Source organism: Carassius gibelio, chromosome A5 (genome assembly GCF_023724105.1).
Source record: "Carassius gibelio isolate Cgi1373 ecotype wild population from Czech Republic chromosome A5, carGib1.2-hapl.c, whole genome shotgun sequence".
In the NCBI taxonomy this organism is placed as follows: domain Eukaryota; kingdom Metazoa; phylum Chordata; class Actinopteri; order Cypriniformes; family Cyprinidae; genus Carassius; species Carassius gibelio.
Window position 1 is genome coordinate 16,603,152 of NC_068375.1, and position 144,179 is coordinate 16,747,330.

The following is a 144,179-nucleotide window of genomic DNA, read 5'->3' on the forward strand; positions in this document are numbered from 1 at the left end:
GTCAGCTGCTGAGTGCAGTTCCCCAGACTACAATTTTTCAAGATTAAAGTAATATTTTACCCCCAAGCCAGAATTCAGTATCATGTTATTTTACAATAAAGAAAATAGAGCTAGGGCGTATTTGGCATGGTTCTCTCTTCCTCTAGGTTTCTTCATTCATTCATAAAATGTTCACTGAAAAACAAACACTGTTCTCTGTACCCTGGTGGGAATTACAAGGGCTTTCTAAGGATTTTTAGGTAAACAGCCTGAAGTCTGCTCTCATGCATTCTGCCATGGTAATGAGCTGCATTTAGAAATTTCATTTAAAAAATCTCATTCTTTATGCAAAATGAAATAAATCAATTGTTTAGATCTTGTTTTAGAAGAGTGTCCTCTTTTCTGGGCCTTTATAAAACTACATTCCTGCAGAACAAATCATTGGCAATCATAAACCAAAAGAACACAATACAGACCCCTGCAACATCTTCAATATGGGCACAATTTTCCTGTTGTTAGGCTCCGCCTCCCTTAGCTAGTTTTGCTAACTTGGACAAGCTTGTCAGCAGCAGGAAAATAAAATTCTCATAAAACAGTAAAAATGGACTGTCTATAATATTCTAACATGGGCTGAAATTAATACATTTTTCTCCTTGATATGTCCCGTCCTGTCTTCCTGTTCCAGGGGATATTACATAAACACATTGAATAATGCTGCAAGTTTCAAGGGGGCCCTTAAAAATGGTAGATGCAACAAAAAGGTAGGACTGGGCCTAGCAAAGGTCCAATGTAGGAGAGTTCAACTACATGCAGTGCTGCACAGAAAGACTGGCTTCTGACTTCAAGCTCTGCATGCTGGTTAGGAATGTCATTAAGTATGGCACTGAAGTAGCGCAGTGTTACATATGGCATCAAAGTACAGCAACAGCATTCAAAAGCAGCCGCCTGGCTCAGTCAGCACAGCTTCTCCAGAGCAGCTGTGCAAGGTCCGATGACAACGCAGTTATAAAAATATAAGTGATTCAAAAAATATAGCCCACAATTTATTGATATGTTAATAATACTGCCATGTTACTGACTTTTTTGCACTTCCATGGGATGTATTATGCAGCACATAGAAATGTTCTTGGTCCACTTTATTTCCGATGAAGAAAGCAAACAGTGCGAGTGTCACCATTATCTGTTTTGACAGCCGTTTTCGACAAAGTCCTATTGAGAATAAAGAAGACCCGTGTCATTCTGGCCAACATCCTTCAGTAGCTTCTACGGTCTGTCCAGCTTGATTTTCTCAGACGCCTGTCCTGTGAGCTCATCTTGATTGCTGGCAGCTGATAAAAGACCAATAAACCTTTAGCTTTATAACCAATTAATCACTCGCTATGATTTACAACATACAGTAAACAATTAAATCACTGGCATTGTTAAACTAATCCTCCTGCAGGCACAATATATCGGTTTAAATTTCATAAAACGGCTCTAATTCTGTTTGATGTGAAGTGAAGCTCACATATCTGATTAGCGTAGGCAGGGCGCTCCATCTCCAGCCAATAGTTTCTGTCAGTGGGAAGATCAGAAGTGAGGAGAAGGTGCACAGGAGACCTGCGTCCTGTTGCACAACCAGAGCTGGAACAGCATGTCTGTCCTGCTCTAAAACACACTGCATTATCTGTAAAACAAGAGACATTTTATTATATGTATGCGTTTTTTTTCATTTAGAAGCGATCAGTCAATCAGTCTTTCCATTACTGATCAGTGTAACGGCCACAAGACTCACTGTCAGCTGATAAAGGGCTGGCGTGATCCTGCTTATTAGGTTCAGAAGTTCTGAAGCATCCTGGCTCACTGCATCAAAGCACACATGCAACACAAGCAGCACATGCATGAGATGTCTCTCAGAACACTAACTCTTGACTCAAAGAGTGGAGAAAAAGCAGAAATCACTGCCGAGAAGCACTTAAATGAGGTCATTTTGCTACAGCTTCTTGAGCATCAAGGATCCGTGCATGTGTCATTAGATGTCATGAACACCTTACAAGTGCACTATTTCTATTTACCTGTAACTGTTTTTTCTTTCAACTGGCCTTGGGGTACTTTCAGGACCTTTAGTGCCTATAGGTCTGCAAAAAGAAAAAAAAAAGATTGTTATTTCTTTAACTCCTCCATTCCTTGATGATACAGTCTTCCCTAATGTGCTTTTCTCTCTCTCTCTCTCTCTTCTTCAGTTAAATGTGACTCTCACTGTCCAGATTTGTGGTCTTCCTCTGGTTTCCTCCTGAAGCTCAAGGTAGTGTGTGGTCCTTGCTCTTCAGTAATCCCACCACGCAGCTCTCTTAGAAAACTCTTCAGCTCCACGTCGGGGTCAGAGACTCTCATCTGGAAAGATTCCAGAGGGAAATCTGTTCCAGCACATTGGGTCAATTCCGATATTTAAGTGTGTGGGCTTTTTTCATACTGTACCTCCATTAGGCCATTAACATTATGCTGAGCGAGTGGAATATGAGTCTGTAGGATACAGCTGCTGACTGGAGATCTGGAAACAGTACGCCAATTCTGGCTTTGCAGTTCCTAACCAAAAAAAACAAACAAACAAAAAAAACATACACATGGAAAAACATAACAGCAAGAGAATACAGTTTTACCAGAAGGTGATATAAAAAAATACTACTACAGTAAATGTGTACAATTTTACCTTTATATCCAATGCATGCTGCAGTTTCAGCCTCATAAGTTCCTGTTCCTGCTTCTGAATAAAGTCTTGGCATTCAGCAAAACTGTCAGACATCTATACATCATATATTAAAATGTTATGGTTTACAATGTCGGTCAAATAGAACATCTGTTCCATTATTTGTTCAGTACTGTTGTATCGAAATAAGTATTTGTTTAAAAAGATGACCATCAGACACCTTGTATAAAGCTGCTTCCAGTCTCTCTGCTTTGCCTTTGAGCTCTCGCTCTTTAGAGCACAGAGCCTCTACTTCAAACTCCAGTCTCCTCCTGCTCTCCCTCTCTGACAGAAGCTCTTGTGTCTGTCTCTTAAACAGCAATGCCTGACGGTGTTTCTCCTGCACCACAGAAAAATTAAACAAAAAAACAGTAGAAATTAGCTGACTGACCCATTAAAAAAATTGCATGTTTAGTTAGGTAGATATTTGCCCTTGCATGGTAAAAAGAATAAGAATTCTAAGAATGAAAGATCTTTTGCTGAGAAGAAATGTTCTTCTGTTCTTTTCATTTATAATAGATAACTCTCAATGAATAGTGAAACACTTTCCTATATGCAACTAAGAACATTCTAATATTTTATCTATTTAGTCCCGCATATTAGCATATAGTTACAATCATAAATTTACATTTGTGACCACAAAACCAGTCCTAAGTCACTGGGGTATATTTTTAGCAAAAGCCAAAAAAACAAAACAAACAATGAATGGGTCAAACTTTTCTTTTCTATTCTGTTCTATTCATTGAAGAAAAAAAAGAAAAGAAAAAAAAAACAGCTATGTGTTCTGTGCTAGACTAACAGAGACTTGTCATGAAATACATTTTTGATTAGTAATATGCATTGCTAAGAATTCAACTTCAAAGATGATTTTATCAGTATTTTGATTTTTTTTGCACCCTCAGATTCCAGATTTTCAAATACTTGTATCTGGGCCAAATATTGTCCAATCCTAGTAAACCATACATAAATGGAAAGATTATATAACCAGCTTTCAGTTGATGTATAAATCTCAATTTCGAAAATGTCTGTTCTGTTTAAAAGTTTACATCTCCCCACTGTTAATGCACCATGTTTCCTTCTTTAACTGTAACACAAATGTTTGCAGATTTAAATTCAGTTCATTTTCATAATTCAGTTTTTATTTTGTCTTAGGGTCTATTTGTGAACATCTGTAGTGTGGAAAAGCTTATTCGGGGCAGTAATTCATTTAAAAATAAATACTATTTTTAGGATCTCTCTTTTTTTTAAAAATTAGTAACATTTTGGAGATTCTGCAATGTGCATGTAAACTCATGACTACAACTGTTCAAGTAGAACAACAAAAACTGTCTCTCTGAGATGATTTCAAGATCAAATCATTTCTAACAAACATACCAGTGCAAGTTACACCTACATTCAGCCCATATTTCTGTTAGTCCACACCTATAAATAATATCTGTACTTTAACTCAAGTACTTGACTTGATGATCACATCGACACACTAATTATAGGGCTGTGCAAAAAAATCGAACACGATTTTCATGCACATCTCATCAGTAAAGACGCTCCTGTAATTAGAAGTATATCTCCAGCACTTGCATTCAGATCAGGGTTGTCAGGTTTTCACAACATATCCTGCTCAGTTGCTTCTCAAAACTAAAACAAAACTAGCCCAATCGCGCTTCCAGAAGGTTCCCCGATAAAAAAAACTGCTTCCTGGGGTTAAAATATAAATTTTTAGCAGGGTTGCCTTGGTAAAATTCGCATTTTAGGGGTTAAATATCATGTTATTTGTATTGGGGTCGCTTTGACCCGTGGAAATGAAAAACAACCACAGACTTGGCAACACTGGTTGGCATTTACTACACCGAGCCGCAATTCACTGACAATCTACACAAAATCGATGTTAAAATCGCAGGCGATTCTTTGTCGATTTTGAAAGCGATTTTGTGTTAGTTGTCGGTAGACTACGGCTCTGTGTGGTAACTGCTGCTCCACCTGAACCAGTGTTGCCAAGTCTGCGGTTGTTTTTCATGCCCGCGATTTGAAGCAACCCCAATACCAATAACGTGATATTTAGTCCCTAAAATGCGAATTTTACCAGGGAAACCCTTCCAAAAAATTTATATTTTAACCCCGGGAAGCAATTTTTATCGGGGAACCTCCCGGAAACGCGATTGGGCTAGTTTTGGACTATTTTTAAGAAGCAACTGGGTAGGATTTGTTGTGAAAACCTGGCAACCATGATCTGAATGCACGTGCTGGAGATATACTTCTAATTACAGAAGCATCTTTACTGATGAGAGGCGCATGACAATCGAATTTGATTTTTTGCACAGCCCTAACTAATTAGTAACAGGGTGGTATTGTGAGAAACAGAAAGGAGTAGTTAGTGATGCACCCCACCATCTTGAGCTTCTCTATGGTCTCGTCCAGCAGCTGAATTCGGCTTCGCAGGAAATCAATCTGCTCCCTTTTAGAAGTGATCTGTTTCTGCATTCCCAGAGCAACTTTAAGACCTGAAATACATATGAAACAACATGGTACATAACACAAAGAAAACTCTTTGAAAAATAATCATTCATCATTCAATAATCAAAAATTCCTGTCTGAAAGAAGAATATTATGTTCAATGAGGGGTCGCCCTATCTGTGAAATGCTTGACATTCAAACAGAACGAGCTCAGGTTATGTTAGCTGCATACATTCACAAGAGAAGAACTTGAACTATATTGTTAATGCACTGTCAGTGTCTGCTTTTCAAAAGACACTTTGTCCAATGAACCAATGAACTGATACTTACGTCAGATGAGACCATTTTCCCATTCCGTCCCTCTCACAATTGAATAGGACAAAATGAAACAATGGAGGGTTACAGAGGTCAGAACTAAGAAATCATAGCTACATTATGTAACAGCCCACAAGCACTGCACACAGCGAGAACAAAAGTTCTTTAAAATCTCTCAATGCACTGACGGCAAACAGCTGAGAACATTGTGTAAATGTTAAAATGCTATACTTTGTGCAGATTAAGAGATGGAAAAGTACATAGTTGAATGACAGCAGGAGGGTATCGACCAGATCTATAATCTCAGTGTGCAGTCTTCCTGCCATTATCCAGAATGCAAAACAACAAAACGATGGCCACACACTGGCTCTCTGGAAAGCATGCAAACGAATCCAGTAACGGAGAGTGTGGTCTTCCTCCCTTTATTTTAAATACACTTGGCCTAGTTCTGGTTTTTCCTGAGGTAACACTGTGAACGGTGTAAAAACATCCTCAGATTAATTATCAGATGAGATATGAATGAGTACGGATACCTATATTTGTATTAGAACATAATTAGGACTTTCTTGAAATTGTTTCTCAGAAGCCAGTTCTGTGAGGTTAGCGAGGGCAAATCTGAGTGATCAGCTAAGACAATTTTTCATTTAAAACGAGGCATTTCTATGTGCATGCACAGTACCATGACCATCAGCCGCCTCCAGTGTTCTCAAGGAACTTGTGGTCTGGTCCAGCTCAGCCCGTAGAGTCTTCAGCTGGCTCTGAAGTTTCAGGTTTGCTTGTTCCAGCTCACAGGTTTTACCGCCGAGCAGCTCTTTCAAAGCTTCCTGTCCCTCTGCTGAATTTGTGGGGGACAAAGTAAAAAAAAAAAAAAAAAAAAAAAAAAAAAAAAAGTCAGGGTGATATTGAGAGAAAAAGGCCCTATTAATTCTTAAAAATTTCTTTAAAAAAAATAAAAAAAAATAACTTAAATTAATTTGAAAGAAGTCTCTTCTGCTTACCATGTCTGCACCATTTAATTCAATTACAGCAAAATATTATTAATTACATTTCTTTACCACTTCAAAATATATATATGTTTTTAATTATTAATGTTGAAATTGCTTAATATTTGTTTGTGTAAAATAAGATAGATTGATAGATGATATTTATTTTAAATAGAAATATCAGATAATTTGAGTTTTTTTTCTTCTTTTTTTAAGGAAAAGTTAGCTCGGGTTGTAAAAACAGAAGCCACTCCCCCAAAACTTATTAAAAAAATAAATAAAATCTAAAAAAAAGTACATTGAAAAATATGTTATTGAAAACAACTGTTAAATAAATAAATGAATTAACCTGCAAATAAGATTTTTAATGTGATCATGTATTCAAGGTGTAAGTAATATGTTATTACTTTTTATTTGATTGTTACACCACATGAAAGTTATTCAATTGAGAAATGTAAAAAAAAAAAAAAAAATGTGAAAAACTTTCTTAATCATGGATTCTTTAAGTTGGACGACATTTGCTTAGATTTTTTGTTTATACCAAATAATGTATACAATAACAAAACAATACAATAAAAGCAAACATTAGGTGTTCAAATAGTTTTAATAGACACTGTACTTGTAACATACACTTTAAAGTCAGTTTATATCAGGCCTGCAGTTTGTAATACCAATAAGACGAATCTGAGTTTGTACCTTTCAGCAGGGTAAGCTGCATACGCCGCACTCCCAGCTCAGCGGTCATCTGCTGTTTCTCTGAAGTAAGCTGATCAACATCGCAGATCTTTTCTGAGAGCGCAGCCTGCTGACGGGCCTTCTCTCTCTCCACTGTGCTGAGTCTGAACTCTGCCTGTCTCAAGGCCGCCTGTTAAAACAACCAGTATATGGACAGAATGCAAGAAACAATTATAAGAAATGCAATATTAAACACTCCGCTTGGACCAAAACAAGTGTGTAACATATCTTCATAGCTTTTCCTGATACACCCATCGAGCATCAATAATGCCTATGAATGGGCTATTTCATCTATAATCAGTTTAACATTTGAACAGAAACTACCTAGCCAAGAAATCCTATATTATGAATTAGTTACAGGAATAAGATTCTTCCCTAAATTTCCCCACCTTCAGTTGTTGATTCTCCCCTCGGAGCCGCTCGATCTGGTTAGTAAAACACTGTTGCATCTCCAAAGTACAGCTGTGATTTGAGATAATATCCATTTTCCAGTTCTGTGTTCACCACCCTGTCATCTGCCTCCGCCGTCATGACCTTCAGCAGAGCCTGAACCTATCCCAGCTGGCCATGGACCTGCTGCAGTTCATGCTGCTTCAACAACACCTGCAGATGTCTTCTCTCCCACTGAAATATATATATAAAAAAGAAAGAAATGAAAGCACTGGACAGCCCAAAACCTGCCTATATTCTCTAAAGAACCAGCGGTTCTCAACTGGTGGGTTGCAGATCTGTTTTGAAAGGGTTTCAGACATCTGGAAAAAGACAATTAAAGGAATTGTCCTTCCAATAATGAAAATTTGTCATCCAAGACATAGATTAGTTTTTTGACCAGGATGGACCTTTTCAATGGAGAATGCATCATTATGGATTATACAGTAGATTTGTTTTTTGGCCAGAAGAAATGGTTTAGTTAAAACGCCTCAATAAATGGATTTGTTTCTTACAAAAACTATGGTGTGGATTACGGTGATGTTTTTATCAGCTGTCTGGACTCTCATTCTGACGGCACCCATTCACTGCAGAGGATCCACTGGTGAGCAAGTGATGCAATGCTAAATTCCTCCAAATCTGATGAAGAAAGAAACCCATCTACATCTTAAATGGCCTGAGAGTGGGTTAATTTACATTACATTACAAAATTAACATTTTTTGTTCATCTTCGGACAAACTATTAGGATACCAAAATAAATCAGCCTATCAACTTTTAAAAGGGAGTAGAAAACACTTCTTCTGGCTATAGTATGTTAAGTTCACTGGGATATTTATGAATTTGTTTTGTTTTAAGGAGCTTTTTGTTTACTTTTGTAAGATAAACAACTTTGCTACTGTGTTTGTTAGGCTGTAACAAACATCTGGAATACAAGATGCAGCTGCAGTTCTTGCTGTTGGAGTCTGGGGCTGGTACAGACTGTGCCGAACTGCAGTTTGAGCTGCCTCTCTCTTGGCTTGCTAACGCTGTTCTCAAATCAATTCTCTCTCACAGCACAGACCTGACAGCTCGACCAGAGACTCCTGTGATCCATCTCTGCCAACAGCTCAAAGGTGAAATAAACACACTGTAGTTCCAAAATGCCATTCTTTAAATTGAGTTAGCTCACATGATCTTTAAGGTGCAGTAAGGACTTTTTCTCAAAAAAAAAGAAGAAGAAAAAAAAAGACTAATGCTATCAGAGACTAAAATGTCCAAATTACATACAGACACATGAAACAAATACTATCCAGTATAAATCAATCTTGGGTGACAACTGACAAATAGATTACTGTGTAGACGTTTGGCTTTGGTAAGATTTTGTTTGTTTTCGAGACTCTTATACTCACAAAGGCAGCATTTCTTTAACCAAAAATACAGTAAAAACTGAAATATTGCAAAATCTTATCACAATTTAAAATAACCGCTTTCTATATGAAAATATTTTAAAATGGCATTTATTCCTGTGATGGCAACGCTGAATTTTCAGCATCATTACTCCAGTCTGCAGTGTCACATGATCCTTCGGAAATCATTATAATATGCTGATTTCTGCTCAAGAAACTTTCTTATTATTTTTACAAAAAGGTCATTATTATAAAAGGTTTAAAATGGCTGTGCTGTTTACATTTTTTCTGGATTCTTTAATGAATAAAAAGTTCAAATGAACAGCATTTATTTGAAATACAAATCTTTTGTAACATCATAAATGTCCTACTGTCACTTTTGATCATTTCAGTGTGTCCTTACAACTTTTGGAAAGAAGTGTACACTTGTCAACAGGATATTCTTCACTGGCATCTTTACTGAAAACTTTTGCTTTGGTGTGATGCTGCCAATGTATATCAGTAGAAGGTTGATCAGTATACCTCTGGTCATTACCACTGACTTGCACCTTTTAATTACAGTATGATAACATATCTTCAAGATGAAATTTGTCTTTCTTTGCCCAATACTGTCCCCAAGTGGAAATGCAAAAAATAAAGACTGACCACTCGTCTGCCAGTCATTGGTCAGACAAACAGATAAGTCTGTCCAAATCTCACGCCATTCTTTGAGCCAATGTTGTGTTGTTTGGGCTAGTCTGGACGCACAAACAAACTGACCAATGTTTTTATAGCGTCACAGAGACAGTGACATTTGAGGACTATCCAGCAAATGAAAAGCAATACTATCCAGCTGGGAGGATATGTATAGATGAGAATTTACCTAATAACTCCCAACAGAAGTTGCAGACTGGTGGAATAAATCTGAATGCACCAAGGTTTCGGTCAATATCGCCACCTCCTGGTCATGACTAGTAATGAGCTGCTCTTGTCTGTAACAAGATAATGTTATTAGCTTAGAGTGGATTCAATTTTATTGTCATTGTGCAGAGTACAAGTACAGAGCCAATGAAATGCAATTTTGATCACTTACTACAGTGTTCCAGTTAGGTTCTGATACTCAGTGAACCTTAAAACCCTTAGAAAGACTAATACAGTTGTGGCCAAAAGTTTAGAGAATTACATAAATGTTAGTTTTCAAAAAGTTTGCTGCTAAACTGCTTTTAGATCTTTGTTTCGGTTGTTTCGGTGATGTACTGAAATATAATTACAAGCACTTCATACGTTTCAAAGGCTTTTATCGACAATTACATGACATTTATGCAAAGAGTCAGCATTTGCAGTGTTGGCCCTTCTTTTTCAGGACCTCTGCAATTCGACTGGGCATGCTCTCAATCAACTTCTGGGCCAAATCCTGACTGATAGCAACCCATTCTTTCATAATCACTTCTTGGAGTTTGTCAGAATTAGTGGGTTTTTGTTTGTCCACCTGCATCTTGAGGATTGACCACAAGTTCTCAATGGGATAAAGATCTGGGGAGTTTCCAGGCCATGGACCCAAAATTTCAACATTCTGGTCCCCGAGCCACTCAGTTATCACTTTTGCCTTATGGCACGGTGCTCCATCATGCTGGAAAATGCATTGTTCTTCACCAAACTGTTGTTGGATTATTGGAAGAAGTTGTTGTTGGAGGGTGTTTTGGTACCATTCTTTATTCATTGCTGTGTTTTTGGGCAGAATTGTGAGTGAGCCCACTCCCTTGGATGAGAAGCAACCCCACACATGAATGGTGTCATGATGCTTTACTGTTGGCATGACACAGGACTGATGGGAGCGCTCACCTTTTCTTCTCTGGACAAGCCTTTTTCCAGATGCCCCAAACAATCGGTGCTTCATCTGAGAATATGACTTTGCTTTCTGCAGAAGATCAATCAGTCCCTGATGTGTTTTTTTTTGGAGAGAAGTGGCTTCTTTGCTGCCCTTCTTGACACCAGGCCATCTTCCAAAAGTCTTGGCCTCACTGTGCGTGCAGATGCACTCACACCTGCCTGCTGCCATTCCTGAGCAAGCTCTGCACTGGTGGCACTCCGATCCCACAGCTGAATCCTCTTTAGGAGACGATCCTGGTGCTTGCTGGACTTTCTTGGACGCCCTGAAGCCTTCTTTACAAGAATTTAACCTCTTTCCTTGAAGTTCTTGATGATCCTATAAATTGTTGATTTAGGTGCAATCTTAGTAGCCACAATATACTTGCCTGTGAAGCCATTTTTATGCTACGCAATAAAGTTAATTTTCATGGCAAAGAAGGACTATCCAATTCATCTGATCACTCTTCATAACATTCTGGAGTATATGCAAATTGCTATTATAAAAGCTTAAGCAGCAACTTTTCCAATTTCCAATATTTATGTAATTCTTAAAACTTTTGGCCACGGCTGCACACATGACATTAATTAAAAAAATTAAGTAATTAAAATAATAATAATAAAAAAAAACACATGCTCTTGAACACAGAATTTACAAAATAAATACAATAAATACATTCTTGACAAAGACAATTCAGTCTTTTTAGTTATTTTAGTTGTCACAATGTTATTACTTTATTATTATTATTCTACTGTTACTAGCTGCTCAACAAACACTGGGAAGTGTATAATCCATCTTCAGTTACACATCACTACCCCTCCAGCACTTTCAGTCTATCACAGTCTTCATTATCTGTTCCATCTATATTATGCTGTATACTGTATTAGTTATGTATTGGTTTGTTCAGTGTGTGCACTGTTTTTGTACTGCATTGTATTGCGATAAGCAATTTTTCATGGACCTAATAAACATGATCAAACGAGGTAGCCTATAATAACAGAGGCAAGAATATCCACTAAGACTGACAACTTGCTTAACGGACCTCTCTGTCTAATAAATACAATAATATACAATTTATAAGTGCGTTTGTGAATTATCCATATTATATTTACGGACCTGATTAATCTAATCTTGAGGAGTTTCCTTTAGACTACCTACTCACTGCAAAGCATGCATATTACTTAGATTTACGTTAATTTGATTGTTTATTGTTGTTCAATAAAGAATTTAATGGTTTAATGACTTTTATCAGAACCACGAAAATCAAAAATACGTTGAGACCTTTTTTTATTATAGAGTAGTTAAAGATTCAATATCGATACATCCTTTCCACTCTACGTTTAGTCAATTACAAGCGGAGTCAATTTCATACATATAAATCTACTCACACAGTACAGCAGAGGTTTGTTCTGGAGAAACAGCGCGCTGAATGACTTCCGGTGGAGAACAACAGGTGGTTTAGATGTTTATCAGCTTTATTTTTGATACCCAGATAGCCACCTGTATAACGGTGATATTCGCTTTCGCTACGAATTAAATTGCGAGTACAAACAGTTTTACATTTAAGGTAAATTTATTTTGTTTGCATCTTCAGCCAGACTTGACCAAAGCTACCGAGCCTAACTTGCTAGCTAGTGTGCACTGCATTGCAAACACGCGCAACGAAGCCGTCGTCGTCACCATAGCAACTCCAGAACTCGTAAAACGCGAACCAATTAGCTGGTAAAACGTCACTCCCTATCGCTTACCATTCATACAGCATTGTAACAAGTCTATTGGTGTTTTATCATAATTATATAAAATAATTAATTGCGCTTTTACCACATGCATCACAAAAATCATCGTTCGTCACAATAATGTCTCAAATTCAAACAATTAAATTGAAATTTTTAATTTTAACTAAAAAGGTAAGAAACAGGTTAAGTTGCCTGCTACGGGTTTTCCTGGATGAGCCCCAGCTCTGCACATTTTATATGTCTCCCTCATCTATGCTCTAATACACCTGATTCAACTCATCAGCTCGTTAGTAGAGATTTCAGGAACTGGAAGTGTCCGATAAGGGAGACATAAAAAAAAAAAAAAAAGTTCTGGACTGGCTGTCCTCCACATACAGTGCATGTTATTATAATGCTGTGGGAAAATATTTTAAATACATACATTAAAAACACTTTCTTAGAATATACATATTTATATTTTGTTCAATATAAATAGTTTAACATATATTATATTTGAAGGCAATTATGTATCATTTTGTTGAACAACATGTGTATAGTTCAGGGGTGTCAAACTCCGGAGCCCTGCAGAGTTTTGTTTCAACCCTGCTTCAACACACACACCGTGTAGCTTTTAAATAAGCCTTGAAAGACTTGATTAGTTGGATCAGGCGTGTTTAATTAGGGTTGAATCTAAACTCTGCAGGGCTCCAGCCCTCCAGGAACTGAGTTTGACACCCCTGATATATTTAATATCTCTAATAGGCTGGTACTGTATGCCAGTTATGCTAAAATATACGTGTCGTCTAGTATCATGTTTAACTTTATTTTACACGTTTTATATGTGTGATCTTATTATACTGCAGTTTTGTCAGCAAAACAATTTGCAGTAGAATTGTGATTTGACGTGTATAGATAATGGTGTTTTTGCTAAAATTGTTATGCTACATACAACCAAAGATTTATCATTCTGCAGTTTGTTTTGTGCATACTGCAAAAATGCACATTTGTATTATATCATGCAAAATCCTGTTTTTGTATTTTATGTATATATATATATATATATATATATATATATATATATATATATATATATATATATATATATATATATATATAAACACTCGCGGACCAGAGAGAGACCCGTGTGGCCTCTTCTTCCCACGCGCCCCTCCCCCGCCAGTCCACTAGCGCTGCCCAAAAACTATGAAACCGAATCCGAGCAGCAGGTCATTGAGCTTAGTTATTTTAAAACCAATACTCAACTACCTCGACAGGACCATGGAAGTAACGCGGAACGGGCAGTTGGTTATTATTGAAATTATCGGCGCCTTGAGAAATACAGAGTAAAATTAGGGAGCGGCGAGATGCTGCTTTAATGTTTATAGTTGTTGGGCTGCTCGTGCGTCTCCAATGTCTCTGCCCGTAGTTCTGCCTGGATCTTGTTGTCGTTTATCGGGGGCTGCTTTGGCCCATCAGTTCGCAGACGCCTCGTACAGAAGCCGCAGCCGCCGTGTGTCCGCTCTTCCGTCCCGTATGTCTGGATCTCAGACGCGGCTCATCCCGGCGCTGCTGCCCGCTCGCCCGCTGCTCTCCCTCGGCTTGCTGCAGCTGGTTCTCGGCTGCTCCATGGTGGCGCTCTCTTTCGAAGCTCTGTCCCTTAGCAACTCGCCCCCTATTAGAAACTCCTGTCCGTTTTGGGCCGGATCTTCAGTGAGTATTATAATAGCCATAATCAGAGATGATAATGCTTTTATTTTACGCCACATATGCATTCTACTGATTTCAAAATGCATGCTTGTTAATATGCCACTGTCTACATGTTTTAAAAGATTCATTACAAAGCAACAGGTAAAAAGGAGAAGTTTTACTGTGGTCTACTCTAATGTGTTTCCAGCCAGTCTGATACAGAAACGTGGTGCTGCACATTTAGTTCAGTCTGTTTCAGAGTACATGAGCGCTACAGACACTGTTGTTTATCAGTAATGACATTGTGCACTAATATTTGTAAATTATTAGTCAAGTTAAACAATAAAAAGAACCCATATATTAAAATGATTAATGACTCACCCTCAAGTCGTTCCAAACTCGTAACACCTCCGTTCATCTTCGGAACACAGTTTAAGATATTTTAGATTTAGTCTGAGAGCTTTCTGTCCCTCCTTGTAAAATGTATGTACAGTATACTGTCCATGTCCAGAAAGGTAATAAAACATCTTCAAAGTAGTCCATGTGACATCAGAGGGTCAGTTAGAATTTCTTTCATTTTGGTCCAAAAATAGCAAAAACTATGACTTTATTCAGCATTGTCATCTCTTCCAGGTCTGTTGTGAGCACGTTCACTGCAGTTTGTGATATCCTGTTTGCGAATGAATCATTCAGTGTAACTGGATCTTCTTGAACCAGTTCACCAAATCGAACTGAATCGTTTGAAACGGTTCGCGTCTCCAATAAGTATTAATCCACAAATGACTTAAGCTGTTAACTTTTTAATGTGGCTGACACTCCCTCTGAGTTCAAACAAACCAATATCCCGGAGTAATTCATTTACTCAAACAGTACACTGACTGAACTGCTGTGAAGAGAGAACTGTAGATGAACACCGAGCCGAGCCAGATAATGAAAGAAAGATTGATTCGTTCTTGAGTCAGGAACCGTTTCTGTCGTACGCGTCCGATTCGAGAACCGATGAGCTGATGATACTGTGCATGTGTGATTCAGCGTGAAGCAGACTGACACACAGAAAACTCTGAACCGAACAATTTTTTTTGGTGATTGATTCTGAACTGATTCTGGGCTAATGTTATAAGCGCGGGTAAACCGAAGGCTTGAATCAAGGGCAATCATTGCAAATGACGCCATTACGTCAGATTGCAAAGAACCAGTGAACCGTTTTCTTCAACCGGTTTATTGAATCGAACTGTCCGAAAGAACCGGTTCGCGGAAAAGAACCGAACTTCCCATCACTACTGGTGATCCGAAAACCAATGCAACCGGATCTTGACTTGAGATCGAGTCAATCTTTCATTCATTATCTGGCTCAGCTCTGTGTTCATCTTCAGTTCTCTCTTCACAGCAGTTCAGTCAGTGTACTGTTTGAGTAAATGAATTACTCCAGGATATTGGTTTGTTTTAACTCAGAGGGAGTGTCAGCCACATTAAAAAAATATTCAATGCTGAATAAAGTCGTAGTTTTTGCTATTTTTGGACCAAAATGTATTTTCGATGATTCAACAAATTCTAACTGACCCTCTGATGTCACATTGACTACTTTGAAGATGTTTTCATTACCTTTCTGGACATGGACAGTATACCGTACACGCAGATTCAATGGAGGGACTGAGAGCTCTCGGACTAAATCTAAAATATCTTAAACTGTGTTCTGAAGATAAACGGAGGTCTCAAGGGTTTGGAACGACATGAGGGTGAGTCATTAATGACATAATTTTCATTTTTGGGTGAACTAACCCTTTAAGTAGTGAAACAATCAGTCAGTTTCTAAAAAATAAAAACGTGTCAAGAAGAAGAGCCAGGGGTTCAAGGATGCCCAAACAATAAATAGCACCAAAAAAATCTTAATACATATATAGAGAGAAAGAAAAAAAGAAAAAAACTTGAAAGATAAAATAAATAAATGAAACAAAAATAAATGAACAAATTACATAACAATAAACAATCATTCCTACAAAACATTGTTCAACACTTCATGCACTCAACTGTCGCAGCTTTAATTACATAACGAGGAAGAGGAAGAGGGAGGGTCTATCAGACTCCAATTATGAATGACAAATAACCTTATATAATTCATACTCTACATGGTTGAGTGCATAGTGTATGGTGCATCTTTTGGGACACAGTATGTGTAATTCTGAAGTACAGTGAATATCCCCTCTGTCCTGCAAAGTTTATTTCCAGTTTATTTTTATTGGTTACTTCACACATAATGTTTACAGTTAAAAAGAGCTAAACACAAGAACCCAACAGTCAATGTAGTTGACAGGAAGTGGCAGTGTAAGAGGAAATAAGAGGGAGCCGAGTGTGGACGCTGGTATTTGAATGAGGCTGCTGCAGACAGCTCGGCTGACAGCACACTGAGTGAGATGAGTCATTAAAACAGGATTTAAAAGTGCTGAAGGCCATTTTGAGCGTGTGCAGCATCTGATGGGTAATAATGGGCTCATTATCAGTTAATCTGTCTGTGAGTGTTTGCCTCTTTGCTGAACAGACTGATTGTTTTATGCAGGTCATCCTATCTGGGCTTATAGGACTAACCACATGGAAACGGCCAATGCTTCTGCTGGTATGTTTGTTTTACAAATATCAGACTGCTGGTCTTTATTTTTACTTGAAAGTCGTTATATGATGTTTACTACACCAAATTAGTCCTGTGTTGACCTGAACATATGTTTTGAGGGTAATCTTCTGCATGCCTGTGTCCTTATGTTAAAGAGGCAGTCATTAGGCTCTTAAAAGACCCCTTAAATAGGATCTGTGTCCACCAGAAACTCAGTTCAGACCTTGTTAATTAAGTCCCAAGTTGATCAAATGTGAGAGTAAATACATTTACTGTAATGTTCTTTCTGAACATTCTATAAAATGAGAATAAAAAAATGTCAACAGTGATTTGAGCACTAGTATTTTTTTTATTTGTCCAATAGAATTACTACTGACTATTACTGATCTTCCTCTGGACCATTACTTCTTTTGATTGTGTCTCTCACACAGGTAAATCTGTTTGTGTTGCTGTCAGTGGTCTGTATCCTGCTAAACCTGGCAGGCTTCATCCTCTGCTGTCAGGGGGCTCAGCTGGTCTCCAGTACCATTAACTGCCAGCTGGTGAGGAATCTGTGCTGTAATAGAGACAATAACATCATAATGTCAGATGTCTCATGTATTGATTGTATGCAAAATAAAAACAAACATAAATTGAAGTGGGGCAACCCTTATTAATAAATACATGCATTCTTCTTCCAATAAGCATGTACACAGGGTAAGGTGGTACTTGATGTATGCTTTAATAACACATTATGGAAAAAAGCACATCTGTATTGTACAAATCATCTGCTTAGAGGAATAAAGCTTGTCCAAGTCAAAGAGAACCCTGAAACTGAGTCAAAGCAGGCTCCAGTTTTTCTTGGATGTGAGGTAGTTTTTAGGATTCTGCCATTTCCAGGGTCTAAAGACTGTTCTTTCCTCATTTCCACTTGTCATGGAAATGTCCCTGCTGACCTTCTATCTTTGAGCTCAAAATTACAAAAGACTAATGTAGAAAGGTGCATGGAAACGTCATCCTCAGTCTCATACTTTAAATCCAGGCAGTTCTTTAAGTATTAGTAGACCATGTCATCAGACATTAATAGGAAACAACCATAAAAGTGTTTCTGTGTTTCAGAACAAGCTGGGGGATCTCTGTCACTGTTGTTCAGAGATTCCAAGCACTCCGTGCCAAGAGGACAAGCTGATTGAGATCTATGCAGGTCATGCATGTGGCACAATGAGAATTCTGCTCAAGGTGAGAATTATATATTTTTTTATAATTATTCAATTCTTATATTACACTACTACTTGGGTGATAGATAGACAGTTAGTAGACAGAAAAAGATAGACAGGATACCATGACTATAATATGGTGTATATTATGTTATAAGTGAGAGAAATATATTCGTTTTGTTTACCAGCAGTAGATTTGGATGTTCTAGAGTTGTCTCTCTTTCAGAAAGTGCTCTTTGCATTGTGTGCGCTCAGTGCTTTGGCCACAGCTGTGTGTCTGGTTGCTGCTGCACTCAGATATCTCCAGATCTTCTCAACCAGACGACCCTGCATGGTCAGAAATCATATCATGGAAAATATGGCAAGATAATATTCAATTTCAATGGTTTTATTCCTGTCCAGTGTGTGGGATAGATTCTAAGGATGTTTAGACGTGTTGTGAGCAGCTGTCTTGTTCTAATAGTGGTGTGATTATGATCGTCTTTGGCAGGAAGAGGCCAGGCCTGTTCCAGAGGAAGTGGAGGGGCAGACTCATCTTCCTGACCCTGACGAATTTGTCGCTCCTGCACCTCCTCCGTCTTACTTCTCCACCTTCTACTCTCACACCCCACGCTTGGCTCGCAGGTACTGCACACGAGCCCTCTTTACACAGTCCACTGTTAAAGAAATGCTTTGTCAGGGTTACCTAAAATGTGTTTTAAGTGGTTATTCAAGTTAAAAATACAACTATTTAATTTAATTCCTATAACTGTGCTGGGTTTATTTGTAACAAATATAGTGCCTTGTTAAAAGTATTCATTTATTTTTTTCACATTTTGTTATGTTGCTTGCTGCCTTATGGTAAACAACTTAAAAGTACTTTTTTTTCACATCAGTCTACATTCTATACACCATAGTAACATGCTTTGTAGCACCTTTGCAAATTCTTAAAAAATAAAAAACTGAAATGATTACATTGCATTTTCTGGGACAGTCCCACGTTTTTAAATTGTAGTGTGTCAGATCAGGAAAAATATTGATTTAGATTACATCTGCATATTTTCACTTTTTAAAGTGATAAAATCTGTCCATGATCTATAGCTTGCTTAAATGTGTTTCTATCTCTCTCTCTCTCTCTCTCTCTCTCACAGACAGACAGACACACACACACACACACACACACACAAACCTGCACTTTGACCTTGAACTCTTAAGCAAAAATACATCAGGGTTTATCATATCTGTGGGTGGGTGACTCAATGTTTGGCAGGCAACCAAAATGTTTTGGCAACGTAAAACAGCAAAGAAGTTTGTGTGTGGGAAAGCATGATATGTTCCAGTTTCTGATCAGACATAAATGGGTTTGTCTTGAAACAGTTGTTTACTGTTGTTATGTCTTCTTGTGGGCTGTTTACAGTGTAAATGTGTGTTTTGGCAGGATGTTTGGTGATGGTATGATTCCTCTTCCTCATATATATGGTGCCAGAATGAAAGGAGTGGAGGTCTTCTGTCCTCTAGACCCTCCTCCACCTTATGAAGCCGTTGCTTCACAGCCAGCAGCACAGGTACTGATTTATGCGGTTATCATATGCTATCTGCTATCACATAATTATCTCTGTAATGAAAATCAACATCAGTTAGCATTTACAGAATTTGTCCTGATACAGTTTCAACTCTGTTTGTGAATTAGACATCACATCAGCAAACAAGACACAGTGTCCTGAACAGCTCAATCAAATACAGTCCTTGTCCGCTCACTGACCCTCTGTATTTATTTCAGGCCCAGAGTAGTGAGGTGCAAATGAGCGATCTGACTGAGGTCCTGACAGAGGGCGCCGAGGCTGAGACGCCCAGCGATGGTAGGAACCAGTTGTATTCTTACATATAGACCTGTGCATAGACATTCAAAACATTGGAGTTTAGGTGTATAGGTGTTATAATGAACAAACAGAAACTTCCCTCTTGAAAGTCTGGAATTAGAAAACAGAGCTGCCACTGAGGCCTACATGAAATGTGTCATTGACACGGCTTATATGAGTCCAGTGCCTCTGGTACTCTATATTTAATCACGATTCTGACAGCGTTTAGCAGTACCCGTCCATAATTATGGCATCTGTGTATAAAAGGAAATGTATTTTAGTGGTGTCAGTTGTATCTCCAGTGTTCTTCAGTGAGGGATTTCTTTTTATAGCTGTCTGTATCCTTCAACACTTTCAAAGATTGCACAGTCCTACATGTTTTTAATTTTCCTTCACAAGTCACTCCTCAAAATGCTTCTTTTGCATTTTTTTTTACATTTCATACATATTTTTTCATTATCAATTATGTCAGCATAACAATTTGAAATGTTGAACTGAAAATCGTTCTCTATTTTGCTTTAATGAAAGCTGCATGGAGGGTGGGGGGGGGGTGTGTTTAATGATCAATCCATGAATTGCATTGAAGAGAATGTTTTATTATTTTATTTTATTTGTTTAGTTAACAGGGTCATTACACATTAATAAAACATGCCAGAATTGGCCAAAGGCTATTTTTCATCCGTAGCCTGGATCTCTTATAGTGAAGCCCTAAAATATTGACATATTTCTATTTCTAGTGTGTTTGTGTGTTTTATTCAGACAGGTGCCGTCAGATGGCCATATTGAGCCCCACACCCCCGACACAGTCCAGACAGCCTCACAGCGCAGTCTCCTCCAGCAGGAAACCGCACAAACCTGGCCTCCGCAGGTCCAACAGTGACCCCGTCCTGCTAGACCCGACCGCCAAAGGTACAATCACATGTTTCTGTATAATGACCTTAAACTGTTTATTTAAGCATTGCCACAGACAACCAATTCAATTCAATTTGACTTGTTTTCAGAGGACGTACAGTATGTGCTGCTTCTGTATGTTTTTGTAGCCCACAGGCAGATTGTCTTGTTTTACGCCTAAATCTACTTAAAATAAATGTTTTTATCTGTGTGTGTCCAGAGAAGAGGACTGGGACTGATACTGATAGTAAATCTAGAGAAACTAAACCTGTCAGTGGTTACTTGAAGCCCATTTTTAATCTAGGATTTGTGTTACTGATGGGGCTCAGCAGAGAGCCCTCTCTTTGCAAAGACCTTAAAAGCATAGATCTCTCAAAAATCCAGTCATCATTTACTAAACCTTACACTCATTTCATTCCAAACACTTACTGTATGACATTGTATTCTTCTGTGGAACAGATTTTAAGAATTTTATTTTTATTTTTATGATCCAAACTATGAAACCAAAATGTTTGGTAACCAACGTAATTCAGAATATCTGCTTTTGTGTTCAGCAGCAGGAAAAAAAAGTCATTCAAGGTTCATGAAGTGTTTGTGCTTTGCTACTTCTCATCTGTCTTCTTAACCAATACAACAGTGAATTATTCTCTTTTTTTATTAACTTGGTTGAATAGAATGATTCAGTTTATAGTCCTAAAACCTTAAATAGAATTAGGATCTTTGGGCCACAGGCTCCATCAGTAATTTTCAATGTGTTTTTGTATTAGCAAAATATTATTTTAGTTTTATGAGTACAGTGTGGCCTGTGGCTACTCTAAATTACTTAAAGAGACTTGTTCTGCAACTGAACTGACACACTGTTACAGCTCAGATGTGAATATTGTGGAGCTGTATCTCATTGATATATTGGCTTTTCTCTCTCTCTTCCAGTAATGAGTTGTGAAGCAGCTACACAGACAGAGTTAGGCCCTGGATCGGCTCCTGCTCCAGGCTCAGTGATTGTAACAGAGCATGGGACGGTTACACTCCGACAGGGCCGTGGCAAGCGGAAGCCTCGTCCCAACTCCATGGTGGATTACCAGAGCTATAGAGACACAAAACTGCTGGTGGCCCGTTTTCTGGAGCAGTCCTCCAGCAGCTTGACCCCTGAGGTACAGGAGCTGGTCCACAGCATCAAAACAGTGCTGCGCTCCGATGAGGAACACATGGAGGAGGCTGTTCTCTGCGCCAGCTTCATCGACCAGGCAAGACACATGGGATGAACACCCATAACGTTTCCTAGTGCTTAAAGCACACGCTCTGATACATAGAGCTTTGCTGCTCAAGGGGGCAAGTTGAGTTTGAATCTGACTCGCAACCTTTTAAAACAGGCTTTTATGGCTCATATAGTATAGGAGAATATGCAGCTTATACTCAAGGAGGGGGAAAAAAAAGCATATTTACAATATGCAGTTTGGTGCAGTTGCTGATATTTTTATGTACAGAATGCAAGATGAAACGCTTTAGCATTTTTGTCATTTAAATCACTTTATAACAGCATAGCAGTCTACATGAAATGCATATAAATATTAGCTGTTACTCATATCTCCCAATGATATTTCTTAACAAGATGATGTTTAAATGTTTATTTTCTGATCAGAGCTCTGTAGTTTTTATTGTGGGGGAGAAAACATCTGACGCAATGCAATACAATGATGATGGAGAGATGCGCAAATAAACATTACTCAAAAGCTTGGCATGTCATTTTTAATACATTTTAAAAGGATTTTTCGAAAACATTATGTATGGAATGGATAATCAAGTAAACTTAAGTTTCTTCAGTCTAATGAGTGTTCATTTTGAAGTATTACTAACAATATAAAAGTTATGGTTAAGTTTACTTTATAAAAATCTGTAAATATTTCACAGGAAAAAGACCAGAAGATGGACATTTTTACAATTATACTAAAAGGCCTTTTACCTGCTAAAAAAGCATAAACTATCAATCAGACAGCAGAAGGTTGTATTAAAATATGTACAGTAGATTTTTGAAGTTATGAAATGTACATATCAAATATGATACAGCAGGACCAATATCCTGTTCAGCCATTTTTACTCCTAAAATTTCCCGTTCTCTGACGGATCATTTTCATGTTTGCAGGCCACGGTTTCAGAGGTTGCACCAGCGCAGATGGAGCCCACCTCCCACACGCTGCCGCTGCGCAAACGTCCGGCCACCCTTCACCTCCGCAGCTGTGGTGATCTCAGCTCCTTCACCTCGGGGCAGCCGCAGCCGGAGCGCAGGACCGGCACCCATTCCCGAACAGGATCCCATGAACGTCCACACAGCCTTATAGGAGTCTTCCGAGAAACTGTCCTCTGAGTGACGTCTCAAACAGACTGAAGGTACAGTGAACATCACGACATGAAGGAAGCTGCAGATGAGTTCACTTCATTTCGGAAACATCTGCTTTTTGTTAGAGATTATAGCAAATATTATTCATTTTTTTAGCTTTTTCAGTTGGAATTCCAGTTGTTTGGATTTACTCCTGATTGTTTTTACTTTTTACACATTATGCATTATGATAAAACACTGGAAAAAAAATATATATTTTTTTTTTACCAGATGTTCCTTATTTAAGAATTATATTATTAACACTCACAAATTGACTATATGAAAAATACAATATAAAAAATCATTATAATGAGAAAAACATGCAAATGTATGGCTTTATTTAGTTTATATGATGTGGGGAATTACTCAATATTGTGAGGTAGATGATACATTTGTCACTTTTTGTTTGACGATTCTCAACTATTTTATGATTTCTCTCAAGATGTCCTTCTGAGATGTTGTGCTTTATTTCTGAATTGGCTCATATTCTGCATTATATGGGCGAAACCTAACATCCATATTTCCCCAAGATTAAATATGATCTTTAAAGCATCTTCCCGTTGTCTGGGGTATTCATTCAGTCAATACTGACATTTTGACGGGGGTCGAAGGATAATTTTTTTTTATTATACACTACCTTTTAAATATATATATATATTTTTTAAATAATACTTTTATTCAGTAAGGCTTCATTAAATTGATCAAAAGTGACAGATAATAATGAAGAAGAATGCTGAAAAAGCTTTTTTTCTGAATAGCTTTTTATCAAATAGTTCTGACGAAAAAGTAGCAACAAAACAGTAAGCTCAACTGTTTTCAACAATGGTAAAAAGAACTGTTTCTTAAGCAACAAATCTGCACATTAGCATGATTTATTAAGGATCATGTGACCCTGAAGACTAGAGTAATGACTGCCGAAAGTTGAGTTTTACCGTCACATGAATAAATTACACCTTAACATATATTCAAATAGAAATCAGTTATTTTGAAATTGTAATAACAATTCACATAGTACTATTTTTACTGTCATTTTGATCAAATAAATGCAGCCTTGGTGAGCTCAGGAGACTTCTTTCAAAAGCATCAAATTAAAGAGACATTCTAGTTGCATGCGCTCTCAGTAGTTCGTTTAATGTCGTAAATACTGTTACAAACATTCCTGCTATGGTAAAGGAATGTGTCTAAATAGTTCAATCACAGAAAAGCTAGCAAATAAATAAACATTGCTTTTGCTGTACAGAAAGTGTCTTTTTACTTTGACAAACATATAATTGTGATTACATTCAGAGCAAGTGCATTATAAATACTAACCAAAGCCACAGTTCCTTTTCTACTTCAGTATAAACCACAAACTCTGCAGAGGCCTTGCATTCATGAGGTGGGAATCTGTTGAACCCGTCCTATGCCCTGCACATCCTGCGTTACGTATCTACACTATTTCATACCGGTGTCACTTCAATAACACATTAAGCCACTCGTTTTGTTTCTCCAGTATTATATATTTGAAATGTATTCCTCAATAAAGCTTGCATGTTATTGTGAGTCGGACACAGCATATCCTGTACTGTATAGTGCAGAAGTCTGGGACACTGAAGGTACACTGAGGTTAAGTGTTGATGCTTTAATCTTGCTGTCCAGCAACATAACTATCTGCACTGTTGAGTTGAACAGCATTACATTTATGCATTTAGCAGACGCAATTACAAGTGCATTCAGGCAATTATTATTATTCTTTTTTATCAGTATGTGTGTTCCCTGGGAATTGAACCCACAATTTTACAGAGCTAATGCAATGCTTTACCACTGAGCCACAGGAAGCATAGTTTCATGTAAGCTTCTCTTTCAATTCGGACTAAAATTGTGGATCTTTTTTACAATAAACAGCACAATGGCAAAAATTATGTTATTCAGCCTGCAAAAATTATGTTATTCAGCCTGCACATGTATATTATGATGTGTTGCCCCTTAAAAGAATAGTTCACCCAAAAGTAGAAATGTACTCAAACTCAAGCCATCAAAAATGTAGATGAGTTTTTTTTCATTGGGACAGATTTGGATAAATTAATCATTAAGTCACTTGCTCACCAGTGGATCCTGTGTGGTGAATGGGTGCCGACAGAATGAGAGACCAAACAGCTGATAAAACATCACAATAATCTACAAGTGATCCACACCACTCCAGTCCATCAACTAATGTCTTGAGGTGAAAATCTTTGTAAGAAACCAATCCATCTCATGTTGTATTATTTTTCACCTTGTCTGAATCAGGAAAGAAATATGCACAGATCAAGCACTGCTTACAAGCCAATTCAGTCCAAAACTGTTCTAAACAAATATGGTGCTGGATTCAGATGGGAGAGGACAACAATATGATGTCAATATGAACAATATGAACAATATGATGATGAACTTTTTCCACTGGAGGAAGGATTGTTATGGATTACGGCTTGGTATTTTGTCGACAATCAATGATTTAAAGGTGAAAGGCCTTGATGGATTTGTTTATTACTAACACATCTTTTCACGTCACCAAATGTTAACTGATGGACTGGCGTCATGAGGATTACGTCTGGATTTTTGTGATGTTTCTATCAGCTGTTTGCACTCTTTTTCTGACGGCACCCATTCACTGCAGAGGATCCACTGGTGAGCAAGTGATGTAATGCTAAATTTCTACAAATCTGTTCTGATGAAGAAAAAAAATCATCTACATCTTGGATGGCCTGAGGATGAGTAAATATTCAGCTACATTTTCATTTGTTTGTGAATTATACCTAATTATTCAAATATTAAATAAAACACTGGTGTCAAAGACTTTTGCACAGTTTACCTTCATTATTGTACACATGATAAATATTAATTGGATATACTGTATATATTAAGCTATATGTAAATAAATATTTGTGTGTGTGTCTATATGTATGTATGTATGTATATAGTGTCTAGCTGGTTTTATTTTATAATGAAGTCATTTGTCACACATCACACTCACTACAATAAATAGCAATGCATACAAAAAGACCATGCTTCACATAAAGCAAAAAACAATGAACCATGAGGCCCTTCCTGTGTGTTAATGACTTTTGATTCCACTTGTAAAAAGAATACAGTGATAATGAGGTCAGAATCTGGTTTGGGCGTGAATTTTCACATTTTAAGCAATAAGAAGTATCTTTTCTTACCAAAAATTACAAGTTGTACAAGATGAGTTTGGTAGCATCTCGAAGATCCATTATGCCATCAAATACAGCCATTGCACACAGCAATAGAATTCACCTCAATATTTATAATATTAATACAGATTCAACACTGCAGTAATGTCAACATATTGTGATGTAAACTATATTGCTGTATTATTCATATGATGGAAAGAGATACTTTTGCAAATGCCAGTTTCATTAGTGTGAGTGTATCCTCACATATAAACGAATTCCAGGAAACACACAAGCACACCTGATGGTAAAATGGGGGAAAGTGGTCAATGATTCACTGCAACAAGCTTCTCCTAAGACAAGTTATGCTTGTTTGACAGACTGACTGTTTTTTTTACCAGATGTAAAATCACATATATAGTGATATTTAACAGACTTCAGACAGTCTTTAAGCAAGTAATTAATAATGGAGATTTGCCAAAGCATGCTGACGGATAAACATCAGTTCTTGCAAAAATGGTACTATCATGTTTGTCTGAGAGGACAAACCTCTGGAAACACAGTCTGTTATGAATCGGTTCATGTTGAGATGCTCTGTACCAAAACATTATACTGGATTAGTCATCCCAGCAAATCCAGCTTTCTGAGAGTGAATACACTTCTTTTAAGACACATTCTAAGTGAAAAAACACTGCGTGAAAAAGTAGCACACATGAATTAAACATGTAGTTGGTAAAAAAAAAGCCTGTAATGACTCAAATTCATAACGAGGTAAAAAAAAAAAAAAGATAAATTAGATCTCACAATGGAATTCATCAAAACCATCCTGAAACTGTCAACACAATATTAATATCACCTTCAGTTTTTTTCAAGTATAAATGTTTAAAAGAAAATGCTACCAATATGAGCATATTTAATTTGCAATATTATTTTATATACAGATGCTTATCAAGACAAGAAGGAAGATTTTCTGTGCATAAAAATAAGGAATGCAGTCATTTACAACAAATAAAATATTGCACATCAATGTCAAAAAACAAGCAGTAAAACACAACAATTTAAGTTATTTTTAGGTTGCTTTCTCCCAGCCTGACTATATATATCTCCAAATGCATCCCCATATATCTCCATTTTAAATATGGCATCATCTTTCTGTAAGGCATTTCATCCACAGTTTCTATGTGCTCTAGTATACATATGCCCCTAGATATACTAGACATGAATTATTTCACTGAATTATTCACCACAGATGAGCAAAAAAGATCATCATCATTTTAACAGGAACTGCGGTTAAAAAACCTTTTTAAAGGACTCAATGATTTTGTCCCTTTCTCAGCAAACAGGATGCAGAATTGTAATTGAAATTTTAATTTAAGTAAAATTAAAATGCATATTTATTTTTGTTGCCGTATAAATGACCTATAAATATGATCATACATATCTGAACATATCTGACCCTGGACCACAAAACCAGTCTTAAGTCCCTGGGGTATATTTATTTTTAGCAATAGCAATAGCAAGAAAAAAAAATTGGTTGAAGATTATCCTTTTTTCTTTTATGCCAAAAATCATTAGGATATTAAGTAAAGATCATGTTCCATGAAGATATTTTGTAATTTTTTTTTACCATAAATATATATAAACTTAATTGTTGATTAGTAATTAATATGCATAGCTAAGAACTTTAAAGGAATTTTTTTTTTGCACCATCAGATTCCAGATTTTCAAATAGTTGTATCTCCAAATATTGTCCAATCCCAACAAACCATACATTAATGGAAATATTATTTATTCAGCTTTCAGATAATGTATAAATCTCATTTATCTCTAAAATCTCTGGTTTTGTGGTGCAGGGTCACATATGGGCTGTTTTCAGAAACATTAAATAACATTAATAATGTTTGAAATGCCACTTGTAGAAATTTGTATATATTTTAATATATTTAATGAATTAACTATTAATTCAGGTACCATAATAATAATAATAAATTAAATAAACACTTGATTTTCCAGACCAACACTGTCAAATAAAAACAAAAAAATGTTTTCGTATGGGGAAAAAAATATATAGACATAATTAGTTCAAATTAATGACGCTATTGTTACATGTAATGACTAGTGAATAACTTTATATTGTAATTATTTTCTTGTCTTTCCAATTCCAATTCAGTATCCTGTGGGCTTTGACCAATTCAACTCAAACTCCAAATCATGGATTGAACTTTTCAAAAAATTTTCACCATATTCCTCAGACTAACAGCTGCCCTTAAAATTAAAATTGAATCAAAAACACTTGATGGTTGCCAAGCTTGAATAAATAACAGCATAAAAGTATGATAAGGCAAACCCCTTTCTCATTTTATACACCTAATGATCACACAGGTGTACTTTTTATCACTCGCAAACTGCTGTGTCGTAAATACAGGTACATCGTTTTAAGACACCTCTTACTGTGATGGGGCTTTTGAAATATTTCTCACACTCTCTCTTCCTCCTTCCATGGAGCGAGCTGAGCGCACACAGAGAGAGGAATTACACAACAGCACAGCATACTCACTCAGAGCAACAGAAAAGAAGAGATGGAGAGCTCAGGGGAGGCAGTGAAGAGAAACGAAGCGTCACAGAGAGCCATGTTGAGCAGAGCTTCAGTGGATTCAGTCACACAGTCACCAGTCCACAGGGCTGACACTTTCACATCAAGATTAAGGTTATATCTGGTGACAACAGGGCAGGGCAGGAGGCTTGGGAAAGAGTCGTAGCTTCAGATGTAAACGGGTTGCTCCTGGGCTGTTAACAAGCGGTACATGGCAGCCGGCATAGTCTTCATGTGAATCTGTTTTGCAAAATGTGATCGTCCAGTTCAGTTACACACAAGTCATACTAAAAAGCACTCAAGCCAAATTTGTATCTTTGAATACAAGTTTGCCCCTGCAAAAACCTCTTTTTTTACATTTATAAAATGCAAGCTTAAATTGTACTAAACCCGGAACATTTCTCTAAGACAAAGGCTTTATCCAAAATCGCATACTACCCTTTGATATAATATGATAAAACTGTACTAGTATGTCCGACCTCACAGTATTCACAAAACGAAATGTACCTGGATGACCTATTACTTCCAGCGAGATCCTAAAGTAAGCATTGGGTGGACACTTTTCTATCCCATGAGGCCGTGGGGTTTATGAATGGCAGTGACACTGGTAGGTCAGATGATAATAATAACATGGCGAATGTAGTACATTCAGATTACATTCATACTACATGCATTCATACTATATAAAACATACTTTTTTTTGCCAGGTGCAAATAAATTACTTCTTCAAAATAACTTTATATTCAGACAGTATGCGATTTCAGATGTTTCCAGCATGTTTGGACACTTTCTGGTTGTCAGATGTTAATGAATCATGCTCTTAGTTAATGTGATGAACTACACCTGCAGTTACTCTGATAGGACACCTCTGTGAAATTCATACAGAACTCACATTGACTCCGGCTGATTTTCAGACATAGCAAAAATAATCCTGAGAAAAATGTGCAAAAACCTTTTGGGGCCACTGTTGACAGCCTGTGATCTACATCAAACAGAGCTAAACATGGCACCATAGTTTCTAGATGATAATTGAAATTGATTACCTAATTTCAGAAATAGTGATGTGAAAATATTCTGTTATTATATTAGGCAGGTGTGGCACCATGGAGCTTGATCGTGTTCTCCAGACTTACCTCACCAACTGCATTTGACAGAATGTGTACAATCTTCTCATGAGGGGTGGCCACAACACTCTGGCTATTGATTTCAATGATCCGGTGGCCGACACGCACCCCGCCGCGCTCTGCTATCCCTCCTCTCATCAGACTGCAAATCTGGAGGATGCAAAATACAATCAAGTTGTACTTCAGACTAGTTTTATTTTTTTTATTTATCATTGATATAATATTATAGTTTTTCAAATTTGTAATTAGTTTTATTTTTGTATTTTTCATTTTCAATTAAATTGTAAAGTACTAGTAATTTCGTTTTTGTCATTTTATTAGTAAAATATACCTATATAGTTTTTTATACATTTTTACTTTAGTTTTATTTTTTATTTATTTTACTTCATTAAGTTAGACTAAATGAAAATAAGAAATGTTGCTTTGGCAACATGCTGAAATAAAATCAGTTTAAGTTTATTATATTTTATTTTGGTTAACATTTTATTTTATTATTATTTATTTTTTTTACAATTAATTCCAAATCAAGTAACTATTGTAAAACATTACTGTAATACTTATTATAAACTATTACAACCTTAAATTATTAAAGATCTGGATAACAATAATTATTTTACTTTTAAGGATGATAAACAGGTGATATTGAATAGCTGATATTCCCTACTATTTTGTCTACATTAATTAAAACGCATTAATAAAAAATGCAGTTTCATTAATTTTAATGCTACAAGTGATTTTAGGCTTCACAAGATTAATGTTTTTAAAGATTAACTTGAAGTGAATGTTAGATGAAGGCAAATGTAATATATAAACACAAAATTACAGGACATGAGTATGCACATTTAAATACTCATTCAAATAAGCAATATTAGCCAATGGCGATCTCAATTATTTTTCAGAAAACCCACAATGCCATTCTGCACACTAAATCCCAGCTGATATCTCAGGTCTGGTCTTCGGATGAGGACAGTGGTCACAGGTGGGCATCTCACAATATTAAGCGTTATTCTTGATTGGTTCTTCAATCCCTAGAAGATGAGAGCAATATGTTTTATGCAATAAAATAAATGTAAAAGAATTGGCCACAAATAAATGCAGTGAACGTCTGAGAATCAGAATTAAATCTTTGAATTTAATTCATGATTGTGTTGAAGTCCAGTTGATTTAGCACCCGATGTACCTTGATAATACTCTGACAGGTGGAGGGGGGTAACCCCACCAGACTGGTGCCATTGATGGACATGATCTGGTCTCCTATGTTCAGCCTGCCGGACTTCTCAGCCGGGCCGCCATGCATCATGTTTGCTATAATCACTGTGGGCAGAATGGAGCCCCATCCCGACTCCACGATCACAACCCCAAGAATCTCCCCCTTCTGCTTCTCTATGTAAACCTGTAGTGCACACACACACACACACACACACACATCACTGCTAAAACGTGATCTAGTCAACATTACTGATTCTGACATCATCCAGACAAATTCTCAACATTTGATCTTCATAATCTTCTGTTTCCACAAGGCACGGGCTGTCCACTTACATCTTTGCAGTTCTCAGACTTGGAGAAGTGAATGAGGTCATCGTTGTACATGTCCTGTGTGTTCAGGAGGTCGCTGTACTCTTTCTGACTCAGATCCTCTGGGTTGATGCCATTGGCACGCAGGAACTCTTGGTACGCCACGCTGAAAGCCTGGCCGATGGACTGAGCTATGAGCTGAGCCTGAGCACAAAGACGAATCAGGTTAAACAACTAAAAATGAACATTATATTGCATGTTTACAATTTGAATTATCGAACCATTTTTTGGAAGAAAGCACTTTTTTTTAAAGCTAATAGATACACACATAAGGTCAAGAGACGACAAGGGTGGCATTCCTCAGGACAGCCGAATTCATGCCTTTTGCCCTCATGTCACTGCTGTATGCTGTGCTGTGACATACACAGGCTCGTTTCATTTGAATAGCCTCTGATGCTGAACAGAGAAAAGGTCACATCCTGTCTCGTGATTCAACCCACGCAGCAAGACGCCCAAGAACACCATCTGGATAACTGCTATTAGAGGTCACCATAATGCCCAGAAACTGCAATACTGAACATGCTGGGAAACAATGTGAGGGGCCTACGAAGAATTAGGCAAATGTGGAGGATTTCATGTGGAAAAAGTGTAAAGGCAGAGTTGTGGCAGAACTCCCCTTAACTGTGGTAATGAAAGGCCTAGACTGGCTTATTGCTTTCATAAACTCCAACAACAGAAGTGTGGTAAAGTGTGTAAATCTGTTCTATCGTTTCACAATGCTGGAGCAATAAACTGACACATATTTACGATGAAGAACTCACATCTTCAGACTCAAACACGTGACAGATCATCTTGTATTGGCGCTTCTCGTCCTGGGCCGGGTCAGAGGCCTCCATGTTCTCCTCAGAGTCGGAGCGAAGCATTCTCCTTCTGGCCATCAGAACCACAATGTTCCCGATATCAGCGATGTAGGAGATGGTCCTTAAAGGGTGGTCCATCATGGTCTCCTGAGAATCAGGGGGAGATTTACATATGAATATACATACAATATATATATTTACATATATTTTTATATATACTGTATGTGTGCGTTTTGGGTCTGTATAAGATTGTTTTTTTGTGAATTAAGTCTCTTGTGCTCATTTATTTAAGTTTTTTTTTAAATACACATTATTCCAATTCAATATAATGGTTTTCTATTGTAATATATTTTTAAATGTAATTTATTCCTGTGATGGCAAATCTGACTCCTCAGCATTATTACTCCCGTCTTCAGTGTCACATGATCCTTAAAAAATCATTCTAATCTGCTGATTCGCTGTTCAAGAAACATTTATTATTATGTTTAAACAGATGTATTGCTTAATATTTTGTGATTTTTCTTTTATGAAAAAGGTTTCTTTGATGAATAAAAAATTATAAAGAGTAGTATTAGAACTTTACAGTCACTTTTGATAATTTGTTTGCATCTTGGATGAATTAAGGTATTAATTACTTTGAAAATTAAAGTCTTACCAAAAGAAAACTTTTAAAGTTTATATTTTCATTTTTTTTAGATGATAAATAAAATGCTGAGTTCTCACGACCCCTGTAAAACACAAATATTCTGTCCGGACACTGCCTCCTTGTGATACACAGGATGTCTGCACTAGTATTTTGTACAGACTTGGTCAAATGTAGTGTGCTTCTACCCTAAGCATAGGTAATGAGTGAAACCAAAATCAATTTTATGGATGATGAAGTACCTGTGAGTCTGCATTGAGCACTTTGATTCTCTGAGTGGAGATGAAGAGGTCCACTTCTGTCATGGGCTGAGCTTCACCTTCTGGAGCCTGAAGATAGAAAACCACACAATATCACACACAGAGAGGGACAGTGACAGAATAACTCAGACAGAAGGAGAGACAGAGAGCTGACAAGGCCCAGAGATGCCACCAAGGAGCGTGCAAAGCAACTTTACCTGGCATTTCTAAAATTTGGCATCTTCGAGGCCAGATATTACAATAGTTTTCACTCTCTCCTTCATTGTGTAACTCTGATAACCTGCAAGTTTCTGTTAAAGCCAGCTAGTAATGCAAGTTGGCATGGGGTTACTTTGGTTAGTTTTGTACTTCATTTGAAAAGTTTCAGTGTGAGAGTGAGAAGCTGAGTTTTCCACCATGTGCAGGACAGGCTGAATTGAAAAGATCAAGAGAAGTGCAAGAGAAGTGCAAAACATGCTGTGCCAGATATACACCTTCAAAACAGCCACAAACACAGCACAGTGCCTCAGAAGGAACAAAATATGATACACAGAAGAAGAAAGTAAAGATCACTTGCATTTTCTGTATCCAGCAAACTAGACTTTCCTAATTGTGCACTTATTCCACGACTCGCCCGTGTAAGATCTGGTGATAAAACTGAGGTAATGTTTGGTGTGGAATGAACAATGGCTAACAGACTGTGCGGACGGACACAGGTACATGACTCGTTGCTGGATTCAGAAAAAAAATGGCAGAGCGACAGGAAACATGAAAACACTGAAGTGTTGAAACCAGGAACAAAAAGAGAGAAGACGAAGAACAAAAATAAAAACAAAACACCAAACCGATGAGCAATTACTGCACCTTCTTCCTGTTTTTGGCTAATTTCTGGGCCGTCTGCTTAGCATGGAACAAACAAAGACAGGAACATTGTTAGAAAGAGCAGAGCTCAGCAAGACCAAACATATTTGAGGGATATTTCTGCTCAATAAGCTGCATCTGAAGAGTGTCTTCTGGGATATTTATCAGCGTGGGGTGACTAGAATGGATCCAGATGACACCAAGCCAAGCTAACTAGACACCACCCTGCTACAATATGTTGTCTTTAGTTTCATTACATGGTCATTTATGCCATCATCCACCAGGTGGCCCATTTGTTCTTTTAACATCACATGTTAACTATTGGTTTTATATTACAGAACATTCTGTTCATAAAAAAATCGACTATACAAAGCAGAGATGAGCTCTGCTAAATTTGATTAAGAGCAAGTTCAAACTTGCTAGCAGGCTTTGGTAATGCATCAAACTGGCCATCTAAGGAAGATTAACGTCAGGGCAGCTGAGACCGGGCGTATTGATTCAGATGTCTCTCCAAATGCAAGCAATTTACCCTTTACTTTATATACTGGATATGCTATTAACCTCGCAGTCATTTTGAGCTCATGATTGTATATGGGAGAAGATACGATGTCTCACACATGCAGATGAAGTGCAACCCAATAAAACAAAGATTTTATAACCTATGATCATCTTCAATTATATTTAATAACAGATTACATACAGAAAATAAAATATAGTGGTTCTTGTATAACCCATATGCATTTATATATTTGCAAAGGAAGGGGGCAAGTGCATCAATCTGAAGATTTGACATCTATTCGGCCCACATTGAACTGATGCCTCTTTAAATGGAGGGATCGTTCTCTATTATAAGAAAAGTGGGAAAACGGTCAGTAAAGACCTCATGCTATTTGTCATTCTTTGAAGGCTGCAAGATCACGAATGCATTTTTTAAGTTATGTCATCTAAAATATGAGAAGGGCCCCGACTCTGGCTTTTAAGAAAACCCGTTAAATCAAACAACCTACCGCAGCACTGTGTATTGACTGTAATTCAGTAAATATTCAATTAGTGTGAAGGTTTCACATTAATATTTGACCAAAATTCATTTGAGGAACGCTTTAACTATAATTGCTAAGAAGATCATATCATCTCATATTTTGTAGACCAGAACATAGGGATGTTATATTATATTATATCAATCAGTTTTGGATATGTAACGTGTAAGCACATATTGGATATTAAATTCTGGAACTCATCTCCTCTAGTTTACATTTAGATTAGAAAGTGTGTGTGTGTATGTGAGTGTGCATGTGTGTGTGCATGTGTGTGTGTGTGTGTGTGTGTGTGTATGTGTGTGTGTGTGTATAAATAAATAATTGTACCTCACAATACATTTTTTTGTGCAATCAACCAGTATGATACTGTTGTGTGTCATGCCTCACAGCGATCTGTAATTGAACATTTTAACACAAAATGTACATAGAAAGGAAAATGCTGAAGGAACACTAAATGGCATAGGTGCGGTAGTCACTGCATTTTTTAAGGTGGAGGTAAAAAATGCTGAGTAAAGCAGCTGACAGGGGGAATGGCTGATTTATGCTGCAGGAGGATGAACAGGAGCGAGGTGGTAAATGTCTCTGGTCCTTTAGGAATAAAAATCACAAGATAGGTCCCTGCATTTGACTTCAGAATCATTTCATTCCCTCAAGAGGACCACACACACTCTTAGTTTCATGATCATCTCTCTTCATCTGCTATGAACTGACGTTTCAATTTGACCATGTTGTATACGAGGAATAAAATGCTTGTGCAATAAATACACGCTCCGGATACAGTCAGAGCACAGCTCTGCAATTCTTGTGAAATCCCATTCTTTTGTCCTAAAACTGTCACTTTTGGTTTCTTGTAACATTCATGCTGCTTCTGAAGCAAGTATCGCTTTGTTTATTTCTCCTGATGAAGTTTACAACAGCGGGGGAAAGACAGAACCGTTTCACCTCACCTTAATGCGACTCACAGCCTCCTGAGCCTGCATCATGCGCACGTTTTTGGAGGGCGTCTTGTCTGAGAGCAGCTGGGTGGATCCCAGGTAGTTAGCAGCGAAGATGATACCGTCAATGAGGTCTTCTGGGTCACATGGGCCTGGTACTAACAGAGAGGAGAGGGACATTTCAGAACATCTTCAAAACAGGCTTAGCATGTGCTATCAAGATTCATTTCGGTGGCTGGGGACCCGAACGGGAACAGGAAATTAAAGGAAATTATAGGAAATCTTCTTACCTTCCACATATGTCGGGAATGAAGCAAGACTTCTCCTTGACTGCACATACAACAACAAGCACACAAATGACTCAATACAATATTCTCCAAGGCAAGTTGTTATTTTTAGTTATGGCACTTCATAATGCACTAAACTGGAACTATTTGCAGAAATAGTATAATGTATTTTATAGTGATTTTAGAACTGCTTAAGATGCCACTTCTTGGGCTTTTTAAAGATAATGGCCATTTAAAAACAATATCTTAAAAAAAAAAGTAATTACATTTCGAGACCCTGTATGCTTGCTTTGCTGTTTTATATAAACACACACACACACAATAAATAGCACAACTTTAATATGATTTAAACTTTATTTGCTCCAATTAATCCAATTTGACAGTATCTTGGATAAGTTATAATAACTATAATAACTTCTAAATCACACCGAGTCAGGACTCTAATGGTGCGGCCTATAATATGTGCCTAATTAAGTTCCTAGAGCACCTACTGGATATTATTACCAAGAATAATTAAGAATCATCCAATTTCAGCAGAGTTTTAGAGGTTTATTCCTAGCCTCCTACCTCTTTACTGGCTGGTGACGGAGACTCAAAGCTGTCACTCCCCTCGTGTGATGGCAGGTGACGGCTGGAAGACTCCGCCCCCTGTGGGGAGGTGGAGCCTGAGCCTGGAGACTGGACAAAACAGACAAACTAATTAATATTACATGCTGTACGCTTATTATTTTGGACAACTGATTGAAGAAATATAAAACCTACATTCACTCATGTGACCTTTAAAGTATGTTAGATCGATTAAAGTCTTCAAGTTTTTTCAATAACCATAATAAACAAATAAGAACAATTTATAAAAATGTTAAAAGCGAAGCATTGAGGTAAATTAAACAGATTGAGATATAATGAAAAGACATGCAAAACTGTGACACAATTCGAAACCGCCAAGTTTCAGTCAGACGTATCTGTTAAATGACTTCTGCTGGCGATAGACTCAGACAGCAGGTCAAGTGGGGAATAATTACAAAAGAAAAGTACATAAGAGATCTGTCTTCTTATATTGGCATCTTAAAACTACACCTCATCTCTCCGAAGAGGCCGATATGTGAAATACTAGGTAACAAATGAGTCATACCCTCAACCAGAGCACATTTGGAATAAAATATTAAAAGCTCATAACTAATATAATATAAATACTGCTCAGTCCCACAATGCATCTCCGTGACAATAATACAATCAGATAAACAGAATGAAAATGAACCTATCTGAAGTAGTGACAAATTGACAGATAAACCCCGAGCACATTCACACAATGAACTCCTCACCTCAACCCCATGGTCTACCTGATGCATCCAAAAATTTTCCATATCAATAAATGTTTCCGAAATCTGCAGTGAAAAATCTTCTTCCACAGGATACACTCAAATCAAGCAGATGTTGCTGTTTGGACCAGAGCACGAGAGCGAAGAACGTAAGAGCCTGATGAGTTCACAATGGCTCCAGACAACAGAGGTGATCAGGCTCCTGTTACAGCCCTACAGGAAAACTGTTCCTGGAACAGATCGCTCAAGAGGAACTTGGATCAGAGACCGCTACACTACGCAACATCAGTGCAGGCCTGTGGAAAAACACTCATTTCTGCTAAAGTGGAATAATCAGCACTTAGCTAACACTATTAGAAGTCACTATTAATAATTAACTCGCTTTTGAATTTTTGACTTGAATTCGACATACCCTGGATTTAACATTACCCATCCACAGTGAGCTTGTACAAAAAAAATCTATAATACTTCAAATAAATAAATTCATTTCAAGCATGTTAAGCGTTAATGCAGGGCAAGGGAAGAAGGCGGTTTTTCTTCTCTAGTGTTACATGAGCCTTGCTGAATTATTTACAGGCCGTCTCTTTCTGTGTCTCTTGACTGCACTAAATAAATCATATTGAGGAGGGCTTCTGATGAAATGTCAAATTCTGAGAACAACAGAGAACGGAAGCGTGCAGGACACCACCAAGTTCAGAGCAACTTTACTGGGGATTCTGGGACATCTGCAAGATGCATGACTGTTTAGTATTCACCGAAAAACTACAGAACATTGTTTACATGATCAGAACAAAAAACATTAAGACAATCATTTTTAAGTTCTGAGAAGTTGAGAATAACCAACGGTTTTTAATTTTAAATCGATTAAATATTATGATATAAAATGAATGATAAACATTTAGGATGCTGCTTTATTTCTAGGTCATGAAATAAATGTGAGAATTTTAAAAATAGATTATGAACTATTGAAGAGGTTCTTTGGATCATCTCAAATCATGCTGGAGAACATGATCATCAGGTTGTCGCACAAACTTGTGGAGTTGAGCGTTGCTATTAATAAATAAAGACAGATAAACCAAACAAATTCATGTTAATTGACAAACTTTTTACTGAGATTGTTAATATGATTTGTAATAGGAAAAAAAGTTACAAATCTGAAATTGCACTTTCACTAGTGGTCTCAGACTGGTATTGTTACTGTTAACTTATCTATAAAATAATCTAGAATTTGTTAACTAATCTATAAAAAACTATTATATATTTTTTTTCGGTAATTGAAATAAAGTTGAAATAAAATTAAACATAAATACAAACATGTTTATTTTAGCAAGTTGCCAGGCAATAATTCTCACTGCTTTTTAATAAGATAAAAAAAATTAAAAGGTAAAAATAAATTAATACATAAAATAAACAAAATCAGCAAAACCTAAAAAAAAAATTTGAAAATGAAAACCAAAAATATACAAAGAACAGCCAATTCAAAATATTAAAAAAATATATAATAGTAAACAAAATAATACTAAAATACTATAACATTGAGAAATGGTATTTCTACAGAGGCCTGAATAAAAAGACTTTGTGGGACGAGGCAAAATAATAAGCTACACATAAATATATCATCTGCACAGTCCTTTACAAACTCAATCATAATTGCAGTGGGTGGCAGTGGTGAAAACTCCCACTGGTAGTTTTCAATTAAGTGCAATTCTTTACTTTTTCCTCTGAATGCACAAGGAAGTGTTTCCTTTGTCTCATCAGATTGCCAAAAGCCCTCGATCCCTAAGAACTGCTTCCATATTAGGCCTTGTGCTCTTGAATACTGCTTATACAGACTATGGTGATTAATTACCACTGTCGGAATAGGCAACAGAGGAGCTTGGATTTGTGTTGTTTGTTTAATGAGTCAGAGTATGTGTATTTCTGTAATGTGTTGATAACAGACAATGTGACTGATTCTAGTGCGATTGAGTAAAACTAGGCAGCACTGAATCTATTAATTATGTAAATGGAAAATAAGAGATATCAAAAATCTCTAAATCTAATAAAAAGTTTATACCAACCATGTGCATACTAGAATGACATCTACTCATTATGTTAATAAAAAGGGTAATACTTATCAAAGCTAAGGGGAAGGAAAAAAAAGAAGAAGGATGGATGATATAAAGAGCGTGAGGGAAAGCAAAGTAAATCAAGTAAAGACATGGTAATTTTGCTGCCTTATACAGAGAGCTCATCTTTCTCTCTCTGCTCTGTTCAGACAATGTCTGTTGTGGCTGTGGAGCAGGACAGCTTCATTTGCACACGCTGGTCATGTGTAGCACTCACAGAATTCAGATGAGCCCTCCAAGCCACGGATAAGGAGAGCCGTTCTATGAGTGTGAGCAGTCCTCATTTTCTAGCGACATGCAATTTGTCTGGCGCCGTGGCAGACACCACTCATGAGACAGAGACTAGTGTGTGCCATCGTCCTCTCCAGAAAAGACAGTGAAAGAGCGATGGAAGTCACGACCAGAGGAATGATGCAAGGCTGCTTCAGCCGAGCAGAACAACAATCCAATTGTACACATCCTCCCTGAGAGACTGTATTTGTAATTTGCTGCACCTGCTACAAATATCATAAAGTACACAGCATAAAGGCAAACAGGCCTACATATCTAATCACTCTATTCAACCTAACCCTTTGCTATTGAATAGAAGAAAGTATAAGTAGGTATAATTATAAAGAAGAAAATATCCATTTCATTATTCTGATTTTCAGGCACAGTTTCATTACCTGCTGGCAAGTGGAGAACCAGGGGTAAAATCGTGCAGTGTAAAAGCAGTTTAAAACATTTAGTCCAACTGAAATTGTACTCATCCAGTTTTTGATGTGTATGTAATCAAATAAATATATGATGATGCTTTGTGCCATGAATACTTGAACAAATAGATGAAGAATGTGTGATGCAAATGTGCTTAAAGGGATAGGACACCCCAAAAAATAAAACACTACCATTGTTTTCTCAACCTCATGTCATTCCAACTTTTGTATAACCTTAAATATGCAAATTAAGTTATTTTTAAAGAAACCTTAGAGGTTTCTGTCCCTCCATTAAAGGGCCAGTTAACCACGATCCCAAAAATTTAGTAAAGGTATTGTAAAATGAATCCAGATTAGTTGAGTGGTTGACTTCAAGTCACGTGGAGACATACGATCGCTTTATATGATGAACGGTTTGGAAGAATAGACCTTTGTGACCTTTGTTAGAGGTTTGGTTACATGGACATGGACAATGGAGGGACAGAAACCACTCAGGTTTTAATTCAAATTATCTTAATTTGTGTTTCAAAGGTTAACCCAACTCTTATGGGCTTGGAAGGAGAATATGGTGCCAGAATTTGTATTTTTGTGGTGAGCTGTCCCTTAAAGAGCAACTTTGTAAGCAAGATTATACTACAGAAATAAAACTGAAAACATCAGCAGTGATGATGCTACAAAACGTAAACTGGAAAGCATCAACAGAATGGCAAAAAACAAGTCATTTAACATGGTTCAGCTCATACTCACATCGGCCCCTAGAGATGGCTGCAGGTCAGATTCTGCCGTAGGACTCAGGTCCTGCCTCATTACCCAGATGGGTTCTTTGGGCTCGTCTGGTGTATAGGGCGAGCGAACTGTCCTTGTCTTCACCTCCTCTATTGCCTCTTTGATGTCTTTAATAGCCAGTGAGATTGCGTCTCTCTTCTCTCTTCTCAGCTCTTCTGAGGGACTTCTGGGGGGCTGCTCTACACACTCTCTTTCACTTGTTGGCTCAGGGTGTTTGATTTCGTCCATTTGACCATGGGACTCTGACTCAGGCAACTCTTCTTCTGCATTACCGTCCTTGTCCAGGCCCATAGCGATACGCTCCAGGCTCTGTGAGCTCAGACTCTCCTTCACCTCTGCCACAATCTGGTCAATGTCTTCATCCTGCTCGCAGCTGTCGGCACGGGGGTACGGGGCAAACTCTGCTTCCTTCTCAGGACTGTCCGACTCTCCGTCAGATCGCTCGTCATAGTGGTGAAGCCTGGACCCAACAGCCTCCTGTTGCTGGTACAAGTCACGTTCGAAGAGCCTGAACTCCACCTTACGCTGTTGTGGAGTCTGTCCCTCAGCTTTTGTTGAGGGGGCATCTGTGATTTCCTCATAAACGTGCTCCTGAAGGGTGCATTCAGCGTAGGGCTCTGAGTATAGCTCATCTTCTGTTGCTCCACCTTCACGGGGCTCTCCTACTCCTGTAGGACTGCGGTACATGGGTTGAGTGTAAACATAATTGGAGTAGTTGGGGTTTATCGTCTCTGCATCATGGGGCCTCTCAGCATTGGGCAGGGGCTCTCGAGGTAGCGGAGGTGGCTGAGGTGGGTATTGGGGTTGGAGGTAAGCTGGACCACCGTGCTGTTGCTCAGACTCTGCGCTCTCGGTGTACTCCTCCGATTCTGGGCGAAGTGGGACAGCGTATGTGCTTTCGTCTTCAGGGTCTGCTTCCAGGACCATGACTGCATCCCCCTCTGCACGGTCTGTGTGGTTGTGGAAGCCACTCTCTGTGCTGGCGGATCGAGCCAAAGCACTGCCGGCATCTCCTTCGTCTTCCTCAGCTTCCTCTGGTTCTCTAGTGGGCAGCATGGCTTGTGTTGGAGAGATGAGATGCTGTTGTTGTTCCAGCCTGAGCTGTTCGGCTCTCTCCACATCTCGCTGCTGACTCTCCCGCTGTCGCTGTCTTTGTTGCTGCGCCCGGATTCGGGCCTCGTTGTCCCCCTGTCTGCGGTAACGTGTAACTGCAGGTCTGGGTATGGGTTGCTGAACGGGTTGCTGTTCGCTATCACCTTCTTCTGCTGGCCTTCTTGTTGCACGTGTGCGGTTCGTCCCTCCGTTAGATCCCTCGTACCTGCGGTAACGTGGAGCCCCCTGCTGTTGGGACTGGTAGTGATTATTCTCTGTACTGTGGTTGCTGTGTTGGTTGCGATGGCGACCGGAGCGTGAGCTGCCATCTCCATTGTCATTGTGTCTACGGTGGGATGAGGGGGGCTGTTGGCCCTCGGGGCCTCTACGCTCCAGGTCTGCCTCAGCCGCCTCTCTCAACTCCTGGCTATGCAGCGCCTCCTGGTGACTCATGATTGGAATAAGGGAAGGTCTAAACACAGAGCATTACTTCTTACTGTAGGACTCCACTCAAGCACCACCTGCAGAAAAACAAACAAAAACCAGATATAAACCTTGAAACAGTAGCAACCCTGTGAGAAAGATCATTTAAGCAGTCCATTAAAGGTGCACTCAGTGGTTATTCTCTCAGGTAGGGATGTTCATTTTGGTTATTTTTCCCAACAGACAACCGACGCTTGTTAACCGATTATTAAACCACAAGATAATTTTTAATTAGAATAGAATTCAATTAGAAATTATAAGTGTCTGTGATCTGTTAAATATACTAAAATGTGTTTCCCGGGGATTAGTTTTACATGTGCAAAAAGCAACAAACAACAAAACATGAGGATTCACATGGTCTTCACATCACATCATGCACCTGCAGCGCATAGAAAAACATAGAAAAACATAATAAAGCTAGTCTCTAACTAAAACAAAACTAAATTTCCGGTCATTTTTGGGCTGCGCAAAAGGATACAGACGGCAGAAAGCGGCATCCTATTTTTCTTTAGGCTTATTTTACACACATAGATTGTTTTTATTATGAATGTACACAAATAAAGGCAAACCATTTACTTTACTTATTATCTTTATTTAATGAATGAGGTGGTCAGACACATGAGTATTTGTTATATTTAACAAATAGTGGACAATACCCCTCCCCAACATGCAAAACATGTGGTAGAGAAAACCAGGCCTCTGGTTTCATGGTAACAAAGACACACTTCAAGATAAGATTGTTTTACAGCTCGAAGGAATGTAGAGTTTTCACTCTAAATTCACTTTGAAACAGACAAATGTACCCTTGTACTATACAGTCCATCCTAATTATATCTCCTGCCAGATATAACCACTTGAGAAATGCAGGAACATGTACTCAATTTCCCCATTTCATTATTTTTCCTCTTAAAGTGTTTCACTTATGTATTGATACAAAGAATTGCATACTACTGTTAACAGAAGGTCACAGGTATGCCATGTTTGGTATATTTTGGCTGCATTTGCATAATGGTCTAAATGTTTATTTATATTATATGTTGGTACCTATGGAAGGTATTTGTGTTACCAGAATATGTTTTAGTTTCTTCATCCAGATGGAAACATATGCCTTAGGACAAAAGGTCGTAAACCTTCCCTCCAAATGGGAATTTCGTGGCCTAGTGGTTAGAGAGTTTGACTCCTAAACCTAGGGTTGTGGGTTTGAATCTTGGGCCGGCAATACCACGACTTAGGTGCCTTTGAGCAAGGCACTGAACCCCCAACTGCTCCCTGGGTGCCGGAGCATAAAATGCTGCCCACTGCTCTGGGTGTGTGTTCACAGTGTGTGTGTGTTCACTGCTCTGTGTGTGCACTTTGGATGGGTTAAATGCAGAGCACGAATTCTGAGTATGGGTCACTATACTTGGCTGAATGTCACGTCACTTTCTTTCAAAGCTACCATTCCTCATTGGCTCACTCAAGTCCTAAAGGTGTGACACTGTCACCCGTTATAGATTACTGATCACCAGATCAGATAGGTTTTTTTGAGATGCAGAAACTGCAGGACAAGATGCAGAGCTAAGAGTCCTTAAAGGTGCTGTAGGGAACTTTTGTAAAAAAATATTTTTTACATATTTATTAAACCTGTCATTATGTCCTGACAGTAGAATATAAGACAGATCATCTGTGAAAAATTCGGACTATTTTAGATTGCTTCGGGGGTACCGCGGCGGAGTAATCCAGTACCTTTGTGATTCTTCATAGACATAAACAGAGAGAAGTAGTTCCGGCTACGATGTTCTTCCGCAAGACGCGAGCAGTTCTGTTTATTAACTGCTAGAGCGTCAAAAGTTACCTACCGCAGCTTTAAGAACCCAACCTAAGCTTGTGACAGGCTTTCATCCTAGTCTTTTCATTTCAAGATCCTCTGACTCAAACTGCTTCTTTTCATCAGCCAACTTCAGCAAATATCAACGTAAGCCTGCAGATTGCATCAGGACTCCTTTTCAGATAGAGAAGACATGCAAGTATCAAACTTTGTCTTATTAATTGATACAATAAGTATCATTTGCACTTTTTTACAACTGATGTTTCCCTAGATCTGTTGAATATCGAACTGTATCATAGCTTCATGACTTTATTTCTCTTCTCTTTACTGTTTAAGCTTTTACCCCTCTTCCTATGCCAACAGTGTGTGTGTGTGTGTGTGTGTGTGTGTGTATGTTAGACTAGTGTTTAGTAATAAAGTCTTACTTCTATCACACTTAATGTTGTTCATTGTTTGTTCATAACTGGAGTCCCTAAACATGCAGATTTTTGCTACATGCTCTGAGTAGTATTGTATAATAAGAACATTGTTTTCCTTAAACAGGAAAGTAACTTTCTTAGAATTGACAGACAGTTCACTCTGAGATGTCAAGTAAAGACTTACAGCGTATCTAAATATTTATAATTAATCATAACTAGTTATGATTGATTATTCATATTTCCCCTTTGAGCTTATTTACTACATTTATGAATAAAAAAGTTGTTTCCACTGTCAAAGAAAAAAAATAAAATAAAGCAATTTCGCTGTTGCCGCATGTGTGCACAAAGTTAAGCTTTGCTACTTTGACAATCATTATCATAATAAAATACAGTCAAGTCAAACATATGGAAAAAAAAACCCATACTGCTCAGTTTAAATATGTAATAAAATCTGTGCTGTAATGTTATCACTGTACCGCCATGATGTTATGCAAAACATTTGTTTTTTACGTGGATAATGGAACTTTAGTGTAGTTTATAATAAATAATAATTTGTCATTCAAATACATCGCGAATACAGAAATATTTTATTTTGTGTCGAATGAGAGACCCACCATTGGTTTCGGTTTCATTTTAGCATATTTGTTTGGCATGTTGTTTATGTAGCTATAACTTCTTTCAGGCTATTTTTAATTCTTGTTATTTTTAATTAGTGGAGTGAGGGGAACAAAAATAGCATAGCTATATTTATAGTGTTTATTATAATGTTTGTAAACATTTCATGTTGGCATTAGGCGTATTTTTGAATGAAACAATAAAATGCAACTTTTTTTCTCTCTAAAAACAAAAATTTGTATACGCGTAGCATAGCCTATATCAACAATGCAGCAAATATTTTTTTATATTTTGATAAATTACTGAAAATAAATAAATAAACTTTTTAAACTGATTGTTTAAATGATTGTATTAATCTGTCAAAATTCTTAATGGTCAGTTAACGGTTAACCGGTTAAAATGAACATCCCTACTGTCAGGTACTACATACAAAGAAATGAATATTACTCATTAATCAAAAAACATTATTCAATTTATTTTCAAACAGTGATGACGACTCCAGTTATATCCAAACTAGAAAATGTCATAGGCACATGTCTGGGCTTCATTAGATTCTATAATGTTTTCCAATGAGAATTAAGACTAGTTCACCTCCAATCAAATTTCTGCACAATCATGGGTGGGGGGAATGGGGATCCATCATTAACCTTTTTGTTGCTGATGTTTTATTCATAGTGACATTTACTATGCTACTACATATCAAGATTAGCTGCCTCTACGATGTTAAAATATATGAGAATGTTGCACCAATCAGTGAAATGCTCAATTACAAGGCAATTATGTATAGTAGTAGAATTATTTCTACCTGCCTTTACTGTGACCTCACAATGTATTCCCACACAACTGCTAGAAATGCAAAGAGCTGTAGAAGAAACCCCAAGCCTCCACTTTCATATCTCTTGTTACTCCCATTAACATCAGCTGTGATTTGATAAGCACCACATAACAAGCTGAATAAGATAACACAATCATTTTAATAAGAGAACTCATATTCAAACTCGTCAAGCTATCTGACCACTCATATTTTCATATTAACCTCTTCCCTTTTTTCTGTCTGAATGAGCTCCTGAGTAGGGCTGAGCGATTAACTGCTTTTGCGATAATATCTTGATATGAAGAAACATGATTTTCAATCGCAGAGGCTGCGATTACACAGTCACGTGACACACGAGGGTTCGACCCTGAAGATCTTTCGGTGTATGACATCAAAGTATGGTGAGAGAAAGCATACGGAGACATCTGCGACTGATTGAAGTTGTTAAATAAAAATGTCATTCATATCAATTCATGCATCACCTAATTTCATCTTAAAATATAGGTCTACAGAAAAGAACATTTATGTTTAATCTATCTAATATTGTGTAAGTCATAATATACAATGATTTATAGCGTGTCTTTGTTGAATAATACAGAACATAAAGAGCATAAAAATCACTGAGGGCATTCACATACATTTGGAACTAGTGAAAGAAAGCACTACTAACTAGACCAGACGATTCAAAAGCTCATTTAACACAAATATATTTGTGATATATTTACCACAAAAAAGGTAGCTGCTTATCAGCTTGCATATTATTATATTAAATACTACAAACAACTACATTACGATCAGTAAGCAGAGCATTAGTTTTATCAAAAAATAAATAAATAAATAAAAGTAGGGACAATTTATCTGGTAATTAACAACATTATGCCACACATGATGTCCAGTTGTACTGAACCAGGCATATTTCTTTAAGAGCCACATGAAATGACAGCCACTGGCATACTTGCAAAATTTTCTCCAAATGTTTTCATTAAAATACCAAACTTTTGACATTTCTGGAGCATTATGATGGGTGACATTTTGCAGCAGACTTCCATCTGGAATTGGACGACGCTTGAGACGAGCTGTGATTTCTTATTCATCAACACAAACAATTAGCCACACTTTCATTCGCTTCCTGACAGCTTACCTAGAATGAACAGCAGTGTCTCTAAACTGTTAGAGAGAGGAGAGATGTGATAGAAACATGCAGCAGCGTAACAGCCACCTGAAACATGAGTCACCCCTGTATACGTGACGTCTGTTTCCATGCATGACGGAGTATGGCATGTTGTTAGAGATATCATGTCAGAAAGAAGTCACAGTGCTCGTGTTCCTGTGAGGTGTGATCAAAAGTGACGGAGCGCATACTGAACCCATCAGAAGGCAGCAGTAATTGGTGTAGACGTGAGAAGGTGCTGGAATGCCGGAGGAAATTAAATGACATTGAGCTCCCCTCCGTCGTGTCACCAGTTTAAAACATGTACAAAATACTGAAGGCAACCACCTTGGTGATCTGAGCCAGAGGCCAAAAAACACCCCATGCATGCACAGGAAAATTACAGAAAACATTTAAAAATGAATTAAAGGATTGAAAATAGGTTCTATGAAATTATGTTTGTGAAGTGGAAAATTGAACATAATACCTTTTCAGAACATAACTTTAAAAATATATTTTTAAACAAATGTAATTATTTAACAATACAATGTCTAAGATTATTTTATAGTGATTTGCATCTGATGTAAATGCATATTGTTTTAAAGATGTTTAGATTATTTTACTGGAGAATCTGACATATGGTTTCAGAAAATGACAATTTGCCAGTGGGCTTAAAAACTTAAAATATAATTTTAATATACAATTTTGCACCTCAAGTAACTATCTAATTTAAAGGAAGTTGAGATTTTTCATCAGAAATACTGTTTGCCAGCACACAGAGGAAGCAGCAGCTCCAGTTGCTGTGGTGAATCCCCCTCCTCGGCCTGAGTAGGACGGTGTGTTCAAAGACTGTAGAAAAATGTCAGACTGTGAAAACTTACAACTCCTCCCTTCTTTAAGCAACTGCCTCACCCAGAATTATTCCCAGACAGAGATACCTCAACAAGAGAGAAAGAGAGAGAGATTCTTGGCATGGCTGAGTCAGGCAAATCAATCATCCCTGGACTGACAGACCTACAGTAACAATGTGATCCTAGTGGGATGATCATTTACCATTATTGATTTTGCACACAACATCTCTCAGAGTCTTTCCTCTCCAGAATATCCAGAATATCAACTTGGAATATGCAAACATAACATTCATAAACTGTACATTTTTAAAGGCTCAATGAAACTAAACTGGATGTTTCTGCATCTACCAGCAGGGACTAACTGGCTCATAATATAATAACTAGCTTTGTTTTTGATAACTTCCACTAAAATTTATTGTTTCAATATAGAAAAAATAGGAAAGAAAATTGCTTTTGTCAAAGCATTTCAGTGTGATGCGTAACAACAATACGTCTCTTTTTCTGTTTGTGTCCTGGTCAGGATTTCTTAATTTCTTAAATTGTCTGGGTTGTGAATTTTTTTTTTCTAATTATGTGCTCTCTACAGTCCCCCTTATACACTATGTGTTTTTGTATTTGCATCACGATTTCCTGTTCTCAGTAGATCCCACCTTCTTGCACTACCACACTATATCCAGTCATTACCTTTAGCCAAAATCTAGACTTAATTTAGAAATCCCAGCCAGGACAAATCCAAAAGAAAGAGAACGTAAAGTCAGCCTATAGCTTAGAGATCAGTAAAAACATAACAAATTATCAATATCTGGTTTGCATTTCAACAAAAGCTCCAATGAATAACCATGCTGTGAAAAATTGATTCAGGCTCTAAAACAGTCTACTTATTTCTATTTGAGGAAATAGTAAAATGTCAACATATCTCCATCAAAGAACAAACATCCAGAGCTTTAGACGTGCACTTGGAAAAACCTCTAGATATTATGCAAATGAGTGTTTGAAAATAACCCTTAGAAAGTTCTATCAGCTGTACATGCAGCGTGGGTTGAAATCAGCATGACTGTGAAAACGTGCTGAAGGTCACTTTTGAAAGTAGAGGAGCTGGCAAAAGCTGGGCCAGCTGACAAAAAGGACTGCTGATACAGAGTAGCCATGCCATTTTCAACCATTGCTCTCTCTCTCTCTCTCTCTCTCTCTCACACACACACACACACACGTACTGTAAGGTTCTCATACATGCAGTCTTCAGTATGTGTGAGGAGCAGGTTTAATCAGAGAGTGTTCACAGCTCTCTCTCCCACACAGTTCCCAGCGGAGGTCTCACTCGGTGGCTTACCCACAAGGACAAGTCAGCATGGAGTCTCTTCTGCTCCTCTCAGAAAGCACGATGCGAGTAGACGATGAACCATGGGTTGAGGTTTCAGAAAAATTCATTTGTGTCACTGTTTTGAGTACCAGAAACATCTAAGCATCCCCCAAAAGAAGAGAAATTGAGTAGAACCAAAACTGCATAATATATTAAAGTCACTATGACAATTCCACAATTTTATGGAGTAAAAAAGTCATTCTGAATATACTGTTAATGTTGAACATGCAGTGAACGTAGATGGGAACTAAGGCTTCTCAGATTTATGTTGTCTGAAGCCAATAGCTGATACAGTTTTAATGTATCTTGTTTTAAGTATATTTAAATTCTGGTAAAACAAGAAAACATATTTTATGTGACTTCTAACAATACTGCAGTGTGTTTTCCCCTCAGTGATATCACAGTGTAACAAACGAGGAGGTGGAAACTGATGGTTTAAGACCTTTACCAACCCTCAGTCAGAACTGAAAAGATTCATGGCTGCAGACCTATCTGCGGGTGGTTGGCCAAACTCAGCAGACACACTCACTCATCCACACCCACAGCAGAGTGGATCTAAAGCTGGCAGGGAGTGTGGCTCAGGCAGCCTGTCAATAAAGACAGACTGCTGTTTGGCTGCAAACAAACACTGCTATTGATTAGAGCCTGCAGTCCTACAGCGGAAAGGGCAGGGAATGAACCATTGCCTCAAGATCACCGACGGGACTCACCTGCTGATAGACAAATCCTGCGATCAAACCTGGTCAGAACTGGGTAAAGACACTGGCTGTGTCCACCTTACCTTGCTGCTCAGTCAGTCAAAGCCCTTTTTGTTATGAATGCACATCTTAAACTGGTTTTAGAGTGACGTCCAAGGTAGAAACTTTCACTTCTGATGATCAACAGACAGTTCAACAATTGTTGCTTAATCTAAACCAATTTTTGTCCAAAATACAAATATATTAACTAAACTAAATTAATACCTTTGTTCAGCAAGGACGCATTAAATTGCTCGGTTGTTTTATAATGTCACAAAAGATTTCTATTTCAGTAAATGTTGTTGTTTTGGATTTCTATTCATCAAGGAATCCTAAAAATCTTTCATGGTTTCCACAAAATATGACACAACCGTTTTCAACATTGATAATAATAAGAAATGTTTCTTAAGCAGCAAATCAGCATAATAAAATGATTTCTGAAGAATCATGTAACTTTGAAGTAATGGATGCTGAAAATTCTGCTTGGCATCCCAGGAATAAATCACATATTAAAACATCTAAAATAGAAAACTATTTCTTTAAATTGTAATATTTCACAGTATTGCTATTTTACTTAGTTTTGAACAAATGATTACAGCCTTGATGATCATAAGAGACTTCTTCAAAAACATTGAAACATTTACTGACCCCAAATTTTAAACAGTAGTGTATGTTGATATTGTACAATTTGGAAGACTACAAGCAAGGATATAATATAATTTAATTCATACTTATAAAAGTAAATTAATTATAATGTAAAAAAATACAGTATAAAGTTATAAATTAAAGCAAAAAATTGTAAGTACAGATTTGTGGGATATCACAGGCAGCATTGAATACAGCTATTCAATGGGAGGTCTCACAGACAAGACTGGGTTTGGGTGTTCTAGGCAGCATTGTATGTGTTTCAGATTCAGTTATGAAACCAGTGAATCTCATACTTTACAGTGAGTCACAGCAACAGCAGAAGTCTCCTCTATTGAAACAATGACAGTGACTCAAACAGCAGCTCAGTGAAAGCAGACAAAACAGTCTCTGAGTGGCTCCTCAAGGCCGGAAGTCAACTAGCAGTGTAATTCAAACCAACGTGAAACAACAGTGACTCTAAATCACCATAATGTATTATCATACACCTAATGACCTCAAGTCAACTCCAGCACAAGATGAACTCCACAGTGCAATCTGTCCACCAGTTGTTCCTCATCTAGGAGTCTCTTCCTAATTACTAACTACACACACGCATCAAGTTAAAAAAAATAAAAAATACGCAGCCAGCATGGCAAGTTTGAGTGAATCGTTGCTCTAACAGGATTACCATTGCCAGAGTTTACTGACAGATTGGGGCAGACAAAGGGCCAGTGGACTGAGAAAAGAGAGAGAGAGAGATGCACAATAGCGTTCTGGGGCTCCTGTCAAAGATGGACTGTGTTTGGGTGGGACGTGCCATAAAGCGTCAAACAAATCCATTAAAACAAGTCGAACCCCACCCACTAGTTTTACTGATTCAGGCGTATTAAAGCACACTACACTGGACACACTGACAGATGGTGTCACACTATGACAGACAGCAAGCTCAGCTGAATCGACAGTGCTGTGTATTTACTATGCCAAGAGAATAAGTACAGAACCCGCTGTAATATCGCTCTGACATGCGATGAAGCTACAAGAGGCCATTCAAAACAACGTCACATGTCATTATTTGTGATAAAAATAAAAATAAAACACAGCTATGTTTGTCAACTCTACTTTATACCATTCTGATTTACCAGGAAATGTACTGAGGAAACTGTTTCAAATAAGATCAACTAAGAACAATTCAAGCTTTTCAGACAACCATATTAACATTTAATGATTAGAATGTTTATTTCTTGGTACAACATAAAAATAAAAATAAAAATTATACATGAATCTGCTCTGACAGATGCCGTTTTTTATTCTCATAACTACAGCTGAATTGCAAGTACAGAATTGTCGGTCAGCATATGTAGGATTCTAGTGAATTGTTTATTATTCCCTGAAGGAAGGTCTATTAAAATGATGTGGTTCTCCTTCATTTCAAACGGTGTCTTGGGAAGCTTTGAGAAAAGACGTAAATGAAGACAGATTAGCACACCTCTCTAAATTGGCCAATCAATGGTATGGATCTAACCCTCCTCCCAGCCACTCACATCTGCCTTCGGCAAATCAAATCTGACCTGTGACACACTGTAACTGGATCAGCCAATAAAAACCCTCGTAGCAACTGAAATAATTATATTTGTCAAAATAATGATGAACGATGTAGCAGTCACTCAGTAGGTCAAGGACATAAGGACATTCGGTCTAGCAGTGATGATTCCTACCAAACTGCTGTAGAATTCAGACTGTATACTATCAACAGTATCTAAAATGAAATAAAATGATGAATATGTCAATATATATATATATCACTATTCCTTATTATTTGATTTACTGGCTTAATCAGTGACTAGAGGAAGTGCATTATAAGGAGTGTGAAGATAATTACTTGTGGCATGCCTTGCTAATTATTTACAATTTTGGTGAGCCATGTGATAAAACACTGACAAACATTCCTACATTATAAAATAAGTCTAGCAAAATAAAGCCTTCAGGATATATGGGCTTGAGTTATCCTCTTCAATAGGAACTATTGCAAGACTGGAAGTGATTTTGTTTTAATCTTCCTCCAGCCTTACTGACTGTGGTCCTCATGAGTTTGTGTTGTTCTGTTCTTTTTCTACACATCACTTCCACTACACTTCCAAAGAACGTAACTCTTGAGATATTAAAGGCAGATCCATCAGATGTAAATCAAGGTGAACGAACTCTTAGAAGATGTAAGAGCAGCATATCAACTGACAAGCAAGGAAGATTACAGTATCAGTGAAAAAGAGCACGACTAATGAAAAGATCACACTTACCAGTGTAGATTTGCTTGTGCATCTGAATTTCACAATGTTACTCCAACACAGCGTTGACCTAAAACAGTTTTCACTGCTTTTTCATAGTCTCTCCTTGTCCACTTAACACAGTGGAATCTCAGATGACTCCAGTTATCTAATTTTCAATGTCAAAAGACTCCTAACAGTCTTTACAAAAATGAGCTGTTCACATCTAAAGATAAAAAATATATATAATTATGGGATTATTTATCACCCTCATGTCATTCCAAACTGTATTGTCTTCTTTCTTCTGTTGAGCACAAAAGCAGATATTTTAAAGAACGTGCTACTCGCTAATTTCCCAAAAAAATTCCTATGAACAGAGACTGGAGTTTTCAAGCTTCAAAAAGGAAGCAAAAACACCATCACATATCTTGAAAATAAGCCAAATTACTTTTGACTTTTTGCTCTGAATCCATAAAACACAAATAAAATCTCTTTACAGATAATTGTTTCAGAAGACTAGTGTGTGTGTGTGTGTGTGTGTGTGTGTATGTGTGTGGGTGTGGGTGTGTGTGTATTAAAATATATATATATATATATATATATATATATATATATATATATATATATATATATATATATATATATATATTGTTTGTGTTTTACTGGAAAAGAAAAATTGAGGTTGAGTAAATGACAGAATTTTGGGGTGAACATTTTCACCTTTTATACTGAGAGAAAGAGAAAGAAAAAGAAAGAATGAATTTGAATGTAAAAGTCTGCAAAGAACTCTACAGAATCAAAGTTCAAGAATCAATAATGTGCCCTTCTTATAATGTTCATTTCTCACAATGGGGAAAAACAAACAAACATATTAATTAATCAATCAATTAATGACACAAAGCATGCAGTAAAAAGCTACTGGTCCCATAAGAAATGATGAAACGGTTTTTATATATTGACAACACCCCCAATAGGACAATGGTGTGGTCCGTCTCTACTGCTTCTTCCTCTTCTCACTATTTATATCACACAATGCACAGCTGTTGCAATGGCAACAGATATTAACTGACCTTTTGTGCTTGAAGCAGAATGAAAATCGAAGGGATTGCCTGAGGATAAGAGTCAAATCCAGCTGCAATCTGATAGAGCAGATTAATTTAGGACTGCAAGATACACCTGAATAACAAAACCGTTTAAAAGCGTTTGTGCTGAAATCAACCACAGGCTCTTCAACAGCTGCACATATTACTATTATTGTGGTTTAATTATAACTTAATTGTTAACAACACACAGAGCAACATAAAACTGCTAATACTTTCTAATGTATGGCTACTGTTTTCCTACCAAAAATGAAGTCATGTCATTATGGAACTGGCTTTTGTTAGTTTAAGAGAACTGGAACAAGCTAACAGAATGGAAAGTGATACTGGGTGCACTGGAAATCCCTTTCTTAAATGATTTCCAATTCAAACAATATTCCCAAGAAAACATGGATTTTGAACATTTTGGACAATGACCCATTACATGCTGTGGTGAATCAGACCCACATGACCTGACAATGGTGGACAGAAAGGAATGAAACTGAATGCTGTCCAAACCATCACACAGGAAGCACAAGAAAACACATTAGATTAAGAATGGCATTGTGCCCTGACAAGAGAGGAAATGAAAGTCTGGTGTTCAAGGACAGATTTCACTCAGTCAGTGAGGGAGAAAGTCATGCTCTGTTTCAAAACCTAGTGAAGGATACAACATTTTAAGGCATCTTATGTGCACTCCAGACTCAAAATCTGATCCAGACTTTATTGGTGACACCTCGTTTTAGCCAAATTAAAAGGCAGGTTGCCGTGTATCTTTAGTGGAGAAAGCACTCCCAGAAGAGCTCCAAGTTCAATTTCAATAGCACCATGCAAATTTTTGCATGATTAAAAATGTGTGTGTGCTATTTACTTTTAGGATGGAACCAAGCAGTATGGAATTTAGGACATTTTGTAATGTTGTTTTCCTACCAAAAATTTGTATTATAATGGTCATGATTGGATGTAATGGTCACTGCCTTGGATGTAAGAGGTCTATGTATAAAGCTTTCTAGAAAAGAGCTGTTAGAGGTTATTCTAAAAACTGTGAGGAAAAAATACTGAGCTCTTTTTTAGCTCTTGAGTTTAAGTTTGTTTTGAGGGCGATATTAAAATGTCCTAAGAATGTTAGATAGAAAGAGCAGCGCAGTGTTCTGAAGGGAAAGAAAGAGAGATTCGAGGCATTGGATCTTTGTCAAATATATGACAGAATGAGACAGGACTCACCTCCCAGGCTCATATATCTTGTGTGTGTGAAGCAGTGCCAGTACCAGGGTGAAGAGGGATGTCGAGGTAGATGAGTTAGGGGCCTGGCGGTTGTTAGGGTCAGTGCTCAGGATCAGGATGCTGGGGATGGAGGAAAAAAACAGCTCAGCTCCAGATGGGTGCAGAGTCAGACAGTGCCAAACATTTCAATACAGATACAGAAAGAATTTAGCATTAATGAATATATTGTTAAATACTATAAACATATGTATACTTTTTACTTTTCCAGTGAAAATATCTACACATCTTTAACAAAAAGTGAGAGAGAACTGTTCCATTTTGATAAAATGTTTTACTTAATTTAAGATCTATCACTGATTAACTTCCACCGTATGATGCATCATTGGAGAAACTTATCAAATATTCACAATAGTTTCCCAAAACATGGTTGCATCTCTGTCATTTAAACCACATTGGTTTAACAACATAAGACTGTTGTTAATAGATTCAAGATCATGTTAGGTTGTCTGTTTTGCCCAAGAGCACAATCCATTTAGATCCATGTCTTAATAAGGACAGAATAGTGGCACGTCCTAACAAGGAACACTGTTTCTAACCACAGTTCGAGAGCTGCAGTTTCAAGTTCCAACCAAGCTTGCCATGCTTTTTGCAAATGTTTGTTGAAAATATGTTTTCAGGAGTCACTGAACTATGTTAGTAACAACAGGACTTGCAACCATAGTTGGCTAATGATGCTTTTGGGCCAAAGTCGTGTTCTGGCCCCTGTATATGGCTTGGGTCAGTCTATGTGATTTTAGCTTATGCCTGAAGGAAGTCTTTTCTCTCAGAAAAGCAACAGCATACCTCTGCTCAACACAATGTACAATTTGAGCTATCATTCATGTCTGTATCACAAACAGTGCAGGAGTGTTATAATTACCAATCAGTTAGGAGTTTTAAAAACCTGAGTAATGTAGTTTTGGTTGCTTTAGCCCGACACTCAAAGCTCTTAATAAAGCAAAGCAAATTTGCACTGCATCCTTCTTTATTAATGATGCATGAGGTGGTAACAAAGTAAAACTGAAAATAAATAAACAAATAAATTACATTTCAATATCAGCTTGAAGCTTCTCAAATGCGACTCCCGATCATGAAACTGCAAAGCAGAACAGACGTGATGAATCTACATTCAAACCCAGAGCCACACCAAACTGTCAAGGCATTTACTGGAGATGTGTATGAGGAATGTTTGCTGCGGTGTAAAATTTCAATGACTCTAAATTCTTCTTTAGCTTATGGTATTTCCAGGAAAGCCACCAAATGATCTAAAAGATAAATAAATTTCATATTTAAGAAAATATTGCAGTAGTAATCATAAGACGGCCGGTCACTTTGAAAGGCTTACTCGGTTTGACTAATAGTTTTTTTTTTTTTTTTTAAATAGATATTTTATATATTTTTGGTTCTTTAATATCATGTGTATGTGTTTTTTGTTGTAGTTAAAAAAAAAAGTTATAAAAAAACAGTTTATGAATTTGAAGAATATGAAGAATTTATGAATAACGGTTGTTGGACACTTCACTTTTTCTTTAGCTGACCAATCATTTGACAGTTAGATGAAAACTGTAAATAAATAAATACTGCTCATCCCACTGTATACAAAAATACAAAAAACAATACTGCTTATTCAGGTTTATTTATTTATTTATTTTTACTGTGGGGCCTGAGGCCTTGAGCAGCCACTTCACCCCAGGCTGCTCTGGGAGTTTGTCCCTGGAACAAGAGCACTGGAAGTCGCTTTGGATTAAAGCATCTCATCTCACAAATGACAACTTGTTGTTTAAGTGAGCACAGTGAAACATGTTGCAGATATTCTGACTAGGCCGGAGTCTACTATTTTATTTAGGTAGATTTTAACCAAAAGGCTAAACTTTGTTTCACAGTATAAAGTTTTTTTTTTTTTTTTTTTATTCAAATTATGGAGTTGCCTCATGTGCTTCAATTGTATACAGTTAGTTGTTAGTTACAATATTTTCTGTTGTACTTTCATTATTTATGGCAGGTTCCACTGTTTTAGCATTCCATTGTCCTGAAGTCAATAGGTTTTCTAAATGGGTTTTTGGTTAAATGCCTGAAATAAGATCTGTGGCTAAACACAAGCTCAATATATTTTTATGTTTTATTCTAAAACATAAAATACATCAGTTATGTCCCCTTATTGATTTTTTAAAGCATTTACTAGTCATGAAAAAGGCGGTTGCGACCAAGCAGCTAAATTAGACTGCAGAGGATTTCAGGGAATGGCGAACAAGAAAACTTGTCTACTTGCTAATCTCCTTTAACAGTCTCATTGTGTTTATAGTTGAGCTCTCGCAGACTATTCTAATTCAAAATTTCTGGGAAAATGTCTGTTAAAAATAAAGACTAACATTTGTCATCATGTGACAGTGGTTCATTTCAGCAATTCAACTCAAATTGTGAAACTTGTGTATTAAATAAATTCAATGCATAGAGACTGAAGCAGGTTTGGTCTTTGGTCAAATTTAACAAAAACCCACCAATTCATCTCAGCAAATTAGAATACTTTATAAGACCAATAAAAAACATTTAGTGAATTGTTTTAGTGTATTGTTGGCCTTCTGGGAAGTATGTTCTTTACATTAACTCAATACTCGGTAGGGGCTCCTTTTGTTTATTACTGCCTCAATTCGGCATGGAGGTGATCAGTTTGTGGCACTGCTGTTGTATGGAAGCCCAGGTTTCTTTGACAGTGGCCTTCAGCTCATCTGCATTTTTTGGTCTTTTGTTTCTCATTTTCCTCTTGACAATACCCCATATATTTTCTATGGGGTTCAGGTCTGGTGAGTTTGCTGACCAGTCAAGCATACCAACACCTTGGTCATTTAAACAACTTTTGGTGCTTTTGTCAGTGTGGGCAAGTGTCAAATCCTGCCGGAAAATGAAATCACTATCTTCAAAAAGTTGGTCAGCAGAAGGAAGCATGATGTGCTCAAAAATGTCTTGGTAAACGGGTGCAGTGGACCAACTCCAGCAGATGACCTTGCAGCCCAAATCATCACAGACTGTGGAAACTTAACACTGGACTTCAAGCAGCTTGGGCTATGAGCTTCTCCACCCTTCCTCCATAGGAGGACCTTGGTTTCCAGATGAAATACAAAACTTTGGACCACTGGGCAACAGTCCAGTTCTTCTTCTCGTTAGCCCAGGTAAGATGCCTCTGATGTTGTCTCTAGTTCAGCAAATTCCTGGACACCTCTGTATGGTGGTGGCTCTTGATGCCTTGACCACAGCCTCTGTCCATTCCTTGTGAAGTTTACTCAAATTCTTGAATCGATTTTGCTTGACAATCCTCATAAGGCTGTGGTTCTCTCGGTTGGTTGTGCGTCTTTTCCTTCCACTCAACTTTCTGTTAACATGCTTAGATACAGCACTCTGTGAACAGCCAGCTTCTTTGGCAATGAATGTTTGTGGCTTACCCTCCTTCTTCTGGACAACTGTCAGATCAGCAGTCTTCCCCATGATTGTGTAGTATAGTGAACCAAACCGTGAGACCATTTTGAAGGCATAGGAAACCTTTGCAGTTTTTAACTGATTAGCTGATTGGCATGTCACCATATTCTAATTTGTTGGTGGGTTTTTGTTAAATTTGAGCAAACATCATCACAATTAAAAGAACCAAAGACTTAAACTACTTCAGTCTCTGTCCATTGAATTTATTTAATACACAAGTTTCACAATTTGAGTTGAATTACTGAAATAAATTAACTTTTCCACAACATTCTAATTTACCGAGATGCACCTGTACATTCCGCTTTTTACTTCTGGTGACTGTACTGTATTGAGTTGTGAAGATTACAATGATGAACAGAATTTTTGCTGGTCAGAAAGCTTATTTTCTGCAAAGATCCAAATGCCAATGGAAAAATCCTATTGGGTTTTTGTAGAAACAACCAGAGTGATGCTATCTTCTGCTTTGGCCTTCAAAAATTCATCATCACTGCAGAACTCTGTTACAGTGGAAACATTAAAACACTTAAAGGTAGGGAAAGAGATTTTGGAGAGGCTAGCAATAGCAATCTATCTTGGAAAGCATAAGATCCCAACCTTCCTGCAAATCACTCTCCAAAGCCATGCCTGCTCCGAAACACATAAACTCACACAGGCAGACCAGAGGCTAACCAGCGACATGATGAGACACAGCATTGGTAGAGGGTTGAAAGCAACATTATCAGATTACCTCGTGTCTTATTCACCGGTAAGAAAACATTACAAAACAAAATGCATAATATTCCAATAATAATGCCTGCCAGTCTGCAATAGTGTAATAGAGAACAAAGAAGATCTATCTTGTCTGGGTGTACGGGGTGCACGGAGGTATGCAAATACATACTTTACTAGGCAGGTAGGGCAGCCTATCATAGCTCTCGGACCGAGGGATACGATTGGATGAACATTTTACCATAGAGGACACAAATACATATAAATGCATTTAGACCACTTAACTTAGTGATGTGAGACTTTCAACCAGCATAGCAATTTTTTTTTGAGTTGAACCAAATTACTTACATTGCCTTTACAGTCTAAAGACAATGATTTAAAAAAATAATCCCACCCTGCAAAATGTTCACTGGTGAAAAAAAATCCTTCTCATGCTGTATGCTATAAAAACATCACCATCCAGCTCTTCTGCTTCTGAACGCAACGCACACATTCATCCAGCATACAGTCCTTCTTCTAGGCTACTGCCAGTATCTAGGCCACAGGCTCCATCATATCTGTCCTAAGCAGACAGGGGCAGTTAAATTCGTGCTATATGAAAGCCTCTCCCAGGCCTTTTTCATTCACCAGTTAACAGCACTCCTACCCCGGGGTGTGCAATGCGTGTGTGTGTGTGTGTGCATACATGCGTGTAAGTGATGGACACATTTCTGCTCCCTTTCACTATCCGTTCATGTCCAGAGCTGTGGTTTCGGGAATTGTGCTCTGTCACTTTACACAGCCACCAGGCCATCTCGCTTCCAGAGGAAAAATATCTTCCTAAAGATAATATGACACATGCAGGACAGAAACTGTTTTCTACTGAACAAGACAACAGTAATTGAATGTATGACTAAAGCTCCATCCCACATGTTTTTTTGTAAAAAGCTACTGTGGACATAGATAAATGTAACTAGCTGATATTTGGAAGAGCTGTTATTTTCTCTAGGAGCACTTGTGAACAGACTGTATTTTCACATTCTAATTGTTGTGAGCTTTGTAAAGAGAGAGACTCTACATTATTCAACACAGTCTATTAATAAAGTTTAGGTATGTATATTGTGACGAGTCAGCTGCCTCCTCCCTGATTATCACCGGCACCCCGTCCTAAATCGCCGCCCTTCACCAGGCTCCCGAATGGAGTGGGTGTGTGAGAGGAGGGGCGCTGGACGAGTCAGGGCTGGCGGCGTTTGATGGGGCACACCTGAAGGAAGTGGAGCCTCATTACCGCCGCTGTTTAAAAGCCCAACGCGCCTCTCCTCAGGAGACCAGTCTCTTCCCCGTGCATGCACACTGGTGTCCTCGTGGGTCCAGGAAGGGTGCGTTGAGGGACTCCCGCGCCACCAAGATGTGAGCTGCCGGACCCGCGATCCGGATGGGAACCGCACCCGTATACACGGCCGACGGGCCAGGATGCCGGGCCGTCCATCCCCTACCAGCGCCGCGGCCAACGAGAGAGACGCGGCCGCTAGGAGAAGCCGCCGCCCCTCGCGCCCCGGACCGAGGAGGGGAGCGCGTGCGGCCACCGGACTCCGCCCCTTGCCTGGACCCTTCCTTGATGAACACTGCCCGACCTACACAAACCCCGCAGCACGACGAGGGCACCAGATTCCCTGTTATTTTGGACACTTTCCCCCTTTGGCCACTTTTATCCCCCTTATTTTATGATTTCTGTTAATAAAAGCCTCTCCGAGGCCTGACGCCACGCCCGCTGTGTCTGTCTTGTGCTCCTCCCGTGACACTGGTGGAGAATGCGGGCAAGGCGGAGCCTAGACAGCGCAGTTGGGAAACATCTGGTGACGTCACTCCCTCTCGCTTGCAAACGTTCGTGAGAACCCAGACTGGGACGGAGGAAAACTGGGGACAGCCTCCCAGCCACAAAAGGGGTAAGTGACTTCTGTTATTGTCATTTTACCCTGTGGTTGGTTGAGGCTGTCACTAAAACCCGGTTTCTCTGTCCCTGTTCTGGTGCGCTGCGAGAGGGAGGACCGCCCGGAGAGGAAGCCCCGCCCACTCCGACCGTTTGGAGCCTGGTTGAGGATGGTAGCACTCCCGTGTGGGCGGCGCCCTGATGACGGGGATGTCGCTTGGGAGGGGGAATGTGACGAGTCAGCTATCTCCTCCCTGATTATCACCGGCACCCCGTCCTAAATCGCCGCCCTTCACCAGGCTCCCGAATGGAGTGGGTGTGTGAGAGGAGGGGCGCTGGACGAGTCAGGGCTGGCGGCGTTTGATGGGGCACACCTGAAGGAAGTGGAGCCTCATTACCGCCGCTGTTTAAAAGCCCAACGCGCCTCTCCTCAGGAGACCAGTCTCTTCCCCGTGCATGCACACTGGTGTCCTCGTGGGTCCAGGAAGGGTGCGTTGAGGGACTCCCGCGCCACCAAGATGTGAGCTGCCGGACCCGCGATCCGGATGGGAACCGCACCCGTATACACGGCCGACGGGCCAGGATGCCGGGCCGTCCATCCCCTACCAGCGCCGCGGCCAACGAGAGAGACGCGGCCGCTAGGAGAAGCCGCTGCCCCTCGTGCCCCGGACCGAGGAGGGGAGCGCGTGCGGCCACCGGACTCCGCCCCTTGCCTGGACCCTTCCTCGAACACTGCCCGACCTACACAAACCCCGCAGCACGACGAGGGCACCAGATTCCCTGTTATTTTGGACACTTTCCCCCTTTGGCCACTTTTATCCCCCTTATTTTATGATTTCTGTTAATAAAAGCCTCTCCGAGGCCTGACGCCACGCCCACTGTGTCTGTCTTGTGCTCCTCCCGTGACAATATATATAAATTATGGTTGTGACGAGATCTGAGGTGTCTCGCGAGAGCAAACCATCTATGAACAGGTCTTTCAGTAGGAAGAGAGAGAAAGACCACTCTTTTCTCTTGCTTGTTCAACTGTATAAAATCGGTTAACATGAGAGGAGGAGCACACACTATCTTTAACCATATTCAACAATATCTAGAAGGGCCTTTGCCATTTCTTCTTTTTTCTATCCCTGTAAAAGCAGACAGAAATGTATGCCTGTATACCTCTTTAAGACAAGCAAGCCTGCATCCAGTCTGCATTATCTTGTTGGCTTTCTAATGCTTAATGCAACAGAGTAGCTTTACTGCACTCCAGATCAACCTGATTATGTCACTTTTGTGAGATTACGTGCAATTGGTATCATCAGATGATGTTAAAGGAACAGTTCAAAATGAAAACAGTGTCTTTCATGTTCCACAGAAGAAAGAATGTCAAACAGTTTTGGAATGACATGAGGTTGAATAAATAATGACAGAATTTTCATTTTGGGGTGAACTTGAATCCCTTTAAACATGCACAAAATTAACTATAACAATGCAAACTCCCTTGCATATAAGAGAAATTTGGCTAATTTACTTGAAAGATGATACTACAGAGATTCAGAGTAATTCTTTGTTCTGCAGAAGAGAGCTGCAGAAGTGAAAGACGTTACTGGTAGAATGAAAAAAATGGTCGAAATAAAAATCGATAAAACAAGGGCAGGGACCCATGTGTCTCAGCTGAGCATGAGTTCTGTGTAGTGTTTGGTGAAAGAGGAGCTAGAGACGAGAGAGATGTGGGTGGTCACATCGGTCTGTAATTACTCCCTCTGGAGCTACAGGTGAAGAGAGATGACCTTTCCACAAGCTAAAAGCACGAAGTGCACAAATCACCTGACAACTCGTGCAGGAGTCTGGGCTATCACGTGAAACACAAGCCACTGACATAGAGGACCTACAATAATGTACAGTATTTGAAAAATTTGTTTTTTCGAACATTAAAGCATGTCAACATATTCTGTTACACCAAATACACAAAATAATGATCTTAAAAAAAAACATCATATCCCCTATAACACTTTCAGTAGTTCGGTTCTCTTAGTTTTTTTGGTGCAAAAGAAAATACAAACCAAAGAAGAAAGTATATTTAGTCCTGGGTCATTTAGTATTCACAGTGTCATTTTATCACCAAACCTAAAGATACAAAACAAAATGCAAAAAGAAACAGTCACAACCTGACTGGACTGCTTTTATGACGTATATTTTGTGAAATTATGAATGAATAATATTGTTTGCTGTCTGGGCTGTTGTATGTGTGCACATATGGTGGTATTTTTACCAGTTGATAACTGATTAAGGGCTTATAAAATGGGGAAAGGAGACAAAACAGCAGCAGAAATTCCTCTGTTGTACACAAATGTAAAATTACAAGAAAAAACAGTTATGCTTGAACATTCTATTCTGCTTGGGGTTGAATCTTGTGACTTTATGTCCTGTTTTGGTTAATTTAGATGTCTTTGGTCTGAGTTGCTTTCATATTTCAGACAAAACCCATCAAAATTAGTTTGGAAGTGGACCGAGTGGCAGCGTTCAAACCTGCCAGGTGTGAACACACCCTAAGTCAAAGTGCACAATAATTTGTTTGGAAGTACTTGTTTGGTGCGTATTAGGGTTTGGGTGCCACCATACTTCACATTTACTCAAATGAACTGCACTGACAGCGTTGGCTCAGCAACAGCGTTCCAGACTGTGCTTTTCAGCTCGATCAGTTGACATGCTATGGAGCAGACAGAGTCCTCGTTGCGGGAGGTAAATCACGCGGCAGCGGGCCTTGTGTTTACATCAATGATGCGTGGTGCCGCGATGCTATTGTCATCTGCAAACACTGCTCACCCCTGGTGAAGTTTATGATTATTAAGTGCCGGCCATTCTATTTATCAATGGGATATTCAGCCATACTGCTCGTTGCTGTATACATCCCTCCCAGCTCCAGCAACGACAACAGGAGTGAGGCACTAAATGAACTGTACCAGCACATAAGTGAGCAGCAGACAGCCCACCCTGATGCTTTTCTCATCTTAGCTGGGGGTTTTAACCATGCAGACTTAAAGAGTGTGTTCCCAAAAATACACCAACACATTAACTTTCCAACTTGAGGTAAGAACACTTTGGGCTTTGTTTACACCACACAAAGAGGAGCTTACAAAGGATAGCTAGAGCCAACCTATCCTGCAGCATCAGAGAGGATAAGATACAGTACTCCAGGAAGATAGCCCATTGTTTAGGTGACAACAGAGACACTTGGAGTCTGTGGAAGGGGATACAGACCATTATAGACTACAAGTCCCCACCATGGACCTGTGACAGCATCATCTCTCTACTGAACGAGCCAAACACCTTATTTGCTCGCTTTGAGGCACAAAACAGCACCACTGCTGCACAGAAGACTCCACCTCCTCCCGGCGACCAGGTGATGACGCTGACCCCAGACAGTGTGAGGAGATCCCTCAGCAGGATCAATGCACGCAAACCTCCGGGTCCTGACAACATTCCTGGGCATGTACTGAGAGACGGTGCAGTGGAAGTCACTGATGTCTTCACAGAGATTTTCAACATATCACTAAGTCAGGCTGTTGTTCCCACATGCTTCAAAGCTACCACCATCATTCCAGTCCCGAAGAAGCCTTCTCCATCCTGCTTCAATGACTACCATCCAGTTGCACATACCCCTATTCTCATGAAGTGCTTTGAACAGCTAGTCATGCACCACATAATGTCTGCCCCCCCCCCCCCACCCTCCCTGGACCCCTTCCAGTTTGCATATCGGTCCAACCGCTCGACCGATGATGCCATCTCCACTAACCTCCACTCAGCACTCACACATCTGGACAAAAAAGACTCATACGTCAGAATGCTGTTCATAGACTTCAGTTCAGCATTCAACTATCATCCCTCAACAGCTCATTCACAAACTGGTCCAGCTGAGGCTCAACACTTCACTCTGCAACTGGCTGTTGGACTTTCTGACTAGTAAACCTCAGGCAGTACGGGCTGGCAGTAACACATCCAGCACCATCACACTGAACACTGGGGCCCCCCAAAGATGTGTACTGAGCCCCCTCGTCTTCACTCTGCTGACTCACGACTGCACACTGTCACACAACTCCAACCTTTTTATTTGTGGATGACACGACTGTGGTGGGTCTCATTAATAACAGAGATGAGACAAACTACAGGAGCGAGATGAGCCACCTGGACAGGTGGTGCAGTGACAACAATCAAAACAAAAAGATTTTTCCTTTCTTTTACTCTTACATGTCATTGGCCCATCTATTACTCAAACATGAAATAGTCTTTTTTTAACAAAGCTCCAGAACATGTTTGTTTTGTTTTGAAGCAGAAGGGGTTATCGTCTCAAGGCTCCCAGCTTACATTACGCTGGGCTAATCTCTGCCAGAGGCTGGTTTTACCACCACACATACCCAAAATCCACTGAGTATGGGCTCTGAATCCCAGACAGAGCAGCTATCGTGTGGAGCGACCTTCAAGTAACACAGCAGGCTTTACACACAAACCGACACACACACCCTAGCTTTTGCTTCACGCTAGATGCTGGGACAATGAAGTGTGGACCGTGAGAACTTGGAGAGGCCATGCAGCATCACAACAAAGGAAAGCCCTATCTTTTATGTAATTCACACAATCACAACACTGTTAATCTCAAAGCTTTTTGTAGGTCTTGGACAAAACATATACAACAATGTGTCTGTCAGCCCGGCCTAAACTGAGATCAGTTTTCCAAACATCAGAATAATTATCTCATTAAATGAGAATGACAACCAGAAAATGTGCCAAATGTACAATCAAAGTGAGCAGCAAATAGATCATCCACATAGTGATTGTCAGTGTCTGCTCTCTCACCATCAGCCATTAGCTGACAGAGAGAGAAAGTGAAGCAGAAATAATAATTTATTTTCTTCTAAAATAAACCAGGACACCTGTCCTCCCACAGGGCTAATAGCTTTAAAATCTGCAGTGTGAATGCTGCACTGCTAATAATGTAATGATATCACTGTCAGACAGTTTATGATCATTCACTTGTGATCTTTATTATCATCCTTTTTTAGTAATCAAAAGCATATGATCAAAGCATAAGACATCAAATATTGAAACTCAAGAGCTAATTAAACATTTAAATCAAAACACTGCAATTAAGAAAAACAAATTGACATTACATTTACATGAGAATGAAATTGGAAGAAATATTATGTCTACAATTACCGCAAGAGTAGGATTGAATATTTACAATAAATTAGATTGCGATGCAAGAGTGGAGTAAGTTTTCACATATGGAAGGCCTATATCTCAGTAAATTACACAATGCTTGTTTTCTCACAGTGGTTTTCTATTTTGACTTTAAACATCTAGTTCAAATCTGAGATTTTCCTCCAAATAAAAATATATATCATATACATAAGATACATTTATATAATATGCCAGCTATTTAATAAAGGATATGAAAAAGAGGAATAATACCAATTTTATTCATTCATTACCATTATCTGGAGGCCAAAATAAGAAATAAATATTTCTACACATTACTTTTTCCATTTGTGTTTCATAATTGTTTTACCGTATATATTTTTTTTACAGAAAATATAAAGCCAATTTAAAAGCAAAGTATTGTTTTTGTGTGTGTGTTTGTGTAATTGATTAAATGAGTTTATGATTACAACAATTTAAAGGGAAAACAACTTTCCATACCCATTTGACAGATATTTATTCTTGTTACAAGCACATACATATTTTGCTCAGTTTTTCAAGACTTTTTAATATTTACATGTCAAGTAAATGAATCTTCATTTCAGGATATAGAGAAAGAAATTAATTTTTGCAATGCAAAAAGTGAGTGCCTCTTTCTGCTCTAATTTAAGACCATTTTAAGGCCTTCATTTGTGGAAGGATGAATTAAAACCCTTTAAGGCACGAAAACCATGAATTACTTATGCTTTAAAAATCAGTTTCAATAACTATCAGGTTTCCGTTGTGACAACTTACCCCACAGAGTCTGACAACAAGTCAACATCAAAACCAACGTTGCTAAAATTCTAGAGACTGTGATATTAACGATTATTAATGAAGTAATTTAGAAAAGCCTATTATACACGGTCAAAGTCTCTGTTGTTAGATGTCCATGCATTAATATTCTGTCAGCTTTGCTTTCTCACCAGCATTACAGCTCAGAGGATTATGTATATTAAAATGTACTCATACTAGAAACAGCCTTTCCTTCCTGCAGATACCTAAAAATTAATTACAACTTCTAAAAATTTTGCCAAGCTTAAAGAACAAGACTAGATTGTTAAATCAGCCTATAATTAAGAACAGCCTCTTTTAGTCTGGCTCTTTCTATCAATTTCGCTGCAGTGCCTTATAGAACATTCATTATAATTCTATGCAAGTAAATTTGAATCTAATTATGGCCAAACCTCTTTTACAGCAGCCTCCATAAGTTAATGACTCCTTGATAAACAACAAAGGGAATAAACAAACCACTGCCAGATGGTGCAAAACAAGTGTAAAGAATGCTTTGGCTTGATAAAAGAAAGCTTTTATCTCTTGCAATTAAAGTAATCACAAGATGGAAAACTGAAAACTTCCATCCAGGCCATTAGCCTTCAACAGTCTGGACTCTAGAGTAAAAAACCCTTCAATAACTAAGATCTCCCATCAACTGCAAAGGGCAACTCCATCTTCCTTTATCAAGTTCAAGTTCAAGCTCAAGTTATTGTCATTCCGCTACATGTATGGACACACAATGGAACGAAATGCTGTGCCTCACAGGACCACGGTGCTACATAAATACAGGCATACAACAATTTATTATAAACCAGTATAAACCTACACAACTAACCTACTGACAGATTTTGACTATAAATATACTATATATAAATGTTTACCAATATATTGACTGAAAAAGAAACATATATAGATGAATGCTTCACATTGTACTGTACATGTGAAAAAGAAACATTGTAAGTCAAGCAGCTGGCTGGAGAACAGTGCAAGATGATTTGTAGTGCATGAGCATCTAAACACACATCTTTTGTGGGATTATGTACATACAGCAGTGTGTGTGAAAAGTGTCTAGTGCTCATAGAGGAGAACTGCACAAAATAGATTTGAATTGCACAAAAAAAATGATTCAGACAGTTTTTTTCCGTGATGTGGTAAGGCAAGGGGGTGTTTGGGGGGTGGAGGAGGTGAGATGGTCCATGTTTCAGGAGGTAGAGGGTTTATGTGGGGTTTCAGAGGAGGGTGGGGTGATTTGAGTTCTGATGCTCTGGTACTGTCTTCCTGATGGGAAGGAGCTGGAAGAGATGGATGGGGTCCTTCACGATACTGTTGGCTTTGCTGGAGCAATGTGTGAGGAAAATGTCCAGGATGGAGGGGAGAGGGGAACTGATGATCTTTGCAGCTGTGTTCAATGTCCTCTGGAGGGTCTTATGACAGTCTATCCACTGCTCTGTCTTCCACACACTGCATGTTACAGTATCAGCTAACCTACTTTTACACTGACATTTAAATCACCTCAAAGCACTTAATCAGTTGTAACGTTTCTGTTGTAACAAAACTCTGGTCTACAGCTTCTATTATAAATCTTTGGAAATGAATGGATTAACTATTCCATCCATGCCTCAGGATCTTCATCACAACCGTAGCTATCATTCTGTGCTCGTAGACATTCGAATTGCATTTATTTAAAACAATTCAGACACTACATTGGAGTACTTCTATGTGCCCTGAATACTGATGGAAAAATCTTTGTCTAAAATGTTTTAATCATTTCTACAGAAATTTGCTGACTTGAAAGGCCACACAAAACAAATAATAAATGAGGAAAACTGCCCCAAGGCCACTTCGGACTCCAAGTGCAGCTGCTTCACTTTCAAGACTTCATATGAAGCCACCAAACAAAACTCAACACACGCTGCTTAAAAATTCATAAAGTCCCAAACCCTGAAGCCAACTGCATCCCAGTAGAGCCTCAGCTCTTTAAATGTACGCTTTAAAAACAGGTAGGAGAATTTGCTTTATTTCACTAAACAATCTGACTGCACAAAATGGGCTATTCATTATTTGGATGAATAAGTGAATGGTTTATTAACATGCATTAAATAAGATTATTATATATGATTTTTAGCAAATATATATTTTTCTTAATCTCTTCTATTTAAAATATTAACCTAGTCATGCATATAAATGTCATTCAGTAAAGTGCTCTTTACAATGTGAATTGTAACAGCAATTAGCATGCTTGATGTTCTAAATAAGGCATTAGACAACAAGTGCCCTGCCCCAACTTTGTTTTTCAATAAGAAATTTGTGAGTAAAAAAAAGAAAAAAGGAAATATAACATACGGGAAAACCCCTAAGGAAGCTGGTTAGAAAGAGCGTGATGTCCATACAGAGAGAGCAGTAATCAGAGTAAACCCATAATACTGCAGGTCAGAGAGCCCTTCTGGGAGGGACATTTCACATTTCAGCTTGTCCACTCATTTGCCTAGAAAAAAAAACTACAACTGGGACCGGAGGCTTCACTCAGCTCACAAACAAAAGCTTATTTAAACAGCAACAGCCAGAAAAAAACTAAAGAATAATAATAATCAGTGAGTGCCTCTAGGGAAATTCAGTTTTGGATCACCTTTGACCTCTTCTCTCTGTGTGCGGTGACAGATATCCATGTGTGCTTGGATGGGTCTAGAGCAAATAACTTCTAAAATGTCTGTCTTCTAAAAACAGTCACCATGAGCTATACACAGATAAGTTACTACACATCTTACTGCATCACACTATGCAGATAAACACTGATGATGTGCCCAGACTGACTGGATGAAAAGGAAAACATGACATCTCCACTACATGTCTCCTTAGCTATTTTGTAACAGTAACAGTCTTGTCAGAATGGTCTTATAGTTTGAAGTTGAGAAATTAACCACACCCTTCCTTCGATTCTGGCTACTACTGCATTTCAGCATTCCTGTTGCATTTCTGGTTCTGATGAATCAGTGTGTGCAAAGGATGTGTGCAAACTGACAACTAAAAAAATGGTCCGCTATTCCTCTTTATCCAAAGTATTTTAAGTAGATCATCAAAACAGCATCTATAATAATTACAAATATTTCTTTGTGAATCGTATATTCTTCTATTCACACACACACACACACACACACACACACACACACACACACACACACACACACACACACACACATGTATAAATGATAATTGCCATTTTTATCCATTTACCCATTTTCTAGATCCATTTATTGATTCATTGATAATCAAGTAATCAAGTGAAACTCTAATTGAATTCAAATAGAGCAGTTTGCCATAAATATGTTTAAAAATCTAAATCTATACACATTTACACAATAACCAGCACCTTTAATAATCTATAATCATGAATTAAATTAATTTGTAATGTGCAAATCTGTTAATAATACTGCTGTATGCAGTTTTTTTCTTTTTTTTTATTAAAATCTGAGTGGTCCCTGACACACTTCTCACACTACACTCTTAAAAATAAAAATTCCAAAGGGGTGGTTGCACAGTGATGCCATAAGAACAATTTTGTCTTCCCAAAGTACTTTTCAATAAATTCAACAAAAAAAAAAATAATAATATTTTTATAATATTAAGAAACTTTTTGTGCAATGGATAAGTTCTGTAGATGTCAAAGCTTCCTCATGGAACCATAGATACCAAAAATAAAAAAAATGGTCCCAGAGGAGAACTAGTGCCATTTTTTCATTTGTGGCTTAAAAGACCATTAATATTCATAAAATATTATAAATCTGACTGTACTGAAATAAACTGCGCTGGATAATGACACTGCTGTCTTCTGTAGTGCTGCTTTTGAAGTGGTTTTAAAATGGATTAACTTTTGCAACACTGACACAAATACTGAACTGACTTTTATTCAACACTGAATCTGAATTAAGCTGAATAATGACACTTTTGTCTTCTGCAGAGCTGCTTTATAGCTAAATTGAATTTATTTAAGAATTGAATACAATTACTTTACAACACTGATACTATGTTACTGAATTTTTTTTAACACAATTTTCCTTTATTTTTTTTTTTCTACTTTTTTTTTTTTTTTTTTTTTTTACCGTGAAGCTGTTTTGAAACAATCTGTGTGACTTGTGGACTTGACTGAAAATAAAATACATGAGCCATTCTGGAAATACAGGAACAATTATGTCTTATCAGAAGTATAACAAATCTCAGAAATACTATGGCGATAACATGGTGCTTTGATATAATGGTATTTAAGTGTTTATTGAAATATTTGGCATGCCATGGTAAAATATCAAAAATTAATTAAATAAATAAATAAATAAATAAATAATAAATTACACTACCATTTTCGTTTTGATATATACTATGTGATATTTATGATACTCCAGGTGCTTCTGAGATGACCACGATATTATTTACAAAATAGCACCACACTACCAATATTTGTGTAAAATACCCCAGTAGAACAGTGCTCAGCAAATTTGCCCAGAACACAATCACACAGACAATTATTAAATCACACAAAATTGTCTATTTTCACCTGCTTAAGACACAAATGCTAATGCACAGATGTCACATCTCTCTTCTGATGTTATTGCTGTTATTTTGTTATATGCTCAGTCATGGCTTGATACGTGAGAAGGCTTTAAGTGTCTTCTGAGAACACCCCCATATCCAGAGCTCTTCAAAACGAAGCATTACTCAAACATTAGTCACTTGATGACTTTTTGCCCAATTCGCTATAATATATTTGCAAAGGGCGTGTCGTTAATATTACCAATTCCCTGGATCACTGACGTCCATAAAAGCAGCGTACTGCGACATAAAGCACGACATTTTTCTTTAAACGTATTAAAAGTAAACCAATCTGTCATATCAACACAAGCGTTTTAAAAGTTTAGCTGAAAATACTCCCTACCAATCAAAACATCAATGCAATGCGTAAACTGCGTGTTTTCGCAGCCCTACCTGCAAAGAGAGCAGCAGCATCAGCATCAGCATCACTCGGAGAGAGTAAAGGTGTGATAATGCGGATGGAGGTGGCTTACTACATAAGAATATGTGCGACAAAGTCTAACGAAGGCTTTTCTTGCAACTGCAAGACCCGTCCTTGTCATTTCGCCTTCTTCTTTATCAGTTTTCCCGCGACTGTTTTGCTCTCCCACCTGCGCACAGCATCTGACGCCGCGCAGTGAGTCTGCATCTAGGGCATGTATTTGGCAGGAAAGCGGGTTGGTAATGCCTACAGCGCAAGCGTATTCGGGCGCCATTCAACAGCGGAGCACTATTTTGCAAAAACGCCGAGCCTCTGTGGACCACAGAGAGAGAAAGGAGTGCTTTTACAATCACGGTGATAAACAGAGAGAGACTACAGTGAGTCATCAGATGTGCCACTTCAACATCCGTGACGGAGATCACGTGAAATCTGTGTCCAGCAGTTTTAAAGTAAGGATGATTAATTTTCACACTCCTCCTATAAACACTCTTTATTAGTGTCGTGCCTTTCGTAAACTGGTGTTTTTAGTCTTTGTAACTGAGTTCAGTAGCTGTTTACATGCACCAAAATACAGTACTCAGTTTATAATAAGTCGTTTGTTTTACATTTCATAGCCTACTTTCAAACTGGTCAGTGGATGAGATTACATTTTTGCTCAAATATATAAACAAACAAACAATCCCAAAGACTAGCCTTATGAAAATGAATCTAACAGTCTCTAACAGTCTTTACCACGCGCTGTATGAAGGTCCTAGATCACCTAATCTTTGCCAACTCTCATTTTATGGAGTTTTTGTTTATACTGAAATATTTTTTGGAAAGAAATTTTGTGAGCTAAACAATCAGTATGTTGCTAAACAACCATCCCTGATCACACTTAGGCTACATCACACAGAGACATCTATTTGATGTTTGCTACATCTGCAATAATCTTTTTTTTTGTGTGTGTTTGTTCATCTTCAACGTTCCCTATCAGATGTCAATTAGACGTTTAGAAAATGTCTTCAAGATATTTATGATTTTCCAATATATGTAATACTGAGGTCTTAAAGATGTTTATCAGAAGTTTGTAAACAGCAGATGCTTTCCAGATGAAGCGATCTTCAACAAACATACGTGTGCTATCTGGGATCAATGGACTACACTTCTCTCCCTCACTGCCTCGTTTTAGTTCAATTAATGTTTTGCTAATTTTTTTTTGTTTTTCATTATTTTGAAGCATTCTATATTGAATAAACATGCACTAAACAAAAAAAGTTGGTGTTGTAACTGAAAATAAAAAAATAAAATAAAATAAAATAAAATAAAATAAACTCAACAAAACATCTTGTTTATGAAAGAGGTACGGAAGTTTAACTGAACCTGAGTTGACATCCCAGCAAACACTGAACATTCCCCCAATGTTAACTCATTTTGTTATTTTTGGGAACCAAAAATATAAATCGTCCCCTTGGAATTATAAGGTTCTGTGTTCTGAGCAGTTTTGAGATATTGAGCTTCAAGGTTTTTGTGTTCCATAGACTTCTGAAAATAGAACCTTTTTGTTTTTTCAATAAAAAGTCCCAAAATTAAAAAAAAAAAAAAAAAAAATCACATAATGTAAACAAGTTGTCACAGAATAAGAATATGTGAATAACTCAATTTTGACAAAAATGTCAGATAGAACCTTATGATTCCAAGGGGACAAAATGTTCTCTGTAGTTCCTTTTATTGTAAACCAAAAATGAACACTCCCAGAGCAAAAATTGTTAACCAGAATGTTGTTCATTTTAGTTGTTAATCAGAGTCATTGGGAATAAGTTGAGAAACGGATGTCACGATATCAAACACACAGGATTGTGGGATGTCATAAGCAGGGATGGATACATATGTAGCCTTCAAAAATTAGGGGTGTGCATCCCAGATAATGGTATCTAATTAAAAAAAATATACCTTCTTATACTGGCTTCATCCCAAAAACTGAAAAATAGGCTACTGCCTTCGGAGGACACATTCCAAGATAGGAAGTCATCAAGGCACATACAAATTCAATGTTAGTTTTTTGAAGGCAGCATAGATGTATCCTTCACTGCCTTAGATATCCCACAATCCTGTGCGTTCAATTCTGTGACAGTTAAACCAAAAAATAAAGACGCGTCAAACGGTCGGTGGTCAGTTTGTATGTAAATGTACTTGTTTGATCAACGTTTTAATGAAATATCCACTTAGTTATCACCAAAGGTCTCTATATTTTGCTGTAGATCATTAAACCATTACTCTGCCCCAGAAACCTGTCCGAAATCAGTTTCATGAGGTGCCTTCATTCAAAAACCCTGCCTGCAAAGTCATTGCGTGATACGGCAGCGAGGCAGCAAGTCAGCTGCCCAAGTTTTCGGATGCAGTTTCACAATGATTGGATTCAGATTTGCCTCATCTCCTCTTTATACTGGCTCCAGAGGCAGCAGGTGATTTGAAATGAATCGACTGAGTGAATAATTTAGTCATTCACTAAAACCACACTCACTTGTTGCCACCTACTGGTGTAACCATGACAGTAAATCTTTTTTTAGAAACGGATTCAAGTCACTATCTGCTATTCTAGACATCAGGATTACCAGCACTCTCAATAATGCACAAGCATAGAAACTGAATTAGTTGTAGTAAGCATGTTTCTGTCCTCTAATGAGATTGATGCACTGCAAACTGCATGGATTTTGTATTGGATAACTAGTATACTAAACTTAACAGTTTAGGCCCTCACATTTCTTTTGTATTTTATCTGCTAACCGGCAGTAATGCACTGCTTTCCAAGCCAACGAAACCTCGTCCTTGCTAGTGTAAACAAACACTGACTGTCATCACCGGCAGGCAAAGCGACATCACTATGAGAACGCACCTCATCACGGAGTAAATCTCACTGAAATACAATGATTTTTTTTTCATTACATTGTTCCTGTTTTACTGTTTTCCAAAACCGCTTCCGCGACAAACGATAATAACACAGCGCGTAAAATGAACTCGTGTCACATCTCTCACCTGTTCGTTTACTGCAGTTTGCAGCGAGCTAACGGTCCACCCGATGTGTGTCTGGATCCACCATCTTCATCGGCAGTCTGTGGGCAAGCCCGACTCCTCCCATCAGAGACCTGCAAGCAAACACCACCGAGCGCTGGCCAATTTCTCAATGAACGAACTGTAGCTCTCGGCAAAACGTCAAGCTGTATCGTACGGTACTGTATGTAATGCTGCGTTAAGATCATGGTAAGAAATAACTTATAATAACCAAATTGGTATAAAAGCCCTTTAGATGGCATTAAATGAAGCCGTTTACAAAACGACTGTCCAGCCCTCTGACTAAAGAAAGCTATATAACTTAAATATATAGAATATAAAGAGGAAGCAAGCAATAAGTCTTATTGCTAATATTTTTTCCAACTTCTTACTGCTGTCAGGTATTATTATACCCTTAAAAAATGTAGGGTCAGTAGGCCTAAGATTTTTTTCGAAAACTAATTCTTTTGTGCAGCAAGAATTCATTAGCCGAATTTAATCAGAAGTACTCATGAAGACTTTTACAACTTGCTTCTCTTTTTATCTTTGTTCACCAAAGATTTCTGAAAAAATGTGTCATGGTTATCACAAAATAATAAGCAGTACAACTGTTGATTTCTGAGGGATCATGTAAAACTAAAGACTGGATTAATGATGCTGAAAATTCAGCTTTCATTTGAACAAACTACATTTTAATATAAAATGGATTTTTATATAAAATTACATTATATTATATTATAGGGTTGTACATGCTACAGGGTTGTCATGTGTATTCAAATAAACATGACATGATAAAACAACAACAACAACAACATGGTCATTAATGCAAAATAATAGGAAATGAAAATATGAGATGGACCTTTTCAGAGTAGCTTTATTTAACGTGGTAGACAACGGACAAAACAACTACGGTCATTACAGTTTTTAATACAAATAAATATAAAATACATAATGGATGAGATGCTATAAATGTTGGTTATTGTGGCTGTAAAAACCTACAGTACCTTATCAGCCTATCAGGAAAATACAAAATCTTAGGCTACATTTGTTCTTTCTAAAGTGAAATGAACTCTGTCATGCATCTGCATAGATGTACTAGTCATTTCAAATCCGCGTTTATGCTTTACGGTGTAACTGCTGTTAAACTTTTGGTATTCACACAGCAACTGACATTACAACAATGAAAAATAACATGAGACAGCCGGACATACTATGTGCTTCCTCAGTGTAATTCACATTAATGTACACATCTTTAAAACCTCTAAGGTAATGAAGGACTATTTATGAAACAGGAAGCCCTGAACAGATAAAGACATATTGTAATTTGTACATTTTCAACAATATAACTGGTAAGACTGTCCATTAAGAGTTTAAAAGTTAGTAGGTAATAGACATTAAAACTACTTATAGCATTAATATAAAAATGCTAATTGTTTATTGTTTAGGAAGCCAAAAATCTATGTGATGTATTTCGGTCTCTGCATGTATGGGTCATGTATATATATATATATTTTTTTTTTATTATATAAATATAAATATAAATATATATAAATATATATATATATATATATATATATATATATATATATATATATATATATATATATATATATATATATATTTATATAATAAAAAATAATCAAATACAATGACAATGTGGCCTTGATCCCAATACACAATGTACATGCAAAAAGATAACTATTCAGGTCAAAGTGACAAAATATAAAGGCATTTGTTGCAGATGCATTCCAGTTTTAGACTATTCTTCAGTACAGGACTCTATTAGGAGCAGTTTGTTTAACAGCAGGTGTAAGGGAGGTTAGAAAAAGCTGTTATCTATACACACATATATGTTCCAAGACATACAGGAACAGACAAAAGCACTCTGACATGGCCCTTTATAAAGTCTGAGAGTCAGTCTAGAAGTTATGTAACTCAACTACTTTCATAAATCTAGTTCTTGTGCAAATGTGCAAAAAAAAAAAAAAAAACAGAAAAAAAAAAAACAGAACAGTAATACCTCTCATGATGTGAAACTTAAGATCGAACTCTGCAAGTCTTACAGATATGTTGAAAGACATGTTAAAATGATTTCACCTAACAAGAATAGTTTTGCATATGTACTAATCCAAAGAGAGAGATATAATAATATCTAATCAGATTTTCACAACCTACTCCAAGTAAGCTTTGAAAGAATTAAGTTGTCAATGCAAGACTGAGCCTGCGAAACTTCAAAGTTTATTACAAGTTTAATAATTACGGAGTAACAGTGAGTCAACCATAACGGTCTAAAAGCTTTTTAGCTTTAATAAATCATCACATAAGTGAAGCCAACAACATTTCACTTTTTATATTTGCATAAATATATTAAGTTCAAAATAGTGTTAAACAAAAAGCAGCATTTGTGAACCTAGGCCCCTCAGGGGTCCACACTCCCCCAGTGCAGAGAATAAGCACCATTCTGCACGAGATGGGCTTGAATGTGGCAGCATCTTATGTCTGCAGCCACATTTGGGCCAAGCTGAGAAAACTCTTATTCCTTCTTCTGCTATTCCCTTTCATCATGAAAACCCATGAATCTGAGAGACCACCTGGATGAGCTATAACCCAAAACTTGTGCTTAAATGCTGAGGCTAGTCCATGTGACAATGTGGCCTTGATGATGTGCTTCAGGAACATTTATTCTCAAACCCCCAAAAATCATCTGCATTAACTGAAGACATGCTGACCCTGCAACAGATATGTCATATAACACAAATACTCACCTGAATGAGGACAGCGCATAGAAATTCTGTCTGTTGTGACTGTTTTTATTGATTTAAGATTATTAAAACTTATGAAAATGTCTGTTTTTAGCCCTAATATTTCATATCAAATGGCTCCAGGAATCTTTAAAATGATTGTGCTCACATTACTGATTGTACCAAAACGTCTAGGTAATCATTGAAAAATATTCACGCTTCTGTATAAAAGTTCAAAGAGGAGCAGTAGACTGGATTCAAGTGCCAGTCTACCCTCAATTAAACAAAAGAGGGAAACTGGGTCAGAATCACTTTGGGCTCTCAGTGTTCCCTTCAAGTGTGCACCATAGTGTGCATTTAAGATTCCCGGCAGGAATAGTAAAACTGCAGACAACATGATGAGTGCATACTGTAATTGATTTGTGGTGGAAGACAACATAAAAACAAAACTATAAAAAAAAAAAAAAAGTTTTGATAGAGGAAAGAGGATTGCACACTGAAAACAGACCTGAGATATCCAGTACCTGAACTAAACAGCTGAAACAGACCAGGCTTAGACTGCCGAGACAGGCCATGGGTTTTCATCAGGAGCGGGAATTTGCTCTGGCAGAGTAGCTCTGACAAACCGGCCAAGTCCAGCGGTTTTCAGAGAACCGGGTGTGGGCAGTTGGAGCCAGAAATAAGTTAACCTATCACAGTTCTCCCACATCATGGTGGGCGGAGCATTTCTCACTCTACTGACCTAGAACTGAGTCCAGCCACTTCCTGTAGGCAATGGCAAAGCGGTTTTGCTCGGTGCTCCGGCAGCCCGTGAGGATTCTAGAGACAAACATGTGCTCGGAGGGAAGTGCGGGGTGGGGAAGCAGTGGTCCCCGCTTTAGTCGTTTGGTGTCCTGCGTGTAGCTTCCGTGTTTGCTCCCATCAAGAACACAGTCAACATCCATGGTCTGGGAGGCGCTGCTGTCATCACAGGGCTCCTTGCTGAGGAGGACATCGGTGTGGGTGAGAGGTGGAGATTGTGACTCTGCCCCCTGCAGGTGCTCCCTCCGCCACTGCTGCCACAGGTAGAAGACGTGTCGCCTGTTGAAGAAGCCTGGATTTGAGTTTGTTCAAAAACCACATACCTAAAATGCAGTTGACTATATATTAATATAAAACACTTTACATTTAGGTGTGATATGATAGTTGCAGAGAAAATACAATGCAATTTTAGAATAACAAAAATGAATAGGTTTACCAACTTTTAAAAAAAACATGCCCTCATCTTCAAAAACCACAAGCAACACTATCCAAAGTAAAAAAAAAAAAAAAAAAATTAATACATCCTAAACTATATTACATACAGTTCTACTTGCAACAGAGATAAACATTGTGGAATCTAATATCTCACTGAGATTTTTATGCACTTGGCTGTCACATAGATTCTGTCATCATTTACACACCCTCATGTATTTCCAAAACTTTGTGACTTTCTTTCATGGAACAGAACATGACAGGAAAATGTATAATAATTACAATGATTGCAATGATTGCTTTCAAGCTTTTCAAATGCACCATAAATGTATCATAAATATTCTAAAAATAAATGTATAAAAAAAATATCAATCCAAAACTATAAGATGTAAGCTACGCCACAGAAATTAAATGGTTAAACTGTCACATGCTATCATACAGTATGCTATCCAAATGACTTGGTGCAAGGATTATTTGGAATACTTATATGATACTTACGGTGCTTTTCGCATCGTTTTTGAAGCTTTAAAGCTCCATTATTTATTGCAGGGGGGAAAGGTGACCAGTACAGTGATATTTCAGATGGTGACAAAATTGCATTTTGGTGTTACTTCACATGATAAACCGTTGTGGTTCCATGTTTGGTCAATCACTTATCATGCACTTACTAAACCTGATGCAAAAACATTTTTTTTTACTTATATTCAGTAAATAGAAAAAAGGCTTAAGTTTTTAACATTCAAACTAAAGCAAGCTAGAGCTTATTAATGCATTGTGCTTCATAATATTTGTCATTAAGAGGCTTGAATTGTTGCAAAAACAATTTCTCATATCGTATTTTAGAGGGGAAACCACAATCTTAAGATATATAAATACCATTCACTGAGCAGCTCCTTGTCTCAGCCACAAGGGATGAGGTTGGGAAGGGGGAAAAACTGGAAGAGCTTGAAAAAGAGATCCAGCAAACTGCTTGCCTCTCCCTCAGTGAGCTACAACTCTGCAGCACCAGACCATCCATCATTTTATAAAACTAAGCCATAAACACATTAGCACAGACCAGCTGAGGGCCAAGGACAGACTTCTGGCAAACAAAGTCACTGTATTCACACTGAGACTTGTGGAAGCAGCCTGATGTTGACTGATTGCACGACTACAATCAGCACAGCAAGACCTGGAGATCTGTTACTGGCTGATCACTCTCACCTGTGGCACCACAGCGTCTCGTGGCCCGGATAGGACTCGATGAGATCAGTGCAGAGCTCCATCTCCTCGTGGAAGAGCTGAGGGATGACGTCATTATGGTGATTGTCATCAGACGCACCCGCTGTGCTCTCTCCGTTGGGCTGCTGGGTGGGGTGCAGCTCCGTCTCTCCGAGCTGGCTCAGCTCCCTGGCCAGGGCCTTGAGCAGGTGTTGACGGTAGTGGAAGCCGCTGTGATCGGACACGTGCATGGACACCCACAGTCGGGTGGAGGACAGCTCATCATGCAGAACCTGGAGTAGAAAGTCAGGGTATTACATTCATTCAACAACATTATGCTTCAGGTTGTTCCAAATTAATTTCAGTTCAGATGCCAAGCTGTAAGTTAAACTATGAATATGCAATATAGTGCATCCATTTAGCAAAATGCTCCTAGCTGACGGATGATCTTATGGATGCCGAATGCCAAGCTTTCCACATTTTCCGCAGTTTGAACACCAATTGAGCGATTAAATGAGACATTTCAGTAATGATGTCCATGTTTATTTTATATTGTAAATAGAAAGATATGATATGCCTCTTGAATTGAGGTGCTTAAGCGATTGCTCATGCCACATTAAATAGTGCCAAAATGGTATTTATTGTTTGAATTTTGTTATGAATTTGGCAGAATTATAAAGCTGATTCTTAGTTTATTAAAATTAAACGCTTATTGCGATTAATGGACGGCAAGTGTGCTACAAATAATATGAAGTTCACGCAACAGAACACAGCATTTAGACAAAAGATCTTGATAACAAGTATCGATTTTAAACGAATTGTTAACAATATATTGTAAATGTCCACAATGCTGACAGCTTTACGGGTTGTAGTTTGTTCAAGTTTTGAATGAATTATACACTGTTCATTACCGTGCATTTACTGTCACCTATCTCTCAAGTGGACCATTGACACTCCTATTTGAGATTGTAGATAGTGTGTCAATGGTCCATTTAAAAGATAAGTGGCAATAATGCATGTATAAGTCTGTGGTCAGCCATAAAGCAAGAAGAAGATGCCTCATGCGACTGCTTGAGAACACGCTCAGAGTTCTAACAGTTTGGACTGTGTAAATCAGAGGTAAAAAAAAAAACTATATAAATATTGTTCAGTTTCTTGCACAGACTGAGTATTTTGTGTCTTTACACATCAGTGTATCATCACAAGCCACAGGGTTTAATTTGGTTTTGTGTATGTTTTAGCCATGATTCCCATCCACTTACATTATAAGACTGACAGACTGCTACAGTTTCAGTTAAAAATCTCTGTTTGTGTTCTACTAAAGAAACAAAGTCACCTACATCTTGGATGCCCTGGGGGTAAGCAGATAAACATCACATTTTTGGGTGAACTTTCCCTTTAAAAAGATGTGCAAATAATACAGTTGTGACGATGCAACACTGGCCAAATTAGGTAAGTGACAATACTTTCAGCTGTCCCAAAACATTAGCAAAAGTCACTTGAAGTGCAAACGAGATGCACTGAATCATCATTTTAAGAGAGAGAAAGCGAGAAGACGGACTTCAAATGACTGATTTGATCTGATATTCTATCTGGATTTATTTACATCTAACCTACATGCTATATTACATGTACTGTACATGATAAAACATTTGCAGGAATTTCCCACATTGTAAACCAGAAACCCAAATTCAGACCAAGGAAAACAGTATCAAACAAGATATGCAGAGATGTAAGATGACAGCCGCGTAACCCAATTACTCCTGAAATAGCCTATGAATAGCTCAGACTGGTTCAAGTCTGTTTAGTCCTGGATCATTAAATCTACAGGCGCATCCTTTTTATATGAGGGCCTGTAGCTGGGATTGAGCCCTATAAGATTTGCCTAATTTCGCATCCAATTAAGAAAGGATAAGCACATCAAAGGTCTGGCACTCAATGACCCGCTAAGAGCCAATAAGCTCTCCTGACTAACAGCACTCAGCTCTCTCTAAAAAAAAATAAAAAAAATAAAAAAAGCTAAAAGGACAGAAAACTGTGGCATCTGTAATCTGATCTCTTCCTAAGGTAATTCTAGTGGAGAAGAAAGGTATTAAGATCATCAAAGGCTCAGGTAGATTTATCAACCTCATAAATAACCATCTCATGTTGCTTTCCCTGTAACAGCACTGATATGCCAGTGTGATCCATCATTCCTTAAAGTAATCTAAGACAAATCTAATCTTTGGGATGTACGCAAACAAAGCAAAATCTAACAGACACCCGTTTTCAGTCATTATGATAAATCACACAGACATAGTGCAGAAAGCTGCAGAGGACTGAGCCTACCTTTACATTTCCTTTAGCCATGTTTTGCAATACCCAGATGCGATGGGACCAGGCATTATAGTTGCTGGGGTAACGACCGGCCGCGTCTGCACAGAGCCTCATTTCCTCCTGCAAGGCTCTCTGCAGCCTCTCACACGGTCTCCTCACAGCATCTTCTCTGGGTTCAGTATGATCCTTCTGTTCTTGTTCAGAGGGAGAGCCCTCTTTCTGCAGCCACTGCAACACCCAGCGCCTGTGTTCACAACAAACCATTTAAGCGGACTGATCAAACCCACGTCTGGATGCACAAGGTTTTCTACAGGCTTATGGCTTTATTTATGAGAACGCAAAATCTGCAAATCATGAACAAATACATAAGCCAATGAAAATAAATAATACAAATAATACAATAGAGAACTAAGCGCCCTGCAGCTTTAAAGTACCCTTGGAGATCTAATGCCTCAGAGTTATTATCTCCAGACAATAACATCATCCAAACTGACATAGTGAATAGTAAAATTATTTGCAAAATAGCTGACAGCTGCAATGTGTCCTGCACACTCCCTGCAGGGACATATAAGCTCTTGGTCTTGTCAGTTGCACAAGCTTTGGATATTTATTAGTGTTCCAGGGATCTGTGTAAAGTGGTTTGCCCTTGTCCTTGCAGTAGTGATGAAATTTTACTTAAGTATGTGACACTGTTGACATGTTGCAAGAGGTCTGCAATTGCAGACAATTTCATTTCATGGTCTCCTGGCCACTGCTATCCCTGTTTCAGCCAGTTTGAGAGCAAGGTTTCTTCCATACTAATTCAGCTACAAGAAAGCAAAACACATAGATTTTCCAGAACAGCGCATCCAACTATTCCATTATTAATTTCTTAATGCCTAATCATGTATTATTCATTTTTTTATATCACTATTTGAAAATTCAAACTCATGGTAAACTGAAGGTAACATGGAAAACAAGAAACATAAAGGGTGCAGAACACAGCACTTCTATAATATGCAATATTTAATATTTTAAGAGACCTTATTTAACTGTATACATTAAGAGCAGAATATCTAAAAACGACACAATGAACATTTATCACTCTAAAGCAGATGCCTTCACTGATGTTTTCATTTATGCTCATAAAATCATAGTTACCCGACAACAACAACAAATAACCTTGCTTCATTTAAGTCATAGGCACAAAAACATTTTACTACACAGGGCCAAACACTTGACTGAGAGTAAATGTTTTTTAAAATCAAAATCTATAATATTCTCTAAATTTGAATGTAGATTTTTTTATATATAATAACTTCATAATAATAAATCAAAGGTTTGGAAACCTACAATTTAAAATAGCCATTTTTTTCAAATCCTCTTACCTGTGTATCCATGTCTCTGGGCTTTTAGGATGCTTAGATAGTGCTAGTTTAACCAGGTAAAGGTCTTTCTCTGGGTTTAACACGCCACACTGCAGGAGCTCTTTCCTATAAAACAATCAATACCCAGCTGAATTCACAAGGATACAACCACCCAAAAAAATAAGTACAGCACCACCTCCTGGACAATAAGTTTCTTCTATGCAACACAATCATGAAAACATTCAGCCAAGATTTTTGTGCAAAACTCCTAGTAAAAACCTAGTTAAAATAAATATGTAAATTAAAAGTAAAGAATGTTAAAACTGGTTTCTTAAACCAGGCATGTATTAAATATACCTAGTGTTTCCTGTAAGAAACTAAATGTTAGAAAAATCTGTTAATTCTTTGCTCCCTATGTGAGTGTGAAAATGGACAAATTTAGTTAAATGCAGCAGCAGTCTTTTGATGTCTCCTTCCCCAAATTAGACATCTTTGTAAAAATAGCAGCAGCACGTTAAAAGATTAAGATTGCTGACATTTAGACAGATATCAAAGACAAGAAATAGAAAATTTCTAAAAATACCTCAAATGTGTATATAATCATTCAGAAAGTATGTGAAGGGTTAGTTTGGCAGAATGTTATTTTTTTCATGTAATACAAACATGATGAAAATGTACCTGACATTCCACGCAGTGGTGAAATCTGGGTTTAAGAGAAGCAATGTGCAGGTTATATCTACCAGTGCTTGAAGATAAGAAGAGAGAGAAGTCACTTTTTCTGCAACGCCGGTCTGTTGTATGAACAGCCATCTTTTAATAAAGACTAAGGTCACAGCAAAGTGAGCAGCCGAACAAGCTAACCCAATTAATCTTGGTCCTACCTTCCCGATCGAGCCACTGCTTTCTCTGCCTGTACAGCAGGAGTTTATTATGCACATAGGGCAGCAGAAACTTGACACACCAGCTCTCCACTCCCAGCTTATTCTCCACCAGGACGATGGGGCTTCTGTTGTACCGGGCTTCGGGGCACGGAATCAGGCCGATTTCATCACTGTGAACACAATGTGAAAGATAAAGAGAAAAACAAGTCACAAAGCCATTTTAAGAAACTCTGCTAAGGAGCTAAAGACAGACAGCAATGCATAAAGTACCAGACATCTCAGCTGACACTGACTCATTACAGTTGTACCTCTTTGGCAGAGATACAAAAGTGTCATAGGAGAAGCGCGAGGTGAAACCATTGGGACAAAAAGACCTAACACACAGAAAAACAACATGTGCATTGAAGGCAGCTTTAAAAAGATTGATGAGATGCTTCATATGTGGACTGAAGTGATGTGTTTGGATACACAAGAGCAGCAATGTTGTAACCACTGGATGGATGTCTAACTCCGAGCACCGGTAAAAACAAACGCACATGGCAAATTACTGAGAATTATTACGTTAAATATAATGCATTAAAGCTTGCTACGCTCTTCAGCAACTGACCATCGAGTAAAAAAAAACAACAACAAAAAACATTAACAGTAACGTTACTAGCTACAAAAAGGCAAACAGGCGCTCTTTGCGTTTCACTTAGAGAAACTTTCGGCGTTCGTACGGTGCTTGTTAAACAGGTGCCCCATTTACATTTTCACACGACCTGGTCTAAAAATCGCGGCTTGGTGAGCTATACCTGCTTCTGGCCGCACCGGGCAAAAACGGGTTAGGGCTGGTTAGTAGCCAGTTAGCCAACGACTGTCTGCGCAAGTTACACAGGCTGCTGCACTATGTCCTCCCTGCGACTGAGCGCGAGGTTCTCAGCCGCTGTAAGCCATAAACGGGACGAGCGTGAGATAAGCAAAAATGCGAGTTCACATACGTACATGTTCGGGTTTCTTTTAAAAGCGTTATTGATATCTTTCACAACTCTCTGGACCAAGACATCCACCTCCTCTTCCGACTCAGCCATTTTCAGAGCTCGAGTGACGTCAACAACGCCGGTGACTCAACCTCATCCGGGACATTTCACTGTCATAGGACATTTCAGGGTCTCGTGAGAAGTTGTCACAGTAACCATAACGCGTACGTTGTTGTAATGTAAAATTAGGAGATGATCTTGCATTAAAAAAAAAAAAAACTAAATTTATCTACACGTCGCTGTGGTCTTTGTTACTCGCCATTTGGAGGTAAATCTTGTTTAATCAGGGAAGTCGTGGCCTAGTGGTTAGAGAGTTTGACTCCTAACCCTGGGTCGTGGCACCGAACGCTCAACTGCTCCCTGGGTGCCGCAGCATAAATGGCTGCCCACTGCTTCGGGTTTGTGTGTGTTCACTGCTGTGCGTGTGCACTTTGGATGGGTTAAATGCAGAGCATGAATTCTGAGTATTGGTCACCATACTTGGCTGAATGTCATGTCACTTTCACTTTCATCATTGAAGCCTCTGAATGTAGGTGCAGAGACATTTGGAAAAAGACAGGTAACTTATGTGACTTACATACACAATCAGAATTCATTCCATTCAAATTGGGATGGGATATTTCATTTTCCATCCGATAATATTTACAGTTTAATTTTAGGGACGGGGCATGTCCCAGAATAGTGAAATCAGCTTGCATCAGCTCTTTGGGGTTCGCCCATAGACTGTATAAAAACATGAACATAGTCTCTGTGATGTCACCCATAGGTTTCCGAAGAGCGATTTTTGCATTGGTCCATATATGTTCCCTTTCATTTGTCCCTTCAATACTGCAGGGACGTCGCAGGTTGTCAAGGTGCCGCACTGGGCGATGGCTTGGGGCGACGTGTGCGCAGGGGCGCTGGACTCGGGGTAAAACCAGTACTGATTACCAGGGCCCCAAAGGAAGAGAGGGCCCTTGAAAAGTCTGGAATATATATTTTCAAAGGGGGGTTCCATCTTGTGCAGCACCCCTGCATGTGCGACGTGGAATTTGTTTAAACAAGGTATGTCAGAAGGTAGTGGACGAGTCTTAACTTTTATAAAGAATATCTCTTTGGATTTGAAACTTTAGTCTTTGTAACTTTAGGGATCTTATCTGTTCATAAATAGCTTGTAACACTCCAAAGAGAAAGGAAAACTTGAAATTGCATCGTATGACCCTTTTAAGACGGAATATTCTCAGAACAGCAAAGTTATGAACAAACGTTCTTCCAAGTACTGTTGATAAAACATTCATTCAAGTTCACCTTAAAGTTCAAGTGTCCACTTAAGGTTTTTAATAATGTTCTCAAAATATTAGCACAATCAAAGAAAAAAAAAAAAAAAAAAAAAAACACCCCCGAAACGTTTTAGCTCGATAGTTTGATTAACAGTTTTGAATGTAACAATTTTTTTCAGAATGTTTAGAGAACATTCAAAAGTAATGTTCCCATAATGTTTGTAATATGACAATGGAACTTTCCTTTAACCTTTGTATAACCAAGAAAAAAATGCTTTTAAAACACTGGACGTTTTAAATGTTCAGAAAAAAATAAAAAGTAATGTTATGATAAATTATTGGGAATGTTAGAAAAATGTTTTATAATTGTATATTTATAAACAATTTATAATTGTAACGTGTGTATGTGTGTGTATATATATATATATATATATATATATATATATATATATATATATATATATATATATATATATGTATGTATGTATGTATATATATATATATATATATATAATATATATTTCTATTCTTACCAACTAACAAGCTTTCTAATCTTTGTGTCTTCTTTACATTTATTATGTAATTAACAAAAGCAAAGAAGACCTCTAACACTAGCTTGCGCTATTCTTTTTCCCTTCTTTTGCCCTTGATATGTGTACTGCATTAAGATAACTGAGACTTGTTATAGCACGTGTATATCATTGCTCTTTTGTTCATTTTGATTGCTTCCATTGTCCTCATTTGTAAGTCGCTTTAGATAAAAGTGTCTGCTAAATGACTAATATATATACACCTATTAAGTTCCGTAACAGTTAAAAATTATCATTACTTACCTATAAGGCCCTAAATGGCTTAGCTCCTGCGTACCTAACTAGTCTTCTACCATGCTACAACCCATCACGCACCCTAAGGTCACAAAACGCTGGACTTTTGGTAGTTCCTACGATAGCAAAGTCCACTAAAGGAGAGCTTTTTCGTATTTGGCTCCCAAACTCTGGAATAGCCTTCCTGATAATGTTCGGGGTTCAGAGACACTCTCTCTGTTTAAATCTAGATTAAAAACACATCTCTTTGGCCGAGCATTTAAACAATGCATCTCATAATTTTGGACTGCAGTTATATCTGATCAAATGCGTATTATTATTCTTTAGCTTGGGTTAAACTAATTCATTTTACTTGGTTGGAACAGCAGGTACGCTAATTATGTCTCTATTTGTTTTTCTGTTTTCCAACTAGGATTTACACAAGCTCCAGTCTGGATCCAGAACACCTGAGAAGAGATGATGCTGACCCCTCAGAGGACCCCAGATGATGCTAACCCTGAAACAACACACAGAACTAACAAATATTGCTACAAGAGTGATTGCATCATATAATAATTGATGTTAATAATGTTCATCATCTGGTTGACTATGTCTTGTATTCATCTTTCTCAAAAATCCTGTCATATGCACATAAACTGACAGTCACCTCTTATAAACTACTACTAAATATTGTAGAAACGTAATTTTTTGTAAAGTTGCTTTGTAATGATATGTACTTTAAAAAGCGCTATACAAATAAACTTGAATTGAAACTTATATTGTTGATTATTAGATTGATGACATTTTGAATGCACAGAGATACAGTGACAAGATCCCGAGGCCCATTGTTGTGTCATTCATCCACGACCATCACCTCATGTTGCAGCCTGATAATCCATGGCCCCATTTCTCAAAGAAATGTACTCAATTCCTGGAAGCTGAAAACATCCCAGTTCTTGCATGGCCAGCATACTCACTCATTTATTATTGTGTTTAGTGTGTGTCTGTGTATGTATGTATATATATATATATATATATATATATGTATGTGTATATATATAATATATATATATTGTTAGCTGGATGTGCTGTTAATAAATGTTGAAAATAAGGTTTAGGCCATTTCCACGCAATGCATGCTGTCAAACAGTAATAATATTTAATTAATAGTATTCTTAATTATTATAATTATTATTATTTGTTTGGGTCTATACTAAATGTTTTCTAATGTTTTGCAAATATATTAAATTTAATTTATTATGCCTTCTAATCAAAGCAAAAGTCATCATGACATATAAGGGCAATATAGAAATGCAGGGTAATATAGAAAACATGTATTTAGTTCTTCAATCTTATAATTGCATTATATAAACCTTAAGAAATTATTCATTAGTTTACATACAAACTGTTAAGACAAGTTCACACTTACACAACACACTTCAACATTCTAATGTTAACAGATTAAATTAGTACAAATAATTTACAAATATTACAATCTAATTAAACCATCACCATATATTTGACCTGTCCTGTGAATATATATATTTTTTTTTTCGACACTCCTGTCATTAAGGGGTGCCTATGCTTGTTGTTATTATTGGGACCAGGTTGATGTTACAGTGGCTACCAGTAGAGGGAGGCATGAGGTTTTTGGTCTGGGTCTGGTGTGTTGAGATGGTAATCTGGAACAGAACTGAATTACTCTTTTACTACATATTTAATCATGACAGTTCATGTTCAGCAGACGAGTGCATCCATACTTGAGATGACATGATAAAAAGACTCTACAAAAAGTTAAAGTTACTTGTGTTACCCCATCAGTATGCATTTTCTAAACAAACAAAAAAAACAACAACCTGTAATGCTAAGCTCATTAGTCTATTTTAGTTTTATACTTTGTTGGCATATCATTCTAACTAAACCAAATTGTGGGAAAAGTGCAGTTTTCCTGGTTTTGGAGAAACAGGATGAAGTGTTTATCATCATTGCAGTCACAACTCTTTAAATACTCACAGGAGGTGTTTTATAAACATGTTCTACTCATTACACATTAGGCAACAAAAGTGAACTGCGATCCAGAAGATGCAGCTTGCCCGACACCATTCCTTTTGGCCTTGCTTTTAGGTAAATAGTATTTGCAGTTGTTGCATGATAATTTATGAAATGTAATCTGACACTTTAAGACCTCAGTATGATAAATGGTATTAATTAAGTCTAATATTTCATTCAGGATTTCAAAAGATTTAGCATCTCAACGTCACAATATTGAATCACAACAGAAAGAAAAAATAATTTGGAAAGAGCTGCTGTTGGATTATTTCCCTCATTTGTACTAATAGATGCAAGTGCATTATTTATCTTGCATCATTGCATGATTTGGTACAACTTAAACAACATAAATAGAAGAAAATTAATTAATTTGACAGATCATGCATAAAGGTCACCTATCATTTTTATTTATTCTTTATTTTTTGCACTCTTTGACATGATCTTTCCCTGGTTTCCCTGAGGGTCACTGATTACAGGAGTGTTGATGTTATATTTTTTTTTATCTCAAGGTTTCCACACAGCTACTACTTGACGTGTAACTCCCTCTTTCATTCCCACTTTCATAGGACAGTGCCCTAGACTTGGAGCTCACCTTTAAGCCCCAAGGGAGAGTCTACACTCCAAAACAGAATTTCCTGTGTTCATTTGTAGGCTATTCACAGAAAAACAAGTAACCTTGAATCTGCAGAACGCCTGTATATTGTGTTTAAATAAATGCAAATGTTGCTGGTCATATACTGACTGGTCATGTTGTGTCCTGTCTTGTAATATAAATAGATGCCAATCAAGCTCAAGACTGAGAGAAAGCCTGATTTCATAAGGTTTGAAAACCTGACAAAATACTTGATGAAATTTAGGTGGACTGCGGTTCAGTTGTGACCTAAAAACCTCTTTTGCGCATGACATGCATTTTCTCCTTTTAGAGTTTTTACTATTTTTTTTTTCTTTATGATGTTTAATTAAACACCTGTTAATAAATTAATGCTTCAGCATGATCTCAGAAAACAACCCTGCCTCGTGCTGCTGGTAATGGTCTTTGCGTTATGTTTACATGATTTTTGTTTGAAATGGATCTTGTTCTCAGACATATGCAAGGTTTTTATGGCACAATTCCTGTGGTTCTATAGCAAAAAATGGTGCAGACCTTTGTTGCTATGGCTGATTTGTTGTGATACAACTCACAGAGAAGCATGACATCATTTTCCACTACTGAAAGACACATTATTACAGTGAAGACAACCACAGTATCCTGAGTGGCCCACATGATGTCAGGATGTCTGCCTTTTGGAGGCATGCTGTAGAGGTGTACAACTTTACATATGACTCTGCATAATCAAAGTCTCCATTAAAAAATGTATCTCACCTTCTTTAATTACTGAAGGAATTTGTTTCACTGTTCAAATATACACTTAAATTATTAAGTAAATTACAATTATATTTTACAAAGGCACATTGTGTTGTCACTATACATTTTAAGACTGATGATGTTTTGCGGTCATTTTAACAGCAATTGTTTGGTTTGTGTGAGCTGTGGCTCATACATCTAATGATAATAGACAATTAAAACATTTTCGTCTGCTTAATACAATATCATTTGAATTACATTGTTAGTTTGACTGCATAAGGTCAGTACTTTTCATTTATAATATTAGTTTTGAACTGTTCATTTCCAATGCTGCGCACAGTGTCTGACCCCCAATGAAATGCCATTTTACCTTTGAATTTGTTAAAGCAAAAATTTAATAGAGGCCAGTGATCCAAGTGATGATCCAAGTGTTTGAAAGCACCTCAGGTGTTATCAGAACAATATGAAATAGTAAAGTTTAATAAAGAAAGACCTAAAACCGAAAAAATAAACAAAACAATTTTGAAAGATTGTCTTTCCTTAAGAGATTATGCTGAAGGGTTATATTGATGGTAATGAATATATTTAGGTCAATTAAATCATTACCATTGGCTTATTACATGGCCCTCTGGTTGTTCTGACGGGTAATTTTTGGAGTACAGTATCTATGGCAAACACAATAGTCTAGAGCATTCTGCTCTGGGCTTCTAAGATAACATACATGCAGTACTATGTAGATTACTTACAAATTGTTGTCTCCTAAGCAGTAGGTTTTTTAGAATATAACTTGTAAATAATTAATAAGGGGAAAAAATCAATAAAATATATACAAATATTATTGTAACGCAGAGTCAGAGACGTTCGGATCCATTTGCAGTATGTTTGTTAAGAGAATGGACAGACAGGCAGTAATCAGAGCACAGCGTCTAGTATGTCAAGGGATATCCAGAATCAGTAACAGTACCATGCAGAGGTCGGGGCAGGCGGCAGAGAATCAGAGGCGGTAACACAATCCAAAATCAGACACGAACTGAACTGGAGCCCACCGGGGTGGAGCAGGCAGATCTGGAGCCCACCGGGGCAGAGCAGGCAGAACTGTAGCCCATAGGATGGAGCAGAGGACCCCCACAGCTGAGCAGACAAGACAAAATCCCACCAGGGTGTAGAAGAGGTCCAACGCAGTCGAGCAGATTGGACAGAAGCCCACCAGCAGAAGACTACCACAGTGGAGTCTCTCTGCCTGCCCTCCAAAATCATGACAGGGCAGGCAGAGAGTTCACAGATGGTCTCCATGGCTGTGACAGTGCAGGACAAGAGCTCATAGATGGCCTCCATGGCCGTGAAAGGACGGCCTCCGTGGCCTTGACTGGACAGGTAGTGAGCTGGTGGACGGCCTCCGTGGCCAGCCAGGACAAGCAGTGAGTTCGTAGATGTCCTTCATGGCCATGACAGGACAGGATGAGAGTTCATGGATAGATACTACTGACACCTCCGAAGGTTCTGCAGCAGTTGCCGCCACCTCTGGAGGTTCCACCACAGTAAACAGTCTCATTGACCGCAAAACAACAGGCTGAGAGAACATTGCTGGGTTCAACAGACAGGATGAGATAAGACTCTGGATGATTAGCTGCGATGAGACGAGGCTCTAGATGATCAGCTGAGATGTAACGACGTTCTGGAAGCCCAGGTGAGGCGTGACGAGACTCTGGAAGTTTAATAGTGACTTTACTTGATTTGTGAAGATCAACGATGACTTGACTTGACTCTGGAAGATCAACGGGACTTGACTTGACTCTGGGAGATTAACGGGGACTTGACTTGACTCTGGAAGATCAACGGGGACTTGACTTGACTCTGGAAGGTCAGCTGTGGCTGCCATTTCCTACAGTGGCTCTGGGTTGGTGGCCATCTTGTTCAGTGGTGCTGGTGGTTCAAGCTCCACTGCCAACTGCGCTTGACACCGTTGCCCCCCCCCCCCCCCCCCCCCAAAAAAAAGTTATTTGGGGTTTCAACACTGTCCTCTGCCTCTCCCACAGTGAACGGAGAGTCACATAACATCAGTGCATAGTCCATGATGTCCCTTAAACTGCCATTAAACGCCCCTCTAGGCAACCATGACTTAATTGGGTCATGGAATCAGAAAGTCCTTAAACAGAACTTCGTCATATAGTGGTACTTGATAGGATAACTCACAGAACTGTTGAACATAATCCTCAGTAGATAGGCCTTCTTGACGAAGGTGCAATAGCTAATCTACTGGATCAATGATAGAGCTGGATAGTTTACACGCTGACCTAGAAGTGGGAACAGACATCTCAGTAACGAGAAGGTACCGGGCCGCTGGATCCTGGTATGGCGAAGTCTTCTGTAACGCTGAGGCAGAGACGTTTGGATCCATTTGCAATAATTTTATTAAGAGAATGGTCAGATAGGCAGTAATCAGAGCACAGCGTCAAGTATGTCAAGGGATATCCAAAATCAGTAATATTACCAGGGAAAGGTCGGGGCAGGCGGCAGAGAATCAAAGGCGGTAACACAATCCAAAATCAGACACTGAAAGAACAGACACTAGGAAAAATGCTCGGAAATGCTAGACAGGGCTAAACAAGTCTTCATAATCATTGAGAGTCCAAACACAGTATATAGGGGAGTGGTAATGGGGAACACCTGGTGGTGTTGATGATCGTGACAATTACTGCCGGTATGTGAATAACATTTAATAATTTAAAAAACTGTTATCCGATTACAAGCTTTTTAAAACATAACATAATCTAATTAAAAGTATAAAATTTTTAGAATTTAATTATTTTATCCAGATTACATATAATCAGTTGCTTCAACAGATGTTTGATGTCATCATTTAATAATTTCAACTTCAACAGATGTTTGATGTCCACGTTATATATTTTGTAAGTAACGTTGCTTTGGGGCCTAGGTTTATTGATCAATCATTATTGATGGAGGATAATAACCTAAATGAGAAACAAAAAAGCTATTGAACATGGGCATACGCACATCTGTCGACATCCCTCTTACACTTTTATGTTGTTTGACAGCATTGGAAGAATATGTGTCTAATGATGTTGTGGTGGTTTTGGAACAAGAAAGCTGCTATGGTTTCTGAGCTCAACAGCTGCATCGAATACCCAATTCAGTTCAGTTTAATACATTGGCAACAAAAAATTACTAGGCATCAAGCCTCCAGCAACTGTTCCTGTGCCACCAACTTACGAGAAACTTTTCCATGCTGATCAAACAGGAAGCCAAAGGCTGACCATTAGGTGGTTATGTAAGTCAACACGCAGACATGGGTGTATGCAATTTCTTTTGACCTAAATGCACCCTTAATGGAGATTTTATTTATATTTATGTCTAATATGGGCTCCATCTACAACATCTAAGTAATTGTTATCTAAAATTAGGAAAACTGAAAAAGAGACCTGGCTTGATAGATGTTTACGTGCAGTGTGGTACGAAAGTTAACTACAGTGTTCAATAGTGCACAACACAACAGTCTAGGGATGTCCAGATCCGATCACGTGATCGGAAATCGGGTCCGATCGCAGGGGTAAGCAGATTAACATCAAATTTTCATTTTTGGGTGAACTATACCCAAGACTTTATCTGTAGCCAGCATTAACTCTAATCAGATAGAAAATATGCAAATTGTTTGATAAAGTATGTATGGTGCCCTGGTGGCCTGTATATGGTAGCCAGTACAAACATCACAAGGAATTTATCATTAACACTTATTACACTAGATTACGTATAAATCACAATTAGTTCAAATTTATTATACTTGAAACCAGACTTCAGAGAAATACTGGAAATATTGCTATAAATTGTAGCATCACCTCCTCCTTTACTTTTTAAATGCGGCTCATTTTTATAACAGTAATCTTTGGGGGGTAGATTCAGTAAGAGTAATGTGTCCTCGAGTTTTTCCATGTCTTGTGTTTGAATGCTTTAAACTCTTTTTAATGTTTAAATTGGCAAGGCTTAAAAACATGTGCAAATGATAAGCTTTCATAGCGATGCGCAGCAGGTCTTGAGCATCCAGTCAGCCAGTTGGTGGAGATCACTCACACTACCCATATTCATACTATATAGAACATACTTTTATAAAAAATACTTTAAACAAATTATAGTACCTACTAGACAGTAGGCTATATGAATTGTGTGCTGCTTAAATGATTGGAGAAGTCCAGCATACCACCAGTGAGAAGTCTGTCATTTCACTCTAGGTGTAAGTAGTTATGAAATTTAAATTATTATCAATAGTAATTATTGAAAAGGCAATTGAAAAGTGCATAAGTGTTGTGAAATTAAACACAGTTTAAGCAATATTTACACAAATTCATTTTCAATATTTGAAAAAAAAAATCTTATTTGTTGTTTTTGGAACTGACATCAGAAAAACTATAGCTCTTTCATTAAATTGCCAGTTACCATGCCTAATATCACTAACATTTACTAAGTAAACATGCAGTTATTAAACATACAATTCAGAAGTCACTCTGTTGTTAAACATCATTTAATAAATGATGTCTACTATTCGTCTGCATTGAGCAAGAAGTGTGTCATTTCTGCAGACGTTAACACAGTGGCGAACTCCTTACCTAAGGGAGATCCATTGCCTGTTCTGAAATAGAAACCCCAAGAACCACTCCCTCCTCCCACTGTCTGTTCAGCACTGCCAGAGTCAAAGCATGGAGAGTACAGGCAGCGTTCGCAGAGCTGCTGTGCGCAATAAGCGTTAGAGGACCTTCACTCTTCCACTTCAGCATCCCTGCAACTTCAGCCATGAGTTTGCTTTACTTCTCAACCCTTCTGGGTAGGTCATCACTTTTTCCATTTTGTTTTGTTCTTTTGCATGCTTCTTGCATTTGTGCAAGTTTAATTTATTAGTAGAGTAATTTGTAGAGTTATCCGTTGCTGAATGCACTTTTCCACACATTTACATCCACTAACAGAGTACTTACATATTCTTAAAGTCTTGCTAAGTCGTTATAGTGTAGTGCAGGGCTATTCACATCTTGCCCTGGAGGGCCAGTGCACTGCAGAGTTTAGCTCCAACACTGATCAAACACACCTGAGCCTGTTAATCAATGTCTTTGGGATCATTAGAAAATCACAGGTAGGTGGGTTTGATCAGGGTTGGAGCTAAACTCTGCAGTGCACTGGCCCTCCAGGGCAAGATGTGAATAGCCCTGGTGTACTGTTTATCTGATTGTGTGTGACCCTCATCAGTTGCTGTTCTAGCGGGGGCTCAGACGCAGCTTTTGCGGGGCTCTTGCAGTTTTGAGACAGACAGCTGCGGATACACTTCTGATCCCACTTTTGCTGCCTGGACCATCAACGAGGAAGGTATGATAAACTTTCTTATTAATTAGAGCTTCAGGAACCTTTATTTGTGGTAATGATTTGCCAGTAAGGTTATTCTTTTTCTGCTCTAAAAGTGTCTGGTTATCAGGAAGCATCAGTTGGAAATATCACTTGGTGCGACGATTCCAAAATACCCCCCCCCCCCCAGTAAACAAGGTACCGCTATAATATATAGTCTACATTTGCATTTTAAATAACTAACAAACCTAAGGGCTAGAGTCAAAATTATTTTTCCGTCTGAATACAGAGATAGTTTACCCCATAGTTTACCGTCGTACTCTCCCTTATGTTGTTCTAAGCCCATAAGACTTTGGTTAATCTTCAAAACACAAATTAGATATTTAAAGAAAAAAACTGAGGCATTTCTGTCCCTTGATTAAAGTAGGCCTACTGGTATCCAAAATCTAGAAGATCCAAATAGGTCCATATAATATAATCCATATAAAATAAATTAATATAAATCGAGCTGTTTAATCCAAGACATTGATGAGATACAGTTGGATCACTTTATATCATGAACAGATTTAAAAGGGGTAGTTCACCCAAAAAATTTTTAATTGCCCCATTATTTACACACCCTCAAGCCATCCTAGGTGTATATGACTTTCTCCTTCCAGATGTATCAAATCTGAGTTATTTATATATATTTAAAAAAAATGTCATGGTGCTTCCAAGGCTTATAATGGCAGTGAATGTATGAAACGTAATCTCTTGCTTCTTGTTCCAGTGGATGATGTAGGATGTATAAACATCTCAGGTCTCATTAAAAATAACCAAAACCAAAGTCTTATGGTTTATAAATTATGACAGAATTAAAATATTTATGTGCTGTCTTCAAAGTCGAATCCCTCTGGTTTTACTATTTAGAATTTTCTTAAAATCCAATGTTGTTTTCTAACTCCTCCTAGAGGGATGGTTTGATTCACATGAAACTTTGTACACATTATTGCAATATGTGTCAATATAATGTATGAAATATGACTAATGGGACTTCCGGGTTGGACATCAACAAGATGGCAGCATAGAGCTACTGCTTCTGAATAGAAGTTTTGAAAACTCCCTAAGTCATTAAACTATCAAACTAAGTAATTCACATCATAAATATAAAGGGGAGTAAGATGGAAACTAGGTGCAAAACATAAAGAGTTACACAAGCTACAGCTCTGCATGCTCTCTCCCCGGTTCACAAGCAAGCAGATACGAGGCATAATAATATTTATTATATAATAATATTTATATAATATTTATCATTACATCTTTAAAGGTGCCATATGCAAAAATTGAGGTAAAAATATCCATAACATGACCTACACGCATCAAAAGAATGAGAAGAAATAAGGGCGACGATGTCATAAAAAAAAATGTCAAGTTATAGTGCTGCAGAGATATCAACCTTAATTAGCATTAGCATTACTAGCCCCGGCCCGACAGGTGTCGTAATACCAGTTTCGGCCATGGGAGGCGGTATGCGGGCAACATAACCACCAGCCAACCTGCAATACACGAATAACTCGCACGGCTTGTGGGCGTGTACTTGAACCTGATGTCATTCGTGTGGAAAGTACAGCCCACTACTTCAGTTCAGGGAAGAGAGAGAAATGATGTCTCGAGCCCTTGGCAAGAGACCCCTACCACCACCACCCGCTACAAGGAAACAACCGCGCTCGGAATCACAAATCAAATCCGATAAGAAAATGAGCCGAATCAGAGTAAACATCGGCACTGCTTTCCATCACTGGAGACAACTGATGGACAATAAAGAAATTGAAAAATTGAAAAAAAGAAGAGGCTCGACTCCGAACTTGCAACATTTCTAACAGTAAGTTAGATGCTGTTAGTATTTCGCTAGAAGTTTGTTTTATATGTTTGTGTATTTGTTTTCGGGAAGTTATAACATAGCAATGTATCGAAGGCTGTTCGATAAACGTGCTAATGTTAGCGATGGCTAACCGTAGCTGCATTTGATAATTAGCTAGCTATTACTTAACGTTACCCATTTTATTATATCATAACTAACCTGCTGTGTCTAGTCTTTTGGTCTCCGTGTCCTCTTTGCTTAGTGGTTTTTCTGTGCGTGAAAAAATTGATGTGTGCCGTGAAAGCGTGTGAAAAGAGTCAATTGCGTGTGTCTCACGCTGAATGCTTGAGAGTTGGCACATTATTTCCCAAGCAGAATAAGGACAGGTTGATTATTGCTGTTTAGCATTTGTATTAATCTATGATGTGTTCCTGTTTGCGTACAGGGACATAAAAAATAAATTAAAAGTGATACGTGGACCAAGGTGTCTGAGATTGTTCATTTTAAGTAAAGGATCCTAATATTTCGTCCACAACAATATTTAATGAGGTTAACTTATAACTCCTTGTGGTTAGTCTGCACGAGATCAACAAGGTTGTTTGCTTTGCAGCCGCTTTAAATACAAAATAAGCATTCGATCTACGTTAGAGCGTCTGAGCGCTCACAAATCTTTCTGCAGCGTCGTGAGCAGAGCGGCAAGAGCGATTTTTGACGCTCTAGACGCCGGCGGTGTGAACGCACAGTTAGGCTTCGGCTATGGCTGTAGTGTTGTTGTGAAAGTAGGGGCGGAGCATAGAGACTATTCTCGTTTGTTACTCTAGAGTAGACCAATTCACTTTATTGAGGCATACTGCCCTCATCTGTTATGGAATGTGGAGTATGACTTGATTTTTTTTGCCAAACATTACAGATGGCACCTTTAAAGACATTTAAGACATTCTCAGTTCAATTCTGAATAGCATTCAACCTTGATATCGAGCATCTGTGAATGTATTTAAATGCATAATTTTATATACAGGGCATATAAAAATTGCTGCAATACTTTCTTAAGTGTTTAAGGCTTAATGGTTGCACATCTGCACTTTATTGAGTAAGCCAGCATTACATAACAGGACTTTATCCGATCTCTGTTGGTCTTATTCTGACAAGACACAAATGCAAAAGGGTTGTCATAGATTATTAATTTGCCTGTATGATTCACACTGGCCAGAGATTCTTCACAGATCATGTGCTTTGCTGACGGCTTTCATGCTACTAATTTTTTTGTCATGTATATCTCTTGTCTTTTGAATTTACTTTATTATTGCATTAAGCACAGCAAGCACTTTCCGTATCCGTCTGTGCTCGGTTCTAAAAATAAGTTTTGTTATCATTGCTTAACTTTTGTTTCTGTCCTCTGCCTAAACCTGGGATGGTTGGTGAACAACTGGATGAGCTCAGCTGCTGTGGGGAAAACAGAGGAGATGCTTTTGAATGACTGTTAAGAGAAATGTGATGAAGGAAGTTTTATCCAATTAACATATGTCAGGCAGTTGTCTGATTGACCACGGTCTCAACCTTTTGCCTATGAAGTGAGTTTTTCACCCAAAGGTAAATTAAACAAGGTTGAGCAACACATTTGTGTTTCTGGACAGCTTAGATGTTGTAGTGGAAACACAGAAGAGGCAGACGTCTTAGTTTTAAATGGAAACACTTTACTAAATGTTCAATGAATTAATTCAGAAGTTTACCAAGAATGTATATTACTTTTTATCAAATGTGCCCACTCTCTACTATAATTATAACGTTGATTATAAATCATAAAACATTTATTCATTGTATTTGTTTATTTCATATACATGCAGACAAAAATTATGTAAGACTACATTTTCAGGAGGAGTTGAGATAAAGTGATGGAATTGATGAGAAAGAGAGGAGATCTGGTGACCTTGTTTCTCCAGCTATTTACAGATAGCTGTAGAAATCATTTTCTTTGACCTTTGGAGATGTACAGCAGAAATTCACAGAAGTTCACCTCAACTTTTAACCCTCCCTATGAAGCCTCAGAAGTAAATAGACTACTTCCAGCCAGATCTCTTTCACTCTCACTGAATAACAACTGCTGCATTGATTGAGAGTATAGTGAGAACTGCACTTTATTCTTGATTAATTTTGGAGTTGAATGCTTCTATCATGTTGAAAAAGACATTTAGTGCAGAATAATTACCCTTTATTATTGCCACTGAAAATGCTATATGGCTTGTTTATTGGTCTGCAATTATTTCATATTAAGAATATAGCCTATATAAAGGGCCAAAACATATTTTGGGCAGGTGGTGAGAACACTGCTTTTTGTGGTTAATTGTGAATCATTCCACAAAATGGGGACTAAAGTCAATAGACCTTACCAAACGCATGACTTCACCTACCTCAGAAGCTGATGTTGTGGCCGGAGAGGTGGGATATTAATGACTGGTATTCGCTCATGGACTAAATATATGAGATCTCAAAAGAGGGCCAAACTAAAGTATAGAAAATGAGTGTGTTTTTACAAGAGGTCATGAAGAGAGAATGGCACCTGGAATGAATCATCATGAGAACATCTGGAGCTATCAGAGATCTCTGAAACTAATGTCAGCAAGCACGCTCTTACATCATGTCGAGGTTTGATGTATATTAAACAAGAGGAAATGGGATACACTCACAACATATATGATTACTTTATGTCTGACAGCTTATATTTCTTCTTTAATGAACTGTAAATATGAACCTAACCTATTTCGGTGCTCTGAACAGTCACTCTGGTAAAGTCAGATGATTAAATGGACTGTTATTAACACTTGAGTATCCCATGAGCCTTTGTTTGCTGTGATTTCAATGGCCTTCATTTTGAACCTAATACAGATCCCACCTGTTTTTTTTTTTTTTGACCCAGTTTAAAATGGTGAAACAGTCGACCATTTGCAATGAAAACAACAGAACTGAATGTTTAAACAATCATAAACCATGCATTTCTTTTAAGTGTTTTGTGCGGTTCTTAAACTTTTGACGTAATGCATTTGTATTTCTGCACAAATGTTCTCACCAGTATTAAAATCCTGCCTCTTCTGGTTCTTTCAGGCCGCTTCATTACAGCAGATTCCTCATCTTTTGGTGAGAAAGAGAAGCATGTCCTGGTCAGCCCGGAGCTGGAGCTCAGAGACTGGAGCTGTGTGCGGTTGGTCTATCAGATCTCAGGCTCAGGCTCTCTTCAACTGCACTTACGACCCGAGGGTGAGAACTTTGACTACACATTATGGACGGCGAAGAAACCCTCAGATAGTTGGCTCATTGCCAGTGTGGACCTCCGCAATACGTCTGGATCTTACCAGGTATCTGCCTGACATTAAATGTAAAGAGGGGAAACAAGGGGGTTGTGTATGTGGTATAACGTAGGTGAGACCATTCATAGTTTCATGAAGGACTGTTAGCTCAAAAGAGCATTTAAGTAGAGCTGAGTGAATAAAAGAGCCCTCATAAAAACTACAACTGATATGCCTCTCCTTCGATCAGACCTTGTGCTATTTCACTATGCTTATATTAATACTGTGTTTCTGGGTATTACATTTAGAAAGACAGACTGAGCGTAATAATTGGCCTTTGCAAACAAAGGAATAGAGATTGACTTTGTTTAATAACAAATGTTATGAATTATGATCCAAAGAAAGTAAATCCATTATGCTAGTTTTGACTTGAGGTGTATGATAAAAATATACTGTGTGTAAAACTGAAGCTGTGCTTGATTTAGAGAAACCTTGAAAGAGAGTGAGGATGAGTTAGATAGGTAGTTTTAGGCTTTAGATTTTTTTTGTGTGTCAGCTGAACTGATGGCAGTTGGTGCATATATAATAACTATTTTACAGCCCAAACAGTTTCACATCTCTTTGTTTATTACCTCTTGACATTCAGCTAGTATTTGAGGCTCAACCCAGCAGAGGAATGGGAAATAGTGTTGCCCTTTTTGAAATACACATCATCCCTGGATACTGCCTAGGTAAGTCCTATTTTATACTTGGAGTAGAATGTATGTATTATTGATCACAGCATTTGTTGCATGCCACTCATCCAATAATCTCAACAAGCTTTGAGCTTTCTTACTTTTGATAAGAAACAAAAGTCTAGGATTTCAAACTCTGTCAATTGTATCACTAAATTTAAACAATAAATGTTATTTTGACACTCTTTAATATGGCATGACATATCTCTATAATAGCTCTTCTTCACTACTAGTTACAGCACAAAATAAAGAATAATTATCAGAAGGTATGTTGAAAGAAACAGTAAAACTTGATGAAACGTATCATGTTGGTTGTAAATGCTCAGTAAGCCTTATGTGCCATTTAGATGATTGTATACGTAGTTTGGAATCTGTTGTTCATTTTAAGCTTTTGCATTAATGTGCAAGCTGACAGGGTTGAGGGTTCCCTGTAGTTTACAGCATTAATTGAGATTTAAAAAAAATTCCTTAAGTACTGATATATAACCAAATGAATCAATACTGAGTTGAGATCAGAACTGAAACAAATCATGAAATCTGAGTCAATATATGCAACAGTATATAATATATAATGCAAAAATGTATTGAATTGAAGTAGGTTAACAACAACAACAACTACAACAAAAAAAGATACTTCTTTGCAAAAGCAATATAAAAAAGAAAATGTTTCCCAAAATAAAAACCGTCTTTTCCTTATTCTCATGTTGCTACAAACACATTTTTAGATTTTCATTCTAAAAGTAACAGCAGTCCATAGATTTATGTGCTACTTTCAAAGTCTTCTGAAGTTATTTGATTGATTTTTAACTCTTTGAGAACCACCTTTGAGGACCCATTAAAAAAAATCAAAAATACAACAACAATAAGTCTTAGATGATAACACTAATGTGTAATGTCTGTTTTAGAGTGTGACTTTGAGGAGCATCACTTGTGTGGCTACAGTAATCATCAGTGGAATCCCAATGTGAACTGGTATGTGGGCAGGAGGTTTGCCCGGGACCCTCAGTCAAATCTTCCAGATGACCACACCATGAACAATGAGAGAGGTAATACAGACTGACAGGATAGCTTCATACTGCACAATACTGTAGGTCAAGAGCTGGAATGAATCATACCAGGCTCACCAACGAGACCATAGTTTTTCTCAACCCACAATTCTCCTGAATTGTAACACACTTACTCTCTCATCCAAAGTAATGTGCTTGTGAATCCATCCTTTGTTTTATTTTCCCACTTTAAACAGGTCACTACATGTATGCAGACTCAATTTATGTTAAAAGGTTCCAGGAGGTGGCCAAGTTGGTGTCGCCAATGACTACCACTACAATGGCAGGATGCTTGTCCTTTTACTATCAAAGGGACCAGGCTGTTGGGAATTTCTTCTCAGTTTTTACTAAGGACCAATTGGGCCACTATGAAGAGATATGGAGGCCTGATGCATATGCGACAACAAACTGGAAGTTAGTGCAAGTGGATATTAAGGCACCACATCCTTTAGAGGTGAGTGAAGTTCTTCTACAAATGTTGTGTCCATGGACCACTGCATTATACAGTTTGAAGGAAACTAGTAGTGCTTGGGACCACACCACATTAGAGAGGCCAACAAAATCACTACCTCAAATGTCTTCACTTCTAATATAAAAAAAACTGAAAAATAGTAATATTTAGTTTGCTTTTAATAACAGGAAACCATTGATGACAATGGACAGTACTTTCTAAAATTATATATGTTAGAAATGATTTCTCAATCCCCCATCTTTAACAATACTAAAGGAACAAGTCATACAATTTCTGTCTGTCTATCAGTCTGTCTGTCAATCCATCCATCCATAAGTAAACTAATTAAACTGATACAAAATAAACTGTTACAAATTATGGCTTGTCCAACTTATACGGTCTCCTAGGCTAATATTCATTTTCCTTAAATAATGTTAAACATTAACAAGGAAAAAAAAAACAATTTTCATTGTTTTCATATGTATTCATATGTAAGCTTTTGTTTAGAACAGTATGTTTTTTTATTATTTCTAATAATTTTATTATATATTTTAACTACCTACAGTTTACTAACACAGTTGGCAAACGCACATTTTGGCTTTAGAGCTGCAGTTCCCGTATGTATGTTAAAACCCTAACCTAACAAGACTAGCACCTATTTATACAAGGGGCCTTCTTTTATTGCATGGTTAACATATATAAAACACTTGTGCAGATGCCATATTATAGATGGCAAGTTTTAGTCAAACAAAAATGAATTAAGTTCTATAAAGTGTCCTTTACACCCTCTATATAAATAAATGTATTTGGAACTCCAGACGATGAACGACTTATTCTTTTGCAGTAATTTTCAATAATAGCATTAACAAACATAATTTAATGTACATTTAGTTAGTTGTGAATGTCACTACTTTAGACTAATATTATTATTATGACATTTATAACTAATTGGGAGACACACACTACTGTTCAAAAGTTTGAGGTTGGTAAGATCTTTTTAAAATGTTTTTGAAAGAAGTCTCTTATGCTCACCAAGGCTGCATTTATTCAATCAAAAATACAGTAAAACAGTAATATTCTGAAATATTATTAAAATGTACAATACAAAAAAAAAGATATTTAAATTATTATTTTTAAGTTTAAATTTTAATATATTTTCTAATTAAGTCTTTACGTCACCTTTGATCAGTTTAATGCATCCTTGCTATATTAACAAAAAACTAGGGGAAAAACTTTGGAGGGTTTTAATGTATGTTTTTCATATAATATAATATAATATAATATAATATAATATAATATAATATAATATAATATAATATAATATAATATAATATAATATAATATATTTATGGTTTTAATGAGAAATAACAGGTATTAGGCCATGTTGTTTTGTCCAAATTAGCATCATCCTCAATGATTAGAGAAAACTGTACTCATTTGTTGTAACCAAATCAAACGTATGGATAGTCCAATTGAAAACTGACCTTATACATTTGATCAAATGTATTTGCTCTGATTATTAACTGTAAGAATTGTTCAAGTTATCTTTGGTCATTTTCAAATGTGGTTCAAAGAGTGATCTATTTTTGACCATATATAATGTAATTTCTGTTCTGCTGAGAAAAGAGTGTTTATTTTACATCTGTAGGAATAATATAAACATAAAGTAAAGAGCTAGTGCTGTGACTGCTATGTTTGACTGTGAGAAGCCAACTCTGGGAGACAATGTAAATAATGGGAGTAGGAGTGTGTGAGTGTGTGTGTGTGTGTGTGTGTCTGTGTGTGTGTGTGGGGGGGGGGGGTTCTGTCTGAAGTGTTACTAATGCATTTGAACCTTGTGTTTTTGCATTGCTTTTAGCTACAAACTACATCCATTTGAAACTTTTCAGTTTTCAATATGAATTAATAATTTGTTATCTATTGTTCCTCTCATGTTGGGCACTTCAGGTCTCTATTTTAGATTGATTGGTGTGTTTGGTGTGCTAGGTGGTGTTTGAGGTGGCGTTCAACAGTCCTCGTGGTGGCTATGTTGCTCTGGATGACATTTCTTTCTCCCCAGAGTTTTGCCACACAGAGACAGGTCAGTACGGTTCTGTTGCATACAGCTGTTCACAGAGCTCCAAAGCCACTAACAAGTTTTATGGTTTCATTTCAACAGTCACTGTCACTTGAATCATTTTCTACCATGCTTATTTAGCTGCGAAGAACCAAAATGTCTGTACTGTTCAGTTAATTAGAGTACAATTGGGATCGAGCCTCTTCTTCTTCTTCTTTTCTCTCACTGCACCAAATGACAATAAAAACCACCACAGCACCGTCTTAAACCTGTTTTTTTTTTCATATAGACTGTAAAATCCTGATTTGAGGTAATTTGCAACACAATGGCAATTTAAATAAATTTTTAGCAAATTTGTCCCTAATTCGTATTAATTTGTACAATCTAATTTCTATGTTTTTGTGCGACCTGTTTACAATCCATTGACACTAATATTTAGGAGTGGACAAAAATATAATTTGGGACAAAAATAAGTCATTTTTCTGAGAGGGGCCTTCAGCATTATTCCTAGCAACCTAAAAAAAGTCCATAGATGCGGTTTAAAGGGGAATTTTCTTGTTGTCCTGTTAAGTCCACATGGACATTCCCTTTAGTCAGCAGTTTACAGTCATTTTACAGAAAGTCTGCCTATGTGAGAGATGTTCATGATGTGAGTTAATTTCACGTGACTCATGTTTCAGAGCCAGCGTTTGATCCCTCGGTGGCAAACTGTGACTTTGAGGAGGGCCTGTGTCAGTATTATCAGGAACAGACCGGAGGTTCAGTGTGGAACAGGGTCTCTGTCAAACCAAATGTTTACCGCATCGGGGATCACACTACAGGCACTGGTGCGAAGTGAGACTGTTCTTTTCATCAGTGCACCATCTGACACAAAATATATATTGGACAAGCTTGATGAAGTAATGTTTTGATCATACTTTTAGACTCTATAAAAATAGTCTAATTTATCTAAATATTACATTTACATCACATGCTGTAAATATAATACTATATAATTTTTTTTATGTGCATTTAACTCGTTAAAGTTCCAAATCATGGAGCTGTTTTAAAGAGTGAGATTCCTACTACTTCCTACTTAATGTGTATTTAACTTGAATTCATCAGTATTTATCTGTTTCTGCATATTGAAGCAATAGCTCACCCAAAAATCAATATATACTCATTTGATTCAAGATGTAGGTGAGTTTGTTTCTTCCTCAGAACAGATTTGGAGACATTTAGCATTACATCACAAGGGATCCTCTGCGGTCAATGGGTGCCGTCAGAATGATAAAAACATCACAATAATCCACAGTTTCACTGGAGGAAGCATTAATATGGATCATGGACTGGTTGGATTTTGACCAGAAGTGAAGGTTTCATCATTCAATCTGCTGAATGAGGGATTTGTTTATTACAATCATGCAGCTTTTCACTTCACAATATATTCGATGATGGACTGGAGTGGTGTGGATTACATGTGGATTATTGTAATGTTTTTATCAGCTGTTTAGACTCTCATTCTGACGGCACCCATTCACTGCAGAGGATCCACCGGTGAGCAAGTGATGCGAAGCTAAATTTCTCCAAATCTGTTTTAATTAAGAAACAAAGTCACCTACATCTTTGATGGATGAGTAAATTTTCAGCAGCTTTTTATTTTTGGGTGAACTATTCCTATAACTTTTTTTTTGTTTACAAATAAGATAACATTCAGAAAATGATCTTTTATTTCACTGATAATTTAAGATGTATAAATCTGCCATATCTGTGTCTTTACATTTACAGGGTCTTTTCTCCTGGCCAACACTCGTCATACCTCTCGTTCAGGGTATGTGGGTCGTCTTTTTGGACCGTCACTACCAGGGAACCAAAAATACTGCCTCCGGTTCTACTATGCCCTGCACGGCTTCATGAAAATAGATAATGCTCTGGCTCTCTATGTCTATGATGAAAACAACGTAGCTCAGGAGAAAATCTGGACCGTGTCTGAGAGATCTAAAGATGTTTGGACAGAGGTGGAAGTCACCTACCTAAAGCCCATGCCTACTAAGGTAAGTGGAAAAGGTATGGATCATTGGCAAGATGTGTTTCTTCAAGACTGGGTTGTGCTCATGATAATGACTCATTTTAAATAATTTCACTATTCAACAGAGTAAGACATTGTTTTGTTTTTTTGTACACCATCTTTTAAGAGATTTTGATTAGGAAGAAAAATAATAAATGAGTACTATTATACAGCAAGGATGGATTAAATTGACTTAATTACATTAAAAAGACATATCTAAACACAATATTTTTATTTCAAATACAGGCTGTTCTTTTGAACTTTCTGTTCAACAAAGAGTGCTCAAAAAAAAAAAAAAAAAAATCTTCCATGGTTTCCACAAAAATATTAAGCAGCACAACTGTGCGTCAAATCAGCATATTAGAATGATTTCTGAAGGATCATGTGACACTGAAGACTGAAGTAAATGATGCTGAAAATACAGCTTTGCAATTTCAGGGGAAAAAAAAAACTAACAAACATTTAAAAATATATTCAAAAAGAAAAGTTGAATTATATTATATACACATTTGACATTTTAAATATAATTTAAAAATACCATGTACTGTGTTGAGCTAACTGAGACTTGTTATAGCACTTGTATACCATTGCTCTTTTCTTTGTTTTTGATTGCTTCCACTGTCCTCATTTGTTAGTCTCTTTGGTTAAAAGCATCTGCTAAATGAATAAATGTAAATATCACTGTTTTACTGTATATTTGATCAAAAACAGAAACTTGGTGAAGATGTGAGACTTCTTTCAAAATGATTACAAATCCTATTGATGCCAAACTATTTAATGGTACTTTAAATTGAACAACATAAAGGTTTACATGAAATGTTCTTCAGATTATAGGTGATAAAAGGACATTGTCCTGAATGATAAGCACAAATTCAGTTTTAATACTTTTCTGTTTTAGTAAAGTATTTTCTTGTGACTTCCAAATGATTAGTCGTAACAAATCTTGTATTGAACCTTGGGTCACCCCGTGTGTGAATTCCTCTAGTAATCTTGGGGATTTTGATAAGTGAGGAGCAAGACTCTTTTTAATGGAGTGTCTGTCTACAGACAAACCACATCAAAACCTCATTAATAGTGTTTCCATTTGTCGAATATTTTGTGCCTCCTCAAAATGTCAGCGGCAGTTAAGAGAAGAACCACAAAGAAATCAAAATGAGGTCTGTAAATGACATGGGTTGTTCGTAATGTCTCTTTTAAAAGAGTAATTATTTTCAAGCAACATTGAATTCATGCTTAATAGACTTTTTTTGTTTTGTTTTTGAGTAGAATTATGTTCTGTATTACAAGAGTAAGAACTAGTTTAGTACCTGATCTCCCTGTTTTTACTATTTGTCATTGTGGACTTTTTATTTTTTTTTATCTTGACTTCTCATTAAGGTAGCATTTGTCAGCATCTGCAGAAGCTTCTGGGACTGTGGGCTTGTGTCTCTCGATGACATCTCCGTGACCCTTGGAGATTGTCGGGTTACTACAGGTACTTCTTTTGACATTGAGAAAAAGCTCTGTTCAGATGGTAACCGTGTTTCATGTTGATGGAAGTTAATTCCAGCTTTTACAGGGTGAATTTTATCACCACATTGCTCCCACCGTCCTCAAGACAATTACTGGTTGGATCACTTACTGTTTTTAACAAACACCAGGGTCATGTGGTACTGTCCATATCCACATCCCTGAACTTAAAAGCATTAATTATTCCAAAAGACATTTTGGAAATCCTTTTCGACTAATGCCAAGTGCCATATGGTTGCACTGTGTGGTATCGTGTGTATTTTTAGTATCTTTAGTACTTGTATCACAGAAATCTTCACAGTATCTCAGAATTCTTCACATTGTGAGATAGTAAATGATCAAATTACATAAATATGGATAAGTGTTTGTTCTTCCCTTTAATAATAAGTGACTCACAGTTGCTTTTATGGAAGTAAACCCTGTGCCTTGTTAAAGATTTAAGCAGATGATTGTTCTAATAAAGGGTAAACTGTATGACTTGCATGTTTTAAACAGTGTGGCTTAGGAAATGGGCAAGGCTCTTGTCCAAGTTTCTTAAATATTCTGTTTATAGACATATTACATGCCAATGGAGAACATCTGCCCTCACAAACATAGACATTAAATGGGCAGTGCCGGCTGCGGTGGACAGAAATAGACAATCTTTTAACCATTTCTCTCACATAAAGTGTGTTTCAGATGTAAAAAAGCCTAGTTTGGTGGAAGTTTACTATTCCAAAGCAGGTCACCCTTTTTGTGCTCTGTTTAGGAGCCTTAAATCCACCTCCTGGACATTGTAACTTTGAAACTGGGGACTGTGGCTATACCCAGAAAAAGAAAGCTAAGAAAGGACATTGGTTACGGATCAGGGGACAGACACCCACGTCTTACACAGGACCCAAGGGGGACCACACCTTAGGGGTAGGTGAGTCAAATGTATTCTTCAGCATCAAATGCTTTGTTAACCTTGCTGACGTCATGAGACAGTGCACACTAAGACTTTCCTGCTCTGACTTCAAGGCTACTACATGTACATTGAGGCGTCTCACATGTTACCCAAGCAGTCGGCCAGACTCTTGTCCACTGAGCTGAGGGGTTCAACCGGACCTCAGTGTCTGATCTTCTTCTACCACATGTATGGTTCAGGCACAGGAACTCTGAACGTCCTGCTGCATGAGGGGGACAGGGAGAGAGTGCTTTGGGCAAGACAAGGAGAACAAAGTGTGTCCTGGATGAAGGCCACGGTGGATTATGAGTGTTACACAAGGCATTGGGTAAGAGACACACTCTTACTCCCTTTGCTGTTGAAAGAGGTCTTTGAAAAAGATCTTTAATAATGTCAATATCAAACTACCAATTTGATCGCTGAGGTAATGGTACTTGAGGTGCCAGGAAACTCATGGATTGTTGCTTTGAACATTACTGTGTTGCTTTTTTTGCCTGTAAAATTTCAGTGGAAGGTTTAATATCTCCCTAATTGTTTGCAGATTATATTTGAAGCTGTCAGAGGATCCTCAATAAGGAGTGACATTGCAATTGATGATGTTGTGTTTAAAAAGGGACCGTGCAAAGGTGAGTGAACAGTTTAGTAACAAAATGACAATGCAGTTTTTTTTTGTTTTTGTTTTTAAATATGTTTAAAAATAAAAGTTTTTAATGACTGCAGTGGCATAAAAAAGTCAAAAATTCTCATTCAGTCACCCTGGTCCGCTCACATATTCTGCTTTGGGGTGGCAAAGCTCATTTTATGCCACCCTTGTGGACATGCTCCTGTGTGTCGCCTCATCTACTCTTCTTTTATTTGATGTATTGCAGTATGTTGTGTGAGGTCAGGTGACTGCACTGCAGTCACAGCAGGAGGGGAAGCATGTGATTTCTTTACTGCAGGTCTCATTGGATTTTGTCTATAGAGGGATCACATAGGCCTACTGTTACTGTAGTTATCTGAATCTGTTTAAAGTAGCAGTGTTATGGCAGCCTGTAAGACACAGAGGGTGTATTTGTATATGTGTTTATACTACACATAAAATCTCTCTTTATGTCTCTCCTTCTCTAGATCCTGGAGACAGCATCTCATACTCAGGATTTTCTGAAAACTTTAATGAAATTGAGTACTGAGCTAGGCCCAGGAATGCTGACATGTGTCTGTTTTTATTTGTATGTCACTGGGGAAGAGGAGACTGGGAGAAAGAAAAGAACATTACCTAGACTCAACAGTGTTCTGCAGATTCTGGCCATGCATGACTAGCCTACATGGAAAGACACACGCTTCCTTGTTCTTATAAGGTGGTATGCTGTGTCTAGATCTCAATATAGCTTGATATTTTTGGATCAGTGGGACAGCTTGGGGACAGTCTTATTTTTGTGTATTTTGCGAAGAGAATATCAGAAAATACTTGTAATTTTTGTTGGGTGTTGACATTGCTTAGCAGCATGCTGCTAGTAGCAACCATTTTCAAATTGTGTTTGCTGAGGTGAACATTTTCTTGTTGGTTTTTACACTGTTCAGTGTCTAGGGTAAAAACAGGTTTAGACTAATGCCACAGAGTCATGGGTTGTATACATTCTCACTCACAGCGTTTCATTTATTAAACAAGTTTTGAAAAAGGAAAATGTCTTTGTCAGTTCTGGAGATTCCCATCAGAATAACAATACTGTAAACTTACACTTAAATTTGCATTTTTTTTAATTTCTCATCAAGGAAATACAAGTGAGGCTGTTGGTACTGCTTTACAATGAGAACAATAATCTTATAATTTAACGCCATCTAGTGTAATACGTGTGTTATGGAACATACAAAACCTGGTTCAAACGTTTTTCGAAATTATGGGAAAAATGCTATTCTAAAAACTAATACAACTAAATATTTTTTTTTATTTTCCTGACCTACATACAGAACCCCCATCACCCCAACCCCACTCCTGCTTTCCGTAATTTTCATGTTCTCATCACATAAAAGATTATACCACCATCACAGCTAAAACATACAATAATAATAAAAAGAAAAACATACATAAACAAAACCAAATTAAACCCTGCAGCTCGTGAAAGATACACTGATGTCTAAAGATACAAAACGATTGGTCTGTGCAAGAAACTGAACAGCATTTATATATTTTTTTTACCTCTGATTCACGCAATGTCCGGCCTGTTAGAACTCTCCTGAGCACATCCTCAGCAGCAGGTGTGAGGTGTCTTCTTCTTGCTTTATGGTGGATTGCAGACTTATAAGTGCATTACCGTTACCTATTTCTCAAATGGACCATTGACACTCTATCTACAATCCTTTTTTGTCTTTACACATCGGTGTATCATAATGACCTGCAGGGTTTAATTTGGTTTTGTTGGTGTATGTTTTTTTTTTTTAATGTATGTTTTATCAAGCAGCAGTGTTACTTCAATTTGGCAGGTATTGTTTCAGAAAGGTCTTGTTAAGGGATATTCCTTTTCTGTGATGAGGATGAATCTGCTTAAATGAATATTTTCCACAATCAAACAACCCTAAAATTGTAATTGTAAAAATTACAGCAGATGCTTTTATTCTGCTGTAAATGTCCATCAAATCAATAGTATGCTTGTTACATGACATCACAACACTGGATTGGAAACTGTGTACAATACATGCCTAGAGGACTGTTCAGCTGCTGTAGTGTAACAGCAAGCTTGAATCAGTTTTTTTTTTTGTATTTCAGGTATTGAGAATTGTAGTTTTTGTAAGAAAATTCTCATTTACTCACAATCATACTTCCAAACCAGTCATACAGGTTTGTAATGACTTAAGTATAAACTATGATAGAATCTTTATTTTTGGGTTAACTATCCCTTTAAGAATAGATATTGGTTTTTGTTTTTTTAATCTCTGCAGTCATATCACTTCCAAACATTGCATTTATTTATTTATTTATGATTATTATTATTATTTTACATTTTTATTACATTTTCTCAATATGTCCAGGCATTGCAAATTTTTCAAGTCATCAATGCCAGCTGCTACTTCAACCATGTGCAGTACACCTAAAAACGTCTACTTTCTGCTCACACGTTAGAAAGATTTTACAGAAGTCTGTGTGCATAAGTGAAGATGTACCAGATCGTATCATCAGCTGTTGGAGATTTTGGCATTTGTGGCATGGGCCGTTACTCACCACCTAAGCAGAAGACAGTTGGTAGACCAAGATGCCCAGTGATAACATCAGTGGGTAAAGCATGTCATTTCCTACAGTGGATCACATTGGTATGGTGGTGCGAAGACTTGGTTCCAGGCAGCATTGGCCAACAGTATTAAAAGGACAGCAAGAGCCCAAACCTTTCATTATAGGCGATATACATTCAAATTATTAGGCATTTGGTGGTATCTTAGAGTGCTACTGGCTTTCTTTCAATACTATACAGCCTTAAAAATGAATGATTCTGTTCCTCTTCACCTTGAAACGAACAGAACTCTATAGCTTGATAAGATGACAGCCCTTATAGGCCAGATCCTGGTAATCCTCATCAAGTGACAATTAGCTATCGTGTATGTGTTGGGCATGACGTCACCTCTATACACAAATATATGGTACGTACGTTGATATTTCAACATGCCGAATAAGGTTCCCTCAGAAACTGTTTTCAGACAACCAATGTGATCTAGCTAAAGTAAACGAAGAAAGGAGCTGTACGACAGATACACTAGTGACTATGGGGAGCTTGAGTTAGATCCCAAGTGTCAGTGTGCAATTAAACTTAACTACCAGCAGATGGCAATTCTGCCACATATCAACACGCCAAATCTAATATTTTCATGCAATTGCCCATCCTCCATATAATTTTTTCTTTAAATTGTACTGCAGCTTAAAACTAACACAATAGCTTTTATTGAGTTTGAGTTTTGTTTTAAAAATGTTTTGGCTGATTTTATGCTGTTTAATCCCCCCTTTTATTTTATTTTTATTGTTTAATGGTTTGAATGAGGGGAAGTCCATACAGAGGAGAAGGTTTTAATACACATGGAAGATGAAGAAGGAAAAGAACCCCCCCCCCCCCCCTTTTAATATTCAATCCCTCTATTGTGTGTGATGCAGCACGGAATGTAAGAATTCAAGATTTTAAGAATTTTCTCCCTTGTTCCCTCCAATTTTCTTTTTGTAAATTTTGTCTTGTGTTAATAATTTTTTTAAATAATTAATCAGTTTTAATTAAATATCGTCAGCCTTGCTTCGCGCTTGTTTGCTCACATGTGTAGAAGTACAACTTGCCAAAATATGATATTAAATAGTGTATTGAATGTCTTTCCATCTCTGTTCAATTCCTTTTTCGTCCACAACTCTATATCAAATACAAATATTCCACATAGTCAAGATAATAATTTTCTTTGTAGTATCTGTCTCTAGTCACTGTCATGTGCCACTGTGCTGTGGAGGCTTCTGTCACCAAAACATATTTCTTGTATGTGTAAACGCCTGGCAATACAGCTCTTTCTGATTCTGATTCTGACAGCTTCTCTTCGCCCAAGCTGATAAAACATCTAGGATAGTATGGCCACTGCTCCCTTCCTGCTGGAGAACAAAGAGAAAGCTGACCAATCTCATCTAGCTTCACAAAGCGGAAACAAAAGGACACAAAACAAGAGATTGGACCAACCCCAACACGGCGGCAAATATTTCAGCTTCCTGGTGCCAAGTGTACGGTTCACTGTCCGGTCACATGAATCTGTCAGTTTAGCACGTCTAAAGCAGCAATCAGCACCTCGATCCTGTGTGGATGCCACAGCTCGAGGCCCCAAGCATTGCCTGGCTCATTATTCCCAGAGGAAGGTCACGGCCCTGCCCGTCAGACCGGAACCTGCCCACTAATTAAGCACGCTGTTTTGGCACTGGACGTGTCATGTCTGTGGGACACTTTTTTTGGGATTAAGGCTGCTCATGTTCACTTTTCATAAATGGACAGCTGAGCAGATTTACACCAGTGCCTTCCTCTCTTAAAACGAATAAAGGCATAAACCCCTGCTTATGCATTAACCAAGTAGAGATTTAATGGATGATGTTGATTGCTTTAAACACTGTCAGACTGAAATCACAGTGTAGTAGTGCTGATCTGATGACGACGCTCCTCCACAAAGGGGAGAAACACGAGGGAAGAGATGTTTCTCTTGTTTGAGGCACACAGTGTCTGGTGTGGTGTGCCCCTTGAATCCCATAGCATCTGGAAATGTATCCTGTTATTGATTCCATCTCCTCTCTCTCTCTCTCTGCATCTGCGCACAAGAGAGACGTGCCAGTTATGTAGGCCCACAAGTTTGACCTAGTTAGTACAGTGCAGGATACAGAGCTTTTGCAACTAAATAATATATTTTAAGACTGCAGTGCGAACATTCATAGGGATGTTGCTTGCCACAATGTGTCATATTCATATGTAGACAAGAATGCTATATTAAACTGTTGAACTGTTGTTCCAAATAGTTTAGTTTTAGTTTGGCTTTCAATTAACAAAAATGCTTTTAGTAGTTTTAGTTAATGATAATAACCCTGGTGCAGGCTAAGCATACCAAATAAAACTGAATGCAGAATGGCTATTGCGAATATATGTTTAATATATGAATATATACAAGAGTCAACTACAAAGAAATGTGCAATATAAAGAAACAACTAAAACCTACAAACAAAGTAATGTGAGGAGACCAATGGTGATAAAGATAAAGCTTCATTGTTTACCTGTAATGTTTAAACTATGATAGCATATAACTGGTTAATATGCTCTAAATGTTAAAAATAAAAGATTGAATAGCCTAAGTGCAAAAATGTTGAAGGCAATGTTTAGACTGGTTCATGCTGTAGTGTGTCATGTTGTGCCTAGATGGCACTCTTCCCCTAGATTGTCTAGTAAATGGCCTTTTGTTTCCCGGTCATCTTCTGAATTGGGTCAGAACTGTACAAAGGTCAGATTGGTATAGTTTGTAGAAAACTTAGGTAGCCCTTGTCTCTTGCGAATCTCTGGTCTGATCTTGTTTCCCAAAAACAAATCTCGGCCAACTTTTGTCAGAAATCTCATAATGTAATTTGTTTTCAATTTGTTTTATGTATTTATTTATTTTACATTTTTTATTGTAGAGACTGACCCTAGAGATGTTACCCAATGATATCTATTTCTAGCAAGGTTAAGACTAGAGGCTGTCTTACACTTGCCCTTGTGTTCTCATGGTTTTATATTCCCATTCCCATTATGTATACAGTGATCATGTTTCACCAACTTTCCTATATATCTTCACTGATTAAATTTGATGTGATATATATATATAATTATATATATATATATATATATATATATATATATATATATATATATATATATTATTATTATTATTTTTTTTTTCCTAATACATATTAGGCACATCTCATCTGGCACTGAATATCTTTTTCTCAGTCCTCTTTCAGTATTTTATTTCAGCACCATTCATACAGCACAGACAACAGTTAACTAAAGTTGGCAGAGATCTTTATGCCAGTCTTCATGGTTTCTTCACCACTCTTAGCATGGAGTCAGGTGTGGTTCAAGAAAAACCTGGAAACCAGTTGTTGACTAAGGCAGCTGTGTCTGCAGTTGTGGCCTCTACCCGTCTCCCACCGTGACTTAGCATGGATTAGCTGGAACGGTCTTTCCCACAGCTCACATGCCGTGCACAGCCCGAGCCAGATGTGGCTGTGAAAATCATTCATCACACTTTGTGTTCTCGTTTTCAGCCATTTCTTCTTTTTTTTCGGAGGGCGTCTGACGTGAAGAACAAAAAAACTGATCACTTTCCACTTCGTCCTCATTTAATTATTTATTTGTTTTCCTCCCTTGGCAGCCACATTGAAAATATGGCTGCCAAGTTAAGATGATGATGTTTGATAGGCTGTCAGTCCAATGGAAAATCGGAATGAGATTTGGAATTGGAGTTGGGGGATGGATGACTGAAAGGAAGAGAGAGGAAGGCAGAGCGCTGAGGTCATCACAGGATGTTCGACACATAAATGATCATTAATCTGTAACTGGCTCCACCCCTAATGTCGCTCTTTTTCCCTCTCTTCTCTTGGTGTTTTTCTGTTTATGAAACAAATTTAATAGAGTGCTGGTGCTTTGGGCCTTTTTTTTGTTCCACATTTATCAGATGCATTTTGGGCCCCAAATTAAATAATGAACTGCGACAGGTTACTAATATTAAAACAAATATGAGATTGTATGCTATTCTGGAGCTGACGAGCTTTTCCCTCCTTAGTTATAAGTTTAAATCAAATGAATTTAAAATTTATGCAAAAGCTTCCAGTTTTCTTTTGAGCATATATATACCTAAAGGAAAATACTATTCACTTTTAACTAGTTGCTTAATAGCATGCATATTACTAGCTGGCTGTTTATTAGTGTTTATAAAGCACATTTATAATGCCTTATTCTGCATGCCCATATTCTAGATCCCTTTGCCCCACCCCATAGGCTACCTAAAGATAACTACTTTAACAATACTTACTATCAATAAGTAGTAATTATTAGGAGTTAATTGGGGGAAACTCAGTTAATGTTGAAGATATGTGTTCATTATCTAAAGTCTTATCCAATCCAATGCTCCCTAGAATAAGTAAGTGTTAAATACCAGCAGCTGTGTGAAAATGGGTTATTCATGAATTAAATTTCTTCACCATATTTTGTAACGTGGAAATAAGCTATTTTTGTTCTGCTAAAATAAGTGGAAATGCACATTCAAGTTACAAATAGGCATGCGCACTCTTACATAAAAAAAAAGTATTAAATAAATAAGGTGGATATAGCAAGTGACCAGTATAGTGTACTTTACTACACAGGCAGGGAACTATTTGGAGAGTGGCATTATTCCATTCATTAGGACAATTGAAGCAAGGTTTTTTGTGTCAGTTTCACATGACACAGTAGCGTCCGACAGAGAAACATTGTGAATCATTTGCGCTAGTCAACCTGACACTGTTAAGCAGGGCTTGCCTGTGTCATAAGGGCCTAGGGTGCAAAATGAATGGGGGGCACTGCAAGAAAGTTTATTTTTTGCTGACTGGAATCAAACTGATCATGCCAATCCATTGCTCAGTGCTTGTTCTGTGTTCATAATGTCTCAACAATCATTAAAATCAAATATCTGAGTTGCAAAATTCTAATAATCACAGCATAAAACATAGCTATACATATTAATGTTTTAATCCTACCATGTTGTAGTTTGTGAGTAACCTACTGGAGATTCTTTGTTTATACCTGTATTCATTATAGATTGCTATCGTTTCCAGGTTGTTTTGCTGTTTGAGAGTACGTGCCTACTGTAGCTTTTCTGCAGTCGAGATGTGGAGAAGGCCCTTGATCTCCTCATGGAGAGACTGAGGTGTGCCACTCTAGTAATGTTTGCGCAGTGCAGTATCATGAATACAAATGCATTTTACTCTTCAGTCTTCTTCTCAGTAAAATGTATATTTAACAATAAAAAATAAGCTACTAACTTTAGATAAAATGAAAACAAAAAGAAAACTATGTTGCATTAATGGGATTTTCAAAGCTTTTTTCCCTAAGCTCTGACATTGACAACAGCTGTTTCAAACTCTAACTTAACCTTTCTACTAACAGTGTTCATCAGTGAATAATATAAACATTTTATAAATAAAATTACTGTATTTTTGATCAAATAAATGCTCTATTGTGAGCAAAACAGTAGCATTTTGACCTTTCCTGTTACTCCTCTTCTTTATTGTCCATTGCTCTCTCAGTAACACTGCTGCTTTGTAGGTGATGCTTTGATGCAGAAACTGCACAGGAATATGGCCATATGATAACTACTAATGTTTTGAAGTGTGCATCTGATGGTGCTACAATCAAGGCTATAGCTACTCCTCGTTTTATCAGTTAACAATTATAACAAATTACAGGTTACGCACAATCAGTGTCTCTGTGCTCATGCCCTCTTTTTGTGATTGTAGGCACTTTAACATTTTGTGTCGTCAGTAATCTTCACCATTGTTAATCAGTACTGAGCAGTTTCTGAGTGGATATTTTACAGATCTGTGATCAGGGAACAAAAGATCATCACCTCCTTTAATCCGGTAGATGGATCTCTTACAAGTCCTAACCGTATGTTTCTCAGAGTAGATGATTTGTCCTCCCTTGACTGATCTAGTATCTGTTTGTCATTCTTTATCTATCACCTCGCTCTGTATTTCAGCATTACCATCATTGCTTTGCTGAAGCAGGAATGATGTAAAGCCCACCTCTGCCCTCAGATAATAACACGTCATGATGATAGAACATCCCGTTAAATAATAGGCAAGGTGTTATTACACGCTCTATCATCTGCCTGCTCAGAGGGGATTTTGTATACCTGTCAGGATGAAATAATGGGATTGTTTTTAGAGACAATGCTTTCCCACACAGGTGTCTTCCTGTGTCAGTGAAGAGGACTTGTCTTGTACATGGAGACGAGGCTCGTTTCAGCTCCCTGTCTGGCCTTTCATTTTCTTTCTTCCATTTTCCACTCCAGAAAAGACTCAGGAGAAGCAGACCACTCTAAAATCAAAGGGAAGGAAGAGAGAGAGAGCTTTTGAGCAATCATTCTAGGGCTTCTATGTGACAGCATCGTTCTCTGGTTATTTCATGTCTGTGTAGCAGCTGTTAGCTTCATCTTAAGCACATCTGCCTTTGTTGTGCTCGTCTTCAACAGTGGGGGAAATCTTGACTTCATATCGCTTTGACAAGCACATGTGGCTCACTGTGTTTCTGTCTAGAGACAGGTGCCATATTGCATTTCTGATCTGGTATCTTCCATGCAGCATTTACTGTGTGTGTACTGTAATTTGTTACTGTATTGATTTTTATATATATATATATATATATATATATATATATATATATATATATATATATATATATATATATATATATATATATATAATTTTTTTATTTCAGTGTCAGTTGTTTTAATACATAAGTTTTTTTTTTCTTTATTACAGACAAGGAAATTAAATAATAAAGGAAGTACGTAGTTTAAATATTCATAATAACTGAAGATATTTTGTTGCAGTGTTTTTGGTGTTTTGTTTTTCTCATTTACTCCCAGTATGAAATGCACTGAGGTGCAAATAATGGCATCTGTTGAAAGGCTTCTTTTTCATTCCATTGCTTGTCATTTTGCTGTGCTTTTTTTTCTTTTTTTCTTTCTTTCCATCAGCCTAATTTGTTTTATTTAGTCTGTGACGAGCTCAACAGTGTTCCTCCCCTCCCTACTTCCAGGCCTGATTTCAGGATCATTTGCACACGGATTGATGCAGGACAGGTTGAATTGCTGTTGAGAGAGGCTTTCACAAGCTATGTAATTGAAGTAATCATAGGTTCCATCTGCTCCATGTCGAACAATGCTCTGTAAACATTGTCACAAGTGAAATTATGTGAGACAAGCATGAGATCAAGTGCCCATGGATGCAGCTACTTCTTTTTTAAATCTGTCTGAAGCATCCAAAAAGGGTCATTTCAATATTTGCATTTATATTTTGATTTATGGCGTTCCCATTTACCTGCAATGCTGCTATTGCTGGAGTCGATTGGATATGCATTTTTGATGCTTGTGCTGTGATATAAACATTTCCATTCACCTATTCTTTCTCTAGTTTTGGACTGAGAATGGGAAATATGCTTATGAAAAATGCTCCTTTCATCCTTTCAATAGACTCAAATTGTTTTAATTTTGCCTAATTTGATTTGCATTCCTGTTAAATTGCTGAAGGTAATTGTACTTTTGTATAAGAGTGTGTCAGAGCAATACATAATTCAAATACATAATGCTGTGATGAATGTTTTAGATTGATTCTGGTATGCAGATAATATGTGTGTGTGTGTGTGTGTATGTATGTATGTATATATATATATTTATATATATATATATATATATATATATATATATATATATATATATATATATATATATATATATATATATATATATATACCTATATATATATAATTTTTTTATTACAGGGTCTTTTGTCACATGCAGTATAAACTTTCATATATCAATGAATAATTCATTCAACCAACCAATCAATCAATCAATAAATAATATTATATATCATTGTTATACTTTTCTTTGGTGCCATTCTGCAAATGAACAAGCCAAAAAGTAAATTTTAAACTTTTATCCTAGTTTTTTCTTTTCTTTTCTTTTTTTTTTTTTTTTTTTATTCAGTGTCTTTATTTACTGTTACAGCTGTTAATTAGAACAACAAAAAAAATTTTTCCATTGACCTTGCCCTTATCTTATGGAAGAAATGGCATCATAAGGGTTGTTGCTCACTGAGAGCAGTTTGTTGGACGCGCCATGGGGATTTAAAGGAAATGTGTTTAATATTGCTATATACAAGGCCATATTTGGTGTGTGGCTTTCTCAGATGCCAATAGCTTGGTCTCTCATCTCCTTTACATCTGAATTCCATAAGATTAATTTTACGCCTTGTTAAAGTCACACATTTCCTCCACAAGATTTCTGATTCGTATTAAGAGGAAAAACCGGGACAAATAAGTTTTTTATATTTCTGAAACCCCGATGTTATAATCCTGTATTTATATCTGAGAGGGTGAAATCTAAGGTTCAGTCATATGTAGCGTGATTCTCATACTGCTGGCTTTATAGACTGTGAACATTTTCTGATGCAGAGACACTTTATTTGTGCCTTTGGTAAATTTAAACACACAATGGACTCCATTGATGGTCAAGGAAACAAAACCGATAAGCGTAGACTATCATCTTTGTGATCCTCTGTTTGATCATAGCAAATTTATGCATGCTTTTCTCGGAACAAATTTTTTTTTAAAGCCCAGCTGCAGTTCAAATGAATCTGGAAAGTGAAAAGAGATCTTTCATGGTATTCCATTCTGATTGACAAATAATAAATTGCCTTGACACACTAAGAGCCTCATCAGCCCTCGTTCAATGGCCCTTGGTTTAATTGTCTGGGTCAATGACATGTAAGCTTGTCCATGATAAAGAAGGAAGATCTAGTTTATAACACGAGCCAAGTCCTTGGAAATATTCTCTTTTTATTCATGTTGGTATACATTCATCAATTGGCATAAAAAATTTTATTATGTCATCGATTTATTTCACTTTACAAAAGCATACCAGTTCATGACTGAACTTGGGAGAAGTTAAGAAGATAGACTTATCCATGTTCTTGAACAGTTTCAGAGAGCGGGACAGATTTTTTAAGCACTGTGGTGGGATGTAATGTCCTGTGATGCAGAATGTGTTGGGTGCTGATGAATTGCAGGCAGTGAGCATGGCCCGGCAGAGACCCTTGTGTCAGGAAGTGATCAGAGCGAGTGAGGCTTGCTATTGACTTAAGAAGATTCCTGTTTGCCACAGTTGCTGGGCCAAAGCTCATCCACGGCTCATGGATCACTGTAATTACTGGGCCGGGCATGGCCATTTATTCGTTTAGGGAATGTCATGGGCATATATCAAACCCAATTTGCTCTCTAGCTTGAGAGGTCACTCGTCTTCCTCTCCTGCATTGCCTCTAAGGCTCCTGTGGAGCTGTGGTTTTTTGTTTCTCTCTCAGGCAACCATGTTGTCACTCTGTTTTTGACATAATGGATTGTGGCTTTTTGTAAACTTAAACTCATTCGACTGATTTGTAAAAAAAACTCATAAATGTAAGAATTTCATTTCACTTGTTATTATTATCAAAAGAGCAAATTTAAACATTTACTTCCAGCTGGTCTATATTTACAGTGTTTCCATATTTTCTTTTGAAACAAGACTTCTGGGTCTTTCCTTTTTTAAACCAGTAGGTTCTAATGTGTTACTGCTTGGACCACAATCTACTCTCTTGTAGGTAGTATAAGGGGGATAAACATTCTCAATTTAGACAGCCCAAGATGCAACATGGCTCAGCAATAATTTTGATCCATTTTCAAAAAAGAAATGCTGTTAATTTGATTAAAGCTGATTTGATAAAGTTTCAGGAGTACACCTGTGTGTAAATGGCCTTAAACAAGCTAAAAATCACAAACTGGCTTCTCAAAGTTTCTTTGCCAGTGATAGTTCTTGTATTTGTCAAGTGAAATAAAAGACAACTCACATCTGCTGTACAAATGCTTTTTTTTCTTTTCTTTTTTTTTTTGTTATAACACCATCCATTTGAAGCCTCATTGGTTCTGACTGTTTTCCACCTTTATGCAAATCAAGTCATGTTTGCTGCCAGGTGGTCTCAAAGGCGACCGCTGGGGCTGCCATCTCTGTGATGGCTGATTGAAAGCTTGATGGTTGCCCTGGAGTCTGAAGAGGGGAGACGAAGGGCCAGGAAATGGGCTCTCTCCCCAGCCGTGAGGGCCGCTGCGTGGATCAGAGGACTGCACCAGATTGTGGACTTGGCACTGCCACAGCGGTGCAGGGGAACACAGAGCCTTTACTTAAAAAATGGTCTGCCGCTTATCAAATATCTCTGACGCTCACTGGAAGGCAGTGTGGAGATATAACTGAGATATTTTAATGAAATCTTACAGATTTATATCCCTCCACTGAAAGTCACCATAAATGTTCACATTTCACAAAGTTAATCACAGACAAAAATATCGGCCCATGTTCCTGATCTAAACCCTGAACTGAAAATCTCTGGAAAACCCTTGGTGACTAAGTTATGACCAGGAAACCCACTAAAGTTACTGAACTGAAGAGACTGGAAGAAAAGTGGATAAAGATCACACCAGAGCAGAATGAGAGACTAGTGATATCCTGCAGCCACAGATGTGCTGAAGTCATTCAAAGCAAGGGCATCTACACCTCATTTATCTTTGACTGCTGTAACCTTCAGAAATCTTTCTGCATGCTACAATCACTGATGTTCTCTAATTTCTTTGCTATATATTTGCAGCATCTTAAACAATTTGGCTGACACTTTTAAATGGCTTACACTGTGTTCAAGATATCCATATTGCCAAATCTAAATGACCTTGCTGTTATTGCTGTTATTAAATTAATTCAAAGTGTATAGTCTTGCTCTTGCTGGAAAACTAAAAATATTAATGTCTCATCCTGCACTACACAGAGTTTGATCCAATCAAATGCTCTCTTGAATGAAAGTATACCTCCCACTAATTCAACCTGCACCTGGCAGTAAGCAAATCGAGATGATTCATGACTGTGATTGTAACTTCAGCCTAGTGGAGTATTAAAAAAGAGGGAAGTCCTTGTTTTTTCCATTTTGATTGGGAATACATCAACACGAGAAAGAAGGCGAGTCTTTAAACTGCAATCTGTCAACCTCACGTCACAGGACACAATCATTTAGTTTATACTCAATCAATCGTACATAACAATACCTGTCAGTTATTTTTTAGCTTTATTTGCTTGATTGACAAGATCTACCTGAATTCAGGCACTGAGCTCTACATTTAAGCCCAAGTGTTTAAGCTGCATATTTACTGATAAGAACAGACAATTTGTATGTAAATATTCTTGGTATGCAGATCGTTGGCTGTGAGTCCTACTACCAAAGAGAAGTTGTTTACTATAAATCCTGACCTTTCGCAAGTGATGAGCTGGCAAATGGCCTCTATAAGAGAAGCACTATGAGATTTATATCTGTTTTTACAGGTTGTTTTTCTCACATCCCTGTTGGCAACAGCTCCTATTTTGCAAGTATAACTAGAAAATTTTATTACAAAAAAAATAAATAAATAAATTTGACCACTGTCCGATATTGCTTCTAGCATGCCATTTTTGTTTTTGTCATGTTTTGGAACTGAATTCCTTCCTGACACTAAGGTTTAGTAAAGTGGCATGTCACTGCTAACAGAGAGCCATCATAGATGTATATATTCATTGCTGTATAGCAACTGTGCTCATGATGCACTGCCAGTGCTCATGGACTCACCACTTCAGTCGGATTAATACTATGCAAAGAATGTACTAGCCCCAGGCATCATCTGTTCTTATAGCACTGTGTAGAATATTTTTTTTCTCATTATAGAGCTTCCTGAGACTGATAACATTTTCTCAAAAACAAGTTAGTGAAGAGGTATAACAAAGAAAATTAGAAATAGGGCTGCAGTATTCTGTTCATAAATGTTTTTTTTTATTTGTTTTTTTGCCTCATCCACCACAACATGTTCTTTTGAATTCACTAATCACTTCAGGTTGAGGATTTACTGTGGTGCACAAAGTGACTAATTTCGTGGTCTGAATGAATTACATCTGTTAATTGTGAACAAAATGCATTTTGTGACATGCTAAAGAACCAAACAGAGCATGCATAAATACTAAGTTGTATGTGATACAGACATCACTTTTCAAGGAAAAATGCATATCTCATTCTTGGCAGCCACTCCAAGTACATTCGCCCCCATGCTGGGATGCAAACTTTCTGTAAAGTCAATGTTTTGGGTCCAAAATAGGTAATTTGTGTGATGTCAGATGGGGTGTTGGTGGTGGATTGAGTTTGCAGTAAATGTTTCTCCACACAAACTCCATCTCTGAAAGCGCTGTGAGTTTGGGTCTTTTATAACACGCAGTTGAAAATGCAACATGTGCCAACCATGCTGTTGTCAGCAAATGGGCAGCTTTAAAGTCTTACTGTGGTTTTCCATCAGAATTAATCAAATGCAGGCATGAATATGATATATATATATATATATATATATATATATATATATATATTTCACAGTAAATGTCTAAGGAAGCGTCTCGTTCCCTAGAGTAACCATGGCTACATACGTAATCTTAGATGTACCTCTTCAGGAGTTCGAGCTGCGTCGGAGAACACTTTCTGGGCAGTAACTAAGCGTGATGCTCGCGGGAGACCGATGCACCCTGTAACTCCGGCAGAGTTGGCAAAACGATCTCCTGAGGGCACTGAGGAGAGATGGACACTGTGTAATGGGTTACACCCCACTGCACCACAGAGGGGACTGCCCTCATAAGCCCCGGGCCAGTGGCATCAGGGCTTATTGTCCGAGGACCTCTTAGCTTTAATTACGGACCGCAGATCCGGCTTAGACTTAGAAGCCCCCGACCCAGATCCAGCTGGGGGAGCATGTGAGGCGACACTCTGTTTTTGTGCCTCCCTGTATGAGGAGCTGCGACTCGGTGGAGGCTGCTCCCGACTGGCGGATTTAGAGAGTGATGTGGGAGGAACCACTGGAACGCAGCCGCCTGCTTGTGAGCTTCCTGTTCTGTCGACGATTAACAGTGTCACCGAACAGGCCAGAGGACACAAGCGGTGCATCCATGAGACTGACCCTGTCCTTTTCTCTTATGTCAGACAGGGTCAGCCACAAATGTCTCTGCTGCTACCTTGGCTGCCATAGACAGCCCCAATAGCACGGGTGGTCTCTTTGGTAGTGCAGAGAGACAAATCAGCGGTCCTCCTGAGCTCCGTGTTATCCTCAGATCACATGTGCTCTTGCTCATCTAAATCTTTCAGCAGGTCGGCTTGGTATGCCTGTAATACTGCCATGGTGTGCAGACACGCACCAGCCTGACCTGCTGCAGTGTACCCCTTGCCCTCCAGTGTTGATGTCATGCGCAGCAGCTTGGAGGGCAGCGCCGGAGAATTTAAAGATGATGCCATGCTGGGAGACCGATAACTCGCGAGCGTCAGTTCAACCCGGGGCATCACCTTATAACCAGGTTTTTCCAACTATTTATACACCTTTTATACACGCCTCGGCGGAAGCGGGACCAACACCTTGGGGAACGCTGTTGAAGGCTCCCTTGGCAAAGAGAGTCCTCCTGGAATGGAGAACATGCAGGGAAAGCCGTTCGCAATTAGGGCAGTCGGTTCCCTCGAGAGCCGACTCTGCATGCTCCACTCCAAGGGCAAACAACGCACAAACTGTGTGTATCCCCACCTGAGATGTAGCGAAGCTTGACTTCACCCATTTTATGTTTGGTCTTGGAGGGTTCTTTTGGCATACTTTTAGGGGATGACAAACAACACTAAATAAGACTCACAAACGTAAAGTTTCTTTGAACAGTACACACAGAGAGAGAGCGCTTCCTGAAGACAGAAGGCTAAATGCCGGCTTCGCTGCTCGTGCTTTTAAGCTTCCTGGTCTCTGACGTCCCCCGCCTATGACGTCTAGCCCATCCTTTGGACTGATTACACGCGTGATTCAGAGCCGTCATGCTGGAGGCGTTCCTCAAAGTGTTCTCCGACCCAGCTCGAGTATCTGAAGAGGAACTAGTATTACTATAGTAATATTTATTTTATTTATAGGTGTCTTTTTTATAATTTAATTAAATATTATTATTAGTAGTAGTATGTAGTAGTAGTATGTAGTGGTAAATACCATGAAAACTGTGCACAGTCTACCGGTTCGTTACCGTTCGCATGCGGTATGCGACTCTCCATAGGAAATGAATGACTTCTGGTCGTTTCATAGTCGTATCGGAGCTGATTTCAACTGCCAGTGTGAAGGCGGCGTAAGGTTAGCTTTTCCTTATGTCGTCATACTAGGGACATTCACACCTTTGTCACATTTTCACCCTTGATGAGTTTGAATTTCTGTTTCTGTGTATGTAATGGAAGGAAATTGTATGAATTTCATGTTGAAAATCAGTTCTAGGGTTAGAGTTTTGAGACCTGCTGATTTTTAGCCTTTTTGTTTTCAAATGAACAAACTGTTAGCAAATCATGTGTAACTGCATTTAGCTGCGAAATATTTTTTTGTTATGCAATAGAATTTTTTTTTCTCCACCCTCTTGTCTTTCTTTTCAACTCCAAGGTGAAACTGCCCCAGACGGTACTTGTTTTGACAACAATTAAATGGGAGCAATTTTAGTGTGCATTTACCCATCAAATTAACTTGAGCTTAACATTGTTGGACTACTTTTGTTTTGTTCAGATGGTTTAATCAACAATGATACATCATGTTATAAGCTGCAATTGGATCTGGTAATCTAAAGCCCTTCTCAACCTTTGAAATCCGAAAATCCTGAAATCTTTAGACATTGTCCTAGTAATTGGGCTGTATGAAAGTGAGGTTCTAAGATCCTTAAACATAAGGATCAAGTGAGAAAGAGAAAAAAAAATATCAGTCTGTAAGTGACTACAAAAACAAGGGGCTGTGATAACGCCAGCTGCTGACTAGGTCAAATGTAGTCACGCGTCTCTGTATCTGTGCTGTGGCAAGACAAATAACTTGAACCTTCTGCAAGTGTAAGACCATTAGATCAAAGCCTCTGGAGTAATGTTTCTCTTTTGTCAGGGAGTTATCAACAATTTGGCCCTCATCCGTCTTCGTCTGAGATTGTTGACAGTCAGTTTAATGGAGGCTAGATAAAGTGTATAGATTGTGTCCCCTTCTGTTTTATTACAAAGAATGCAAGACAGTAATTGTTTACTTTCACTATGTGGAATAAATAATTTTGACAATGTGCTGGTCAATTTTAGTTGTGTTGATTAGCTGCAATAAGATGACATAACAAAGCAGGCCAACGTTGCGCAACACAAAGTTTGGTAAAACGTTGTCGTCCAAACAACACGGGACCCTGTTGATACCGGCTTATACTCTTTTGTGTTACACAGAAGAAAGTCATACAGCTTTGGAATGACATGTCAGACATGAGGGCAAGTCAATAATGTCAGAATTAAATTTTTGCATGAAATATTTTATTAAGCTTTTTTCATCATAACATTATAATGACTTCTAGGCAAGGCAATGTCTCGTGAGCAGCCATAATGCCAATAGTGACACATGTATAAAACATTTTGTCATTAGGGTAGACTTTAGAATAGATTAAAAATTCTGTTATGATATTGCACACATGCACGTCAAAGCCTGATGTTATGAAGGTATGCAATTCCAGCTTACCAGTCAAGGCCAAAAATATTTGGTATAAATATTTGCTTACCATTCAAAAGGATTGTGGAGTCCTTCATGCTGTTTTGGACCTTCTGGAACTGTTGTATAAATGGTTTTGAATGATTCTTAAACATTCTTAGTTATTTTTATGTTGTGTATTATCTATGTATTTAATTGCCATTGCCTTTGCCCTTTGCCCTGCTGTGCTCCTCACAGGATGTAATGTATTCCTCTTTAAATATAATGGTATATTCAAGAAGCGTGTTCTCTCTTTGGCTCTCTTGGGGCCTACCTCAAAGCTCTTCACTGATGGTTAAAGGCTTCAGGCAATCAGTAACTTGAATCATCTTGAGACAATCTGTAGGCCTGCCAGATTTTCAGGGGAATATGGTGCCTTCTGGGGTAGAATTAACTTGGTGTATTTCATGTGGTTGGGCACCATCTAATCCTTCGATTTTCTTTTCATTGTTTAAAGTTGTTCACATGAAATTTGTCTTGAAGTATACTGCAAACATTGTCATTGGCAAAACCAGTGTATTCTATTTATTTTAAAGAATGACTCTCTCAGTGGACCCATGGTTGACATTTTCCTGGAAGAACAGAATCCATGTTAGAAACACTTTTTTTTTCTTTTTTAAAGAGCACCTGTGCAGTGTTTTTATTTTCTTGTAAATTAGTGGCAATTGATTTATCAATTGAATACATTTCACTGCAGTTTTTACCACATTAACTAATCTGCCTCCTAGTATGTCAAATACATTTATCTACAGATAGTTCAAAATAATAAAAGCCTGTGTTTTGTTATTGTATACATTTGTGTCTATTGTGTCACAAAATGGAGCATCATCCATGCACATCAGTATTCAGTTTGTGAGTCCATGTCATTCACAGCTATGCCATGGAATCAGTGTGTGGGATTTTCTGTTGCTGTGCATGTTGTTTGGAGTAGCCTACTTCTATTGGTCTCTGGATAACTGTTTGTCAAGTGGTTTGTCCCTTTTATTCTTATGCCTTGCTGGAGCTTGCCAAAATATTTCATATTTTCATCTGCAGTTCATTTCCCATTTTAAAGCTATTTCAGTTTCATTCCCCACCATGGCCACAATAACAACAGGGAATCCCACGAACCAATTTGAATTTAAAGTGGATTTTCCCTTGTTGCATTCCCTGGAGATTCAGGGCTGGTATGAAATAGAGAGAGTGAGAATCTTAGTTTAATTTATTGCATTCTTGATGAAATGGAGAAAAGTCTTTAACCTCAGTATGCGGTACTATTCAAAACATTTATTTTAAAGGGGTCATGATGCGATTTAAAGAAGAACTGTGAAGATGCAAAGACTAAAGTCTCAAATCCAAAGATTTTCTCTATAAAAGTTAACACTCTGCCCACGCCCCCCTGAAGCGGCTCCTTCTAACATGCTAACATTTCCACATCAGTATGTGGGAAGATTTGCATAACCACACATATGTTCACACAAAGAAAGAAGGTGCAACTTTTATTTTCGTTGTAGTATTGTTGTTGCATCCGCCGCCATGTCGTATAGACCCTGTGTTTCACTGTGAAAGCCAAACTACTTTGTTTGGCCTTCCAAAAGAGGACTGTATCCGCTTCATCATGCCTGGAGCTGATATGTGTTGGTCACTGACATCAAATAAATCAACGTTGCTCTGTGGATTGCTGAATCGGCTTTCACCGTGGATGAAGTGGAGTCCAGCCCGGGGTCGTCACATGTGCTTGCTACAAAACCAAGGTATGTTCCTTCGTAGAATCCGCCTGTCTGTCTCTGCTCATTCAAGCCAGACTGTGGCTCACTCTAGGCCTCCAGGCTCCGCTCACTCAAGGTCGCTGTGAATGACATTGTTCCGCTGAAAAAGCGAAACTACTTTAGGTTAGATGGAGCATGGGGCACATCAGGTGAGATTCTAGATTTCTGACTAACTGCTTGACTTTAGTTAAGTTGTACTCAGTTGCATGGGGGGCTAGTCACTGTACTGGTCATAACTGCTGGTTATTGTCTCAGCATTAAGTTGTATGTAGTTGTATTAACTATCGGGGGCTAGACAAATAGTACTACCATAACCGCTGACTATTGTTTGAACTTTATACAAGTTGTATGTAGTTGTTTTAACTATCAGGGGCTAATTAAAATGACTAACAAAATATTAACATATTTCGTAGTACTAGCATAACCGCTGATTTTTGTCTCGACTTTAGTTTTATAAAACTATTGGGTGCTAGACAAAAAGTACTAGCATAACCACGGATTATTTTTTTGAGCTTTAATTAAGTTGTACATGGGTAACTGTAGGGGACTAAACAGATCTACTATTTAAAGAATGGTAAACATGGGTGACCTATTAAATAATATTAGTCATAACCTCTGGCTAACGTTCAGACTGGCGAGGTTGTGATCGTGGGGCACACGTAAAATGGCTGACGTGAGGCCAGCTGTACATCATAGATTCCTAATGAATGAGTAATTATAAAGAATTAACCAGAATAATCAAATGTCAGAATAATAGTAATGAGAGACATAAAAACAACCTATTTGCATTTCAATCTAAATTTGAGGTGTGATAAGTCGGCTGCCTCCCCCCCTAATTATCAACGCCACCGCGACCCTTATTCACCGGGCTCCCGATAGGAGTGGGTGCATGAGAGAGGAGAGGCGCTGAAATAACCTGGCCTGGCACGTGTGATGAGGCACACCTGAAGCAAATGGAGCCTCATCCCCGCTGCTGTTTAAATGCCGAATGCGCCTCTCCTTTGGATACCGGTCTCTACCCCGTGCATGCACACTGGTGTCCTCGAGGGTCCAGGAAGTGTACGTAGAGGGACTCCTGCACTTCCAGAGATGTGAGCTGCTGGACCCATGGTCCGGACAAGAACCGCACTTGTTACACCGCCGTCGGGCCAGAATACCAGGCCGTCTAGTCCCTTCAAGTCCCTTAAAATACACCATAATTTTTGCTCATACAAATACATCAATCGCAAAAGTATACTTTCATTTGTGTACACCCACATTAACAACAAAATGCTGCACTTTTGTAAAATAAAGAAAACCATCTCTGTCTCCGAGCACTAGAGCACTTGAACCCAAACTCAGCATATATAATCTATACACCTAATATGAGAAATACATAAAAAGTCATATCTAAAATGAAACCATTCAAATAAAAAAGTGGTGCATTTCTCTCTGAAGGCATGTTCACTGTACTGCGGAGATGGCGAGTAAGAATCATCAACTTCCTTTGCAGCCGACACAGCCTCAGAAAACACTTGTTTATTAATAAACATTTAAACGCCTTGCTATTTTATCCTGACACATACATAGTCATTAATACTTTTGCTTAATTAATATTTTAAGACTACCCATATTAAAAGTCTCATTATGGTTTAGTATATATTTAAGTAATTAAATTCATATAAATGTGCAATCAGTCAAATCTTAAATTACCTACTAGGAAAAAAATGTCAGGGAAGACATAGTTTTAATCCAGTTCTCCTTTCTTCTACACAGTAACTCTTCCAGCTGCTGAAGGCACACTCTCTGCTGCTGCCGCTGGTGAGGACACTGAACACCGTGTGAGCCAGTCCTGAAAGTCATGGTTGCATTGTCTCATATTGTTTCCATTAGCGCAGCGCATCTTCTCAATCACCTTAATTTATGAATGTTTAAAAATATAAAAAGGAGAAGCCTAAAACAGACCCAATGCTTGGCCTGCGTGTGAGTTATGACGTCGGGCCCCATTGGACTTTGGCTGAAATGCAGGGCTCTAGCAAACAGTGATTTCCGTGTGTGACAGGACAGATGGGAAGCACATGTGGGTGGACAAGCTTAATTTCTGTGATAGTCTTTCCATCCTAGTACATAGTCTGGAGGTAAAAACCCTCTCTCCTTGTATGTTTCTCTCCAGTCTCACCCTTTATTTACATGGTCTGAGTGGGATGACTGTGTATTGCTATCGGCAAAACAGACTAATCTTTGAAGGTGAATGTATTCAAGTCCGACCTTCAATTTCCCACTGTCCTCTGCAGCAGCCCAAATTCAGCTTTTGTAGTCATTTTCAAATCATTGCTTATTCCAGTGCCTTTTGAAGGGCGAGTCAAATACAACATTTTATTTAAGAGATGTTTGTGTACATTTTCTATTGGTCATGGCAGAAGATGATGAAAAAGGGTGCACACATTATGCATTTTAAAGAGCATATTTGGGATTGCAGTGGTAAAGCGTTCTCCACAACCTAACAACCAACCTACAAGATCTGGAACAGCTCCATTTCCAATTACATTTGTACCGTTAGTTGATTTGCATAATTCCTTAAGTGAACTTGACATTTAAACAATGCATGCAAAATGTATAAATAAAAGCAGCATTCATTTGGCCCAATATAGTAAAATGTTATTATGGTTTAAAATAGCTGTTTTACATTTATTTATCAATATTTTTGACAGCTTAAATCTCGTATTGCTGAACATTATGTGCAACTACCATTACCCTAGAAGTCCCTGCACATGCTTGTTTTTGATTTTATTTTTTTTGTATTTTTAGCATTTTGGTATTTTCTTTGGTGTAATTGTGATTATTTTGCACTCAGGTATTTAGTTAAATGTATTTGTGCTTGTAATTTATTGCTGTCCTCACTTTTATGTGATTTGCTTTTTGCCCTTTTCTTACATTATTTGTTGATTGCCCTGCCCTGCTCATTTTTTTATGGTCATGTGGGCAATCATGTGATTGTGTAAGTACTGATGAAGAGGATTTAAGCTCGAAATATCATTCTAATATGTCGATTTGGAAAATGTTTGTGCTGCTTAATATTTAATTATTATTATTTATTATTTAATGAATAGATCCATGTTCTGAATAGCATTCAATTTATGAAATAGGAGTCTTTTGTAACATTATAAAGTTTTACTGTCACTTTTGACCAAATTAATGTGTCCTTGCTTAATATAACTATGAATGATAATAATAAAAAAGTTTAAACACAACTACTCTTAGAAAGACACAAACCTTTTCCAAATTTCCAAATAAATATTCTGTTAGGTTTCATGTTTGTGGAATGGGCTAGCTTTGCAAAAGTAAAGTCTGTAATAAACGTCTCTGTTTGGTGAATGAAACCAGGAAGGAAATTGAGTTATCCTAAGCTCTCATGTTTAGCCTACTGAAAAGAGGTCCAGTTCAGGTGCAGGATAAGGACATGATAACATTTGCTTTTGTTTATGCTCTTCCAAATTCTCTTTCCGGCCTAGCAGACCAAGAACAAGCTTACTTGGCTTCCCTTTAGCCACTGCTGGCTCACTCTCCCATGCTTAAGGCTGCGAGCACTTATAAGGCCGTTAGATATGGTGGAGGAGAGGTATGTCATCTGGAATAATTTCACACTTAAACATATCCGAGGCAGAGTACGATGTGTGCCCACTAAATCAAGTCTTTGGCTGCCCACACTACAGATTGGTCATAAGTCCAACATAATACATATCATGTGAGGCTCAACGTCCCCTGGCATTCTGCAAACTGACCCTTCGGTAAGCTAGGGGAAGAAAATAGCATAAGACACTGAGTTAAGTGCTTCACAAAAGGACAGGAATGCTGCCTAAATGGTTTTCCTGTATGAAAAGGCCTGTAGAATGAAGAAATGTGACAAAATAAATTTCAGGTTGTTTAGCGCTACCCCAAGTTAGACCTTTAGGGGTTTACCTGTTGACCTTGACACTCATGAAGGTCCGCAGAGGTCCTCTTTATGATGTACTTTCCTGTTCCAGGAATATTCATGTTTGTTGGGCCACATATTTTAATTGAACAACATGACTATTGAAGTTTTCAAATATTATGAGGTAATTAAAAAAAAAATGTTCTGTACTCCTAATAAATATGGAAAAAAAAGTTTTTATCAAACTACATTATTAACAAAATACTGATTAATTCACTGATTAATAAAAGTTTTTGCAAATATTATTAATGTCATTCTTTTAATTAAAATGTTCTTTCTCCATCTGTTCTCATATCATTTCAACTTAATATCAACTCATATCATCTTTTTTTATGGCCCCCAAAAAGTATAAAAATAAATTTAATTCAGAAATTAAAAATGATTTCATCGTAGTAAATGTGTTTTCAAGTCATTGTTTGTATTAAAATAATTTTAATGTATTTTTTTATAAATGAATTGGGCCAATAAATGAGTGCCACATCACTGCCCTGGGTTTGAAAAATATTTCTGATTAATTAAGGCATGGAGGTTTCCAAATGTATTTTTGGATATCCAGTGTAACCCATAGGAATATATCAGCCTTACCACAGTATAAAGCTGCTCCAATGCATTCCCCCCTCCCTTTGCTTAGACCAACAAAACACTCCTGTAACAAACAGGTGTGAGGATCCTCCAGCCTACTTTCATCCATCACCTGCAACCTACCTCTCAGCTTGTTGGAGAGTTATTTTCTTCTTCTCTGGCTTCTGTAGATCGCCCTCGGGTCCAAACTCAGCCAGCTGTTCAAACAGCTGCACAGGATGAAGCAAACCTTAAGTGCAGTCTTAGCCCTTCATAGAGATGTTCAGCTGTTCCACCACACCGGCCATCGCTGCGGTTTCAACCCACCAAGGTGATGTCAAGAGTTCTCAAAGGTATATGGAAAGTGTGGTTCTTGCAAACAAATCAAAATTTTACAAAATAATAAAAAAGAATTCAAAGTCTTTATCAATATCTAGAAGTCTATTATTAAGAAGTGGAAGTTATTTGGTACAACACAGACCCTCCCTGGATCAGAATGTCACTCCCAACTGAATGAAAGAGACAGGAGGAGACTGCTCAGAGTCGACAAAGAGGCCTACAGCAACTGTGAAGCAGTCGCAGGAATTTATGACCGATAGTGGTCATGTGACCGCAATATCACAAATTCTCCACGATTGAGCTTTGCCAAGACACACCTTGAAAATTCTGAGGCAGATGAGACTAAAATATGTAATTATTTGGCCTCAACACCAGATGATATATCTGATGGAAAATCCAGTACAGCTCATCATCCAAATATAAGCATTCCTCCAATAAAACATGGAGATGGTTATATCCTGTTCTGGGGGTGTTTCTCAAAAATGCTCACCATCAAATTGAACTGAACTTGAGTAGTTCTTCAAAGAAGTGTAAGCAAATATTGCAAAGTTTAGATGTGCAAATGGGGAAGTCGTGGCCTACTGGTTAGTGAGTTTGACTCCTAACCCTAGTGGGTTCAAGTCTCGGGCCGGCAATACCATGAGTTAGGAGACCTTGAGCAAGACACCAAACCCCCAAGTGCTCCCCGGGCACCGCAGCATAAATGGCAGCCCACTGCTCCGTGTGTTTGTTCACTGCTCTGTGTGTGTACTTTGGATGGGTTAAAAGAAGAGCATGAATTCTGAGTATGGGTCACAATACTTGTTTGTATGTCACGTCACCTTCAAAGTAAGTAGAGACAGATGTAATTGAAGCAAAAGGGGTTGATCCTTTATCTAACTCAGTGATTGTTTTTTTTTTCTGACATATTGGTTTTATGTTAAATTGCACTGAGAGCTGGATAAAACAAAAGCTGTGTTCATCTTCATTTCAGGCAGCAAAACAACAAAATGTGATTATTGTAAAAGGTGCGATGCTATTTTATACCCACTGTATATTTTAGTATCATAACACTCGATGGGGTGTTTCATTTGGAGAATTACACTATAGAAAATAAATAAATAATCAACCATTCATTAATGCATCAAACAAATAGAGAAAACCATTTCCGCTCACACACATCATCTCTCACCCCTGACTCACCTCACCCTTCAGTCTCAATCCATGTGAGTCATGCTGTGGTATTGAGGCCTTCCTGTGTGTCTGATCCTGGCCCAATTGATTATTGTCTTGGTGATGCAGTGACAATTGGAAGACGCTGAGCCTCATGCCCCCTGTGGATTTCCTCAGCTGTAACCCTAGGGAAGGAAAAGCCAGACCTACATTAACCCCTTGCACTTCCCACCTCCTCCTGTGTGCCAAGGCCAGTGGCTTCCGAGGGTCCTACATTATTCATGTCCTATTGAAATTATATACCTGCAACCAAACATAATGAGCTCTGATGCTGCTGAGAATTCTAACTTGCCGAGGTACCAAACCTGAAGAACGATAAAAGGTTTTGCTCCTTATCTACATTATATGACAATATTATGATAGTTAAAAATGTTCATACATTTAAGGATTAGTAAAAAAGATATATATATATATATATAGAAATGTTATTTGCTCACCCTACTGTTGCTTAGATATTTTAAAGACCTGAACCTCAATATAATGACTTTTAATAGTATGAAAAAAAGTCATAAAGATTGCCATAAAGTCATAAAGAGTTTGTAGTTCTACTTTAAAGAAGAAGAGTCTATTGAAAACAGATTTTTTTTCTTTTGAAGAAGAAGAAGCAATTTAATTTGAATACAAATAAATGGCAAGAGGCACATTGCATCAAACATGCAATTTCAAAGCAGACTGACTGAAATAGTGTTTTTTTTTTTTTTTTTTTGAACTTCAATAACCTTTTTTTATTTACAGATTTGGAAAATATTTTTTTTACATCTTTTAAATTAATTTGATGAATTATTGTTCTTAATTAATATGAAAAATATATATTTTTCAAAATCTTTAATAGAAAACAATAGAAAAAAATGTTGCTGGGCCAACTAGGCAAATTAAAATGAGTTGAAATTGAAGTACAAAATTACTAAAACTAAAAACAAAAACAAAAAAACAAAAAACAAATCTAAGCTAAATAAAAATATTAAATAATAAAGACTAAAATAATGAGACCATAAAATAAAGGTTTTGTTATGTATAATTTTTGTTACACATATTTCATGTACTCTATCTCAGAAGACCAGGACTAGTAAAAGACGTGCTCAGGGTAGAGACATGAGCTTCAGAGATACTGGAAAAATGACCCATCTGTTTAGAGTGTCTTAGTCCTACTCACAAAAAAAATAAAAAAACATGCTGTCAGAAAGTGAGGCTTTGAGGAGGGGGGGATGCTGGTCGGTTAACTTCACATGAGGCGCCTCTTTCTGCCTGAGAGGAGATGCACATACCAAGATCTTCATCAAGAGTGGAAGACATCCATCATTCGCCCCAATGCCATTATAAACAACCCAGACCCAGCCATGGAGAACCCCAAATGGTGTACCACCTCTAGTCTGACAAGATAGATGGTCCAGCTTCTTGGAACAGGCGTCCGGTGAAGAGCAGACAAAGCAGCCCATCTGCTGGTGGATTAAGACAAGACCGCATGATTAATTCTAATATTGAGACCTGCACACACAAAGTGTTATTAGCCATTTGGAGGGTGTTCCCCACTGGCACAGTATGTAATTGCTACTAAACAGCTGTGTATAATGAAAAATCTCACACCGCTAAAGCTAATCACCTCCCTGTTGCTAAGTTATCACCAGCACACACGTTCGCATGCAGCCGTATTCAGCGTTTAGGTTGCAACGGGGGTTGTCGGATTTACATAATTACATTTGCTGGATTTCAATTACAGTTTTAAACCGTCAACGAGAACAAATGAAGAAGAAAATGTGTGCGTTTAAACTCTAGCATGCAGCTCTTTGAAACTGAAGATGAATAGTTGAACAGGCACAGATTGTACGAATTGTATGATTTCCACAACCGCTTCATTCACATCAGACGGCAGGACGTGACAGTTCGGATGCCACGTTGAGAAGGAAAAAAGCTTTGTTGTGGGCCTGTGCTGTGAGGAGGGATAGGATGGAGCTGAACCCTGAAAATGCCTGGAGTGCCTGCCATTAAAATGGATCAGCAGGCAGAGCAAACGGTTCCTACTTTCAGTGTAAACAGCAGCATTCCCTTTACATATGCTTCTATCTACACTATAAAAAACAACCACATTTTTGCCCATCTGCTGGGTGAATATTGGACAGACCACATTTTGGGTATAACCTGACCCATTATTAACATAACGGTTTATTTTACCCATTTTTACAATAATAACTGCAATTTAGTTTACTGTATAAAAAGAAGATTTTTCAGTAATAATGTTAATATACCAAATTACTCAAATCTGTTCAACGTTTAAAATATACAGACAGAAAAACACAGGTAGTAATGAAAACGCCAAACGATGACTCAAAGATCACCAAGTAACTTTTCTACAGGTAAATAATAAGGTAAATACTAATACTGTATATGGTGGCATACACATACAGAACACCATCATGGTAACACAAGACACTCATTTAATGCAATAAACATTAATTTAACAACTTTTTTTTTATGATAAACTACTGATATTGTGTGATTCTTTTCTATACCCACTGTTTGTGTGTGTGTGTGTGTGTGTGTGTGTGTGTGTGTGTGTGTGTATATATTTGTAATTCCATAACTCTTTACCACAAGCATTTGCTCTTTGCCTTATACTGTAATATGCTTCATCTTAACTTATGCTTCAATTCCCATTTGATAATGATTCCATCCACAATGGATTCACACCCACATGGGTCACTTTGCACATACAGTAGCCACCCTCAAATAGTAAAAAGTAAATACTGCTTGCATTATTTAGATGTCATATTGAAAACAGAGGGTGTGGTGTTTTGATTTGTGTTGTGTTTTAAGGGATGGTGTTCACTTCGACGCGTGTAGTTTCAGACTGCATGTTGAACTCTTGAAACCCATGCCATGTTTGTCTGACACAGTAAAATAGCAGGTTTCTGTAACCTATCAGAATACATTAAAAGCTTACAGATAAGGAATGTATTGTTTCTTTGTTCAGGTTGAAAACGTGTTGGAAACAGGGCTGGAATCAGTGCGATGTGATAGGGCTTCACCTATCACAGGTTTGGCATCAAAGTTGCTATGTTGAAAACATTTTAATTAGGTTCAAATTACAGTGGAATGATTCTTGGAAGTAATTTAGGAGTATTAAATAAGACACAGTATTTTGACTGCTTATTCAGTGTCTTTGAAACCCTAATTTAAATGAAGTAGTATTATTCCTTAATGGATTGCATTTTAATTTCTGATCTGCTCTTTCAGCCTCTCTGAACATTATAGTGTTGATTACACATTGCGAAGAGTAAAATTTAGTACATCAAATATTAAAACTAGTAAATATTTTTTTGTTACTTATGTTCTTTCATTTTAGTTGCAGTTAAGCTACAGTATAATGCCCAATCATGTCATTTATTTTATTTGTTTATTAAAATGATTAATATACTGTTCCGTTTAATTTTAAGATTTTGTAAAAAAAACAAACAAACAAACAAAAAAAAACATTGGAATCAGAACAGTGCTCTCTAGACCAGATTTATACGTTGAAGGACTGTGAATGTTTGATGTTTTATTCACCTGCCTTGCTCTTTAGATCTCATTAATACTTAAAATGGAACTACAGAGAAAAAAAGAGCTGATGTGAGCAAATGTGACTTTAGTGCACACCATAGGTTTTTCAAAACACCAATGCTTTATTAATCATTCAAATGGATACTGAGGTTTTCGAATACATTCCTAAATTTGAATATTTTTAATGACTGGCAATCTAAGACCATTTGACTTGCTCACAATAGAAATCCTCATTGCACTAGAAAGATTTGGTTGGAACGCGCACACACACACACACACACACACAGAGAGAGAGAGATCAACTAAACCTACTTATCAGGCTCGGAAGAGCAGCTAGACCAGAAAATCTAATCAAATATACCATACCATATATATGTTTAAACATATATGTACTATGGTATGTGTGTGTGTTATATTTGTCTTTTCTTTTACAGACCATCCTTATGATTTTGCCTGCAGGGGGTTTGAGGGGCATTAACTGATGTTAAGCTAGCCATGAGCTGAAACACCTGCTCCCTGTGTATGGCATATAAATGAGCTCTCTCTTTCTGCTGAAGCCACAGGACACCTTGGCAAGAGGCAAACTAAACGAATGATGTGTGTCATTGCCATTTTCCGTACACATCACTGTAAACCGCTGTGCCAGTTTGTCTTTATTGCTCAGGGAATTGCCACTGAGCCATGACAAGATGGAGAAGCAGAGAAGAAAAGGAAGAAGTCTTTAAAAAAAAAAGAAAAGATAAAGAAAACAGCTACTTGGTTTGCAGGTCTAGCTGGTCTCCCAACATGACAAAATAGGTTGGTCACTTATCCAGTGTCTTAGCTGATAACTACCCAAATCCTTCTAAATCCAACAAACCAAACCAGCTGAGACCAGGCAAGGCTGGATTTAGTGTTTTCATCCAGATGTGGAGTGCATGTATAATGACAACGCTCTTCCTGTTTAAATGTAGTGTTGCAGCTGACTTTGCCTGTTCACTCTACAGCCTTTCAAATTAAGTTATTTTAGCAGTATGTAGGACATTAGGCAATGTTTACATGTTTAAAGTAAAGAGAACTTCAGAGGAGAAGGCTGTTACTGAAAGTTATTGGGAAACAAGCCTTGAAATAGTTGTTCAACGAATGCTCTCAAGTATACAGACTGAACACTGGCACTCAGGTGAACAAAGGGTGGATTGATATGGATTTGTAATCCTGCAGCAGCTGTATCCTCCTTCTGTCATCCCTTCTCACAGGATGGAAAACCCAAACTTGCATGAGGGGATCATTGTAGATCCTAAACACTTGAGCTTCTTTAGCCATTAATACCGCTCATCCCCCAAAAGGCTTTTTAAAATGAACTGGATTTTCTCCAAGTGGAGATTTAGACTCAGAACAGACACCTTATCTGTCAGAGAAGATCAAAGGATGAACTCAGGTTCAAAATTTACTGAGCTCGATCTTCCAGTATTTAATTAGGTTCTAATTGGCACACAGCTAAACAGACCCACTGAGCAGGTGTAAACAAGATGGAGTACAATCCATGTGGCAGCAGGCGAATCTCGGAATCACAAATATAGGCAGGATAGTACTGGACAAACGGAAAATCATAGTATGGCTAAAGTGAAATTGCAATAAAGAGTGTCACTTTTAAAAACAGTCATTAAAATGTATTTCTGAAAGCTCCTGCACATATGTCACAGTTCATGAGTTAAGGAGCATTACTGTTCTTTCCAATAGTTTCCTCTTTCTAAAACACTTCACTGTCACATACCTCCTTCAGCAGGATGATAACAGTAATTTAGCATCCATTACGATGATCAGAAATCATATTATAAACCGGATAAATTATAAACCATCACGCAGAAGGTGTTCATTGTATATGACAGTGACCAGTAGTGTTACAACACTCCCTAGTCTCCTCTATTATATTGCTGTAATGTGAGATGAACACATGTGGGCTGAAAAAGGTCGTCTGGCTAATTAACAAGTATTCGCTTCGCTATGCTTGGACTAGCACAAATTCACTCCCATTATTGACTGAAAAATGCCCTTTATTGAGAAGTCTTCCGGTGTTTCACAGCTCTTAGGTCTTCATTTTCTGTGTAAATCAATGTTGTTATTGTTCGATAAATTTCAAATGTAAAAGTTGTTTTCATTAATTACTGCTAAAATAAAATAAAAGATGAAATATTTACATTTTAAACACTTTAAATTGCACGTTAATTTCAATAAAATCTTTTTTAAAAACATCAAATTACTAAAAATGAAAATGTAATTGTAAATTAATGTAAATTGTTGAAAGTATAAAACAAAAGCTAATAAAAATAGTGTAAAAAATACACTATAACACTGAAAAACACTATAACACTAAAAATAACACTGGTGTAAATCAGTCTCTTTGAGCTTGGTAGCATCACTGAAGTGTTTTAGCAGTTTGATCATCTAGCAGAGGTGAGAGGTTAAAAGCCCTCTTGCTTTCTGTTTACGGCTGACGGTATAATACAAGATGGTGATCTATTTAGAGGGCGTGAATAAACATCATCCATTGTCC

General features: G+C 37.8%; 5 protein-coding genes and 2 long non-coding RNA genes across 13 annotated transcripts; 3 read left to right on the forward strand and 4 right to left on the reverse strand.

Moving 5' to 3' along the window:
- Positions 1-299: 299 nt before the first annotated feature.
- Positions 300-13,618, reverse strand: LOC127998291 (coiled-coil domain-containing protein 158). Its single transcript, XM_052592098.1, has 15 exons — positions 12,238-13,618; positions 9,866-9,974; positions 7,792-7,812; positions 7,578-7,761; positions 7,150-7,318; positions 6,150-6,305; positions 5,090-5,202; positions 2,886-3,044; positions 2,669-2,761; positions 2,437-2,544; positions 2,219-2,352; positions 2,034-2,096; positions 1,754-1,821; positions 1,487-1,645; positions 300-1,307 (listed from the first exon to the last, which is right to left on the reverse strand). The coding sequence occupies exons 4-15, from the start codon at positions 7,671-7,673 to the stop codon at positions 1,243-1,245; spliced, it is 1,383 nt and encodes a 460-aa protein (XP_052448058.1). The 5' UTR covers positions 7,674-7,761; positions 7,792-7,812; positions 9,866-9,974; positions 12,238-13,618; the 3' UTR covers positions 300-1,242.
- Positions 13,619-13,662: 44 nt separating this feature from the next.
- Positions 13,663-15,282, reverse strand: LOC127998575 (uncharacterized). The gene is made up of 2 exons (XR_008171414.1): positions 14,632-15,282; positions 13,663-14,269 (listed from the first exon to the last, which is right to left on the reverse strand). It is a non-coding gene; the product is annotated as an uncharacterized LOC127998575 (long non-coding RNA).
- LOC127998417 (endosomal transmembrane epsin interactor 1-like) lies at positions 13,975-23,708 on the forward strand. 3 transcript variants are annotated; one of them, XM_052592108.1, is made up of 11 exons: positions 13,975-14,274; positions 16,805-16,861; positions 17,287-17,397; positions 17,954-18,073; positions 18,278-18,412; positions 18,542-18,675; positions 19,469-19,595; positions 19,811-19,889; positions 20,649-20,798; positions 21,711-22,024; positions 22,921-23,708. In XM_052592108.1, the coding sequence occupies exons 1-11, from the start codon at positions 13,975-13,977 to the stop codon at positions 23,140-23,142; spliced, it is 1,749 nt and encodes a 582-aa protein (XP_052448068.1). In that variant the 3' UTR covers positions 23,143-23,708. The 3 variants fall into 3 exon arrangements, with proteins under 3 accessions (XP_052448068.1, XP_052448069.1, XP_052448070.1); XM_052592109.1 differs by having other exon boundaries at positions 18,278-18,385; XM_052592110.1 differs by lacking the exon at positions 13,975-14,274 and adding an exon at positions 16,540-16,726.
- Positions 23,709-24,264: 556 nt separating this feature from the next.
- Positions 24,265-76,087, reverse strand: LOC127998349 (amyloid-beta A4 precursor protein-binding family A member 1). 3 transcript variants are annotated; one of them, XM_052592103.1, is made up of 14 exons: positions 75,966-76,087; positions 55,828-55,947; positions 41,270-42,921; positions 36,971-37,081; positions 36,407-36,446; positions 36,129-36,274; positions 34,148-34,180; positions 33,287-33,373; positions 32,363-32,548; positions 31,566-31,745; positions 31,204-31,416; positions 30,932-31,051; positions 30,033-30,173; positions 24,265-29,139 (listed from the first exon to the last, which is right to left on the reverse strand). In XM_052592103.1, exons 3-14 carry the CDS (start codon positions 42,851-42,853, stop codon positions 29,068-29,070), a joined length of 2,913 nt encoding a protein of 970 aa, XP_052448063.1. In that variant the 5' UTR covers positions 42,854-42,921; positions 55,828-55,947; positions 75,966-76,087; the 3' UTR covers positions 24,265-29,067. The 3 variants fall into 3 exon arrangements, with proteins under 3 accessions (XP_052448063.1, XP_052448062.1, XP_052448065.1); XM_052592102.1 differs by lacking the exon at positions 75,966-76,087 and adding an exon at positions 72,923-73,352; XM_052592105.1 differs by lacking the exons at positions 34,148-34,180; positions 75,966-76,087 and adding an exon at positions 72,923-73,352.
- A 1,497-nt stretch (positions 76,088-77,584) lies between these two features.
- On the reverse strand, positions 77,585-86,805 carry LOC127998501 (protein prenyltransferase alpha subunit repeat-containing protein 1). 3 transcript variants are annotated; one of them, XM_052592116.1, is made up of 7 exons: positions 86,682-86,805; positions 85,698-85,867; positions 85,495-85,607; positions 84,838-84,942; positions 83,483-83,714; positions 81,158-81,447; positions 77,585-79,801 (listed from the first exon to the last, which is right to left on the reverse strand). In XM_052592116.1, the coding sequence occupies exons 2-7, from the start codon at positions 85,752-85,754 to the stop codon at positions 79,456-79,458; spliced, it is 1,143 nt and encodes a 380-aa protein (XP_052448076.1). In that variant the 5' UTR covers positions 85,755-85,867; positions 86,682-86,805; the 3' UTR covers positions 77,585-79,455. The 3 variants fall into 3 exon arrangements, with proteins under 3 accessions (XP_052448076.1, XP_052448075.1, XP_052448077.1); XM_052592115.1 differs by having other exon boundaries at positions 85,495-85,561; positions 86,682-86,799; XM_052592117.1 differs by lacking the exon at positions 86,682-86,805 and adding an exon at positions 85,968-86,071.
- LOC127998564 (uncharacterized) lies at positions 86,670-89,541 on the forward strand. Its single transcript, XR_008171403.1, has 3 exons — positions 86,670-87,275; positions 87,551-87,760; positions 89,212-89,541. It is a non-coding gene; the product is annotated as an uncharacterized LOC127998564 (long non-coding RNA).
- A 4,061-nt stretch (positions 89,542-93,602) lies between these two features.
- Positions 93,603-113,060, forward strand: LOC128014961 (MAM domain-containing protein 2-like). The gene is made up of 14 exons (XM_052598744.1): positions 93,603-93,699; positions 97,423-97,539; positions 102,455-102,705; positions 103,283-103,367; positions 104,276-104,416; positions 104,614-104,870; positions 106,854-106,947; positions 107,604-107,750; positions 108,691-108,956; positions 110,348-110,444; positions 111,228-111,383; positions 111,479-111,732; positions 111,946-112,030; positions 112,515-113,060. Exons 1-14 carry the CDS (start codon positions 93,603-93,605, stop codon positions 112,574-112,576), a joined length of 2,109 nt encoding a protein of 702 aa, XP_052454704.1. The 3' UTR covers positions 112,577-113,060.
- The last annotated feature ends 31,119 nt before the right edge of the window (positions 113,061-144,179 follow it).

Excerpts from the sequence above, each read along its gene's own strand:
- LOC127998291 (XM_052592098.1), bottom strand. The coding sequence starts at position 7,673 with ATGGATATTATCTCAAATCACAGCTGTACTTTGGAGATGCAACAGTGT. Across the intron at positions 2,097-2,218 it reads GAAGACCACAAATCTGGACA|ACCTATAGGCACTAAAGGTC; the intron begins GTGAGAGTCACA and ends TTCTTTTTGCAG. Across the intron at positions 1,822-2,033 it reads GAAAGAAAAAACAGTTACAG|TGAGCCAGGATGCTTCAGAA; the intron begins GTAAATAGAAAT and ends GCTTTGATGCAG.
- LOC127998417 (XM_052592108.1), top strand. The coding sequence starts at position 13,975 with ATGTCTCTGCCCGTAGTTCTGCCTGGATCTTGTTGTCGTTTATCGGGG. Across the intron at positions 16,862-17,286 it reads AACGGCCAATGCTTCTGCTG|GTAAATCTGTTTGTGTTGCT; the intron begins GTATGTTTGTTT and ends TCTCTCACACAG. Across the intron at positions 19,890-20,648 it reads GGCTGAGACGCCCAGCGATG|ACAGGTGCCGTCAGATGGCC; the intron begins GTAGGAACCAGT and ends TGTTTTATTCAG.
- LOC127998349 (XM_052592103.1), bottom strand. The coding sequence starts at position 42,853 with ATGAGTCACCAGGAGGCGCTGCATAGCCAGGAGTTGAGAGAGGCGGCT. Across the intron at positions 37,082-41,269 it reads AGCCATCTCTAGGGGCCGAT|TCTCCAGGCTCAGGCTCCAC; the intron begins GTGAGTATGAGC and ends TGTTTTGTCCAG. Across the intron at positions 30,174-30,931 it reads TTAGTGTGCAGAATGGCATT|ATTTGCAGTCTGATGAGAGG; the intron begins GTGGGTTTTCTG and ends TGCATCCTCCAG.
- LOC127998501 (XM_052592115.1), bottom strand. The coding sequence starts at position 86,767 with ATGGCTGAGTCGGAAGAGGAGGTGGATGTCTTGGTCCAGAGAGTTGTG. Across the intron at positions 83,715-84,837 it reads CCAGAGACATGGATACACAG|GCGCTGGGTGTTGCAGTGGC; the intron begins GTAAGAGGATTT and ends TTGTGAACACAG. Across the intron at positions 81,448-83,482 it reads TGGCTAAAGGAAATGTAAAG|GTTCTGCATGATGAGCTGTC; the intron begins GTAGGCTCAGTC and ends TTTCTACTCCAG.
- LOC128014961 (XM_052598744.1), top strand. The coding sequence starts at position 93,603 with ATGTCCTTCATGGCCATGACAGGACAGGATGAGAGTTCATGGATAGAT. Across the intron at positions 106,948-107,603 it reads GTTTTGCCACACAGAGACAG|AGCCAGCGTTTGATCCCTCG; the intron begins GTCAGTACGGTT and ends CTCATGTTTCAG. Across the intron at positions 111,384-111,478 it reads GGACCACACCTTAGGGGTAG|GCTACTACATGTACATTGAG; the intron begins GTGAGTCAAATG and ends TCTGACTTCAAG.